Source organism: Excalfactoria chinensis, chromosome 15 (assembly GCF_039878825.1).
Source record: "Excalfactoria chinensis isolate bCotChi1 chromosome 15, bCotChi1.hap2, whole genome shotgun sequence".
NCBI lineage: Eukaryota > Metazoa > Chordata > Aves > Galliformes > Phasianidae > Excalfactoria > Excalfactoria chinensis.
The window spans coordinates 2,533,945-2,665,994 of record NC_092839.1 but is presented as its reverse complement, the minus strand read 5'-3'; the positions used below and the strand labels follow the sequence as shown (position 1 = coordinate 2,665,994).

At 50.6% G+C, this 132,050-nt stretch overlaps 3 protein-coding genes and 1 long non-coding RNA gene across 6 annotated transcripts; 2 read left to right on the top strand and 2 right to left on the bottom strand.

Annotated features, from left to right (window-relative positions):
- Window positions 1–40,296: 40,296 nt before the first annotated feature.
- On the bottom strand, window positions 40,297–56,088 carry LOC140259269 (uncharacterized). Its single transcript, XR_011905378.1, has 3 exons — window positions 56,013–56,088; window positions 40,780–40,865; window positions 40,297–40,405 (listed from the first exon to the last, which is right to left on the bottom strand). It is a non-coding gene; the product is annotated as an uncharacterized lncRNA (long non-coding RNA).
- A 4,359-nt stretch (window positions 56,089–60,447) lies between these two features.
- MTCL2 (microtubule crosslinking factor 2) lies at window positions 60,448–84,476 on the top strand. 2 transcript variants are annotated; one of them, XM_072349850.1, is made up of 15 exons: window positions 60,448–61,171; window positions 65,937–66,161; window positions 67,023–67,181; window positions 69,300–69,362; window positions 71,227–72,438; window positions 73,403–73,522; window positions 73,703–73,828; window positions 74,134–74,364; window positions 74,452–74,559; window positions 74,720–74,887; window positions 75,561–75,812; window positions 75,887–75,958; window positions 76,341–76,411; window positions 76,647–78,096; window positions 78,186–84,476. In XM_072349850.1, the coding sequence occupies exons 1-15, from the start codon at window positions 60,470–60,472 to the stop codon at window positions 78,333–78,335; spliced, it is 5,109 nt and encodes a 1,702-aa protein (XP_072205951.1). In that variant the 5' UTR covers window positions 60,448–60,469; the 3' UTR covers window positions 78,336–84,476. The 2 variants fall into 2 exon arrangements, with proteins under 2 accessions (XP_072205951.1, XP_072205952.1); XM_072349851.1 differs by having other exon boundaries at window positions 60,808–61,171; window positions 73,406–73,522.
- Window positions 84,477–87,702: 3,226 nt separating this feature from the next.
- On the top strand, window positions 87,703–118,087 carry ACSS2 (acyl-CoA synthetase short chain family member 2). Of its 2 annotated transcripts, XM_072350255.1 has the most exons (19): window positions 87,703–88,028; window positions 88,170–88,365; window positions 102,979–103,070; window positions 103,785–103,888; window positions 104,160–104,232; window positions 105,034–105,109; window positions 106,660–106,774; window positions 108,347–108,385; window positions 110,953–111,090; window positions 111,314–111,484; window positions 112,376–112,509; window positions 113,012–113,144; window positions 113,524–113,580; window positions 113,691–113,771; window positions 114,384–114,492; window positions 114,636–114,704; window positions 115,350–115,526; window positions 116,215–116,289; window positions 116,503–118,087. In XM_072350255.1, exons 1-19 carry the CDS (start codon window positions 87,905–87,907, stop codon window positions 116,628–116,630), a joined length of 2,091 nt encoding a protein of 696 aa, XP_072206356.1. In that variant the 5' UTR covers window positions 87,703–87,904; the 3' UTR covers window positions 116,631–118,087. The 2 variants fall into 2 exon arrangements, with proteins under 2 accessions (XP_072206356.1, XP_072206355.1); XM_072350254.1 differs by lacking the exon at window positions 108,347–108,385 and having other exon boundaries at window positions 87,813–88,028.
- Window positions 118,088–119,227: 1,140 nt separating this feature from the next.
- On the bottom strand, window positions 119,228–126,010 carry GSS (glutathione synthetase). Its single transcript, XM_072350463.1, has 13 exons — window positions 125,982–126,010; window positions 125,718–125,847; window positions 125,498–125,643; window positions 124,686–124,761; window positions 124,056–124,195; window positions 123,854–123,970; window positions 123,521–123,601; window positions 123,016–123,093; window positions 121,938–122,004; window positions 121,213–121,407; window positions 120,949–121,030; window positions 120,531–120,720; window positions 119,228–119,986 (listed from the first exon to the last, which is right to left on the bottom strand). The coding sequence occupies exons 2-13, from the start codon at window positions 125,844–125,846 to the stop codon at window positions 119,863–119,865; spliced, it is 1,425 nt and encodes a 474-aa protein (XP_072206564.1). The 5' UTR covers window position 125,847; window positions 125,982–126,010; the 3' UTR covers window positions 119,228–119,862.
- Between the last annotated feature and the right edge of the window lie 6,040 nt (window positions 126,011–132,050).

Sequence of the window (132,050 nt, the reverse complement as noted above, 5' to 3'; positions counted from 1 at the left end):
ACATTCCACAGGAAAGACATTTTTTTCCGATATTTACAGGCTCCTGGCTGGCTCGCCAAATGTATTGGTTTTAAATGTACAGATGGAAACAAAATGTACAGAAGGTATACAAGTGAATAAGTAAAGGAAAAACTCACCAATGGTGGTGCCTTGACTGAGGCAGCTGAGGCAGTCCTCCCTGGTGAGCGATCTCCAAGAGATACTGCTCCAGTGGGAGTCAGCCCTTAAATGAGGTCTCAGAGGGGATGGAGTCAAGCTCCACCCCTTCCGGGAGCACAGCTACATCACTCTCACCTGTGCTCCCACAGCTGACCCCATACTTGCCTCAGCTGATTAATCAGAGGTTCAGGCTGTGATTACCAATCTCCCATACAGCAGCCTACATCTGAGATGTGTTATTTCTGCTCACGCAAGCCGCAATGCTCTGCAAACCTCTCCATGAAGCCACACACTACACAGCTGCCTGCAAGAGCACATTTACAGCCCGTGGATGGCAATCAGCTATCCAAAATGACAATCACGCACCACTCTGTGCCTGTCTCTGGGAAAGAGCTGAGAAAAACATGATCTTCAGTGTTTTGGTAAAGAAAGCACATGATGAGCAAAACCTCTGAGCTGCACGCAGCCCAACAGCAGAGGCTCAGCACAGCAGATCTGAGCTTCATCAAGAGAAGTCTGCATTCTAAACACTAATCTGGAGAGAGTTACTACACACTGGAACATCCCCAAAAGGAAAGAGTGAGGTGACAGGCAAAGTATCTGCATTGCTGTCTCTGGTTCTGGGCATAATCTAAGATAGCTACAGTATCACTGCACTTCCACCCAGCAGGAATAAAAAGGGATGAACAAAAAAAATCCATCTCCCTAAACTGAAGACGTTAAAATACCTATTTTTAAGTCAACTTCTCCAATAACACTGCAGCCAGCACACATTTCTGTAGTGCTCTATTCACAAAGGAATATCATTTTCCAAAGGAAAAATGATAATGTGACAAACTGGACTTCTAGTTCTGGAATGAATCTGGATGGAAAAAAAGGGAAAATAAATAAATAAATAAATAAAATCAATAAACCAGCAAAACTCCTGTGAGCAAACAGCCAGAAACTGACTACTGAAAAGCACTTCTGGAAGCACTGGTCCAGTCACCATGGCAGCTTCAGATCCGCAGTGCTGGAGGTGAAGGGTGGGAAGGGTTATGTGAGTACAGAAGTTCCTGGGGAACGCACTGGGATACGAATTTACAGCCCGCTATCTTCTCCATAGTAACTCAAAGCCTGCCTGCACACAGGCTTTAATGCCACAGCTTTGTGTGAGGTCATTTCAGAAGTCTTACCCAACAGTAAAAAGCCAGGTGAGCTACATTGCATTTATTAGGAGGTTAAAAGCAGCTACAAGGGCACTCAAACCAGAGTAGCTAACAAATTGCAAGTTCGCAGCCTTGCTCATCCACAGTGACGCCTCCAGGTGCTCGGCCTCCCTGTAAAAGCCTAAAGCATTTCCCCTAAGCATGCTACTAATCACAGAAATTGGAAGATACCATCCTGAATGCTGAACTAGCAAAAGCCCCACGCTGCCCACATGAACATCCCCCAGTGTTCAATTAAGATAAGCCTTAGTATATTGTTCAGTCTGCAATGGACTTTTTTTTCCCCTCCCTTTTGCTGGCTTCAAGCTTTTCAGATCAATAGAAAATGAAAAAATATATATATTAATATAGCACATCATCTCTGTTCCACTGGAGCCCTATTACACATCTGCTCCTCAAACCAGGCTTTGTGCCTAATTTCTGCCTGCCAAAGCACATCATGACTTGTAGAATGGCCTGAGTTGAAAAGGACCACAATGATCAGCCAGTTCCAACCCCCTGCTGTGTGCAGGGTCACCAGCCACCAGACCAGGCTGCCCAGAGCCACATCCAGCCTGGCCTTGAATGCCTGCGGGGATGGGGCATCCACAGCCTCCTTGAGCAACCTGTTCCAGTGTCTAATTCTATTTCAGTTCTGTTGAATGTTGTTGACTGGAAGAGTCTGCATGGGGCCGCTGTGGGCAGAGGGCTGGGGGCTGCACAGCAGAGCACTGCTCTCAGAACTGCTGCTTCCAGGCTGTTCTGCTGCACTCCATGCATTCCAGTTCACTTTGGAAAAGCCACGATGAAAGCAAGCAAAAAGCAAGGTAAACCAATCTCAAAATACCACCTAGCTCAGTGAGATGAGTTCCAGCAAGTTTTTTTTAAAATACATATCCAAAGCAAAAATTTAATTTAGAGATTTCAACTTCATTTCAAAAGCAAGAAGGGAGACACTCCCCGAAGTGACGTCTATTTCTCCGCTTTCACCCCCCAAACATTTGCACGCCTTTTAGCTCAGCTTCACTCCGAACAGCATCTCTTGCACACCAGACCCATCAGCCATTCACAACCCCGACCGGCCCTGCTTGCGGTCCACGGGCAGCAGCGCAGCCCACGATGCCGATGTCCCCTTGCTGCCCTCCCGTGGCCATGCTACGCTCTGCTACCTCGCCACGAACCCCCCCCGCTTCGATCCGAGGATTGTTTGCGATCCTCTCCTCACCTGGCTTGCCGCCTCTGCCCGATTGGGGTTGCATTTAGCAAGACAATTGGTGCTTTGATGTGAAGGGAGCATGGATATGTTCCTAGATCATAAATTTTAATCCGAAATCTCCCCGGTACCCAAGGATTAATATTTAATGGCTGTTCTGTAATGTAATTTCTACAGGCCAATCTTTCATCTTCAAAACTTATCATCACAGACCTACGAAAGTTAGACTTCAATATGATAACAATACCTTATGAACACAGTGATTCTTGAATTCCCCAGCTGCCTCCCACAGGCAGTGCAGGCGCTCCTGTGAGCCTTGAAAAAAAATGAACCAACACTTTTAATCACCTGCTTTCTTTTCAACTTATATTCAGCATGGTTGAGCTTCCAGTGTGAAATGCTAAGAGGAACCGGGTTGCTCTTGGGGCAAGATGACAGGTATTACCTTCGCAATTGAGGTCATCATCCCAAGATTAAAAGGATCTGATTCCATCTCCTAGCATCCCAAGACCCTTATATAATACAGGAGAGTGCTTGGGATGCCCTTATTACAGCAAACAACACATATGCTCAGTCTCTAAGACTTGCATCCAACAAGGTAAGTATTCATGCACTACTCAGAAATTCAGGTAGGTAAAGATTTGATCACTCTCTTACCAGTAGCCATTTTTTCCCTTGCTAGCAAATAAAAATCATTCTGAGATGACACAATTCCAGCCACCCAAATATCACACAGGCTCCCACTGCACTTAGGCCTTCATCAGGAATAGCCTTCAGTTTTGGACAAACCACCCTTACAGACAGCATGTATTAATACTGAGGATTCATTTCTAATGTGGAGTAAATAAACACAGCCAGTAGAGGACAAAGCTGCTTATACAGTCAGTGACTTGTAGTCATAGAGCATCTGTAGTCATCCAAAAGAAAACAGTCCCAGGAGAGCCAAAAGCCAGGCTGTGGTGATCAACTCACCTTCAAACAGAGCACACTTATATGACAATTTCAGTCCCTGTGATATATCCAGTCCAAAGAAACATACACAGCCTAACCTGTGCCATGTAGGAAGGCTTTTATTAGGACAAGCAGGTACCTATAGGTGGTCCTCAGGTTTCTCCCAAGGTACCAAACACAGGTTCATATCACCATCAGACACCAAGCTCCGCATTTTATCCTGATTTTCACTGCAAGGCAGGCTGGATTTCAGTAATTGATGTTCATCTCTCACCATCCTTATAAAACTGAGCCATAAAGATGCAACTCCCCAGCTTCCAAGCAAGGTCAGAGCTGGACATTTTCCTCTGTGACACATAAGCCAGTTTTACCCAGTCCAGACCACAGACACCTGGGAAAAAACCTGCCATTTCCTTCCTGAATGTAAATGCAAGCTCAGGCTTTCTAATATGGTTGTACAAAATAGCTGCTTCCCTTGAGTGTTATCAATGTTGTTTGAACAAAGAAATCCATATCTAAGTTAAGCACACAATAGCACTTTCAAATCAGGAGTGACTCTAATGCTTGCCTCCATCCAGAAAGCCAACAGCAACCTTACTCTTAAAAAATATCACAATGACAAAGAGCGAGTTACATTTGTTTAAATTACAGCTCCACTGCTATCTAGGTTAATTGCCAAGTGGGAGCAATATTTTGGCTAATAGTTCTTTATACAAAAGGCAGAGCATTTAAAATGAAATCCCAACCGCAAGCCCTGGCAGTGATGCTCTACGACTGTAAGTTCCATGTAAAATAATCCTTTCTTTACCAGCCATGTTCACCAGCTCATTATTTCCCAGCCAGCTTTGAGCTCAGATTTATCCCAGAAGCGAGGAGACATCCCCACAGCCCACAGGTCCTACCTGCTGCTGGAGGGCTGTCCCCACCAGCTGCTCCCCAGGCTGCCTCTGAATGATGTCATGTTGAGCCAACTCGTGTTCCTCCAGGGTGGCTGATCTTCTCATGAGGTTCTCATAGGCTCACTGCTCAGCCCATCTCAGTCTCTCTGAATGGCATTCTGTCCCTCAGGTGTGTCAACAGCACCACACAGCTTGGTGTCATCCACAATCTGCTGAGGGTGCACTCAATCCTACTGTTGATGTAATTGATGAAAACATTAAAGACCATCAGCCCCAGTACTGACCCCTGAGGGATGCCACTTGCCACCAATCTCCATCAAACAGCCCACTCAGCAAACCTATGTATTACCAATTTGGAGAGAAGAATGTTGTGTGAGACTGTGTCAAAGGCCTCACTGAAGTTCAGATAGATGACATCAGTGGCTCTTCCCTCATCCATGGACACAATTACACCATTACAGAAGGCCATTAGCTTGGCCAGACAAGACTTGCCCTTGGTGCTGCCATGCTGTTTAGTCCATATGACCTCTATATCATTACGCCTCTCAACACACACTGGTATAAACTCCATCCCCAATTCTTCCTCACAGATCTGTATTTGTGAGAAATAATTGTGTCCCAAAGCCAATGAAAATTTACTCATAAAACCCTGAACGAACAACACTGGGGCCAAGTGCTCATCTAGTGATTTCCTCCTTTCATTGCTCTTGATTTCTTTGGGATGTGTTTTCCTGCAACATCTAGATCTGAATGTTACTTTTTCCCCCCTCCATCCGTACATGATATTCTTTTCATCCCCCCAAATGTAATTTTCTAACTTGTTGCCTTTATCGCTTACATTTTTAGTGGAGAATTTGGGTGTGCTGTGGACAAAATAATTATTTATATTGTATCAGTCAGTATCACTCCATTGTCTAAATATTTCATAATGGTTTTTCTGCAGCTTCCAATTTTCCTCGGAATAAAACAAATTACTTAGCAAGTGGAATATCTTCTTGTCATAATAATTTAATATTAAAATGTCAATAAGATTTGGTACACACAGCAGAGGGCACAGAGGTACAGAGACAGAGCAGAAATGAAGTAAACTTAATAAAGTGAGTGAGAGGGTACAATAGGGATTGAGTCTGGCTGCTGTACTTGATATGAAAGAACCTTTTTATCCTGCAGTGCTGCACATTCACAGCGTAAGCAATAATATGATTGCAGGAGCACTTATACCTGCTGCCTGCCTGCTTGCACAAAGCTGAAGTCCAACATCAGCCCCATCTCTTGGGTTGTGTCCCTACTGGAGATGGTATCACGAAGCACTGACAGGGATGGTGCAGGCAGGTGGAAGAAGGCAGATGTCAGGGCAGAAAGCATGGGATGGCCAGGAGCTGGTGGTATGCCCAGGTTCCATCCTAGCACTGCACAAGGGGACCCTGCTGAGGCACTTCTATTGCATTTGTGGTTTGGAGATGAATACAGTGCTCTGGCATCTTGATCTTGATTTTGAGAAAGGATTTGTTCTGGTTAGTCTGGCCCTTGCACATGCCAGATCAAGCCTTAGTGCTCAGCTTCATTTTGATGCATCCCTGGAAGGCAAATTTCCCTTCTGATGCTGATTGGAATGAAATATCCATTACTGGGACTGACCCAGAACATAATGAGTTTCCTGGAAAGGTGTGGAAGTCACAGGAACAAAGAAGTCCTTTCCTTCAAGACAAGCTGATCAGCAGGACAGGTTGTGGGACAACTCCACCCACAAAAATGCAAGGGCAGAACGATCCCAGAATCAGAATAATTCAGGCTGGAAGAGTATTTGTGGTCTTCTACCACTCACTGCAACCCACTGCTCAAACAGTATTGCACAACCAAAAGGGAAGTGAATTTGAAAGAGCTATCAGGTTGTGCTCCATCTCAGACTCTAGAAAGATATTTCTATATCTAACCATGCTTTTCTCTCCTGCAGCCACAGAAGTGAGTGTCACACTCCATAGATGACACTTTCCATGCAAACACATCACTAAGTGCCTAATGTCTGCTTCTGGAAAGAAATAAGATGTAGGGCTGAAAGGACATGCAGCACACTAAAATACTCCTGCCCATCTCCACCAGCTTCCCATGAGCAGGGCTCAGACATAGAGAAGGACACCAGGCAGCTGTAGAAGTGCTCCCACCAGCCCAGAGCTGCAGAAAGTTTGATTAAAGTTTGTGGAGTCTTCCCCTCCTAGCAAGTTTATGAGGAATTAAAAGGGAAAGCCCTTCACCTGCTCTGGGAGGCTTTTCCTTATTAACTGCTGCCCTCCTATGTGGAAAGACTAAAAGTGGTCAACAGTAAAGTCCTAACAGCCACAGTCCTGTATGTCAGGATGATTTAAGTGCCAGAGCCATAAACAAAACTGCTAGAAAAGGAGGACTTTTTAAAACCTGCTGCTATGGGAAGGCTGTTTTGTGCAGTATGGTTTGTTTCCCAGCCTTCAGTCTGCAACGCTTTAAAACCACTCAGCACTTTTTTGAGAGCTCATTCAACAGGACTAATTGCTCTGATAATAGGAAACTGATGCTGATGTTCAGCCAATATTTTCCTATCCTCCCTAGTGAGCACTTTCTGGCTGCCACCAGGAGTCCTTGCCTCTTTTTTTCTATCTACATTTTAATACATTTATCTACATCTTAAATGCATGTTGATGCTACTCTATTTCTCCCTCCTCCATCCAAATTTTAGCTCAGCAAAACTGACATTATAAATCTTTTATCTATCAGATCACTTCCTGTCACTCCTTTTTAATCGCCTTTCTTTTCTAGCCTCTTTCAGGAGCTGAAGTGGTCATAAATGAATGCAATTTTCTACTTGTGCACAGCTGGTGCTTTCTGGTCAATATTTACATCCATCCTCCTCTGCAATGCTTCTGCTCATCCAGACCAGACTGTGACAGTCTCACCTGCAGCCACGCTGTGTCACCAAATCACAGCCTCAAATTAATCAGCCACTTTGATCTTCTCAAATGTCCTCTTCCACCCACTTACACCACCCACCAATCCACCCATCCACAGTTCACACTTAATAGCATTTTCTTTTCTCTCCTGGTCCACCAGTGTTGTTTTCAAAATGGTTTTCCAATTGTTCTGTTATGCCTTCCAACACAGGTATCATCTGGGAATTTAATTAATGCACTCTTTCCTGCTTTTCCAGATCATTAACAATGCTTTTGAACAAGACTAGATGTAATAAAGGTCCCCCAAGGTACTCCTAGTGCTTCTTCCAACCCAGATCCATTCTTCTAACCCAGAGCCAGCTCACCCATGTCTGCTGTGCACTGCCAACAGCTTTCTAGACACTTTGAAGTCCAACCCAATTGAAAAAGAGTTAGTTTTCAAGCGATGGCTTGCAACCTACTGTATAAGATTAGCCAAGCCTTGTAAAGATCTGATGTGCCTACACTTTCAAGTTTAATAAAATGAGTAACCCAGCGAGTTCCTTTCAGCAGGGAACAGCAGTGTCCCAGCTGCGCCACTTCTGCTGCACTTGTGGTAACAGAAATGCTGGGATTTCATATGGTGCTGCATTGCAGCTTGCTGCATGCACATTGGCAGGCCAAGAACTACATACACATACACAGTCACCAATTTGCAGCAAAGCTTAATGATGTGGTATTTCTAAAGCACATGGGACCTTCAATTAAAAACATTACTTATGGTTATTTCCTGTACTGTAATTCTTAGAGGTAGAGAATGCCAGGCTGGTAACCAACTGCACAACTAAATCCAAGCACATACCCATGCAGAAACAATGGTAGTGGGTAATTATACCAGAGGAAAGTCAGCTAGAGCTTCTCGGCTCTGTGTCAATCCCAAATGGCATTCAGAAAACATTTCAAGGGGATCAAAGCTGCCTCACGGGCGCTATACAAATTCACCACCATAAACACTGAATAATACATTACACTAATCTGATTGCTATTGACTGTTACAGTTGCATGCGTGACCTTGGGCATACATTAATCAAAGGGAGCCGTTCATATTTCCATCCTCTATCCTGCAGCAATGAGCAGAACTCATCTCAAATCTCTTCTTGTCCCTGTGCTGCTTTCTATTCCCTCTGATGTCGCTGGGAAATGGAGGCTGGTATTTGGAGAGAAATGCCTTTTTCTATCCGCCCCTCTTTGTCTGAACACACACAAACACTCCCCTATAGAATAATAAAAACAGACACCTTTTGTCCACCCACTGCTCTCTGAACCCAATTTAGCAAGTGTCGCAATCTTAAAGAGCATTCGTACTTCAGAGTAATTGGTTTCTCAGCAGCTACTGTAACTAATCAGAGAATCTCTTTGGACTTCCACCAATTGCGCTTATTATTTACCCTAAGAAACCAAGCATCATCAAAATGAAAGACCCTCATGCTTTCAGCTGCCTAGGACAATGCAATGAATGTAGCACGTTGCTCACAACAAGGCGCATCAAGGCTCAAACTGGAGAAACCAATCTCCCCACTTTTGTCATTACCAGGAGTGAATGAATACTAAAAAGAGCTGACAACACCTTGAAAACAAATCGAGCAGCTATCGCTCTGCCTGCATCGATTCTCCTCTCATCCTTCCCCAAGGCTAGGAGATGATACTCGTGGCAATGCATTGCATAGCCCCCCCCCTGCACACAGCCTGGTACGCTGCCTCCAGCCCCAGGTGGCTCTTTGAGCACAGTCCCAGTGGAGGAACCATTTCAAGACTCGGTTTTTTTTTAAAAAAAAACCCACAAAAAAAATGAGACAAAACTTCAAACTAATCCAACGAGCCACTTTTAATACAGTTTCAGATCGCTGGCATGCAAATGCATTTCTTCCACTGCCTTACCTGGGAGCTGGGCACAGAAGTCAGTAATTTAAGAGAAAGGATTTTTAAAAGGCTGGAATTATACCTAAGAGAAAGTGTTGTAAATGCAGCCCATTCACATTTAAGATAAGATCCAGATAAATCACGGTCACACTAGTATTATGAGAACAATAGGCCGTACAACCCCAGCAACCCGCTTTTCACACGTTAGATATGAAAATGAACACATCCTTTAAAAGCTGTCCGTGCCTTGTTAGAAAGCACCAAGAGAGGCATGCTGAAGAACAGCTGGGAGCAAAGGAGAACCACTGAGGAGCAGGCAGTGAGTTCACTCCTGACACTCCAACAGCACCCCCTCCCCAGCAATGGGAAGAGAAAAAAGGCAGAACTTAATTTGGAAGGCCCATTTTGTCTCCAAAGCTTTTTACGCTCTGTGGCCTTTGCTCGAATCCACTTATTCTTTCCATCAGTCACACCAGACCCTCATGAGGGGCTGTTGCTCAGCATCACCAAGGGAATGCTGGAGGCTTTCTCCTTTATAAATTTTTCACCATGGTATTATTGGCTGAGTGGACTCCCACACCATAAGAACACAGCCTGATCCCCCCAGACCTTCAACAACCCTCAGTACACACACCATAATGAAGGAAAACAGCACATCTAGATTACTATTCCTCATTCCTTCGCCATGCAACACCTCCTCAGTACAAAAGAGAGAGTTTCAGGCCAAACCAATGGATATTTTAGGACATTTGTAATAGGATGAAAATAGGAGAGTGGCAAAGTCCTTGGCTACAGCAAATGGGAACAAGGCCCAAACACAGCAGCCACCAATATAGACATAAAAGTGGTGCTTACCTTCAGAAGGCCTCGGGTATGAAGGGATCTCCAGTAAGAAGTGTTCCCATCTCCAGTAAGAAGTGTTCCCACCTCCACTGCCAACCCTTAAATGAGGTCTGGGAAGGGGTGGATCCTTCCCACACACACTTGAGCTCCCTTGGGTCAGCCCTGCCTTCCCACCAGGTGCTCCATCACTGCTTTCAGACCATGACTTAGCATTTCCACTACAACATCCAATGAGTGGTCTCAGAAAGAGTTTCATAAGGAGAGTCTCAGGACCATAATAATCCCTGTGATAAAGCTTTGAAACGCTACTGAAGTTGATGGAGAAATGTCAGTTGCTGAGCAGCCTTGGGAATGAAAACTGCTCTGGGTTTTGATCTCTTTGTTGGTTCAGGGACTCCACACAAAATGGTCACGCATTGAAAATCATTCTGCAGAAGTGTTTTATTTTGCCCCCACTAACTTCCCTCCTCACTTCTCACCTGGAAAACTCAACTCAGCCCCCAGGTGGAAGACTGAAGAGAAGGACTGCTGGCTGTGGTAGGCAGGGAGGCTTCAAGGCCTTCAAGGCCTCCCTGATTGATGCTGTGGGAGAGAATCCAGGAATCAATTCCTCTGAAATGCAGGTTCAAGAAGTAATTAAAAAGAATGGCTGAAGACTGCATCCTGCAGCGCCTGCCTGCACTCCTGTGGTTCAGGCAGCCGTCTTTCCTTACATCTGCATTCCTATTGCAGCAGGAGAGGAAGCAGAACCTCAATTTCACTTCCACAAGTTTAAAGCCAGCCTAACTTCTAACTCTTGTGGGTGTTACTTTTGATTTATACTTGTGACGCAAAGAAGAAAATCAGATCGAGGGCATATAAATCAAACAGAGATCAATACTGAGCATCGAGGTACTAATTCTATCTCCTGGAGCAGCCCTCCCAAGCTGTGGAGGCCGGGGACAATTCCCCAGGCACGGGCACAGCAGATTTATGGTGAGCTCTGGTCCTGGTGCAGGAGAGATGCTGGAGGTGGAAGGGGACGGGGCTGCACCACACACCATTAAGCATCCATGTCTGTCTGGGCTGTCAGGCAGTCTGTGGGCAGCCTGGCGAGGTTGTCATAAATCTGCACACCCTTGCATTGGTGGTTTAAAATTATCTTGCACTTTACGCTTTTCCCTTCCGTTGTCACAACAGCCTTCAGGAACCACAACAGAATCTCTGCCTCCTGCTTCTCCTAAGGAAAGAACCATAAGAAATACAGGTGGTTTAGGCCTCTTCCTCAAAACCCAAGTGAGATAGCACAGCAATGGAGAGGACGTGGCCCCAGAGTGCTCAGCATGCAGCCTATGAGCACCAGGCAGATGTTCCACCAAGCCAACAGCTTGTGTGGCGGAGCCTTCATTTGTTTTTAGGAGACATACTAAAAAGGATGAGGCAATTTGGCAGCTTGAAGTCCATCTATAATAAAAGTGTGAAAAATCAAAGGGCACGAAAGTGGAAGAGTGGGAGCGGCATAGGAAATGGGAGAGAAGGTTTTGCTTTATCACACTGTACAGTGCATTGATCAAAGGAGAAATTCTGCACTTGTGTGCTTTGTGGACATCTGCAGAAAAGTAAGAGTGAAAGGGGAGTTTTTTCTGGGGGTGTACAGGGGCTGGTCTGGTGAGATTGATGGCATGTTAAACTGCAATAGCTGATAGCATAAGTAAGTAGTAAAACTCTCCAGGCAGTAATTAGAGGAGATGTCAAATGGAGTTATAAAGCAGGAGGCCAAAGGCCAAGCGATTAACCATCTGAGAAGTGCAACAATTCTCTGCAAGTGCCCAGCCCAAATTGCTGTTGCTGCAATGAAATATAATTTAATAAATGGCAGCAAGTAGGACCAGCTTTGCAGCCAATCTCCAAGCCTGTGGCAGTGCCTGTGCCTCACATCAGACTGCTTGGGAAGAAGTCAGAGGAGCTTCGCAGGGCACTTGTTGAGAGGCTGAGAACGTGATTCTAGAATTTGTGCCTTCCCTTGGGTCTGCAGTATGGAGCAGGAGCAGGCACCTCAACCTGAGCTGCATGAAGCTGCTGCAAGCTGAGGTGCTCAGGTTTGCTCTGGACAGGAATGCAGCAGGAGTCAGGTGAGGCAGAGATGTGTTTTAGGAAGCTGCTTTTCATACTTTTTTAGCAATCACAACAGACTCCTAGAAGAGGTGAGGTGCATTACTCAACGTGACTGAGATACCTCCTGCAACAGGCACCGGGGATCATTGCCATCACTGCAGATTTCACACAGAAAGGTTTCTAGTACATTAGCTCCAAAAAAAAATTACACATGGGGAAAAAAAGAACAAAAAACCTGATCTCTATCTCAGCTCAAAGATACATAAAATCCTTTTTTTTTTTTTCTAAAACTTACTCTATCTGCTGCTTTGGGAGTGGAGGCAGTAAATCCATTCATGAACTAAGCTGCCTTAAAATTGCCCAGACTTGGAGAAGCCATGGCCAAACTCAATACCATGATTTTCATTCATCACAATGAGGTCAGTGCTGCTGAGGTACACTTGAATACCCTTATACAGATGTCAGTCTTCTGCAGTGTAAGGTCTAAACTACTTGCTTTTTAATAGCACTTTCCAGGCTTTCTGCTCAAGGAATAGGACTTCTTGCCTTACCATCCTTAAACACTTTGCTTCTTTTAATCTCATCTTATCATTACCTCTTATTCCTCCAATGTCTAGGATATACGCTTCTAATATTTTAATGCCCCCACACACCAGGGCTTTCCATTCCCTTCATCATTTTCAGTGCCTTTCCTGGACCTTTTTTTTATTTCTGCCTTGTCTTTATTTAGGCCAGGAAATCAAAGCTGAGTGAAGTATTCATGTTGAGGTGTTGCTTCATTTAGAAGCTACGTCATCAGATTGTACTACTAGCAAGTTCTTTCTTTACACAAGCAAATGTTTTGTTTGCTTCCCCAGCCAACACTTCGTGTTGAATGGATGTTCTGTTGGCAACGATGTCTTCCTCCGTTTCCTTTTTCATCGAATCAAAGAATCACCAAGATTGGAAAAGACCTCCAAGATCATCCAGCCCAACCGTCCTTTTAGTGTGCTCCACCATATGCTTAACCCCAACATAGTCCATCTCATCCTTTAACATCCCGAGACAATTTGCTATTTTCTTGATGCCTTTGGCAATCTAAGCCATTATTTTGGCTTGGCAATAGGGCAGGTCCCATAACCCCACACCACTGACCCTGACCTGACGTGGTTATCACCCCTTTCCCATGCAAACTCTGATGTCAGGCAGCTGCTTCCTTCCCAAGGATAGTTTTTAGGAGGCCATCTAAGACCCCACTACAGATGGACATGTTTGAACGATAGCACTTTTCTCTGCCCTGCTGCAGGAACATGAAGAAGTGTAACAGACTGGAGCTAAGTGGGTTTTCTCACAGAACAGCAGCATTTTGTCCATGACATTACATCAAACAAAATGTTATAACTACCGTATTTTTAGCTCATTTGTTTGATTAACGTGAGTATTGCTTCTGTGTGCTTTTCAGATGATTCCTACTATGAGACATTCACACACATTATGTACCTGACAGCCCTTCAGCACACTACGCACCCCATGCTGCATAAGTAAGCTGGTGTGATTGGCACTGACTTATGCAAAAGAGCCACACGTTCTGGCTAATGCAGATGGTGCTGACCTGGTTTTGTTAAGCACACCGAACCCACCACACCAACTACATTATAAAGCCCCCCTCCCTGAAGCACTTGGTATGTGCACATGCCACCACACCTTCCCATCTTTCCAAAAAACCCATTCTTCAACCACCATCATACCAATATTCCATCACCCCTACTTGCTGCTAACAAACCTCTTCCCTTTCACTCCCATGTCAAGGATAGGGGGGACAAAATATGTTATTTGCCATTGAAATAGACTCATTAATACAACATTCCGAGTCCCAGAGCCTGTCCGCAGCCTCCCAGGGACTGCTGCACTCACATAAGCCAGCATGTGATAGAAGTTTTGGGGATCTGAGGCTGCTTGCTGTAAGACCATTAGCTCATTTCTGGAGCGCTACCGAACACATTAATATTAAAAATTAAGCAGTTACATAAATAAGCCAAACGAAGTCCTAATTTCAGTGACTAACTTAACTCCTCACTTTAATAGGTAAGAAAAATACCTGCCTTCCTCTCCCTTCACCCACACTCTTCTTCAGCCTCAGTTATGAATCACTTCTTTGTTCCAGCCATGCAGCTCCGGTGCAATTTCCTTTCTCTGTGTGTGCGTAAGAAAGCTTTCTCTCCTTCCCTCTTGTCTCTCCTGGGTCTTATTAAACAAGGCAAAGTCTCTCCTTGGTCCCTCGTTAGGAGCGAGGCTGGCACGGATGGAGGAGCTGCCACACCTGGGTGAAGCAAAAAGGCCAAAGTTACTCCTGAAATAGCAGCAGGATGGAAACATCGCTTGTGTGTTGCAGTGTTTACCTCTGTGAGGCTAATTGCGCCATTGGTTTATGTGAGGATGGGAAAGGGATTCTTTCATACAGTAAAAAAAGTAAAGAAGCTCACAGGATCATCATCAGCGCCTGCTAACAACCTTCCAACACATCCTTTATGAAGTGTATGCATATATCATGTTCCCAGCTTAGAAACAGATGCATAAACACCATTAAATGGAAATTTAATTATAGAATACTGTTTAATAGCTGCTTTTATGTTTTGGCTGTGTATTAAGCAACGCTCCTGAATTTCCTCTCCTCGCAAGTGCTCCAAAAATTAAATCATCACATCCATTCCACAAATGTTGACTGCATAAACATGACAAACACAGCCTGCAGGACATTTAGGATGATGGCCAAGCGCTGCGCCTGCATGGTGGACGCTCCAAATACCCACTTCAGCCTCAGCTCTGCATTTCAGAAGTTGCCTGTCCAAACAAGGCATCTTTGCTGAGCTTTATGCCAGCAACGAGGCAAAGAGCAAGCTGCAACAATTGCTAAGGATACTGGAAGTGTATTTCCAGCTCTAGAGCTGACTTTAAATCGGAATGGCTGCAAGTGGAATTAGGCTTCCAAACTCAGCTCTTCCCTGTTGCTAAGGACAGTGAGACTTTTGGAGACCTGGCCTTGGGGGACTGGCAGCCCCTGCACAATGGGTACCTGGGCAATGCGTGGCACAGAGGGAGCAACTCAAATCCATGTCTGGGGGACACTGAGCCGCTTCTCTCAAGCTGCAAGATGGCATTAATAGTTCAGGAGGGACAAGAGGCACAAACAAGCCTTCCAGTTTTTAGCAAACATCTTTCCTTGCAAAAACCAAACTCCCATTTGCAGCTCCGGGTCCTTTTCTCATGCAAAAGCCTAGCAATGCTTTCTGCCTCCTGCAGGGCCCACTCATGGCACAGCTAGGCAGAGTCCCACCTTCCTCAGCACAGAATGACACGGATAACCATGCAGATACTGCATGTCCTCCAGCAGGCTTCCTAACTGGGTATCTTGCCCTGCAGAATAGCACATATCTGCTGGTGAAAAACTTCACTTGCAGTATTTAACCAGTTCTTATTGTTTTTAACATCCTTCAATCAATTCACTTAGGCAAATTCCTAAGCAGATGTAAGAATACATTTCAGTCGCATTTCAGGGGATACTTATTGCATGTTAAATACCAGCAGGCAATTATTTAATGAGGTTTAACAAGTATGTAATAGATAGATTACTTATGACCTAGATGTGAAACCTCGATGAATATGTTTAATCAATTGGCATTCAATTAACATACATTAGGCTTTTCGGTGCTTTATTTTAACTGCCTGGCTAACGGACCAGGCTCACAGACTTGTTAACTACTTCTTGCCCATGATTTGAGGTCCAATATCACACCTGTAATAGATAAATAAAATTGAATTGCAGATCCACTCTTTATGAGTTTATTGGCCTGTAGTTATCCATTTAGAAGTGGATGTCTCGCAGTATACTCAATTACCTTCTCTGCTTTGCAAAGGCAGGGGCCTCTCCGTGCCCCAGACGGCTGCACTGTGCCTTTTTCTGATTCAGCCAGGAAACCAGCCGGTGCCTTCCTCTGAATGCCAAGATTTTCCTCAGCTATTAAAAGGTAATATGGGATTAAAGTGGAATATAAATGTGTGCTGCTGATGGATGTCCTGGGCTGGAATTACTCTCTTGAAAAATCACAAACAAACCAGAAACTGCAGCGCGTCTCCTCAGTGCTGCTGCTTCATTAAAGCCTGGTAGGGAAAGATGGATTTGTAAGAGACTCTGCCCAGCTGCATTCGTTAATTGAAGTGTAACTTTTACTTTTTGTTCTCATCGACAGCAGAAACACTGTCAGAAACACATAAAGCACCACCAAATTGTGCTGAAAGCAAACAGTGCCAGGAGAGGCATCCGGAAAGGAATTAACTTGCAGCGTTGCTCTGAAGAGCAACAGAGGCTGTTCAGCACCTGATGTCTCAGGAGAGATGTGGAAATACCCTCATCCTACCTGCAAACAGCAAAAGCATGTGCTCCACTTGCTTGAAAAGAGGCAAGGAATTAAACAGAGGGAACACTACGTAATGTCGTCTGCAAACTTGGTCAGTTTTGCTCTGCAGACCCTTACTTACCCCTTATCTCCCTCCAGCTGCTATGTGTTGCTCTGCAATACAGTTTCTAACCCCCATCCTCTGATCCCTGTCTAATTCCCCACCTGATGTTGCTGGCTCCACATCACCACGTGCTGCACAAGGAATGACGCAGAGCTTTTGGAAGAGGGAAAATCATTTCATGAAGACAGAAGCCACAGTGGGAGAAGTGAGAAAATGACCCAAATCTCAGAATGCTGCCCACTGGCTGGGGTTCCATCCCCCATCTTCTGAACAGAAGGAGCCCCACCATGTGCTGACGGCAGACATGGAGTGGAGGTTAAAATACATCAGGATTGCTGTGCGCACATGAATTAACCTGCCAGCTGAAAAGCCACGTGCACTTGTCCAACTTTAATTCCTGCCTTTGTTTTAGAGTAGGTTTCCCTTTGGAAAATGTGCTATACTTGCCACATTCCGTACCAACAGACACAGCTTTCTACCACCAAACCACAATGTTCCAGGCAAACTTTGGTGTCAAGAACTGAGGGGTCAAGAAGCAAGGAGATATGTTTTGTTCTTTTCTTCTGCAGAAAGGACACCCTGCAAGATTAAAGTAACTGGATTTTGATCAGCATTTCCCATTTGCACTGGGCTCTTTACGAATTGAAATGTAAAAGGTCAAAGCTCCAAAAGCATTTTTCATTTCCAAAGAGGTTTGTTCACTACTGTAATTTAATAGCCATGCCAAAGCTGATAAGATTTTGGAATCTGTCCATGGCGTGTATTGATGTCACAGGTCAAAAATAAAGGCTTCAATGTAATTTATTTCTCCAAGCACAGTGAAGATAATAACTCAAGCACAGAGCAATATGTTAAAACTAAATTATATTCAATAAAGATGACTTATGCCAGTCTTCTAAAAACTAAATACACTTGGCTCAATTCAGATGTGCTCATCCCTGTGCTATGGAGGCCTCCAAAAGACAGCATGTGGTTCTTTGTGAGCACTGTGAGCATCCTGTGTTCCAAACCTGGCTCATGGGAGCATTTTCTTGCACTGGTGGCTCCTCCTGTTTCGCTTCCTGCTGGATAAAATGATGCATAAGAGCAAAAATTCTCTCCTGCTATAAATAGGATCTGTGTATGTGATGTAAGGGGGAAGAGAGCAGATTCCTCAGTGGCATGTCAGCCCGGCACGTGAAGCTGGGGATGGGGAAGAAGCCGCTTCCAAACACCAGGAGAGAGAACTACTAGCAGGATTACAGCAGGGGCAGGCAGGGCCTTTCCTCCCCCACCCACACAGCAAAATGAATTTAAAGCACTGAAGTTCAAGGCTGAGCTGTTTGGCCCACTCTTTGCCTTCAAAGCAGTGCTCTGAAGCAGGAGCTGACAGTGACGCTCTTCTCATGGGGATATTTACTGAGATCCAAAGGATGCAGGAAATCCATCCCGGTACTGAAGACAGACCTTAAACTATTGTCACTGTTGGTGCTGAACTTTCCCCAGCAAACTGCAGAACCTACCCTGACCCAATGATCAGCTTTCACCCTTTCTTGCAACTAATTCAGCACATTGCTTCTCCTTGTAAGCACTTCTTCATGTGACAGTTTTCTTACATGGCTTTCGTTTGAGGTAATGAGATTTTGATGCATGATACTTGCTTCTGACTGCATGCAATGGGTTATTTTAAGAAGGAACTCTCCCAAAGAATATGAAACATCATTAAAATGCTGTATTTGATTTCAGAGTCCTAGAGGAGATATATCCAGGCAGAGGCATCAACCCTATGACCGCAGTACGCAGGCAAACTGCAAGGACATTGCACTGGATAAATGCAGAGGAGCTGTGATGAGCCCCGTGATCCATAAAACAACAGAATGTCTGCTGCTGTGCTTCTCGGATGCTGCCTTCACATCTACCTGCAGAGCACTGCAGAGAGCAGCAATGCTTCTGCACAGGTTTGTACTGCCTGAAACCTTTAGTTGACACAGATGATTCCGGTTTCAGTACAGTGTGCATGCAACTAATGTCAGAAGCACAGATTATAATCTGGGAGCCAGTTAGCTGGTTGCAATTTATCTGTATCATACATCCATAGAAAGCGATGGGGATGAGAGTCAGGGTCAGGGTTGTGGTTGTCTCCAGACTCTGATGAAAATCCGGCACGGCTTCCACTAAAAAGACGAGAACTTTGAGCCATAGATAATCAAGCAGTGTGGGAGAAAAGCAATCAAGTAGCAACCTGGATTATGGAAATACAAACAGTGACAGACTGGCGGCATTTACCGCCCAGAATGACCACTGGTATGGATTGAATGAGGACAGAAGAAACCACAGCTTGCATCGGAGAGTTTAGGATTCAATTTAAAGCCAACTAAAATTAACAGACTCAGAGGTGAAAGGCTGTAAACAAGCACAGAATCGATGTCAGCTTGAACTGAATGGGTCACACACCTTGCAGGATGCTATCAGCCAGCTTCCAGGCAGGCAAACCTCCAGCCAGGGGTGGAGTTGGCATCTAGAATGTGTGTGAAACAGCTGGAACTGTAGCAGCTTCAAACCCACAAACAGCTTTGGAAGGTAGGGATGACAATCACCAAACTGCTTTGCACATTCTGGCAGTGAGAAGGGAGACTGCAGGAAGGAAATAACGTTATGAGCCAGGAGGTGGCCATTGCCTCTACTGCTTTAAAGTGAGATTTGGTTACTGAAACCCTGGAAATCTATTGAACCAACTGAAGCCCTACAACTTAGGATCAAAGAGGGCATTTTTGCTTTTTTTTTTTTTCCATTTTCATCTTATCACATGGATGCAAAAGGCTGGAAATCCATAGCGGATATGGGCAGATACAACACACCTTTGAAAGCAAATGCTCAGGAAACTAATGATGTTAAATGACTAAAATAATTGGAAACTCATCCAAACTTGGCAATCATACTCCCAGAAGCTAACCAGCATGGTCTGACATAGGTGTAATCTGATAAGGAGAGGGTCAGCACATCTGCCCACAGCTGGATAGCGGAAGGAACACATCTGGTGCATGTGGGGTGGCACTTGTGGCTTCCTGGCATGGTCAGACCCTGCGGCACAGCCGTCCCTCATGCTTTTACCCCAAGGTAAGGAGGAAGCAGGGTGTTAGACGACATTCCTATTATTAATGCCCTTAAGGCCTTTTGGCTGAATTCCTAGCTCACTGACAGATGATTACAAGGAAAAAAAAGAAAAGCCACAAGTTTGCCTGGCTTGCCCATCTGTATTCCAAGCCTGTTTGCTTCTCCCCAGCGAACTCACTGCTCTTTTGCTGGACAGCCTTGGAGCAGCCCCAGCTGCAAGTCAGTAGGATCTGTCTATTAACTCAGCCTATTCCTAATAATGAAAAAAAAAAAGAAACAGCAGCACTACTGGGGCTGAGCAATTGTCCATCTGGCCCAGTTTGCTATAAAGAGGTTTAAAAAGGCTAATTGGTGGAGTTGCTTCTATTGGTATGAGGTGAATGGCGGTGGGTGAACACATTCAGTTAAATTTCATAGGTTTGAAGCCATTTGCTGGAGGGCAAAACACATTTCTGCTGCCTATTATGCTCTGCAGCAAGTTCAGGACTATTCAGTGACTTAACTGCCAGATCAATACTAGTGAAGGATATTAAAAGTTTGGTGGGTTTTTTGTGTTGTTTTTTTATAGAATTCTGTTGTTTGCTAGTTAACCAGCCACTGGGCAAATGTCTGCATTGAATGGGAAGCAAACAGAAGAAGCCAGGACCCCCCCAACAGAGCTTAGGGATGATGAAGAGGATGACTCATTTGGGGCTCCGTAAGGCTGGGGTTGTCTTATGCAGAACAATGGCAAACTCCAACATGAAGTTGGAGTCTCCTATCCCTGTTTCTCTATATGCAGTTCATTATCCACTGTAGAGATACGGGATCCAATAAGTTTGTGGTGACCCTGGACTATGCTCATAATGAGGAATGGACATTAGCAAGACAAGTATGAGCACAGTAATTTTGTACTGTCTATCTGCAGAGCACCCTCCAGCCCAGAAAACAGCCTGCTTTTACATACACAATGTGCCTGAGTGCCTCTTCCCTTGATCTCTGCAATATAGCAAGTTTACGGACAGAGGAAGCTATCAAATCCTCTTTCCATTCCAACAAACTGCAATTTATGTCTGCTCAGCCAGTGCTTCCATAGCCCATAAAGGACCTTGGGATCTCGCCTTTTGGCAAGCACTGCTGCTGCTTCTCAAAGCATCTACAGTAAGGACTGTGCCCCAAAAATCCACGTGGCAGCTGCAGGGTGGCCAAAGGGCACAAGCATCCCCACACCCCCAGTGGAGCAAAAGGCTGGGGGAAATGGCACAGGGCACAGCCACGAGGGCACCGCCGGCAGCTCTGCGTGGCTCTGACCCACAGGATCCGAGCTTATTTCTGTAGCTGGTGGAACGAGTGGTTTACATATAAATTATCTGATGAATGCAGCCTTGTTTTCTGTTCATGAATCATTCATGGCCTAAGCCCAGTTTTGGCAAAAGCACGCGCTTTCTTTACGTATCCTCTGAGTCCTTTGAAGAGTGTTGAGCTGATGGCAGAGCCCAGGCTGCCCCTCTGGGCTCCTGTCGCCCATGTTGGGCAGGTAAACGCCACGTTCTGATTTGGGCTGCCTTCATTGCTTGACTGAACTGTTTAAAACCAGGTGCAAATTGGTAATGCTAAACTGAATGATGTTTTCCTTGGCCTGACACCAGCTCCTGCTGGCAGCTCCATCAGGTGAACATTGTCACGCACCATTCACCAGCATGGCTGGAAGAGGGGTTCATCCTCACATCTCACTATAAAGATTTTCCTCTCATTTCAAGTCTAGATTAATTTCTGCCTTATCTAAACTATTTATCCTCCACACCAAGTCTTCACGTAAGCCAGCATGGTGCTTTTTTCCCCTCTCGGATGAATGGTCCTTGCATTTGTCTGACAGTTCCAAGGCCCTTCACCACATCACCTGCAGTCCACAGAATTTGTTCCTGGGAGAACCATGCACACCACTTTGCTGAGATCAGACCAACCTTCATAAAACCGAATTAGCGCTCCTCCAGCTTTAGCTGGATATATCCATGTGCACCATGTGCACACATCCGATCGTTTTATTCTCGAGACATCTAAGTGACCACTAATGGTTAACCTACAATATTCAGGTACACTCAGATCATTCTCACCCTCTGTCATTTCTAACAAATAGCTGATTTTTTTTTGCTGCTGCTGTCCCATAAATACTTCTCCATACATTACCTATTATCGCATTTTATCCCATTTCTATTACTTCAGATTTCAAGGTCAGTTGTCAGCTACAGCCCTATCCGACACACACTGACGATGCTCCCCACGTCGCCAGAGCTATAAATGACACCAGCACACTCCTGTCTTCCCTTCCAAGGTCAGAACAGAAATGAAATATGTTCAGTCCCACTCTTGGTCCTGGGGGATGCTCACAGGTAACCTCACTTCAGAGCGATAATTCCCCATTCAGTGTTGCCTGTCACTGGCTTCCCTTTAGCCAGCACCGTACCCACTTTACAGTTCTTGTCTAAATTTGCAGTGCTTTCAGTAGTGCTGATAATTTCCCATGTGGCACTATATCAAATGATTTCTTTGGTCCAGATAGATGAGATACCCTGCATTCCCTTTGTCTAGAAAAATCATTTATCTTATCAATTTTATAACAAGCAGACACAGCTCGCCCAGCAGAGCTTCATTGCCAGCAGGACGATTGTGACCACAGTGGGAAACGGGGCTGTGCCTTGCAGCTACACCAGACCTTTCAGATGGAGCCCTAATTCCAGAGACAAAATCTCCTACAGTGCTGCCCCTGGAAATGACCCAATTTGCCACCGAGGCTGTGAATAGATGGCAACTCTCATTCCCGGCACGGAGCTTGAAGTCAATGCCAGCGATGTATTTTCTTACAGCAGGCAGCTACAGCCCGGCATGCCGAGAAGCCAAGGCATTTACCTGTTTTATTTCCCCTGCTGTTATATATCTATTTGTTTATTACAAAGGAAAAGGTGCACGGTTTTTACCCCAAACTGATCAGTTTAGTGCTTTCATTTTATGTTTTGAGCAGTTAAGCCATTCAGTGCTTTAAGGGCAGCACCGGTTCTTTATAACTCAGCGCCGACAACAAGAGTGGAAGATAATGGAGCCTAAAGAGAGAGATTTCACCACTCTCACATTGTTTCTGAAATATGAAGCGATCAAATGCACTCAGTAGAAGGTTTCTATCAGTAAATCTTCAGTAAAAGTGCCTTTAAAAGTGAGATGATAGAAAAATTGGGGAAGGGTGAAACAAAGGCTTGCAGCTTCAGTAAGAACTCAAGTTTTGTGATGATTCCTTGCAGGCACTGCATCGGGCTTCTTCCAACACATACTGAAGGAAAGGGCTGCAGCCCCTCCAGACCTCAGTATTCACACAGGGAATGAATACCCAAGAGTGGTTTTGTTGCATTTCCCTCCACAGCGCTTGGGTGGAACAGCAAAGGGTTCATATGAGCACACAAGGTGGGATCTGGGAAGCTGCATCTGCTGTGGCTGTCCTGAGCCCCAAGCAGAACTGCCCTCTGGTTCTCAGGTGCACCACCCTCCCAAAATCCTGCTGCTGGTTACAGAACCCTTCTGCTGTTTCCAGACTGCTGAGCAGCCCTCATCCCTCCTGGGTGTCTGGTTTTAAATGCCTGTTTGGGCACGTTTCATAAGTGCATAGAGATGTAGGACTCAGCCGCACACGCCATCGATGGTATCTTCTGCAAAAACTGCCCATGGGCAATTATGCATGGAAAGGGCAATTACACACAGCAACCCAATTAGCACACCGAAACCAGATCACTGCCAAGAATTGCATGCACATCTTTAGTGCAATGTTCGCTAAATTGGGCCCTAAAGACATAAATCTTCCTTCTGATATCAAATCGCTTTTTACTTCTGCAACCAGAAATGGAATGAAGGAGTCACATTAGAAAGTTATTAATATCAGAAAGTGAGCGTGGCAATACGGAGTGGCACCGTGGGGCTGCCTGGGGCCGGGCAGGGGTTGGGGGAGCTGAGAGCAACAAAGCAGCACGTCTTGGGCTCACCCACATCTTCTACCAGTTCTCCACAGAGCAGTGACTTCCACAGTCAAAGATTTCAGTACTCAATAGCCTGGATTATTCACTAATAAATGGTTTATTCTTGCAGATAAAAATTCAAATGGAGGATAAACCGATTCCATTTGCTCACATATGTCCGTATCAATCGAGTGTCTGATGTGTGAATATGCTGAAGCAAGCAGATTCCATTCCTTGCCTTTGCACAGTTGCAAACGTGGCCATCAGAGCTGTATTCACTGCTACGTGCCCACAAGAGCTCTGCCAGGGTCACACTGTATGCTTGGGCTGGCACATGGGCTGCTCCCAGACACTGCTGGCTGTGGCTGCCATGAGGACAGGAGGCAGAAATCTGCAGCTTCCTTGCATCATCACCAAGGTTTGTCCCATGAGCCGTGGGCTGGGAAACGTTCTCATGTAGCCAGCTCATCTCGACAGCTCTGCTTCCTGCTGTCACAGGTATTCAGATTGGAAAAATAAAGCCACCTTTTATGAAAGCGCATTTAACGAGAGTTTAATGTTGGCGCAGTTAATCTGCGAGCAGCTGGATGTGTTTTTAAGTTTCCTTGACGTCTTTTATTTGTTTAATACATGGGTCTATAAAAGCCATTCCTCTGAGCCTGCTAATGAGCAATGGGGGACTCACAGCGATTTAAAACCTGGAACGAGGCATCAAAATGAAGAATGCAGCAAAGGCTGCAGAGTGCGGAGCTCCAGATGTGAGAGCGGTGCTTTGCAGGGCAGAAGATGGAGCACCAGGTGTGTGGCTGTGGTGTCACACACAGTACAGGCTCCGTGACCCACAGCTGTGTTTTCCATCAAGCTGATGGAACTGATTCTTTTGGGTGCTACTGAGATCAGCCTACTGGGAGCCTGGGCATGGAAGGCTTAAGGAGGGGAGTGGGAAGAGATGGAAGGTCCTGGTGACTGGAAGTTGATTTCCACAGCTGGACTCCAAAACCACCACTGCAAAGTTCTCTGTGAGTAAATGCAGAGCACCCTGCTGACCCTGCCACCCCTCACCACTAAAGAGCAGCAGTGAGAAAGCAGCTCCTGCCTGCAGCCACTGCATTGCATGAAGCCAGGGAAGCGTGGTGGAGCCTTCAGAAGCAGTTGGAGCTGGGGAAGAGTTTCTTGGAATGCTTTCCATCAGAAAGATAAAGATCATCACTGGAAAAAAATAAATAAATCAGATTTTCCTTAGGAAATCCTTAGGAAATAATTGAAACGAGGGTGCTTTTTCTTCATGTCTTTAAACAGAGCCTTCTAAGCGATATAACAGCAGGCCATTGACTTGATTTTAAAAGAATTAAAAGCTGGATAATGAAAGTCTTTCATTTCATGAGAAATGGCTTTTTTTTTTTTGCTTGAAATTCACGAGAAGAATTTTATGAATTGCTTCAAGTTGACGTGAAATGATTTCCTTTTACATTCCCTTATTCAGGTTGTGCAACAGAGAGAAAAATCAGTTCTTTGCACAGCTTTACTCTTGAATATATTGAATTCCTCAGCGAAGATGGAAAGGAAGGCAATCCTTGCAAACTGAGTAATTCAGATGAATAGTGTCTTCAGAGTCAATTACCACCGTGCCGAGCTGCCTCTCACTTCTGTCTCATCTGGACTCTCCAGCTCAATTTTTGCTCTCCTCAGAACTTTCCGAAACGTTTTGGTTTTCTTCAGTCAATCCAGCAAGGGATCCCTCTGTTGTGCACATAGATTAACTGGAGCAAAGAACTTTAAAGCAGGTCCCAAATCCCTGAACTGCTGTACTGCATTATAAAACACCTCGCCAACACCGCTGCTTGCTCTGGTCCATACGGCACCTTCATGAGGTGAGTTATGAGAGCCCCAGGCCTGGCTGGTGTGGACTCAGCAATAGAGCAGGAGTTTCCCTTTTCCCACAAGCAGAAAGCCAAAAGCCTGTCCAGCCCTGAGCCACCATGGGGACTTGTGGGCTCACAGCAGGTTCCTTCTTGAAGGCAACACCAATTTAAGGGAAAAGACCTTTAAATGCATTCCTGTCTCCTGCTCTCCAAAGGGCTTACTGCACAGCACTCTACCCCACTGGAAGACTTAGGGGGTCTGGATGCATTCAAGGCCAGGCTGGATGTGGCTCTGGGTTGGCAATCCTGCCCACAGCAGGAGGGCTAAAACTAAGTTGTTCTTTAAGGTTCTTTTCAACCCAGGCCATTCTATGATTCTACTGTTCTATGGTTTGCTGACTATCACATCCATTGCAACAGAGGATGCAAAGAGGACAAAGCCAGGCTCTCCTTGGAGGATTCCTTCTGGCACTGGAACGGGTGGTGGTGGCCCAAGGAGTGAGCTGAGTCACTGTCCCTGAAGTTGTTCAGGAAGCATTTAGATCTTATACTAAGGGATGCGGTGTAGTGTGGAAATATTGGTGGTAGATGGATGGTTGCAATTGATGATCTTGGAAGTCTTTCCCAACCTTGATGATTTATGATTACCTTTCATTGCAGGCAAACATTTCATTTCCTTGCATGCCTGTTGGTTGAACCAGCAGAGCTGCCTGCAGCACCCATCTCCACCAGAGATAAGGTAAGCAGAGCCATGAATTTAAAGCACTTTGTCTGCCTGCTGCAACTGTCCACCATGGGCAGAAAAACACGATATTACCTCCTCCCAGTGTTGCTGTCTATTATAGGCCTTCCTGTTTGGTCTGGCAACGTGCCAGCGTGCTTCCTATTTTCTATTGCTAGGGAGATCATAAATAAGGCCAATTATTCCTACTGGGGTTGCATTAAGAACCACTACTTCCTGCAATGCAACGTAAATGCCACTTTCCATTCTTATTTGTATGATTCTTAGCCAGTTATGGATCCGTGTTGCTGTGCTTATATCAAAGGCAATTTTAATTTATTTCAGGATTAAAATTTTATGAGAGATTGCATCAGATGCTCTTCTAAAATTCAAATAGACTTCACCCACCACATTCCCTTCAGCTAGAAACTGTAACTCTGTCTTCATAAGATACTGACTGTGTCTGCATGATTTTTATTTTCCATATACAAACCCACCCTCAAAGAAGTACTTCTCTCCTTTTCTTTCCAGACTTAGAAATCCAATGTATGGCAGCTGATTGTCATTCCTGACTTTCTGATGAGCAGGACAGTGTTTACATTTCTCCTTTTCTTCTGGTACTCCTATAATTTCTCAGAAATAAGTCAAGACAAATAAGTGACTCCACCTGGTAGTCCCTTTGTCAGCCTAGCATGCATAGCACTTCAGATTGTTGGTTTCTATGTGCTTTACATTTTTCCAAGGGTTTGATTAATTTGCCTTTTGTTTGGTTTTTTAACAGCTTTCAGTCTATTCATGTATAAAACAGCTGTAATATGAACCTGGTTGCATTGCTTAGACATACATGTCATATTCTACCATGTAACCCTGAAAAAAACTGTTTTGGTCACTGAAATGGATGTCCCCAGAGCTGTGCAACATGCAAGGCTGGCTCTCATGTGCTGGTGGGGATATCTCCGTCTCCATCTCCATCTCCGTCTCTATCTCCATCTCCATCATCTCCATCTCCATCATCTCCATCTCCATCTCCAACTCCAGCTCCAGCTCCATCTCATCTCCATCTCCATCTCCATCACCTCCACCATCTCCACCTCCATCTCCAACTCTATCTCCATCTCCATCTCATCTCCATCTCCAACTCCATCTCCATCTCCATCTCCACCTCCATCTCCAACTTCATCTCCATCTCCATCTCATCTCCATCTCCAACTCCAACTCCATCTTCCCCCTCCATCTCCCCCTCAATCTCAATTTCCCCATCTCTCAAAAGGATGTTTATCAGGGATTTGGGTGTCACTCCATCACAGCCTCTCACTGGGATCTCTTCAGCTCTAATGTACAGCTTGATGAAAGATGCACAAACCTGGTGGTTCTGAGAATTTCCTCTGCAGAGGACTCACCTCTTTCCAAGAGACTGAATATTCACAAACAGAAAAGGACATCCGTAACCCAGCCTGTGGCCACCATGTATCCAATTCCCTGCTGCCTTGACGGCAGCATCATCTTAGTGTATTCTCATCTCAGATGGCTGACTTGCTCTAGTCAATAATAAAAACAAGTAGCAGAACATCCAATGTATTATTGATCAGAAAATAAATATTTTAGCGTTTTTCAACGATTCAACATTGTCTTTAAAAGAAAAAGAAAAGAAAAAAAACACCCCAAACCCTTGTGAACAATGGAGAATATTTCTCAAGTCCTGAGAGGGCTGCTGGGGAAAAAAAATGTAGAAAGGATGAAATCTGTGTTAAAAGCAGATCTGCCTCTCCCACTTCTTTAAACATTTTCAGGTTCGATAAAATAGCAGAGTTTGATGCACTCCATGATTTGCCTGAGTCGGATGGGGGAGTAAAATATCTTTCATATCTCAATAATTTATCAGAAATAATGTTACAGTGGAAAGCATACAAAGGGTTGCACCCTGGTGGAGCAAAGCGAAGTATCTACTGCAATACCGTGTTTGCAAGTAACTATTTTTATATGCTACCTCTTTCTGTCCTTAAAGAAACTGTCAACTCCTTCTCCCTGCACAACAGCTTGTGCCAGATTTCCTTTAGTTTTACTGCCAGGTAGAAAAAAAATAGCAAAGAAAAAAAAAAACCAAACACCTGAAAACAAAAAAAAACCACTTTCTTCTACTTTTCTATTGCAATGGGCTGTAAAAGCATACACTTGGTGATAGCTGGCTGAACATTACTTGTACCATGTTTCCTGTGTCTCTCAGTGCATTTACTGAATGAGCTATCATGCAAGCACTGTACCTACCCAGAACTATAAAGATCACTGGAAATACATTTCCACTTTTGAAAAGTGACTTTGTGGAAATGGCACCAAGGAATTCGGTCGTCGCTGTCTTTTATCATATTCGTCCTGTTTACAGCTCCAGAGGGATCGTTTCCCTGTGCTTAATGCTGCATATGGTCATTAGGTTTCCTTGGCTTTGAACCAGTAACCAGTCAAAACTTCAGCACTGACTGCACTTAAATGACACCCCGTTCCTGTGTAAAGGTTATGAGGTGCTAAGTTCCCATAAAAAAAGAAATAACTGCATCACATTGGAGACTGAGCGCTGACAAAATGGCACCACTGAGCAAGGAGGGGAGATTCACACGGATCTCTGTCCTCCTCCAGCCCCACAGCCTTTACTCCTCTTCCCACACTCTTCTTCAAATGGAATGCTCAAGTAGCTCCTAACAGAGCCTTCAAGCTCCACTTTGGCTCAAGGAAGCCCATGGAAGGTGCAAGCCAAGAAGCAGTGGCAGTGCTGACACCTCCCGTGTCCTCTGGCTCTTCACACTGCTGGTGTGAAACCATGTCAAGCACTCACCCTGCTGGCAAGAGGCTGCTTTCATGAGCTATTATTAATATTTTAAGCCAGAACAAAATTAGCCTTGCTCTGCCCAGCCATTCTTAGAAAACGAGAAGCTCTTTGATTTTATTCTCCATGCAAACTTTCCGTTTATTAACAATTCTGTGAGCTGGGGCAGCGTGCACTAGATCTAATTCACAAACAATGGCAAGTTCATTGAAAAGAATGGCCTGGCTGGGGGATGAATCATCCTTTCTGCCCCAGAGCAGTGGGGTTGGGATGAAATAGGCTACTGATGTTGATTCTCTCTCCTCTCAGTTCCACTTCCTAATGAAGATCAAAGATCCCATAAGAGAAATGCTATGAAGAGGCAGTCCCTCATTATGGGGATTGGTTCAGCTTTGAAAAAGAAGAACAAAAAGCATTTAACAAACAGGATCTGGCTCTTCCCCTGGCAGGTTTGTGCGCACCTCAAACATCCCAAGTAAAGATTTTAGAAGCTTATTTCCAGAATGTGCAGGAGTTCTATAATGAGACTCTCCAGCTCTCAGACACAGAGGAAGAAACACAGAAACATCTCATTAGTTTAAATTAAAAACAAAAAACAACAAACAAGTCGGGAAGGAAAAGCTCTGAAAAAAAGAGCCATCAAAACAGTAAGGCTGCAAATGGAATTTAAATAACTCACTTCTATGGGACAGAGATGAGAACAGGGGCAGCAGACTAACTTGGGCTTTGGGTTGCATAGGCATTCTGGCTGCATGCATTGACATTGGCTGTGCTCTTCCTGCTGACTTCCAGGGGCAGGGCATGTTCATAACAGGCCAGGAGCAGCTCTGGACAGCAGTGAATGTTCATTAGTGCCTCATATTTGAGGTAATCCCATTGCCTGACTTGCAGAGCTGCCACATCACCACTGAAATACGTAAGGCCATCCAAGCAGTCATGTCTACTGTGTGCAGGTTTGGATGCAGCAATATGAGGACATAAAGCTATTAGAGAGGAGGGCTATGGAGATGGGGAAGGGTTTCCCTGTGGGTCCCTTCCAACTTGGGATATTCTATGTCAGCCTTCCAGCAGCGCTACTGTGGCCTGTGGTACCTTTTAAGGCCCTCTATCACTCAAATATATCATCTCTGGAACTTTATCTCTCCTTTCTTAGCAACTATATAAGCATATATAGTTATGCTACCATGTGTGAAGTCCCATAATGCTGGAATCCCATAATATTGGATTAATTTATGCCATAAACCAAGTCACGTAAAAAATAGGATTTGTGTTTCCACAACAAATAAATGTCCGTAGTTGATATCGTTCTGCATTGCAACTCTCTCCATCTTCATCCCATTTAGCCAATATTCCCCCAAAAATAGAAAGAAAAGCATTTTTAAGTCCACTTACAACCCCAAATCCCTGGTCTTCACCAGCTGAAGTTTGGCGGTGTTCTGGCCATGCACTGCCTTCAGCTCCTCTTGATAAGTGGAGATCTTTCCCTGGAGGTGAAGTCATCACCATTTCCAGCTCCTGCTGCTGCGCTCCTCCTTGCAAGGCATGAGAAGAGAGCAATTGAGTACAAGAAGCCTCCGACTTGTTCCCCATGTGCAGCTCTGTTACTGCAGCCTCAATCAGCTGCACGCCAAACACTTTACTTAATTGGCAACAAATTGGGAGATATGAGCTGATTGCAATAAATATTTTATTAATTCTAAGAAACAAAAGGTTGCATCCCTTCTAGCCCAGTTTGATTGTGCACAGTTGCACATATTAATATGTAATTGCCACATCAATTGGCAATTGTAGGCTCAGAAGGAGCTCATTAGGAAAAATACTTATGCATGTATCCTCAGTAGGTGTCAATCAGCATCGTGCCTTCAGATCAATGGAGCAAGGCTTATTTATAGAGTTAAAGCTCTGAAATTTCACCTGGAAAATAAACCCCACAGTATGTCCTCCTATTTAAGCTGGGCAGAGGAAGAACTGTTTTTTCTCTTCATTTTTCATTTACATAAAAACACATTTTTTCTTTATCTATATCTCACCTGTGCTTAGAAACCAGCTAGGAGTTTTTTGTGCCAAACTCCCTCACTAAAACAAATACTCAATGCCAACAATGCTGCAGTTCTCTGCTTCCCATGTTTGCCTTCTTGGTTCCAAACCACCAGCACAGTGCAGGGAGCAGCTCAGCCTGCAGGGTGGGAAAACATCTTATGCCTTTTCTGTCTCCAGTTTCCAGGTTTTTTACGGTAAGATCAAGTGCAGCCTATGGCAGAAACTTGCGTGGCAAAGCAATGACAAGAAGTGGTTGAATTATTCATGGTGAATAAAGGAGAGAGAACAGCCCCTTCCTGCAGCAGGAAACCTCTGCGTAGGTCCGAAGCAGCTCCAGTTGACTGAGCAGACTTACTGGGGGGACTAGTGCCAGGATCAGGCCCATACCTTGCAATGAGGCACTAGAGCTGTCACTGCAGCAATGTTTCATTAGCAGATGTGCATTTCATCTGAGTGTTGCATAGGAAACCACTGATTTCCACAACATTTCTGATGGGAGAAAGTCAAAACAGAGCACTTCTCTCTCATTTTGATAGGGAAAAAACACCACAGCGCTGACTTAACTGGCTCAGTTCCCTTCTTTTTCACTTCCCCGTGTGGTTCTGTTGCTCTCCCATTTTAGAAACAAAGGAAGCACAATTACATACGATACACGCTTTTCATAACATTTTCATTCTATGCAAACAGCAAACAATTTTCCCCCTCTTCTTTCAAACTTCTTTTCTCTTAATTTGAGGCTTTTCTGTACAGCCCAAACCTCTCTATTTCTTTTTCTTTTTTTTCCCAAGCAATTTGCCGTATGGATGAGATGAATAATTTTTCTGTCTGTATTTGCTTCCTAAGCTGTTTACTCCGACTACTCACTCGTCGTTCTGTGGGATAGCTGAGCTGTCACTTGAAGTCATTTTGGCTTTCCTCCTGCTCCTGGAACAGAGGACAAACTGATTAAACAGAGAAACAACAAACGATGAGCAGCAACTAAAGAAATGTAAATAATTCATAAATACTTGTTTCTGCACATCCTGGCATTGGTGCACAACGCGGCCGTTCACCAACAGCTACGCAAACAGCAATCTGTTTGTGCAGTGATGCTCAAGCTCCTCTCCCGTCACTACTTGCAAGCAGCAGCCTGGAAGCGGAGCAGAGAGTTGCAATGGGTTGTACTGAAAGGGAGAAGATAAGGCACAGCGACAGATGTTTTCCCACACTGAGAAAGTGTGATCTGCCCGGTTTCGTTAGTATTTTAGAGGATATAAAGGTTCATAGTTCTGGGAATGCTCAGGGCGAGCAATTTGGAGATGTGGAGATGGGGATGGGAGGAGTGCCCACGATGCCAAGCAAGGGTAACCCAACCCCATTCATCACATCTCCAACATGGCGACTCTGGGCCATTACAGCAGCAGCCCCACTAAACATCTCACATATCTCCATCTTAACTTCCAAAAGCATCTGATTTGCCCAAGGAATAGTGACAGACATTTCCCTCAGCATCTTCTTTACCTCCACAATCACCGTGAGCTCCCAGGACCTCACACCCCACTGCACAGATCCAAAGCAGGACCTGCTGCTGGTGCACCCGTGGTCCACCACAACATGTGCAGGGCACTCAGCCTTCTGTCTAAAGTTGTATGTCCGTAAATAATGAAGAACAGATTTAGACTTTCCAGTTTGGCACGGGGACTAAAGTTTTCTCACACTGTATTGCAATCTCTGTTGCCAGCTCAAAAAAATAATGACAGTGGTAGCTAGATACGAGTGGATAAATGCGGGGTGAGCCCCTGGAGACAGCTTTCCAAGTCACCACAGACTCATCTTTCATCTCCTAGAAAGCTGAGTTTACTTCTGGCTCTCTAATGGTTCCCTGTTTTCTCCCTTGCTTTTCCCTTGGTTCCACCAGCACAGCCAGTTGTGCTCTTCCTCTGCAAAGTGAAGGACTGCTGCCTGTACAAGGTGGAACAAGAACAGCAAGGGAAATAGCTGGAGGAGCACTCATGCATTCCCACCTCGTGATCTTGCTCTCCGCAGTGCTCCATGCATAGGAGGACAGAACCCCACTTACCAGCACACACACCTTCTCCAGCCCTTTTCCTCAGGACATCCCAGCTGCCAACTGGGGAGAGTAAGTGAATTTTCCCAGCTGTCAACCCCCTGCAACGACATCCCCCGTTGTGTTTAACCCAACCTAATTAAGTTCCTTAATTCTATTTTGCCGCTACATTGTGGGAGCAGAGCTCTGTTCCAGCAATGCTAACGAGCCTCAGCAAGAAGTTAAAGCACCCATTAATGAGTTTAAATGAGTTCTCCCTCAGAGCTCCGTGACCAGCTGCAAGACAGCAGCAGTGCACAGCAGGGCAGGGCCAGCCCCAGGTTGGGGTCTTTTGTCCCATACTGGTATCCCAGATCAAACAGAGCCCAAGGAGGTCCCTGATGAAGCTGCCAGCTTCCCATACACCACCTGAGATTTTCCCATTGGAATATTCTGAGCGACACTGATTGTTTTACCCCAATTCAGTTCTTGGGATGCTTCAGCACGAGGAGAGGAGCACACTCGGGCTGACCCCTCTCATCCTGCCAAGTCCTCAGCAGCTCCTTCCCCTCCGGACCAGTCCTGCAAAGGTAATTGATGGCTCCTTCACCAAGTCCTTCTTCCCACACTAAATACACATCCCTGCAGCAGGCATTAGCACGGTCAAGTGAGCTCTTTGCAATCAGTGGCTGCGGGTGAGGAAGTTTGCCTGGGATAAAAGGTGGTGGGAGCAAACTGGGAGCCTTGCTGCTGGGCAGAGCAGCGGCTGGAAGCACAGAGCTCCGCTTCTCCCGGCCTGTTTTATTCCTGCACTTTTTTTTGTGTACTTTGCATAATAATGCAATCGAGCTGACAAAAGATTTATTCCTGGCGCCTATAAAATGACACAATACAATGAGTTTTAAATGGAGAGGAGAAAAAAAAAACCTATCACGAGAAAAGGTAATTATGCGGGTTCCTCTTAAAGCCTGTAAACGCTATGGACAGAAATTCAATGAGTGTGGAGGAAACCACAGAAGCATTCATTTTCTTCTTCCTTTTTTTTTTTTTTTAAAGCCTTTTAATGTCCAGGCAACGGGGAGGATTTAAAACACCCTGTTTGTGCCTCTGCGTGCAGCGGGCACATCACTGTACGCATCTGCACGCGTACGGCCATCACTGCTGCTCTCCTTTCCAGCCCCACACAGCTACTCCCCTTCCTGTTGGAGCAACTGCTTCTGAAGCAGAAATACTCTTCTGTAGATTAGATACAGTCTTAAACTGGTGGTGATAAACCAATAAAGTTGAGTGCATGGAGTTTGCACGAATCGATAAGTCCCTCACAGAGCACTTTTGGGTTTGGAGTGCATTTGGACTGAAGAGATCATTGAATCACAGAGTGGAACTGTTTGAGTTGGAAGGGACCTTTAAAGGCCATCTGGTCCAACCCCTCTGCACTGAACAAGGACACCCACAGCTCCATCAGAGCTCAGAGCCCCCCATCCAGCCTGACCTAGGGTGTCTGCAGGTGTCCAGATCTCATAGAATCATAACATCATAGAATCACAAGGTTGGAAAGGACCTACAAGATCATCTAGTCCAACTGTCCTCCCATTACTGTTGCTACCACATCTCTGGGCAGCCTGTGCAAGTGCCTGACCACCCTTAGTGTAAAGAACTTCTTTCTAATATCCAGTCACCCTTGTCTTAGTTTTAAACCATTCCCCCTTGCTTTTTTCCAGCACATTTGGTTTTTCAGGGCCTTGTCCAACTACCTCAAACTTTCCCAGCTTCATCCCAAAGCCAAATTGTGTACCACTTCCAACAGAGGAGGCATCAAAAAGAAGAAAGCAGGCTGTTATGCAGGGTCACACCACACATGGGACACTGCACCATGATGCTCGGGGCACTTTGTTGAGGTTCCAGCTTCCTTTTGCAGAGGGACCTTTCCAGGACATCAGTACAAGAAAGACGCAGAGCTCCTGGAACGAGTCTGGAGGAAGAGGGCCACTAAGATGATCAGAGGGCTGGAGCACCTCTCCTATGAGGAAAGGTTGAGGGAACTGGGCTTGTTTAGCTTGGAGAAGAGAAGGCTCTGGAGAGACCTCATTGTGGCCTTCCAGTACTTGAAGGGAGTGTATAAACAGGAGGGGGAACAGCTGTTTGTGAGGGTAAATAGTGATAGGACAAGGGAGAATGGTTTGAAACTGAGACGGGAGAGGTTTAGGTTGGATATTAGGAGGAGCTATTTCACCCAGAGGGTGGTGACGCACTGGAACAGGTTGCCCAAGGAGGCTGTGGATACTTCATCCCTGGAGGCATTCAAGGCCAGGCTGGATGTGGCTCTGGGCAGCCTGGTCAGGTGGCTGGTGACCTGCACATAGCAGGGGGGTTGAAATGAGATGAGCATTGTGGTCCTTTGCAACCCAGGCCATTCTATGATTCAATGATATGATTCTATGACACAGTGCTCTCTGGGGCTGCACCACCACCTGCACGTAATTTAACATCTGCACCCTCCTGCAGGACATGCAGGTGGGCTGCCTACATGGCATGCAGGGGCTGCACCATTGAGAGGCTTAACACAACTCATCAAAGCTTGGCATCTCCAGCTCTGCTTCTTGGAGGACTCTTGTTAGGGCCAGGCTGATGTGCGACACCTCCTGCTGCTGCAGGCAGCTCGCACAAAGCACGAGCACCATCTGCTGCTGCGCTCATCCAGCTCTGCAAGCAGCGTGCCAGGCTGGGGAAGGGGCTGCCCATGCGGTCAGATTTCTCAGCTCCTGCACTGAATTCTGCTCAAGAGCTTATTAGAGTTTGCTAATAAGGAAAGCTCACGGAAGAATGGATTTTTCTATTCAGCACTTGCAGCATGTGCAAAACAGTGTTTGCAGCAAACCCTCCTAATCACACACTTTGCAATACCATGATAAAGTCATTTTCCAGGGTATGATACTATGCATTATGGGCTGCACAGCCCATTAAAAGCCCCATAAAACAAAACGCTGGCACACATTTTTCTGTGGAAGTAACTTGTTTGAAGAGCAAGCAGCAGAGCTGTCTGGGGCACTGATTTCAGCTTGGTCTAAAAGAACTTTCATTAAAGCAGCACTTGAATTGTACATCCCAGCCCAGCATTGAGAGCTGGCACTTCCTGCTCCTCCCTGAGCTCTTCTCCCCAAATAGGGGACTCATCCTCCTCCTGGCCATAGCAGCCCATGCCTGCATACCATGCTGGGTCACCCATTGTGGGACGGAGGGGAGCCAGGGGGAGGCCCTGCTGTTGGTGGCAGCGCTGCTATCCTGCTTCTGAGCGCTTTGTTCCGCTTTGATTCTGTGGAATAAACAACCAAGGCACACATCAACTGACCTCATTTTCACTGGGAGACTTTTAAACTCCCCTCACCACTACCAGATCAAGAAATGCATCATTTTCAGTCACAGTTATTTAATATAGATTTGTTTTGATGCAAGCTGTCACGGAGAAGGTGGAGGCTCAGTCCCAAAACTTACAGGAACTCTTTTGTTTCATTTTCTGCCTTTTTCTTTGTTTTGCCCCCCTGCAGACAGAAGGTCTCAGCAGTTCAGAACACAACACTGAGCACTGGGTTTCCCTCCCAGCTCCATAAATCCCCCCAGCAGGTTTTCACCTGGCATGCTCTCACAGCCCTGGGTTCCCCTACACCCCCTCAGGGACCTCTGGGGTCCGTCATGGGGAACAGGGGCCATCCACTCCACAGACCTGTGGCTCACTGCACACCGTACAACACTTCACAAGGCATTAATTTCTCTTTTCATGTGTTCTTAGAAAACAATTACCAGCAGGAGTGATGAATGCACCTCTAATTATACCCTCAGTCTCACCCACTTCTAGCTGTGAACTCCTTTATTACCAAAACAGCATTTGGGAAAAAATAAAAATGGTTTCATTCAAGGATGACGAAGCAGACAGAAGGCTTTGTCACCAGGTTTGCTCTGCAGGGATGTCCAGGGAGATGCTGTGAGAGACTGAGACCCCTGAATGCCCACAGTGTGCTTTGTGTGTGGCCGTGGCCCTGCTCTGTGCATCACTGTCATGCACAAATGGCATTTAAGCCATCCAGCAATGGGATTGCTTTCCTCTCCCAAAGTTGCTTGGTACTCAAGCAGAGGGTAGTGTGGCACGTGATAGAATTGAGACAAACCAGCATGAACCTTTAAGTCAGATCTGTCTCCATTATGCTGGGTTTTCACTCTACCCTTAAGAGAAGAGTGAAAAGCATCTTCCAGGTGTTAGTTTTTCAGCTAAAGAATCATTAACTGAGGACTTAGGAGCCACATCGCAGGCTCATCATGCCTAGGCTGTCAGACAGCCCTGGGCAGCTCAGCACCCCCTGCCCCAGCCAGCAGCCCAAATCCAGCATCCATGCAGCAACGCAGCTCTCCTTCCAAACCCCCACCAAGATGTGCACCCATCTCATGTTAAACTGCCCCTTGCTCTAGCCTTCATTTCTCTTCTTCTCATCACTGCTTCCAAATGGTTTGTGCTGCACACAAGCTGCCTCCTGGTGTGCGCCCATCAGATCAGCCTCACATCGTCCCAAAGGACTCTTTCCTCCTCCTTCCCCAAAGTCTTTGAGAGACATATAATACCCTCTTGAAAACATCTTATCACAGATGCGGCACCCAAGAACCTGTTTCTAACAGATTCACACTGCATGAGCGTTATCCCTGATAGAATTTTTCATGCATTAGATTGAAGGCAAGCACTGATCAATGAGAGTTAAAATAACACTGAGCTACACAAATACAGAGCTCTGGTTCGTAATTATTTGCAATACTTGACTATAAGCTAGAAAATAACATTTCTTATCCCATCAAACTCATGAGACAAGCCCTGAGCAGCTGTTCCATGGGGCTCTGGACCTCCCTAGGGAGAAGACACAGCATTGGGGGCCAGAGAAAAGTCCCATTACTAACCTGGGATCACAGCACAAAGGGCAGCAGCAACAATTTAGCACGTTACCCCAACCTTTAAGAGACATGGGTGCACAAAATAAATCTAAAACAGGTTTATACCGCCAGACTGCCAAATGCCAGCAAATAAATAGAGATTATTCTCAGCTTTGGTAAAGGGCACGGAGTGAGGCACGGTGGGACGTGAGCAGAGGTCCCTGCAAGGGGCTGGGGGAGCACCAGCAAACAGAACAGGGACAGCACTGCTCACAGCTCTGCCCAAATCCACTGCTGGCCGAGCCTCACCACAGCTGTTCTGCCTCCACTGAGGCTGACAGGGTAATTTCAAATCTATTACCTAAAATACGCAGCACGGCACCTTTCACACTACCATCAAGCTTTCTTTCCCCCCTCCCCTCTGTGGGTTTATTTTTCTCTTTAGTTGGCTCAAGGCAATCAGATGAAGTTCTTTGTCTTCCCAGGAAAGCTTCCAGTTCATCAGAATCCCTTTTTGGCTTTACTCTTTTCTTGCAATTACCGTCAGTCACGGAGCAGATTCCATTTGGGACAGCGATGCTCCCAGGCCCCTTTGCTGAGCAGCCAGATGCTGAGCACACACAGCGCAGGGCAGTGGGAAGGCTGCAGGTGAGCAGCGACCACGAGTTTTATTGCTATGGAACAAGGAAAGGTCTTTTTTTCAGGGAGCTTTGCAAGAGGCCCAACTTGTGCTGTAAGCATCAGCCTCAATGCTGTCCAATATGACCATACCTCAAAAGGCTCCAAAAGAGCAAACAGAGCAGGAAGGGGCTCTTCACTTTGCCAGTGATGCATTGCAAGCAGGGAGCACGCAGATCTGGAGCCGTAATAGCTCCTAATTATTTTGCAAGGGCAATTTAAATTAGCTTGACTCTTATTTATGAGTGTGACTTTTATTTCTCTGTATTGCAGCTGCTCCTGAATGCCTGAACACAGGATCAATATCGCTTTGCACCAAGCAGACCCGCACACAGTGCTGCTCCCCATGGCCACTTGTTCTGCAGCCAGGCCACTTTGCTTGACCCCTGTCAGCAGGGGAGCTAGACCCAAGGAGTTTGCTCCCTGGCTGCTCACCTGCATAGCTCCTGCTGCCACCCAGGCACCTGCTCGGTTATAGAACCTGGGGCCTTTTGCATGGATGGAAGCCAATAGGAGAACAAAAGGACATGCACGCTGCTGGGAGTGTTGGCACCTTGGAACAAGGAGGACCTGGAAGTCTTGTCAAGATAATTGCACTGTTAAGCACACCTTGAAAAACTGTATGTGTTGCAAACCCTTTCTTTCGCACTTAGACACCTTTCCCTGTTCCAACAACCCTGTCCAGTGGGTGAAGCAAGCCAAGCTGCAGCTTCCCAGTGCTCTCCAGATCTCCCCTACAGCACCACAGTGGATACATGTGCTGTCCCACAAACTGCATCCAGTGCTTTGAGGAATTCAAGCATTTGAATCGCTTCCTGTAGCCACAAATGGGTGAGTTTAGTAAAACAAATCATTGCTGTGTTCAGTGGCAGACAGTGCCGCTCAGGAAAGGCTGAAGAAACCATAAGTGATGGCTTTGGGATAAAAGCCTGAGCCCAGCCTGACGTTATGGCCAGATACCCACATACACATCATATGTTGGTCCAGATCAGCACTGAGTAGACTCCAGGAGCATCAGGGCTGAACTTGACTTTGGACTGATCTGACTTTGACAGATGAAAATCAAAGAAGACCCAGCCAGGCCAAAGCACTGCAATCAGATGGGCAGCCCAGAGAACAGCAGGTCCAGAAAGCTTCCTGCCAGCCATTTCACAGCCCCATCCTCCTATGCAACCTCAAACCCTGAAATAAAGCCCTGTTTTGGTATAGGCAGATATGTGAGATACAAGTGAACGTGGCTCGTTAGCACTGATGGTCTTTATGCTCTCATTCCACGGCTGCAAAGGACAACCAATCCAACACACAGACCTCAGAGGCGAACAACTTGCTGATAAGAGACAAGCGAGTTACACCGATACTATAACTTCACGTGCTGAAATCTTTCAGAAGCCCACACTCCTGGAGAGGGAGAATGGAGGCTCTTTTGCATTGTAACACAGGTCTGCATCTCCATTCCAGTTCTTCATCAAGAAAACTTCCCCTGAATTTGTAAGCAGCTGCAGCGAGGAGCTGCTCACAGGGATGCGTGGCCAAGCCTCGGGTCTGAGGATGCAAACTTCACACAGGCTCTCTCCTTTCCTATTTAATTGCAGGGCATACACAGCAGAGGCCAGTCGCTGTCAAGATGAAAAACCTTTTAGCAAATCCTCCTCAGCATTGCTGCTAAAGCACCTCAGGCATGTTGGGCTGTGGTTATTTCAGGTGGAGCTGCTGCTGAAGTTGTTGGGCATAAAGCAGGGCTGCTGCAAAGGAAGGTATTCCTATTTGCCTGCAAAAACGGCACGCAAGGCAGCTCGGCTGAGAATTTGCTGATTTACAAACACAGATGGCTCCGCAGCTCCAAGTAAGTTGTAAGGGACAGACAAAGAGAAAAAGCCTTGCTTTGTGACTTGTGTCTGCAGGGAGGAGGATGTGTGGGTGGAGGAAGTTACGGTCCCATTAACCAATCTGCCAAAACCACCTCTATTATAGATACTTCTTAACCTCTCACCTACTCAATGCGTACAACTGCTGGAGCGTGACTGATCCGAGCTCTTATCTCACCAGCCTGTCTTGACAATCGGCAACCTTGACATCCTACAAGCAATTTTTAAATCTGTTTAGAGTCAAGCTTGGTTATTGTTTCTTTTTATTTGTAGGTTATCCATTTAAAAGAAAACAACTGTGGAGTTGCTGTGTACTCCAGCAGAGAAAGCTGTCTATTGCCAAGGCTAGATTTCCGAGAGCTTCACTCCAGCTACCCCATAACGATGTTTCCTGTAAGAAACAGATACTTCAAAGCTTGAGACAGAGCCATTGTTAGAGGTACAGCCCAGCAGCATGCACTGCTGGGGGGATTTAATCCCATCCACCTCCTGAGGGAATTGTTTGGTCCATCCCAACTGCATATTAAGAAAGCCACACTGTGCGCCCCTTTGCACCCTACCTGAAAGTAGTCTGATACTCCCATTTATTAAGGAATGTCTGAAGGCAGACCTTAAGACAGAAGCCATGCACAAAGCCTCAGCATCTCCCTGGGCTGCAGGGATGGTGCCTTTTGCTGCCTAAAAGCAACGTAACTATTTTGCAAGGAAGTATGATAGATCCTCTATTAGACAAACACCAACACAAACAAACCAGAAACGTGCGAACTGCAAATAAACAGCACTGTGTGCAAGCTATTCGTGCCTCTTCCCAGAAAATGTGGAGAAACAAATGGATTCATGCTTTGCTTCGTTCCAACACAGCTATTTCCTTGCTCCCTACAAATCACCTGCCAAGCTCACTTATCACAGGGGTGCTTTAGCCTGCTGCTGGCTCCTAGCAGAGCTGGGGTGTTTGGGTCTTGCACTGTAAAGTATTAATGTTGCTCTCAGATATGCTGATTGGGCTGCAAATGAAAGTATGCTGGTGAAGGCTAACTGTGCTCTGCTCTGAATTTAAAGATGTGAATCACATGCCTATGGGGATGCACCAGCATAGGAGCTGCAGGCAGACCTATGGGGTCTTCCACCAAACATGTTGGGCTCATTTTTCCACTTGGCCTTGAAAGAGTCGGGCCTGTTCCAAGGCACTCAAGTGAAGCTAAGTTGTTGATCCGCATCCCAAGCAGACCTGCCTAATCAAGGCTGCGGGAAGAAAAATGGCTTTATTAGAGCCTGTCAACACACAGCCCTGACCCCATGCAGAAGACACTGCTTCGCTGTCCGTGATAAAGAACCTCTGTGCAATGACAGCTTCAGCCCCAGCAGTGAGATAAATAGCAGAGCCTGGCTGGGTGCACATCGCCACAAGGACCTGCAGGATCCGTCCACAGTGCAACTAAGAGCTACATCTCAGAATAACTGAGGCTGTGTAAGCCAGGAACAACTTTGATAAGGGAAAACATGTCCACAAACCCCTGGGAAATGTAGTTGCTCAGAGCCTGCAGAGCATCAAGATGCCCTTCCCAGAACAGCCGCCCTTCTCTCCATCTCCCTAAATTCCCTTCCTGAGCAGCTTTCCTGCAGTCAGATGAAAAAATACATCAGTTTCTGCTGTGTTTCTGATGCCTCAGGAAGAGGACATTAAATAAGCACAGACCTAGAGCAGAGAGAAGTGCAACTGCAATCTAAGCGTGGTCTTGCTTCCACTCACCACCACGATGGGTGAGGCAAGAGCTGTATCACCGCTGGGCATGGCTGGTGCCTGAGGCAGTGGGGCAGGTTGGAGCCATGGCTATGGTTTTAGCTCAGCAATGATAGACCAAAACACAGCTCAGACCATCCTCTGTGTACATCCACAAAACAGAGACACAGCAAAGTTCTACTCAGCCTCAGAAGCATCCAGCAAACAAACTGCGTGTCGTGCTTCTGCTCAACCCAAATTCATCTCAAAACCAGGTCACAGAGATGGCCACGTGCTCTGTCCTTTGCAGGTGGAATTGTGCAGCCAGGTACATCAGCAAAGCAGACACAGGCAGCTGCTGCTATCACCTCTTTTCAGCAGACTCACATGCAGCAGCTCCGGGCCAGACAGTAGTAGCCACATTAACATGGCACACAGCCCGAGGTAATATGCCAAGCCTCTCAATTTAGTCATACATTGTTTATGTGTGCATTTATAATCTCGCTATCGTAACTCTCTCCCCTATTAAAAGATCTCAAACAGATGCAACAATAAACTGAAATTCGAGACAAACAGATTGTGAGGCAGAGCAGAAAATAGCGCTGGTGAATCACAAATACTGAAATGAAATAAATGAATCACTCCTAAACAGTCTAATTAATAAAGGTTAATTTATTTATCATCCTGGCTAGCCTGATATCTCAGAACCCATCCAAATCAATGCAAAAGGAACAAAACACACAAAGGGCAGCAGTAATTGGAAAACATCAGGAGGTGCGTTTTCCAGAAGCTTCTTCTACTCTGTATAAAGTCACCCCAGGTTCATTAGTGCATCAATGAGGCCAAGGTGCACAGAGACACTCGCTCACATCCTGATTGGCATCAGTGTAATTAAAAGGATGCTCACAGAGTAACTTGGAGTTAGGAACAAGTCTTTCCTCTTCCCTTTGTCATAGGGCAGAAATGCCCACAGCCCAGCCACAATAGCACACCTCCATCAGCCAATGCCATAATGCAAATCCTTACTTAGCTTTTCTTTATGCTATTGAAGTATTAAGTGTTGTGTTTTCTGTTGTATAATTAAGGAATAACTGTGTTGGGCAAACCCAAAGTTCCCACAAAGCACTCTTTGATCCAGGGACTCCATTAAGCTGGTCTCACTCATTTTGACACCTATGAGTTCTGAGACTGACTTCTAATGTATTTATGTTGGGGAAAAAAAATTACTAGGAAGGTCCACAAAGACCACCCCATAATGCTGATTGCTGGGTTTCTTAGGGATGTCCTGAGACCAGCTTTTGGATGCCTCTTAGAGCTGAACACACCGTCCTACCTCCAGCTTCCTCAGGAGATGCTCACAGCAGAACCACAGCCATAACACTGCCATGCTATGAAGGGGCCTCCTGGACTGCTGAGCCCCATGTATTCCAGGTGACTGTTCCATTTCTGAAGGCACAAATGGCTGCCATTCAACAAGCAACCTGGGAGATGCCAGGAGGGCACATCAGTGTCCAATTCCAGATGGATCGGGGTATTCCTTCATTACTTCTCCTTGACGATGCCACAGACGTGAAGGAATTCTGCCCTCTTTCAGAAGACTAAACACTGAAGACTATTTTAGTCTAATCAAAGTGCAGGTTCTGGAAGTGTATACAGTAGGAATACAGCATCCCACTCTGTCTGAGCAGAGCTGGAAGCTTCGCTGTGTCACTGGCAACAACATCTGAGCAATTCTGGGAGGCTTTAAAGGCCACGGCTTAGCTGAACTGTAATTGACTTTCAAGCATTGATCCAGCATTATTAGCATTTGTTTAAAAATCAAAGCTTACATGATTGTAAGATATTTTGCTACTCACTTTGTCTGCACTGAGTTCTATTATTCCACCAAAACAAAAAGCTTTTGAGAAGTTTTTCTGCCAGTAATGCAGCTTCCCCACATTCCTCGTGCTTATACACAGATGCTGTGGAGACTTTGCTTCGCTCTGGAGCAGCTTCTCCATCACCACGAGTGCTTCCCATTGGTATGTTCCAGCTCCACGTGGGGACAGCCATGACAACCCCAAGCCCAGCAACCTCTCCAGAAGTAGCTGCACAACGACAGCGTGAACTGTGCAGATGATATTTCTGGCCATGGCATGTACTGAGATCCAGAGCAGCCAGAAACTGCACCAAGGCACCATCACATGGTGATCATAGTCCTCCTTCCTGATAAAAACCAACCGATGCCCTCAAAACCCTGCAGTTTCATTGCTGACCTGAGGACCTCTCCTGTATCATCTCCCTGTGCTTCAGGCAGCGAGGAGCAGACCCAGTTTCCACATTAGCACCCCCAGCACCCATTTACAGCCACAGAGAGGCCTGCTAGGTGCAGAAAGCAAGCAGGAGCTTTGTGTTCAAAGGCAGAGAATGACATCTATGAATTCAGACATAGCCTGTCTGCTTGCAGGGGAACACAGTAGAGAGCAGTAAAGCCTCTGATACTGCCTCTAATTGCAGCCTTTGCCCCTGGGAGCTTCAGTCTTTATTAATGCAATTATGATGTAGCCAAAGGCAGAGGATGGTTCCGCTGACCTTGGTAGGGAAATGGAGGCCTTTAGTCACCATGAGGAAATTGCTTCCTCCCCTGGCAAACAGCACATAACCCAGTACATTCCTGTTCCTACAGATGCGCTGTCTTGTCCTCTGACCACAGTATGCAGATTGCTGCTTCAAGCCACCTCCCACACAAAACAGAGGCAAAACCCCAACAATTCTCAAGTTAGTCTTTTGTTAAAGGAAAAAAAAAAATCAAGGTAGAACTTGTACTCGAAGCACGCTTTTGCATCTTGATTTACAAAAAAGCAGGAATAACAGCCCTCAGAGGGTCCTGATTACAACCATTTTCTGAGCTCTGATTTAATTGTAATTTGATGCTTCAGCTCAATTAGCCTAAAGGCAGAGAGCTGCTCTTGAAAGAAATGTTTCCATAAATTGAAACTCCTGCAGCAAGATAGTGCCATTAACAATAACAATAGGGTATGGGGGAACCGTTTCTTAATCATTCAAATAAAGAAGAGATCTCTGAAAACACTGAACAGATTTATAACCAAGGCAAGTTCTACCTTCAGAGCACCACCTTGGCCAAAAGAGCTTTTCTTAACATTATCATGTACATGTTGTGAATGTATCTGAGAGGGGATTACCATCTGTGCTTGGATTTTAAGGTACCAAACATCTCTTCTGCCTTGGGCACTTTATACCTAGTAGCTGGAGAATGGCACTGACAGCGCTGAGCCCTGAGCTTCCCCACAAAGTAAGAGACCAACCTGAGATTGGGCTTCTCTACATGACCACTCAAGGCACATAGCAGAAGAACTATTACTTTACATAGAACACAGACCTGGAGCAAAAAGGCAAAGATTGACAAGGCCTTTCTGCAAAGGAGAGGAGTGAGACCTAAGGAGAAGAAATGTGCACACAGAAGTGCATAGGGCACATTAGGGTGGGTTCCTTACACTTACCCCAAGGACTCTTTTCCTTGGTACCATAATAGTTGTGTGACAGGGCCCTGGGAATCAGCACACCACCAGCTGAAGGTGCAGAGAACCAGTGAACCTCTCATAGCATGAGCATGTAACATAACAGACACTTCAATGACTTCTCTTCAAGAAGTCTAAAGGCTGGAGTATTAAAAGAGTACGTAAGTCAGCCTGGAAGTAAAGGCTGCTGCAGACCTCAGCATCTTAAAATTGTGCTTTAGAAACTTGTCCAGGTTGCACAGAAACTGACACAAGTCTCCTTTCAGCTCCTGACCACCAGGCTGCCCTCCCTCAGTACAGCCAGACACCCATTAATGAGTGAAGGAGGATATGTATACAATTATCTTGGTGTTACTCACAGCTCACCATAGCTTTCCATTCTGTGTGATGCTGCAGCTTAGCTTCCTACTTTTAAGCATGAAAGCAGCACTAGCACAGCTGTTGCTTTATGGCTGTCTGCTCAGACCCTAATACTACCCAGCACATTCTAGTGCTGAATAATGAAGAAACTCAAATTTTACTACATGATAGCACAATGTTCCCAGCCTAGAAATTTCCCTTTACACAGAGTATTCTCCTTATAAATGTAAGGAGATGCAGAAGGAAGATCCAGGTTCTAAAATTAAACCTAAAGTTTGGGGAAAGCCCCATAGAAGGGTCTTCCTTGGCTCCATGAAGGAGAGCTTCCTCTTGCAGGATTTACACCTAACTGATAAGCAAATCCCAAGGTATGGGACGCTACATCTCACTTAATCACCACATCACACAGCAGCATGGCCTTCCGTCCTGAAGAATTAACCACACACAGCAAGACTTGACCTCTGTTGGATGCAAAATGAAAATCCTTATCAAGCTCAGCTTCATTTTGATATCTTCCTCAAGTTCAAAACTGAAAGCAAAACACGTCAAGCTGAATCAGTGCAGAAATTGCTTTTTCAGACTGTTTTGGATCTTAAACTTTCTGACATGCTTCAGCCAAGGCCTTCTGCTTCACCTCACCCATAAATTCAGTAATAACTACACCATATTCCACATTATTGATGAAAATGCTAATTGTAAACCCAGGATACACTCTTGCAGGAGCCCACTTTACAAAGCCTTCAGTTTTGAAGGAGAAACAACTTTCTAGTATTGTTTACCAACCAGTTTACAACCACCAGGTGATAATTTCTACTACAATGCAGTTTCTTCATGAAAGTAAAAGGGAAAGGAAAAAATATATATATACCAGAAGCTTAATTAAAACCAGGTTACATTATATTCACTGTTTCTCTTTGCACCATAACAGCGTTTGATGCTGACGGCTTAAGAGTGGCTTAAACATGGCGCTTCTGACCTCATTCTGTACCAGCCTTCCAGGCAAACACCAGAACAAATCATGAACTTAAACTCACTGGTCTGCACCTTCCTGTAGCCTCCTTACCCTCACTTCAAGGAATTCCTTTTGATCTTCACAGATCCTGCAGCATCCAGTGAATGGACTCAGCTGTGAACAATCCAAATCGTTCATTACAAGTTCTTACACTACTTATATACGTTCACAAGTTTCCTTTTTCAGCTTTCCCGTCCACCCTTATGACTTCCCCATCCACCTTCACATGACAACAGAGTGCTCTACAAACGCTTATCCAATCAGAGCCACAAGCCATTCCTTTTGCTTTTTCTCTTCTTCTCGAGGTGGCCTTGGTTCTCATGCTGTTTTATCTTGCTGCACAGCTGCTGCTCTGAATAGCTTTTCTTGTATTCCCACAGTTCCCCCTTTTTTATTTATTAGGGATCTATTACCATACCATAAAATAATAGCACTAATTACATTAATAACATAATCATTATAACTCAATCAAGGCCTCGATTCACAATACTCTAAACATAAGAGACAAGTCAGACATATCATAATGACAAGAAACACTGTTAAACCCATTAAAAGGAACAAACACATGTTTGGCCAGCAGCCCAAGTTTCTGCAACCTGGAAAAGAATCCCCGAGGGTCCCATTCTGTACGAATCTATAACTGCTTAGAAAAAGCCTTCAACTTTCATATACTGATATATCAATTTTGAACGACCACTAAAATTTGTACCACAGAAGCTTTTAGAGCTCTCACAGCCATGGCCTTTGGGCTAATAGAAAAGTAATGGCCACACAACTTTATGAAGTTGCACGTCAAGTAGAATCAATATTGGTGGGCAAGCATGCTACAGTATCACCAGGGGCATTACTTTCCTCAGCTGGCTAGCAGCCTAACTTGGGAAGTGTAGCTAAAGCTTGAGCAATACTGTTTCAAGATACATTTGGATCCGAGATACAGGATGTCACAGGAGCAGACAGGCAAGCAAACCATGCATTCAGAGCAGCACAGAGGGTTATGAGCCCTTAGTCAATATACACACGCCTACACAGGCATCCAATTAGGGAAAGGCTAATAGCATCATAACCAAATGTTACTAATACACTAAAAAAGCTATTCCCATAGATGCCACCACTGGTAACATTAAATCCTATTCAGTTCACATTTGATCTGCTGTCAGTGCTCAGTCAGGTTAGAGAGCTCTCTTAGTTTCTTGTTGCATCAGGATAGTGTCTTTATTGTGTTCAGCATACATCTTATATACCATTCACTTACAAGCAAGACATTCCTGTTCCTCAAACAGTTCTTCTAATCGGTTAATTAGTCCCAGCTTCTCCCAAACAAAGTGATAAAGGATGAAAGGTTCCTTGAGAACAACAGGATTAACAATACATATCAATGGAACCTTCTGTCTGCTCTTAGGAGCAAACAGACACTGCTTGCTCATCGTCTCACACTCTGGTCTTCCAGGGTTTCACAGTGATAAGGTCAACCAAAGACTCTGATAAGCTCTTTGGTGACTTGCTCACAGTTCCATCTCCCCCCACAATCTGCTACTAAAATAGAAGAAGCACACAGCAACCGAGGTAATATCTAAGAATTCTAATTCTTGAGACTGCTTTGGTAACACAGGAAAACGACCCACTTTGTCATTATAATACCATCAGTGGGTAATGCAGCTGTTTTTCATCACTCATTATGGCACCTATATGTTATTTACAAAACAACTAATTACAAAACAATACCAATAAGTAAGAAACACACAATCCCAATCATTACAAGGGCTGGGTGCTATTTTCTGCTTTGAGATGAGACCAAGCATATCATGCTGGAACCCACATAGGGCCAGTCCTTGAGCTGTGCAAACAAGGCAGGGTTGTTAACTCCCTTAAGAAAAGGACCCTTCAATCTGCTGAATGATGCCTGCTGTCCTGCAGGACGGTGTGGGCACACACAAAATCTCTCCACAGTTCAGTCAGGCAGCACTGCTGGGCTGGGCTCACTCAGCCTGGCTCAATTATGAATTTAATTGTCTCTCCTAGTGAGTTCTACATCCGTGTCTGCAGCACAGAAACATCTGATAAACTGTGGGATCTGATGATTGAGATGAGATGCTGTTATACAAATAAACTTGCTTCTGATCGTTACGTCATGTCTGAGTCTTCAGTACAGCTTGGACAGCTTTGCTGTGTAATGTTCTAGCAAAGGTGATACCCTGTTACCATCCACTGTGTGATCAATGACCAGAAAGTGAAGCTGATCTTGATTTGCTCCACACAGTTTTGCAGCATCTGATGCACAGTCTCAGACGTGAACAATCCAAATCATTTATTACAAGCTCTCACATCCCTTATATACATTCATAAGTTTCCTCTTTTAGCTTTCCCATCCACCTTTACATGACAACATAACCACACATTCAGGTGCTTATCCAGTCAGCGCCACGAGCCATTCCTTTTGCTTTGTCTCTTCCTTGAGGTGTCCTTGGTTCTCATGCTGTTTATCTTGCTGCACAGCTGCTGCTCTGAATAGTTTTTCCTTGTATTCCCCACAACATCCTTCATTCTTCTTAAGATCTCAATAATAGTAGTGAGCAGCTCTTGGGCTGCTCCAGCCTCTTCTCTACACACCTTACAGTGACTTTCCCCACACCTGATTTCAGTACAGTCCACGTTCTTTTTCTTGTATTCTGTGCCGGCTGCCAGACAGTTTAATTGGAGCTGAAGGAAATTCATCATGAAACACTGCAGCATGCCAGCCATTTCATCCACAGCCTTCGCTCCTCACTGAGGAGAGGACCAACTCTTCCCTGCCTTTCTCTTGCATCTAATACACCCGTACTGTAGCTTCTTTTCATCCTGTGTTCTTCCTGGTTCTGTAATCATCCTGTGCCTTGGCCTTTCGGTTCTGTCCTGCCAGGCTCACACACTGTCCTTTTGTATCCCTCCTCAGTAATGTGACCCAGTTTCCACAGCCTCAGCTGTTCTACTTTGCAACTGTGGGGACCGAGGGCCACTAACAAAGCCTGTTGGGTGCAGAGAAAGCAAGCCAAAGTGATCCAGGCCATAGCCACTGTCCAGCATACCCCATTTCTCTCCTAAACCAATAGGAGAAGCTTTTGCCAACAGAAAAACAGGAGACAATTTTCCCTGGGATGCAACTAGTAATTACTGGCACTAGTGTCTAAAAACTGGTGTGTGACTCAGCTGTGCCAGACGCTCAAAGTACCAAGCAAAGCAAACCTTGGAGAATGGGGGTGCCACATGCAAAGTTAATGGGAGAGCATCAGCTATGGAGAAGAGCTTGAGCTTGCACTGGGAGCAAGAGGCTGAGGGTAGCACAGCCCTCATCCCCTGCAATCTGCTGCCCTCAGGGCAAGGTAGGAGGAAAACAGTAGGATCAAGGATTGAACAAATCAAAGAGGAAGACTGGGGAGGGGTCTGAGGGCTCATTCAGCAATGTTCAGAGTGACGTGGTAAGATGCAGCACCTCTGGATGAGATTAAGAGAGCCAGAGCTTTACACCTGGACAGGACTGGGTATATATATATGATCAATGAGCCATCAGTATGCAAGTAGGAGCTGAACATTACTTTGCAGAAAGCCGTTTCCAGGTAAGGCCTGAGGAGAAGGTGGCACTCAGGTGGGTGTCCTCACCATGATACAGCACTGCATGCAGCATTGCCCCAGGTCATACAGCTGCTGAGGAACCCCAAAGTGAGAATACCAACACCACAGCCACATTGCTCCAAAAGCAAGGAGCAGGTCTTAGAGCAGAGGAGTGGGATACACACTACTGCTCATTAAAGGAAGATACAGGGAAGGTTACACCTGAATGACAGGGTTACATAAATAAGGAAAAGGAATACTTTGAAAAACACAACTGATCAACTCTTACTATTGTGGAAATTGAGCTTCAGAGTCACTGTTTGGACACTAACAAAGAGCCCTGAAGGAAGAAAAAACAAGCTGGGATTTGGGTTTTGGCTTGTTGCTGAAATAGATTGTGTGATGCCTATTACCTGGCTGAGCTGTTCCTCAGAACAAGCAAGAAGCCAAATTTGTTTGGATAACCTAACTTCACCAATGCAACAATGAAACCTCATTGCCTCTAGCAGTGCAGCAGCTCTCCTGACACAGTCACGAGCATCACTCAGAGCACAAAGCCCTGTGCACATCAGGCTGGATGGATCTCAAACCAGTGCTGGGAACATGGGCAAAACCCATGGGAAGGCTTTAAGGAGTCAGACAGACACACAGAGTTGGGAAGGAAGGCATCAGCTGAGCAGCCACCAGATCCAGCTCATGTACTGAAGTCAAGGCAGTCTCTATTTGTGGATGTCTCCCTGCACCCCCCGGCTCAGAGCATGTTTGAATAGCAAACAGACAGCAGTGGGAATTCTGCTCTGTAAATTATTAAGCCTCTCTCAGTCCAGTACTAACTGCTACAGGATCACTTTGACTTCAGATCAAACCCCAATAATACTTTCATTCCTACACAGTGGGGATCTGAAATTACAAATAAAATAAAGCAGAAATTAACGTTTGGCACCTGGACCTTTTCCTGTTTTCTAGAACATGTTCTTTTCCAGATAGCACCACCCAGACATTTTCTTGACAGGAAAGTATTCTCGCAGCAAATACTTTGTTCATTCATTCATTTTCTTTATAAGACACCAAAGAAATCTTCCAAGAACTGCCCACGTTCCACAACACACTGATCAATAGCATCATTGCTAAAGAAGAACATCACTGGACATGTTCAGAAAGATCTGTCTCCCTAACAAGACTCAGATCAGGAGCACAGCATCAAAACATAAATACCCCAAAGAACTCTCCTACACAGAAAGCATCAAAAACAGGGGAAATCCATAGGAAGAGCCCTAGGGCAGAAACATCACATCTTCTCTAGAGCCAATGTGCTCTTGGTGGCCACATGCCCTGTAGTACAGAATTGCTATCACCTGTAACAGGCCATAAGCTTTGCACTGGGTTTGCCAGGACTCGGGACTGCAAAGAAGCAGAGACATGGGATGCAATGTGGATGCACAGAATGAAATGAAGGCCTGAAGCTGGGCAGAACCAGTTTCAGGGGTGACAAGGAGCATAAAAGCAGTGCCTCATGCATGCAGAAGGTGCTGCATACATTGAATTCAGACATCCTGCTGTAGACCGATGAAGAAAGAGCAAAAACCAAACGACAGGCTAAAGTGTGAAGGGAAAAAGATCAAGTTCACAACAGAGCAAGCAAAAAGAACCCTAACATGAACATCATATTCGGTGCAGTCCCCTGTCCCACAGCACCACCTTCTGACAAGCAGCCAGCAAAACCACCAACTTGGGATAAAACCACTTCCAAGCATCGCATTGCTCTTCCCAAAGCTTCAAGCCCCTGCTAGGAACTGCTACAACACAGCAGGACCAACACCGCACCTTTGCAGAGCTCATACCATCTCACCCACACAGAGAGGTGACAGAGCCCAACCATAGCACAGCAACAGCTTATCTCTCCAGGAAAAAGCAGAGCACACCAAACTGCATTGCCAAACCCACGTTCTTTGACACACTGGGAAGGATGAGGGCTCAGGCAGGAGCTGGAATGAAGCAATTATTTAGCCCAACTAATAAGCACCCTGTTGCAATTCTTCCCTCTCTTTAAGCCATCTTAACCCTGCATGCTCAGCTCCTGGGACACAATCAGTGGTAAAGAGAGGCCAAGTGAGTCCCCCACAGCTTGAAAGACATGCCCAACAGCTGAAAAAGCACCAAATACCCCTGAAAAGTACCCCTCAGACAAAGCAGTTTCATAAAATCTTCCTTTGGACAGGTCGTACAGTGGACCCAAAGCCACACATCTTCAGGATTTTATATATATATATATATATGTATGTATATATATAAAGTATGGATTAGGGGATGTTTTCATCTTCAAAAATATTTTATGTGTGTGGTTCTGTAGCTTGGAGGCTATGACTGAAGTGGGGCAGCCATTGCTTACCCAAATCCCCTCCTGTGTCTCCCACAGCTGGGCTCTGTGCAGCAAGGGAAGGAGAGCCAAGATGGGTGACTGCAGGGCAGACTTGTGTGCAGGGGCTGTGCTTGTCCTTCCCAATGTCACGGAGAGGACATTGCAGGAGATAATCAACCCCACCTCAAAGCAACAGCAATGCAAAAAATAGGCTTTAAGTTGGGCTTTTTTCCATATAGGTTTATGGAAAAAAAACCTGCCTGCAGCTGCAGATGGCTCGCTTGGATACAAGAGAAATCAGAGGGAAAATGCTGCTGCTGCAGGTCACTGCCTAGATCTTCCCTTGAGACACACGGACATCTGATGCTTCCCCCTCCCAGAAAAGGAACACTGAGCTCATTTCACCCCTTTCCCTGATGGGCACCCGCACCAACTGCTTCCCAGAAACATCTGTTGTCTTTGAGGATGATATCACCCTCAGCCAGCACTGCTGTGAGAACACAGGAGCACCAAACAGCTCATTGCCTTGCGTCTGCTGCAGTCCTCCCTCTGAGATAAGGCACACCAAGCCAGCACCACAGCTCAGTATTAATGGCTCAGCCTGCAGTGGTCAGCAGCACATTGCCCGCAGCCACTGAGGGATCCCCCTTGGTGAGCAGACAGATGCACTCACACTGTGTTTACAATATACATACCCAAAACTCAGATTTGGTCCGCAGCCTGTGATTGCAAGAGCTCAGTGCTTCCAGTTCCTTTAGATACCACCCCCAAGGGTTACCAATATGCTCAATTTATTCTGTCACACTGGAAGTGTGGGGTATCAAACATCATTAAGCTCTGCTTTCAGGTATCCTGCGGAGCTAACATCCAGACTGATTTGTTTGTCTGAGCAGTGAGATCCTGCTGATGAGGGGAGCACTGCACATGCTGGTCCCACAACCAGCATCAGACATAAGTAGCTGGGCAAGCAGCTCAACCTCCCCATTTAGACCTGTCCAAAGAAGGATCCTGCAAAGACGTTTGGGCTATTCGGGCTATTCTACTCACCCTTACCTTCTCTGCCTGATTCTCTTAGTTCTGCAGAGACTCCTGGCCACCACAAGCCCACCCAGAAGTGGTCAGAGTGGCAGAAATCTATCAGCCCATTAGCTCCCAGAACCCAATTCACAACACTCAGGCCTCTCTCATGCTTAAACATGACTAAGAGGAAAGACTGAAGGGATTTAGATGCCAGCAGCAAAACTTCAGGAACTCGAGCACAGCAAGAAAAAGCTTCTACTCCATTTCAAGTTCTGCTGCAATCAACAGGAGACCAAGATTTCTGCCTACACCGCAGGACAAGGTTTAGAGCAGAAACAAGGTTAGACACTCTAATTCAGAGGAATATGTTCCCAGCAATTAAGCAAAAAGTCTTTCCATTAACAAGAAGCAATTAGGGCTGCTGCAGAGCCAAACAACCCCGATGCCATCCCAAGTTGGTAACTGCACTCTTGTGCACTGGCCAGCTTGTTACAGTTGCTCATTCTATCTTCAGTACAGACAGAACTGAAGGTACCTCACCTCATCCCTCCTGTCATTGGTCACCCAATGGGAGACACGGACCAGACACCCCAGCTCCCAGTAAGGCAGAACACCAAAGAACATGGACATACCATGTATAAAAGCATACATAACTAGAGAAAGTTATGTTCATGACGCAGGGAAACTGCTGGGAATCTCAGCCCAACACCAACCAGAAATGCAGGCAAAGGGGAGGAAGAACACTGCACACCATTACCTTGTATGCTCAGTGCCAGCACCACACAGCACACCGGCCCAGAACCCCTGGGTCATGCAAGCTGGATTACATATAAGAGGACTGGAATCCAATTTCATGTTAGTTTTCTGTTTCTTATCCAAGATGATTTTTCACAGCATCCACTCATTAGAAGTTGGCTTGATTTTTTACCAACATCATGTGTCTGGGTAGGAAGGTCATTCATAATGAATTCACGGGAATTTGGTAAGTGGGCCATTCTTTTTAGCTGAATTAAATCCCCTTGAGCACAGAGGGCTTGGCCTCTGCACTGCCTCTCCTCTGGATTTTGCAGCTTGAGTCTCACTCTGCTAATTAGAAGGAGCCTTCAGACAGCACATGAAACAGATATGAAAGGCAAGGAGAGAGCAGTAGATGTTGGGCACAGGGGAGGCAGTGGTGAAAGGCTCTGCTCTTGATCAAAGAGCCCTCCTCACTGTATTTAAAGCTCAAAATGTATTTGAAATCATTGGATTGCTTCTCATATACAGCCAGCCCTCCTCTTCCTCACCACACAGAGCCCTCACAGGGAGCTGCTGCCAGCCTCCATGTGCAATTTGTCCCCTTCCACGTGGGCACAGATGAGCTTTCCATAGGCCCAATCAGCAGGAGCAGCTGCACTGACACAAGCCCTAAACACACAGATATGTAGGAACACCTGGTTTCTCTGCCAAACCCCATTTGTGTTCAGGTTTCACCACAAAGAACCTCATTTCAAAGCAAGTTTCTCATCATCCAAGCTGCAGCACTACAAAAGCAGCCACGATGAGCTGCCCAGGGATGCACATTAAGACCACAGACTACAACAACCCAGGGGGGCATGGTGAGGGGAGCAAGAGCCCCCCAGGGTTTCCTATGAAGAGCCACGTGTCATACAGCCAGCTACTAGAGAACACACTCCATGTAACACAGCCTGCCTTCAGTGCTTCCTTATCCCACCTACAGTAGCACATACACACAGAAAACAGCTGCTCAACTTCAAGGCTGTTATAGCAGAGCCCACACTTACCACGTTCAGAAGAACAGCAATAGTGGTTGAGAACTGGACCAAAGTCCCAACAGCAGAAACTACTCCAAAAGAGCACCCCCAGCAGCAATAGTAGGAAGGGGCTGAGCTTAAATGGAGCACCTGTGCCGCAGGGGGGTGGGATGAGCAGGGTCCTAGATGGGGCTCATCAGGTTGTTGAAGCTAATTGGTGCCTGAACCCAGGGCTGCCTCGTGGTGGTTTGCTAAGTTCACGTGCTGTTTGGGTGAGCAAGGCTTATGTGGCGAGCTCTTTTCAGGCCAGCAGATGGAGCAGTGTGGTTTGAGAAGCCCAAACGGAAAGCTGAGTGTTTTTTCTCCTTTGCACTTTATCATCTGTATAGATTAAGTTATTGTGGTCTGTTTATAGTGCTGCCTAACGCAGATGCTGTCACTCCTTAGGAGACATCACTCAGCCTGGTGTTGGGGCTGTGGAAGCCCTTTCGCCTTGCTGTACAAAGGCCGTGCTGTGCTCCAGGCTACAAAGCTTCCTCTGAGAAGTGAGAACAAAATCACCCAGGCTGGCCATGGGGTCCCACCTGAAGGTGCTGGGCACTGGTGTAGTTTCTCAGTGTCCAAGACAGCAAAGGAGAAAGAATCTATCTTGATTCTTTTTGCCTTGTCTCTTGTGGGTGCTGTGGTTGAGCTGTCCCCCACCACCATTGGCTGGGAATAGGGGCTGGCACCCACCCTGCAGCCCAGCTCGTGCTGCCCCTGCTGCATTTCATGCTCCCAGTACTGCTGAGATGCTCTGCTGGGCATCCAGCATAAGAAATGAATGAGCAATTTGTGTCCTTCAGATACCAACCTGGTATTGTCAGCAGAAACACGAGCACAGCAACACCCATACGTGTAAATCCTCTTGTCTCGTTTCCTCTTGCTAAACCGTTCCAGTACCCTGTCTTTAAGAAACTCCTTCAAGCCGGGTGTTCTTCCAGCACCGCTAAGAGGAACTGCAAGGCAGCTGCTCTGCTTCCCGTGGTCACCAGGTGGCGATGCAGGGAGAGAAATGGGGCAGGAAATGCAGATTTGGACGGTTACCGCAGGGCTGTGTCTGGCTGGGTTTGTTGTGGGCTTTGGGGAAGAGGCGTGTGATGTGGGTGGGAAGGCATCCCTGTTTGTCGTGCCCCCCCCCCCCCCCCAGCGTAACTGCTCTCCTGGAGAGGAGCCGGGGAGCCTCCTGCTGCACGGCAGAGCCACCTGGGTTGTGTGTTAAGGGGAGCCTAGGGTGGGTCTTTTATCCATCCTTGTGTGGTTTTATGCCTGTTTGCACGTTGGGAAGATGCCTGTGTTGTACCTTGTAAACTAGATGCAGCCCTGATCCCATAGCACTGTCATCTTTAGGGCTACTCATGTCCCTTAAGTCCCCATGACCATTCCCAGACCCAGGGCCCCATCTCCAAACCCCAGCAGAGGAACACTGATGTGCTGGTGCTTGTGCTGCATGCTCACAGGTTGCTCCTGATGCCAGCTGTGCTGGTTGCTTTGCTTTTCCTCCTTTCTGTTGCAGGCAGGCAGCACTTCACACCTTGCTGTTGATGCATGGAGGGAGCTATCATTTGTGATGCAGGTGGGGGCTTGGCTGAGGCAGGACTGCACCTTCCTGGGGGCACATCAGCCCCTGGGCAGAGGTTTTTTTTGCTGGCATTGCACAGGGAGTGGCAAATCTGGGAGAAATCAGTGTAATCTCTACTAGCTGGGAAAGGTGCAGAATGAAGGCAGCCCTGTTGCTATGGCTGCCGCAGAGCCGGCCCCAGCACAATGCTGCATGAAGCAGCAAAATGATGTGCACAGCTGGAAAGCAAATGCTTTCCCAGGTGTGAGTATGGCAGCAAGGCATGGTTGTCACAGCCCTGTCCCCTCCATTCCCATGGCCTTGGTCTCCCCATGCACTGCCTGCTCCTTTGGCCGTGTGTCCCCTATTTATGTCCCTCCTAACAGCAAAACCCTTCTGTCAGCGCAGTGCTGTGGAGAGGGAAGCTCAGCAATTGTATACGTATTTGTCATATCTAAATGTAGGTGTTCAATATTGCTGTCAGGCACTGTTTGCATAAAAGAGATGCTGAGTGTTGGCTAAGCACTTGTAAATATTCCTCTGGTAAGAAATTAGGGGATCACTGGTTTATGGGGTTTTCTCAGCTTCAAGTCAATCTGGTAAGAACTGGGCCAGCAGCTGAGGACCTGCTACAGTCTCAGAGGCTGCATCCTCTGCTTGTTGCTGCCCCAGTGCTCTTTGCTATGAGATTATTAGCATCTTAGCCCCAAACACAGCTGACAGCAGCCTCAGAGGTCTGGAGAAGAGCCAGCAGAGAGGGAGCTGCCATGGGCTGGGATTATTGGGGCCTGATCCAGGAGGATGCTCAGGTGAGCCTGGGGGGGGGGGGGGGTGGATGAGAGAAGCTTCCCTCTCCTGCCATGGGCTGTGCTGCATCCTGGCACTGCTGGCTGCCCGCCAGCCCTCCAGGGCCCCAGGGGGCTGGTTAAGCTCATTGCTTTTCTTCCTGAGGCTTCAGAAAGCCGCCCGCCTGCATTTAATTCAAATTTATTGAATAATTCTCCTGGGAGCAGTGTGTTGAAGGCCGGCCACTAAACCAGACCCACGATGAGATGGGTTTGGCTCAGCGTCCCTTGCCCAGCTCTTTAATCTTGGCTGCCCACGCTGCCTCCAGCCCCAGGGCATGTTTTGAGGTCTGTTAATGTCCTTCCCTCCTCCTCCCCAAACCTGGCCCTGCCCTTGAGCAGATTTCCTCCAGGGAATGGTCCTGGTTTGTCTGGCTCCAGAGGTGGGGATGTGGAGGGAGCTGTGCAGCCTGGGGCCACATGAATGGGAGCAGGATGACTGTGTGCTGCTGCATGCATTGTCCTATGGTCAAGTATCCCTGAGGAGCACATAGCTGTACTGGGAAACATGTGTAAGCCTGCTTGTATGGATGGGGTGTGCATTGTGTGCCTACAAGTGCCACTAAACAAGGGTGAGGGCCCAGTGCTGGGGCTACCTGGTTCCCCACCTTCACAGCGTGTCCCTAAGGACAAGGCTGGAGCCATACTGCTGTTGTGTTTGCACCCCTGTTGCGCTGCAGCCTGATGAGGACAGCACATGGTATGTCTCACATTACGCAATTAACTGCTGCTCCATGGAAAAATAACGATCCTCACTAATAAGCGTGGCACCAGTTGGTCATGGCAGAGCATCCCGCACAGGGGTATGGGTAGTCATGCAGCAGGACTGGATTGCAGCTCCCTTATTGACACTGGAAGCCACTGAGTTGGGGGACACAGCCCTTCGCTCGCTGTTTTTGCACCAAGGTGCTGTGAGTCCTGCCCCAAGTCACCATTTTGGGGACAGAAGGGACCACACGGCTTCATAGGGCACAGTGCTGGAGCAGGCGTGTGGTGCCCGGGTTGCTTAGGAGAGCGGGTTCCTCAAAGTGAAGGCAGCTTGTAGCACGGTGACAGAGCCGTTTCACCAGCATCTGCACTGGGGTCGCGCTGCCCGTTGTGCGGAGCCGAATCTGAGCAGCGTGGAGGAACGGGTCTCTGCTTCCTGCTGCAGGGCTGCGTCCAGCCGCCGCGCTCGTGCTGCGCTGCAGCCAGAGCATTTTTTAAACCCAGCTTTTGGCCGCTCGCGGCGGGTTTGGGGCCGGGTTGTTAACGTACGAGAGACGCGTGCTGGTGGGTGGGAGCACTTGCTGCTGAAGGCTTCCCCCGAGAGGCACCGAGCAGCACGCCATGGGGCCGTGTGCCCCAATGGCTTGGCAGGCGGCCCTGGGACACGAGGGGGCACGCACTCATGGGGTACCGAAAGAGCTTTGTCTCGGAGGATGCCCAGCGCTAGCAGCGGTGTCCTGGTAGCACCCCATTCCCGGCAGATTCCTCTCACCCACGGGGACGTTAAGAGAGCCCTGGGGACCCTGATCCCCCGCTTGGACCCCTGAGAGCAGTACCGCTGAGGCTGCCCCAGGGGACCCGCACTTATAGGGACCCCCGAGGGACCTGCAATGCCGAGGATGCGTTGAGGGGGACCCTTATGGGCCTTTCAGCCCGCTCCCCTCCGCGGATGATGCCCCGGGGGGGCCCCAACCCAGGGGAGATCCACATCCTTATGGGATACCTGAGGGACCTCGCTCGTGGAGATGCGGGGGAGGTGGGGACCTTACGTGTCCCCCGAGGGTGCGTGCAGCCGGAGATGCCCCGGGAGGGACCGCTCGCATCGGGGGGAACCATCCGCAGGGCTCCCCGCCTTCCCCCGCGGCGATGCCGAGGCCGCCCGGCCGCGCGGAGGGGTCGCTGTTGCCGCCAGCATCGGCCGAGCCCCCCCCGCTCCCCCCCCTCCGCCGCCTTTTGTTCGCCGCCCGCGCGCGTCCCCGCCCGGCAGTGCGGGGCGGGCGGAGCCGGGCGGCAGCCGCAGCCGCAGCCGGGGCCGAGCGCAGCGCAGCGGGGACATGGAGGCCGCTCCGGCGGAGCCGTGCCCGCCCGGGCCGCCGCCGCCGCCGCCGCCGCTCCCGGAGAAGAAGAAGCTGCAGCGGGCGCCGTCCCCGGCGCGGCCCAAGGAGGTGCCGGGCTGGTCGCTGGCCAGGAGCCGGCGCGGCGGCTCCGCTCACACCGCGGCGGCCTCGAGGCTGTCGGCGGGCGGCGGCTCCGGGCACCCGCGGCGGGCGGGAGGCGGCAAGGAACCGCGCCCCGAGAAGCGGCCGCGGGCGACGGCGGCGGCGGCCCGGGGCGGCGGCAGGGGGGGGGCCGCGGGCCGCGGAGCGGCGAGGGCGAAGGGGCGGTGCCGCGGGGCGGAGCCGGCGGCCGGGGCGCTGCGGCCGGGACCGGGACCGGGACCCGGGCAGGGGGGCGGCCTGACGGACAGCAGCTCCGAGGTGTCGGACTGCAGCGCCTCGGAGGAGGCGAAGCTGATGTCGCTGGAGCTCAGCGGCAGCGACAGCGAATCCCCGGGCAGCGCCCCGCCGCCGCCGCCCTCGGCCGGGGAGGCCTCGCCGCTGCCCGAGGAGCCTTCGGCCGCCTCCATGGCCAGCAGCCGCCTGCAGCTCAGCACCTCGCTCGCCTTCTCCGACCTCACCGAGGAACTGCTGGACGCCGGCACCGACGGGCTGCTCCGCGAGCTGGAGGACCTGCGCTCCGAGAACGACTATCTGAAGGTGGGCACGGTGCGGCATCGCCGGGTGCGGCATCCCCGGGGCATCCCTGGGCAGGGCACGGCATCCCGCAGCATCCCGGGCAGAGCACAGCATCCCTGGGCGTTTTGTAGCATCCTTGGGCAGAGCATGACATCCTTGGGCGGGACACAGCACCCCACGGCATGCCAGATGCAGCACAGTTCATTATCTCTCGACGTGGCATTGTTGGGCATGGCACATCATCCTGAGTAGGGGACAGCATCTCTGGGCATCCCGCAGCATCTTTGTACGTAGCACAGTTCAGCATCTCTGGGCATCCTTGGGTGTAACACAGCATTTCTGTGGTCATTGTACTTGCTCCTTGGGTATGGCATTTCTGGGCATAGAGTCCCTGGGCATTCTTGGGCAGGGCATAGCATCCTTAGGCATCCCATGGCATCTCTTAGTCACAGTGTGTCTTAGCATCTCTGGGAATCCTTGCCATCCTTTAGCAGGGCCCAGAATCTCTGGGTATCCTTGGGTATAATACAGCATCCCTGGGCGTAGCATGGCATGGCTTGGGCACAGCACCCCATGGCACCCTTGGGCATAGTGTAGCTCAGAATCTATGGGCATCCCTGGGAAAGGCACAGCATCCCCAGGCATGGCACAGTTCAGCAGCTTTGGGCATGGCATCCCACAGCACCCCTGGGTACAACACCGTGTGGCATCCCACAGCATCCCTGGGTGTGAATGGATGTGGCACAGGCAAACACAAGGCTTACCTCAGCTCAACCCAGCACGGCCCAGCCCAGCATCACTGGGCAGAGCCTGGCATGGTTCAGCTGGACAGCATAGCTGGTGCTGAGCTCAGCTTGGCTTGGCACAGCCTGTCATGCCATGGGATGGTCTGGCAGTGCCAAGCTCAGCTCAGTGTGGAGAAACCCATCACAGCCCAGCACATGGCATGGCACGGTACAGCACAGAGTGGGATGCTGCCACTGTCCTCTCAGCCTCCTGACACTGGCAGGTCCCCAGGGGGAGATTTTCCAGCTCATTTCCCTCCACCAGTCCCTGTGCTTGCTCTCCACAGGGGCCCCAGACTCCCCGGGGCCTTTTTCCAGGCCTGCAACTGGCTGATGGGCACACAGTGATGGCCAGGGCAGGTTTGGGGATGTGGGTCTTGGGGACAGAAAGGGGATAGATGCTGTGACCTGACGGGCTGCAGGCATTTTGCATCCTTCCTTCTTCCTCAGGGTATCACTCAGGTAAGACATTGATGCCACTATCCAGGCTGTAGCAGCACCATGAGAGGGGTAAAGTGTCGGTGCTGTGTTTGGTGGCATCCCTTCAGTGTGGCAGGTGGGAACAGGCCAGGTCTGCCTCACAGTGCCAGAGCTTGGGAACGTGTTGGGGATTGCTGTGGTGAGGTGAGAGCCGGGTGCAACACCCTGGAGATGCTTGGCCGAGCCCTTTGTCCATTAGCAAAGCCCCAGCTCGCAGCTGGTGTCCGAACCCCTGCCAGAATTAGCAGCAAGAGCTTAAGGGCTTTGATTTACGGAGAGCTGGAAAAATACAGATGAGGCCCCTCCGGTTTCCAAGAATGCGTGTGAAAACGCTGCTGTGCCGGCTGGCCGTGCAATTGCTTCCTCCATCTTCACGTGATCGTCACGGCAGGCTGCAGGGCTTGGGGTGTTCTGCTGCAAGGAGCAACCCTGTCATGGAGCAGCGTCCAGAAGGGTTGCAGGGATGTTGGTGTCCCCACTCCCACTGTGTGTGGCAGCTCTGCCCTCTGCACCCCCCAACCATGTGCCCCGTATTCCCCTTGCAGTGCCAGGGGATTGGGGAAGCAGAAGTGAGAGGTGAAATCTTCCTGAAGGTGCTTTGAGCATCCCACATCCTCCATGCTGATGGGTTAGGGTCACTTTTCTCCTGGCTTGGAGAATAACTGCAGCCATGCTTACTTGTGGCACTCCCCTCCAAAAAAAAGCAGAAGCTGTTGAGCATTCTGTGACCAGCAAGGAACGGAAAAGGGGGCTGGGCTGCAGCAGGATGTGAGGAGCTGTCAGCGTGTGCGAGCTCATGGATTTGGGACTTCAGAGCCCAAGAAGGCTGACCCTCAGCCAAGTGATTAGGCTGTCCTGTGATGCAACATGCAGGGATGCCTCAGAGGGTCCCCTTTGCTCTGGCATTGATCTGTCTGACCTGTCAGAGGTGGCACATCCTGGTGCTAACAGGAACAGCTACAGATGAAATATCGCTTGGTTACAGCTGGATAAAAGTCTCATTTAAAGCGATGGGGTTTGGATGGGGATGGACTGGGTGCTGTCAGTGGGGCCGTGCATGGTGCCACTGTGGTGCTGCGCCTGGTGGACAGGGCAAGCTGCCAGCTTGTGCTGCTCCTTCCTCGGCTGCACTAACCTGGTGCATGTATATATTTCAGCTTGCCTCTCCTGCTGCTCCCTGCAGCAGCGATTTCCCCAGGCTTAGAGGAGAAAAACAATTTGACAAAGGCTTTCAGCAAAACACCAGCAGTGCTGGAATGAGCCCCAGGGCCTCATCGTTCCCAGCCCCACAAAGGGTTTGGCAGCACCCTTCCCATCACCGCTGCCCAGCCAGCAGTGAGCCCCCAGCTGTGTGCAGGGTAATTTATGGGGGCAGGTGCAAAGCTGGGAAGCTCTGGGTTTTGTTTTGCTGTGAGGCACAATGAGAAGGATAGCTGCTGTGCTCTTGGAGCACTTGGAGAAACCCTTGGTGGTGTCACACAGGGTGCCCCTTACCAGCCTTGCATCGTGTGGTAGACTGGGGTCTGTTCCAGGACCCTCTTGCTTGGTGGGGTCCCTATCTTTTTTCCCTAGTGAATTATAGCATAATTCCCTCCTCTGTCCGGTGGGGGCTCAGAGTTCATTGTGAGCTGCTGTGCATGTCCTGTAGCCCCAGTACAGCTGCAGGGTGCTGGTCCTGGCTCTCTGTGGGCTGCTCCCAGCTCTGCACAGAGATGGGGATATATAGCTGCCCCTACCTACATCCCTCCTCGCTCTTTTCATCCTATTCTGGGGCTCAGTGTATGCACAGGGCTGTCCCCAGGGTTCAGTGCTTGTTGCTTGGCTGTGCCCCAGAGCCAAATGCTGCCAACCCCAGCGGGGCAGGCACTGCCAGCAGCATGACAGCCAACAGTGCTGTCATTTGCATCATCCAGCTTTGCATCCTGCACTGCTTTCTGCTTGTAGGAGATGGTGCTCCCGCTGTGCTGCCTTTTGGGGCCGTCACTGGAAAGATGCAGTTGCTCTGAGGCTCACGGGTTTGTGTTTATCTTGTGCTCCTCCACAGGCAATGCTTGGCTCATGCAAATACAAGCCAGGCACTGGCTTCTGCAAACCCCATCATGTCTCCTGGCACCCCCCTCACCTCCGTGCTATGCCATATTCAGCACCACATACATTGCTTTTGCAATGCCAGTCCTGTTTCTCAAGCGTTTCCTCTGCTCCTGGCTCTACCCTCGCATTAATCTGCGTTTTCTGGTTGCGTTTTGCAAAGATGCACAGCAGCTCCACAGAGGTGCAGCTGCAGGGTGGTCAGGGTGGGCTGTTCTGCCCACAGAGGGTGTCAGCACAGCCGCCCTAAGCTGCCCCCAGCCTGCTGGCATCTTGCTGCTCTCCGATCCTAATCCCATTACCTCAGCTTAGCACTGCAGGGTGCCCTGCAGGGAGTGTCCCATACAGCACCTCAGCTGCCTCACAGTCCTGTTTAGGCCACCATTCAAATAGCTTTAGTGGTGGAGCTTTCCCGAACCATCCAACCCAGGCTGATTTCAGCCTTCTTTCTCCAAGTCGATGTGGGATTTCCAGTAGGGATGTCACCCTGGGGAGCATTACAGCCTGCACAGCAATGTTTCCTGGTGCTGTTCATCCTTGTGCTTTGTGCCTGGGGGTTTTAGAGCCATGGGGTGTATCTGTAGCAATGCCCTCATTGGGGCAGTCTTGGCAGTTCCCAGAGCACCCTGCTCCTTCCAAGGGTCACCCCCTGGTTCTTGCCTGCTCCAGAGCCCCGGCATGGTGCCACACGGCTGCTGCGGTGCCGGCAGCTCTGGGATAATCAGGGATTGTCTCGGTGACGTCCCCAATTTGCCATCTCACTGCAAAAGCCAACAGTGTGCGACTGTGGCTGATCCCCGCAGCTGCCGCCCTCAGGCTTTGTTTTTAAGGAGGGGGGGGGGGGGGCGGTGTAGAAAGGGAAAATGCAGCTGGGGCTTTGTATTGGAGCTGGGCAGAATGGCTGCCACCCAAATCTGGGGCAGCTCCAGGCTCTGTGTGCGCTGCCAGCCCAGCTTCGTGCTCCCCTCTGTGGCAGTGGCTGCCTGGTGGCAAACAGTGGGGCAGCCTCAGGGCTCAGCGCTGGCAGCCTCGCTCGTGTCCCTGCATTGCCTCTCTGCTCTGTGCCTGCCTCCTTCCTCCTGACACATCTTTTCCAAGGCGACCTACATTTCTCTCACTGCAACTGCTGCCTGGGCTGCTCCCACGGCGAATCCTTTCCCTCCCCCATCTTCCTCTTTTATTTTGGTTTATTTATACGAGAGGTGCTGGCAGCAGCACACGTGGTGTTCAGCTCACCTAGAGCCCTACAAAATGCCCCTTCCCCCAGAGCACAGCTCTATGGGGCTCATGTGTGATTTCACATCCAATCCTACAGGGGACCTGTGGGTTGTGGTGAGTTGTCCGTGAGTCACTGGCATCCCCTAGGGCACATCAGACCCAGCGCTGCCGGCTGGGGTTGTGCTCTGACCTCTCCAACATGCCTCTCCCTGCAGGATGAGATTGAGGAGCTGCGTGCCGAGATGCTGGAGATGAGGGACGTCTACATGGAGGAGGACGTCTACCAGCTGCAGGAGCTGCGGCAGCAGCTGGACCAGGCCAGCAAGACGTGCCGCATCCTGCAGTACCGCCTGCGCAAGGCCGAGCGGCGCAGCCTGCGTGTGGCACAGACTGGCCAGGTGGATGGAGAGCTCATCCACAGCCTGGAGCAGGACGTCAAGGTGATGCTTGGGGGGGTTTGCTCCCCACATCTCCCATCCCAGATGCTGGGGGCAGTGCACAGAGGGTGGGATCTGTCCCAAAGCAGATTGGGCTGAGATAGGAAGCGAGTTGCTGGGGCACAACTTTCCTCTGTAGCTGTGGACCTGGGAGCTGCTTCTCATCTTGGCCACTGTAGGAACCTTGCAAGGTCCCAGGCTGGGACAGGGACAAGTTGATGACTCTGAGATGGCCTCGCATCACTTGCCCCAGCCACCAGCCTGGTGTTAAGTTGTATTTGTTGATCACTTGTGCTGCTGCCAGAAGGAGTGTTGGCAGCAGGGGATGTTTCCAGTGCTGGGGAGTGGCTCAAGGAGCAGCTCAGATTTTGGAAAGAGGTGACAGAGGAGCCTGAAACCAAGCACTGTGCTGACCCTGAGCAATGCCCCCCCAGGGGCTGCAGCAGGGACTCACTCAGCTCTGGGGGCTCTTGTGCAGTTTTTCCGTAACCTGATGCAGCAGCTCGCCTTTCCTTTCCCGAGGGGCTGCTCCTCTCCCCTCCCAGCCATGCAGCAGCTGCTTTCCAGCACAGTGGAGGACAAAAAAGCACAAAAAGCTGACAGGCATCCGTCCCACAGCACTGCGTTGTGCCTGGGGAAAGCAGGCTTTGACCAGTAGAAGCAGGGTCAGGAGTAATAGTTGTGATGAAGGGGACATATGACCTGGGGACAGCATGTTACCTGGCATGGTGTCTGCTCTAGAGAGTCCTATGGCAATCTCTGGGGGTATTGTATGGGGATGGTAGGTGCCCATGAGGTCCTGCCACTGTGCTGTGGTCCCAGCATGCTGTACCCAGCCTAGTGACAATCCCACTGTGTCCCCAGGTGGCCAAGGATGTCTCTGTGCGGCTCCACAATGAGCTGGAGGCGGTGGAAAAGAAAAGGATCAGGCTGGAGGAGGAGAACGAGGACCTGCGCCAGCGACTGATCGAGACGGAGCTGGCCAAGCAGGTGGTACAGAATGAGATGGACAAGCTCCGAGAGGTGAGGGGAACACAGGGGGCACGTGGAGGGGGTGACCCCAAGGCTCAGCCCCCAGCAGGTGGCCTGGCTTGGTGCCGCAGGGCATTCATATAGCTGAAACCCAAACCATGCTGCAGATGCTCATGAAACCCGAGCGGTGCTGCTCTGTGTGGAGTGATGCTGGGGTGTGCAGGCAGCACTGCACCCAGGGCTGGCTGTGCCCTGATTGCCTGTGAGGGGGGACAGCTTCACACTGATCAAGCATTTGGGGCATGGCTGGCACACATGGTTCCTTTGTGTGTGTCCTGGAAATTCACATCCTTATGTAGGACTCCAGGTACATTAGTCTGGAACAAGCTCCTGGCCAGGAATGCTGCTGGTCCAATGCAGTGAGGGGACATCCCTTCTTGGTGACAGGAAAGGCATCATAGTGACAGCACAGGCATGTTATCCATCACAGCACTCATAACCCACTTCCCTACTGCCCAGGATGCAATGGGTCCCCAGGGATCTGCAGGCAGCATGCCAGAGAGGATGTGGTGCCATTGCCCAGCCCTGATGCCTTCACTGCCTGTGTAGGAACAAGGGTGGGGACTGTAGGTTGTGAGAATAGAACGGGGGGTGTCCCTTCTGCAGCCCTGTGAGCCCCAGTGGGCTGCTGCTGGCTGGTGCAGGACAGGCTTCTATGTGCTTGAGATTGCTTGAGTTCCCTGAGGCTGGCAGGTCTGTGCTGGTGGGATGCTAATGGGTACAATCCTGGCTGTCACCATAGATGAGCCCTGCGGGGACAGTGTTGTGTTCCTGCAGTTCCTGCTGGGCTCTGCAGCAGGCACCATGGGTTTGCATCCGCTCTTGGAAAGGGCATTTCCCCAGGCACTGGGGTTACTCACCTATTCCAGAACACTAATTAGGAAACGAGTTAACAGGGTGAGTTACCAGCCTCAGCCTCCTCCTCCCTTCTGCTGTAGGATGTGAAACAGTGGCAGAGCTTGTTAGCAGCGTGCAAACAGCAGCAGGCTGGGCAGGGCTGGGCTTTCCCCTGGGGGCCACTGATTTCTCACGTGAAAGAGGTTTACCCGTGGTTGGGTTGCTGTGGGATGGGCAGTGCATCCCCTGGGCTGAACCCCCCCCTCCCTCAGCTCTATCCTTGGCGCAGGGACCGCAGTGTCCCCTGACCACTATGCTGTGGGGTAAGGGCATGCCTGTCCCTAGCACAACTGGGGTGAGCAATGCCGACGTGGCACAGCCAGCCCCCGGGTGGGGTTCGAGCAGCTCCAGCACTGGTCTTAGCCTTAATAGGAAAGCTGGAGCCCTGCACCTTGGCACAGGCAGCAGCTTACATTTCACAGCTGCTTTCTTTGGCTGCTGGGGCCTCAACACCAGTATGGGAACGCGCCTGGGGCAGCCCCAGCTCTGTGAGCCTGGGGGGCTTCAGCCTCACTGCATCGCCCACCAAGGCACAGCATGGCACTGCATGACTGGGAATAGGTCAACTTGTGTGGGTTTTTTTTCCTATATGGGGCTCCCTGTGTCTCAGCAGTCTCTGCTAACCTGGGGTTTGGCCCCTGTCTGCCCAGGGACCCAGAGGAGGGGCCAGCATTGCTTTATTGATAACTGGGAGCCCCTCAGACATTACCAGGCACTCTTTGATTTAGGGTTGGGATCTTGGTGTCCCATTCTGCCCAGATGCCACTGTCTGTAGCAGTGTGAGAGCCCGTGGCTGATCCCAGTTCCCCATTTGTGGCCCCATCCCTGGGTGGTTGGGAGGAAGGCAGCTGGGATGTGCCTGCATCTGCATGCGGGCAGGGGAGAGACACAGAGGAGCTCCCAAGCCAGGATGCCCTGAAGCCATCCCAGCCTGGGATTCCCCACTCCATCCGGCCCATGACTCAGCCTTTCCACTTACTCTGCCCGCAAGGGACATCTCTGGCCAAAACTCATGACATGACATCAGGCACCCTGGCTCCCCCAGCACCAGGGGCTCATCCCACTAGTGCTCTGTCCCCTTCCCAAGCCACTGGAGCAGCCTGCAGTGCCCTGGCTGCAGTGTCCTCATGCTGAGAGTCCTGCTTGCTCTGTCTGTCTGCAGCAGGGTGCCATGCTTTGGCTGTGGGTTACATCTCCCTCCTCTCTCTGCAGAATTCCCTGAAGAAAAGGGGGTCTCGCTCCATTGGGAAGACCGAGAAGAAGCCATCGGTGCAGGTATGGGCCATGGTGCCAGTTGATGGTCACTGCACCTGGCACGGAAGGAAATCCTGGGCAGGGCAGAGCCATCTCCTCCTCTCAGAGCTCATCTGCCTTCCCCAGCCCTTGCACAAGGCAGGGATTGATGCGCTGAGCTATCCTCATTGTCCTCAGGGGTCCCTTGTCTCCTTTATCAATGGAGTACCAGTGGCAGGCAGTGCCTTTAGCCCCTTCCATGTGTCATTGTTGCCTGTGCCAATGGCCAGGAGGCAAGAGCTTGGGGTCCTGTGGCAGCACTGTCACCATCCCTGCCCTGTGCAGCCTGCTGGGTGGGTGTGGGGAGGGGCTGTGCTGGCAGCAGGGGGATTTTATCTGTCACTTGCGGTTGCACTGAGCTGCTGTGAGACGTTAATGCTGTTACCAGGGCTCAGAGGGGCAGAGTTGTCATTGTGGTGATAGATATGCAAGTGTTTTAATACCCAAAAAATCCTCTTCTGAAGGCAGGCAGCCACAGGATCTATTCTGGGGAGTAGAGCTGCTGCCCTAAAGCCTGAGCAGGGAGGGAGCCCCATAAAGCTGTAAGCATCTCATCATGGTGACCCTGGGATTTCTGGGGTTACTGTGTCACTGCTATCACATCTCACCCCACGTGGGGACAAAATGCAGTAAAACACCCCTCTGCTTCCTTGCTTCCCATGCTGTCATCTTCACAGAGCCCTTAATTTAGGGATATGGGGCTGAAGGTCAGTGACAGAGGGACCCAACTGTGGCTCAGTGCTGGAGGTTCATAGCCAGCCTCAGCTTCCTGGGTTGTCAATGGGGCTGGCAGCATCCCCCAGTCCCTGTTTGCTTCCTGTGCAGCATGGCCGGGTGCCTCCAGGCACAGCTATCTGTGACTTATTAGTAGCTTCTTGTGTTCCTTTCCTGCCTGGCAGTGCTGGGCGCTCACAGAAAATGGAGTTGTTGGAGGAGGACAAACTCAAAACCAAGCTCTGTCCCTTCTGTCCCCACCCCAAGGAGCAGTTGAGGTGCTGCTGGTCACTCAGGCAGGGGGAAGTGCCCGGCTGCAGCTTTTTTTTTCCTGGAAAAACAGGAACTGAGGTCATGTCTGCCTGGCTGGGATAGCAGCCCCATGGCTCTGCTCCCGCCTCCCTCCCAACCCCCCCTGTGGCTATTTTGGTTAATAAAGCAGCACCCCGAACCCGTGCTGGTCCTGCTGGGATGGGGGTACTACAATTTTCGGTGGCTCCTGGAGCTTTGTAGGCACCTCTGCTATGCTGGGGGGGGGGGGCACTGGGGTGCTGGGGGCAGGGGGAGCTGGAGGTGGGTGCCACCTGGTGGGTGATGCTGGTGGGTCCCTCCCTGGGCAGATACTGTGCCAGAGTGAGCACACTGGACAGGAAGTCACGAGCTGGGAATCAGGAAATCCTGGCCCTCTGTCCAGAAACGTTTCCATAGCTGAGCAATGGTCTCTCAGAGCAAAGAGCAGAGCTGGTTGTTGATAAATGTAAAGTCACAGCTCCAAGCAAAGGGGAAGCAAAGGAGCCTGGGCAGGGCCAGTGTCCTGGCTGGGGCTGTGAGGTACAGGGTGGGGGTGGGGATGGGTGGCTGGGGGGAAAGAGGCTGGGTGAGGGGTGGGACCATGGGAGGCTTCCAACCCTTGAGTAAAAAACAAACACACGTGGCTGCTCTGCCACCACAAAGCAGAGGGAGGGGAAGTCTGTTGGTGGCTGGAGTTTGCTCCTATGGCATCTGGCAGCTTTCCTCCCCATCTTGGGTGGTGTCAAGGCCAGGTCCACCACTTCATGTCTGTGCTCCACGTCCCTCAGAGCCACCACCTCTCAGCCTGTCACCCTAACACTTCTACCCTCTCTGTCCCCAGGAGGACAGTGCAGATCTGAAGTGCCAGCTGCACTTTGCCAAGGAGGAGTCAGCCCTGATGTGCAAGAAGCTGACCAAGCTGGCCAAGGAGAACGATGGCATGAAGGAGGAGCTTCTGAAGTACAGATCCCTCTATGGGGACCTCGACAGCTCCCTGTCTGTGGAGGAGCTTGCCGACTCACCCCACTCACGCGAGGCTGAGCTCAAGGTCCACCTCAAGCTGGTGGAAGAAGAAGCCAACATCCTCAGCCGCAGGATTGTGGAGCTGGAGGTGGAGAACCGCGGCCTGCGGGCTGAGATGGACGACATGAAGGGCCAGGGAGACAGGGAGCTGCCGGGGCAGGATCTGCGGTTCCTGGCCTGCACTTCGGCCTGCGGGGACGCGGGGGACACGGTGGCAGAGCTGCGGCGGCACCTGCAGTTTGTGGAGGAGGAGGCCGACCTGCTGCGCCGCTCACTGCTGGAGCTGGAGGACCAGAACAAGCTCCTGCTGAACGAGCTCAACAAATACAAGTCGGACCACGAGCTGGATGTGACGCTGTCGGAGGACAGCTGCTCGGTGGTCAGCGAGCCCTCGCAGGAGGAGCTGGCCACGGCTAAGGTGCAGATCAGCGAGCTGAGCGGCAAGGTGAAGAAGCTGCAGTACGAGAACAGAGTTCTCCTCTCCAACCTGCAGCGCTGTGACCTCGCCTCCTGCCAGACCACCCGGCCCATGCTGGAGACCGATGCTGAGGCCGGCGACTCAGCGCAGTGTGTGCCCACTGCTGGCTGGAGGGACGAGCGTGGCAGTGAGGCTGAGGTGCAGGACAGGGTGCTGGACGGCGGTTCCAGCGGCAAGCTGCTTAAGGCCAAGGACTTGGAGACCCTGCTGGGCATCCGGGACCAAGCAGCTCTCGTCAGCAAAGCCATTGACATCTTGATTTCAGATGCCAATGGCTTCACCTCCAGCTTGAAGGTGTGCCTGGACAACGAGTGCGTGGGGGGGCTGCTGGCTGAGGCCCTGGATAACAGCAGCGAGAGCCCCAGCGACGCCAAGCTGATGAATGTGCTCCTCATGAGGCTGGGTGTGCTGCAGCAGGACCTGGGCTGCTTCATGCGGAAGGTGGACCTCCTCTCCAGCGGCCTCAAGGAGCACTCCGGCTCCTTCCACTTCTCCAGCAGCCACGAGGCCACCAAAGAGGGGCTGCAGAAGGAGCATGGCTCTGACTTGCAGGTACGGGGCTCCTTCCCACGACCCATGGCCGCCCCACAGCACTTGTTGCTTTATTTGCCACTTTTTTGCCTTTTTCTTCCTGCTTTAACAGAACAAACCCCAACCTGTAACATACCCCTCCTCGTGCCTCTCCAGAGCAATCCCCAAACTAATGCTCGCCTCGCTGCATGCCGTGGCACCTGGGACAAGATAGGACTCTGCTCCAACAGAGTGTGTGCAGCAGGAGTCTGTGTGGCTGCAGTGCTGTCCCATCGCTGTGCAGTTGCCCAGACAGGGCTGGTGGCCCAGCTGCTCCCCTCCACTGCCACCAGGCTCCCTGCAGAGCCAAGTGTCCCCTCCTCTGATGCTCTCTGCTTATTGGGATGGGCGGCATCCTAAGAGCCCCCTGAATTGCAGGCAGCCAGCTTGGAAAAAGCCTTATGGCATGCACTGAGATAAGTCCCAAACAGGGTAATTTGCAGAGCAGAAATGGCCAGGCAAATTTGAGTCTGATGGGGAGCACATCCACGGTGAGCATCCCGTGCACCTCCTCACCAGGACAGCCAGGGATGGGGACGTGACTGGGGACGTGGGTCCTATCATGGGCACGAGCCCCTTTCTGGAGCACACTCACTTGTTCAGAGTCCTATTTTTCTGCATGCTGCTGGACTGCAGTCCCACCAGCCCCAGGTCCCGGTCCCCCCTAGTCACTGCATGGCACCGTAACTGGTGTTTGCACATTTTTTCCCTCTTTCTCTCTTTTTTTCCCTTCCTTTTCCCAAACAATCCAGGCCACGTGTCTCATCCTGTGTTTCCTTTTGGTTTCCGCATTGTCTCCCGCCATGGTGATGAAGTTCCTTCTCCTCATCATCCTTTTTGTTGTCTTGTAGTTCTTTACTGTTTCGGAAACCCATTGTTTTGTTTTCTGGCTTTCTTTTCTTCCCGCTCTTTTGGTTTGTTCTCATTAACTTGCCCACGCATGCAGCAGCCTGATTTTAGGGACGCCGACCCTTACCGCATCACCCACACCAAGGACACAGACCCCACACATTCCCGGAGCTACAAAACCTGCCGGCCTGATGAGAACGACTCCTATGCCACCGAGGTATGAAGCCACCTGTCCCAGAGTGGAGAAGGAGCTGTGTCCCCTCAGTGGGGCTGGAGGGTTGGTGATGCCCCAGGTGGAGCTTGGTGCCCCAGTGGGAGTGATGCGGGGTCAGGGAGCTATATAGAGATGCTGAGCCCTGCCCGGTGGGTACCCACTACCCTCTCCATCCCTTTGCAGATGAAGGAGCTGCAGCTGGTGCTGTCAGAGGCCAATGAGAGCCTGCGGGGGCTGCAGGAGCAGCTCTCACAGGAGAGGCAGTTGCGGAAGGACGAGGTGGACAACTTCTCACAGAAGATCTGCCAGGTGAGCAGGTGCTGCCCTCAGGAGATGGGATCCCTGTGAGCACAGCTGGGACATCCCCAGGCTGGTGACCTGCTTGAGGACGCTCAGAAGAGTCCTCAAGAAACGTAGGGGCTGAGCCTGCCAATCTCTGTACGTGGGTGTAGAGCCATGCAGGACTTCCCCCTGTTGCCTTTATGACCCCACTGTCCCATGGATGCTGCAGCTCCCCCTGGGGCAGAGTCATAGTCATGAAATTTGGGGTCTGGTGTTGGGAGGAGGCACAGCCGCCTGTATGGATGCTGATAGCTCAGTGCATCACTCCACAGCTGAAGGAGGACCACCAGAAAGCCCTGCTGCGGCGTGAGTTTGAACTGCAGAGCCTCAACCTGCAGAGGAGGCTGGAGCAGAAGTTCTGGAGCCAGGAGAAGAACCTGCTGGTGCAGGAGTCGCAGCAGTTCAGGCAAAGCTTCCTTCTGCTCTTCATGAAGCTCAAGTGGTTCCTCAAGTGCTGGCGCCAGGGCAAGATGGTGCACAGCGAGGGCGATGACTTCCTGGAGGTACTGTGGGCAGGGGCAATAGGGCACTCAGCTGTCCCCAGTGCCTGGCTGGGATCCTCAGCAACCTGCCCACGGCATGTCCTGCAGGTGAACAGCATGAAGGAGCTGTACATGCTGCTGGAAGAGGAGGAGCTCACCCCGCAGCAGCAGGCAGACAACAGGACCTGTTCTGGGGACGCTTGGACTCCCAACACGGTGAGTGGAGTGGGCAGGATTGGTTCTTGCTGGGTGTCACTGCTGGGCTGCAGGGGGGTCCCGTGCCCTGCTGGCATCCCATGTATGTAACGTGGGGGTGGCAGTGTGCAGAGCTGGGGCATCAAGGTGGCACCCATTGTTCACCTTTGGTCCCTGACAGCCCAACGAGTGCATCAAGACGCTGGCGGACATGAAGGTCACCCTGAAGGAGCTGTGCACGGAGCTGCGGGAGGAGCGGCGTGGTGCAGGCGAGCTGCAGCAGCAGTTCACCAAGGCCAAAGCTGCCTGGGAGATGGAGCGTGCTGAGCTCAAGTGCCACATTGCCCAGGTGGGAGCCTGGGGTGGGGGGGACGTGGGGCTTGGGGGGCTGCCTGCACTGTCAGTCAAAGCTTGGCTGCTGGGAGGAAGCATGGCACGGCAGGAATCACAATGAGCAACCACTCTAGCAGGCGAGTTTCTATAGCAACGGGGCTGGCATGAAAATTGCAGTGGGAGCAGAGGATGCACTTTATTCCTCTGATGGGCTTGCTTAGGGCGGGTAGGATGGCACCAGGGCTCAGCGTGCTCTGGTCATGCACAATGCTTGTTACCCCAGGCTGCAGCAGCACCAAAACCTTCCTCTCCTGTCCCATCAGCCCGCAGCCTCAGTCTGCCCTGAGCTCCTGGTGATGACAGTCTGCGGCTCCCTTATGCCATTCTGGCAGCAGCCTGTAGCTGTGCATCTGCTCATGAGAGTGATGCCAGTACTTCTTGGGCCATGTTTCTCTGTAGTCTCCATCTTTAGTCCCCAGCACCCTTCTCCCCAGAAGCAAGGAGAGCCTCCATGGTGGCAGTACTCTTGCTCCAGATGCCATCCTGGCCACCGGCAGCAGCATCCCTGGGGTGCTCTCTGCCAACCCCACAGGGATGCCACCCTCTCAGGGTTGTCAGGATTGTGGTGGGGACATTCAGCCCCCATCCCATTGGGTGACCATGTGGCTGCCAACACTGTGTTTCTGCAGCTGGAGGCAAAAGCAGGCAAAGGCATCACGGAGCGGACACTACCAGACTGGAAGGTAGCACTGAAAAGGGAGCGTGAGGAGCATCAGCATCTCCTGGCTGAATCCTACAGTGCCGTCATGGACCTGACCAAGCAGCTGCAGATCAGTGAAAAGAACTGGAAACAGGAGAAGGTGGAGCTGCTGGCCCGCTTCAAGGAAGAGCAGCAGCAGGCAGAGCAGCAAGCGAAAGACCTGCAGAACAAACTCAACCAGGTATGGTGTCCCCATGCATGTGTCATCTGCCTCTGCTCATTGTGCACATGTTGGGTGACAGATGTGTTCTCCAGTTGCAGAAAGGAGCCAACCCGTGGGCTCTGAAGCACTCCGAAATGGAGAAGCATGGCAGCAACTGGAAAGAGGTGGGCGAAAGACAACTACATGTGTTGTGGCTTCCTGTTGGGCTCAGGTCTATGCTAAGAATTAGATGGAGGTTGGGTGTACCCCGCAGCAACATTCCCTGAAGAGCAGACTCAAGCAGTTGCAAGGGGGCATTAAGTAGATGGAGACAACAGAGAGCATGGCTCATCTTGCTGTGCCAATCCCCAGGGGCTTCAGAAAGTTGTTAAGAGAATAGCTGTGGGCAGAGTGAGCCCTGTGTAACTTTGGGATTGAGGTGCAGGACCCGACTGTGTTTGGGGAGGTGCTGCTGGAGTGGAGCAGGGTGCAGCCCCTACTCCAACACACCTGTGTGTTGTGGTCCTGTGCCTGACTCCACCAGAGCATGCTTCTGTGTCCTCCTAGGCTCTGAATGAAAAAATCACAGACAAAGAGACAATCTCTGAAGAAGATGCCAAGGGAACCAACTTAAAAAGGTGAGCATGGTGGTGGCCATCATCCCCAGACTGTGGGGATTATCAGTGACTCTCATAGCTGGATCGGCATCCAGCTCCATCTGGGCAAAGCTGTGGTCCAGGATTGTCATCCTGGAGGCAGTGAGCAGGGCTGGGTGCCCAGCAGGGTCCCATTGGGGTGGTGTCTCCAGCACCCCACATCATCACCCTGTCCCACTGCCTGGATGGGTGAGCCCTGTTCTCTCTTCTCTCGCAGGACCAAGTCCGTTTCCTCCATGTCAGAGTTTGAAAGCTTGCTCGACTGTTCTCCCTACCTCCCTGGAAAGACTGTGCCTGGGCTGGGTGACCATTCCCGAGGCAAAAAGTCATCCGCAGCCTCCCAGCTGCTGCCCAACGGGATCCGGGACAGCACCGGCCTTCCTCCCCCAAACTGTACCTATGTGAATATCGAGCAACCCGTCTCCGACAGCCTGGCCAAGGAGAAGCTGGGCATCTCCTCCTGGGACTACTCACGAGCCAGCAGCCTCTCGGGTCATGACCCAGCCCAGAAGCAGATGCAGAGGAGCTATACAGCACCTGACAAGACAGGCATCCGCATCTACTACAGCCCTCCTGTGGTGCGGCGCCTGGAGGCAGCTGTGGTGCACAACAAGGAGGGGAAGATCATGATTGAGCCTGGCTTCTTGTTCACCATGGCCAAGCCCAAGGAGCCTGAAGAGTCAGCCAGGGCAGAGAGCACGTACAGCCAGTGGTTGTGCAACTTCTCCAAGCAGCAGAGAGAGCTGCTTGATAGCAGCACAGGGGAGAGCACGGTGCCACCAGTGCCCCGCTTCCCTCCCTCACTGCACGACCTGGAGATCTCTGGCAATATGAGCGACGACATGAAGGAGATCACCAACTGCGTGCGACAGGCCATCCGCTCCAGCTCACTGGAGAGGAAAGTGAAGAGCACCTCGAGCCAGACCGTGGGGCTGGCCCACGTGGGGACACAGACCACACAGACAGTGAGCGTGGGCCTGCAGACAGACCTGCCACGTGGCAGCCTGCACGGCAAGAGCTGGTCCCCGCGCAGCTCCTCGCTCGTCTCAGTGCGTGGCAAACAGATCTCCACCTCCCTGGACAAGGTGCACGCCAGGATCGAGCGGCCATGCTGTTCACCCAAGTACGGCTCACCAAAGCTGCAGCGGAGGTCTTCCTCCAAGCTGGATGCCTCCAAGGACAGGAGCCTTTGGAACCTGCACCAAGGCAAGCAGAATGGCTCCGCCTGGGCCCGCTCCACCACCACCCGTGACAGCCCCGTCCTCAGCAACATTAACGATGGCCTGTCCAGCCTCTTCAGCGTGGTGGAGCACGCGGGCAGCACTGAGTCCATCTGGAAGCCAGGCTGCCCTGAGGGCAGCAGGGCCAAGGCCGAGGCCCCCAAGTACGGCCTGGTGCAGGAGTTCTTCAGGAATGTTTGTGGGCGGGCGCAGAGCCCCACGGCCCCCCCAGAGAAGAAGGATGCTGGTGGTGGGGAGGAGGGCTCCAAGAAGACCGAGCATTCCAGCCTGGCCTCCTACCACCCCACCGAGAGCACCTCCCGCATCCTGAGCAAAAAAGTCCTCAAGCAAAGCAGCTGTGAGGACCCCAAGCTGATATCCCCTGGCCAAGGGAGCAAAGAGGCATTCCCCCGGGACCCTGACTTCATCTCAGCCATGGCCAACGAGGTAATGAGGTGGGGGGGCCCCCATGTGCCAGGCTGTGTGGTGGGGATGGCTGCAGCCCTCTCTAACTGCCCTTCAATCTTTCTTTGCAGGACATGGCATGCGACTGCAGCTCACAGTCCCTCACCTCCTGCTTTGCCCGGCCATCCCGCTCCGCCGCCCGCCACTCGCCCTCCAAGTGCAGGCTGCACCCCATAGACATCCCCAGGGCGGAGGAGAAGCCCGGGCCGCTGAGTGAGTGAGGACTGAGATGGGGTGCACAGCCTGGCCTGCTTCCCACTCTCCTTCCCCAAGAAAGCCCACGGGGCCCCCCTTGGGGATACATCTGTCTCCTAACCATCCCCTCACTTGTGGGGATGCTTAGGAAGCAGATGGTGAAGAGCGCCGGGCGGTGGAGGCTGCCGGCAGCAGTAGGGCATCCCACCGGGGTGGCTGTGGCACAGGCAGGATGGGAAGCACCGGGATCCCTGCAGTGGTTCTGTGAAGGGGACAGCTGCTGTGTGAGGCGGTGGCTGTGATGCTGCTGGTCCAGGGAGGGGTGAAGCTCGGCAGGGGTTGGATTTGACAGATGGATCCGCCCCGTGGCCAATGCTGGGTGCATCCCTGCCAGCTCTGCTTGCAGGGTGGTTGCATCAGCCATGTGAAGGAGGAAGGCGGGGGGGTCCCCGGGCTGGGCGGTGTGTGGAGGCATTCCCATCCGGCTTCTGGGACGGGTGCTGGATGCACGTGTGTGGGACCCCCCCCCTCCTGCAGCCTAAGCCCTGCTGAGCCCCCGCCTCCCTGCCTGAGGCCACTTGTAGTTATTTGTTCTTCCAAGTGCTGAATTTCCATATTCCTCGCTCTATTTTTGTTTTTCAATTTCTCCATCTGCTTTCAGCTCTACCCAATTCCGAACAGCCTGCAATGTAAAACCAAGTGCATTTAAACCAAACGTACCGAAATGAGCTAAATTGGAGATGTACCAATTGGATTAAGAGATTGTGGGCTGGGAGGCTGCATTGTGGTTCGCAGCTTCCACTGCCCAGAGGTTGGGTCATCACCATGGGGAAAAGCCTTATCCAGGGAGGGAGGAGAGCAGCATCCTGGCAGTGTTGGTGCCAGGCAAGAAGGGAAATTTCCGAGGTGGCTGCTTGACCTATTTTTGAGCTGCGTGCCAGAGGCTGGGCAGGGATTTGCACAGATGGAACTGCCTGCAGGTGCCTCTGCCTGCTGGAGCTGCAGGCATTGCTTGTGGGGGCTCTGGGCATTGCTCCAGAGCCTCTGTGCATTGTTCTGAGCCTGTGTATGGTGCCCCAAGGGCTCTGTGCATGGCCCCAAGGGCTCCATGCGTTGTCCTGAGGCTCTGTACGATGCTCCAGGGGCTCTGTGCATGGTCCCGAGAGCTCTGCACATGGCTCCGGGGCTGTGTGCAATGCCCTGGGGCACTGTGCATTGCTTTATGGGCTATGTACACTGTTTTGGGGGCTCTGTACACAGCTCCAGAGACCTCTGCATTGCTCAGGGGCTGTGTACAGTGCTCTGGGGCTCTGCACGTTACCCTTGGGGCTCTCTACGCCGCTCCAGAGCCTGTGGGCGTTGTTCTCATGTTGTGTACATCGCTGCAGGGGCTCTGTGTGCTGCTGTCATCTCACAGCCACACTCAGAAACTGCTCCTTCTGCCGCAGCTGCTGCCCCCTCCCGTCCAGCCGCACACTGCCCGCAGCAGGACGGCTGCATCACTGCCACGTCGCAGCCTCCGTCAGCATCTCCGCGATGGCTGCTCACTGCCTGTGTCTCCGGACACACCAGCATGAGCCAGGGCCAGGCGGCCCAGCACTGATGGCCTTTCACTCCGAGGGCACCTGGCCGGCCCCACGAGGTCCTTGTCACCCAGCCGTGGGGCAGGCATTGCCCCCAGCACCAGCAGCCAAGGCCAGGCAGCATCCCTGCCTGCCACCCTCACATCCCCGGCACTGCCGCCGGCATTCTCCTGCTGTACATAGATCCTTTCGGGGTGGTTTTTAGCATTTTCCTTGAAAACTAGGCTTTGTTTTGTTTTTTAAAGACTCTACTTTTAGAATGTGTGTTGGGTTTTTTTTGTTTGTTTTTGTTTTCTTTCTCATTTTTACAACCGCCTTTTAATTATTTGTAATATTAGTCAGTTCTGTCTTACTCTGTAAATAGCGGTGCTGGGTGTTACCCACGAGGATGGGAACAGGGACAGGGGATGGCAGGGGCTTTGTGAAGGCAGCGTTACAGAGAGGCAGGAGCTGCTTTGGCCAAGCCTGGGAAGATGGGGATACAATACGCTGTGGAGGTGCCAGGTTTGGCCTCAGCCCCTGCAGCATCTGCCCCTGTCCTCTCTGCAGTCCCTGTCCCTGCCCCAAGGTCACATGAAGGGCTCGCTCTGCCCTGATGACAGCGCCTGCCCGCCCTGTGCTGTGCCTGCTTGTCGTGTGATGAATAAAAGCCCTGCAAACCCTCCCGCACCCTCGGTGCTGCTTTCCCAGGCTGCAGGGACAGCAGGGGGTGGGAGGTCCTGTCCTCAATATCCCTGCCAGCTGCCCACACCTGGTGTCCCATCCACTCCCCATCTCCAAGTGCTGACCATGGCTGTGCCGCATGGCTCCCTGCCATCACCCCCGTGTCCTCATGGACTCTCACCCCACACAGACACCTCTTAGCTCCGTGTTCTCATGTTGCTGGTGTTTCTCATGCCTCCCTGCCCCATCCTGCCTAGCTGCTCACTCCAACCTGTGCACAGACCCCACATCACTGCCCCAGCTTCCTGCCCTCATCACCTGCAGGTCCCAGGTTCACTGTATGAAACCTCCCCTCCCTGAGCTCCTCCACCACCTCCTGTGTCACACCCCTCCTTATGCTCCTTCACTATCTTTTGTATTCCATCCCTTCTGTTCCTGCTTCTCAGTCCCCCAACAAGTCCCATCCCTTCTTATTGTTCTTCTTCTTATTATTATCCTCAGTCACATCTCTTTCCACTTTCATGTGCTCTTCCATTGGACATGGTATCCCACACCACTTTATTCTGCTCCTACATCATCCACATATCTCTTTTCTGCTTCCCATGTTCCACTGCCCTCCACAATCCACCTCTCTTCCTCTGCACTTTCATTTTCTACCATATCCCCCCCTTCCAGAGCTTCCGTTGCCCACTGTTCCCCATCTCTTCCTCCATGCTCCTCCATCACTCATCATGTTTCATTTCCCCTAACTGCTTCTCCATCACCCATAACCTCCTATTCATTCTTCCTTCCACCATCCTTCATTTCTCTATTCTCCCATCACCTGCCACATCCTCTTTCCTTGCTCCCTCTTCACCCACCACATCCTGTCCCTTCCTGTGTTTTACCATCACCTACCTCCCATTCCTCCTTCCTGTGACCTGTCACCTCACCTCTGCATCTGATCCCTCCCTGCCTTGTTCCTCCATTGCCCACCATGTCCTATTCATCCTTCCTGTGCTCCTCCATCACTCACCATGTCCCCATTCTTCCTGTGCTTGTCTGTCAGCCACCACGTCCCCTCACTCCTGTCACCTCTGCATTTCATTCTTCCCTGCCATGTTCTTCCATTGCCCATCTCCCATCTCTCCTTCCTGCGTTCCTCCATCTCCCACCACATCCCATCCCATCCCTTGTTATCCTCATCGATATCCCATCTTTTCTTCCTCCCACCTCCCTGTCTCATCTGTCCTCATCCTCCATTACCTTGTAGTTTCCTTTCTTATTCCTCATGTCAACATCTCACCATCCCTTCTCATCCTCCATGAGCTCCCACCATCATCACATCCTGCTTTATTTCATTTCCCCTCCCTATCTTTATCCATCCACCTCTACCTCCTCCATTCTCCTCCCTCATCCTCCTCCACTTCCCCACCTCAAAATCCATTCTCACCTCCCACTTTTGCCCTGCACCTCCAGCTGTCAACATTTCCAACCCCTTCTCCATTTCCCAACATCTTCTCACACCTTTCTCCATCTCCCACCAATCTCTGTCTTTCTCTTACTTTTGAACACCTCTCAGTCTCTCGTCTATCTCTTCTAGCTGTAGATGTTCCTGTTCCCTGGAGGACAGTTGGACTAGATGACCTTTAAAGGACCCTTCCAACCTACAAGATTCTATGATATTCTGATTTCCCATCATCTCCTGATACCTCTTCATCATTATTCCCTCTCCTCCTTCTCCTCTATCACCTACCATCTCTCCTCCTGTCTTCTTCTACTGCCTGTTTTTCTATGCTCCTTCATTCTCCTCCAGCTCCTGCTGTCCCCAATCCCTTTCAACTCCCCAGTGCCTCCTGTTCCTCATCCTTAACACCTGTCCAGTTCTCCTCATCCTCCTGCAACCTTTCATAGTCTTTTTGTCATCCTTCACTTTCCATCTTCTCCTGTATCTCACTGTCCTCCTCTGCTTTCCACCATCTCCTATTGCTTTTCTTTCCTCCGTCTCTCACCTCTTCTCCCATCTCAGTTTCTGTCCCTTCTGCCCATCTCCTCCTTCCATCCTTCCCCATCCCTTTTCATACTCTTTCAGCTCTGGCTGTTGCCCTGTCTCTCCTCATACCTTTTCTCCTGCTATCTCACCATCCCTTATCATTGATCACCTCCCAGTTTCACTTTCTCATCCTATTCTTCCACTTCTCTATCCCTCCTCATTTTCTAAGTGTCCCACCTACTTCACTGATTTCCCCTCCACCTCTTCCTGACCTCCGCTCATCCTCGCTCAACTCATACTTCCCTCCTTTGCCATCTTCTCATTCTCTTTCACCTCCCCAATCCATCCTGCCTTCCATCTTCTCCCAGCCCACCCTCCTGCCGTTCTTGCTCTCCTCCATTCTTCCTGCACTCTTACTCTTCGCACATCTGCCCCCTGCTGTTATTGCCCCCTTCTCTTCCTCCTTCTTTTGCCTTGTATCCCATCCCTCACCAACCCAGGAAAGCCACTTCCAGCACAGACATCCCTGTTGCAAGCAGGAAGGGCAGAGACCTTACTGCTGGGATTGTGATCTGGGGCTAGGTTGGATGGAGGGCCAGCCTCCCCCCCTATCCCTACTACTCATGACAGTTGCATAGCAGCAGTGATAGCCATAGCTTACAGGTTGGAGGATTCCTGCTGGACATCAGGAAACATTTCTTCCTTGAGCTGTACAGCTGGAACTGGTCACTGGGGAAGTGGGAGGATTTCTGCTCTTGGAAGATCACAAAACTCAGCTGAAGTCACTGGTGTTCTGACTTGTTAGCAATAACCCTATGGAACATGGGAGCTCAGTCAGAGTCTCCTGGAATCCATTGAAGGACTCATACCTGTAGGAGATTTCTCCAAACAATGGAGGATTTCCTAGAGAGTCAAGAAAGGCCAGACATGGCTTTGAATGCGACGTTTGTGGGATATGAGGAACCATCACTGCTGCTTGCTCTGTGGTACTCAAGCAGGACCACCCTGTGCTGTTTGAGCATTGCAGACTGCCCAGACAGGATCACTCCATGCTGCTGGAGCAGGACCACCCCATACTGCTCCAGCATGACCATTCCACACTGCTCAAGCAGGACCACACCAGGCTGCTTAAGCAGAATCATCCCATGTAGCTTGAGCATGGCCTTCACGTGTTGCTCAAGCAGAACCGCCCCGTGTAGCTTGAGTGGGACCATTCCAGGCTGCTCAATCAGGACCATCCCAAGTTGGTTGAGTACCATGGGTCGAGCCAAAGTGGCTTCCTGAAGGACTGCCAGATCCCAAACCAGTGAGATACCCTGAGAATCGCTCAGCCCCTCAAGCCAGCAACCCTTGCATCATTGTTTTTCTTCCCTTGGATTGGGCCATGCAAAGGCATGACTGTTCCCTCCCAACCACCTTCGACTGCAGCAGGGCACAAACTGCTGTCACTGCCTAGGGGAGGACAGGCCTGCCTTCTCCAGACCTCTCCATCCCATGGGAGCCCCAGACCCTGAGGGACCTTCCTGGAGGACCCTCTCAGAGCATCCTACATCCTTCACGCACAAAGGCCAGCCGGCTCACTTGATGCAGACTTTGCCTTGTAACGCTGGAGGCTCCCAACCACCCCATGGAGGAGCAGGGTCTCTGCCCCTTCCTGTGGTGATGTGTCCCACTGCAACACAGGCAGCCAGAGTCTGGATGGGGCAGGGTGACATTTGTAAAGGGTTCCCATCCAAATGCCTTCCTGGCTGGTGAACTTGGGAGAGGGTGGAGAGAATTTCCTACCTGTGTTAGAACCTAGCTGAACTTACGTGTCTCCCCAAGCTGGATTTCTTATTCCAAATGTCCAAACTGTTGTATATTGTACTGGGATTTTTACATTGAATTATTGTAGAAAACAAAAATCTAAACTGAGTCTGTTTAAAAATAAACAATAAAAAATCTCTATGAAAAAAAACAAAAAAGCTGGAATAAAGACTGCCTTTTTAGTCGTCTTCTCATTAGTGTGTTGCAGCCACCACCTTAAGTGTTGGCTTTCCTATTCCAGGTGCCCCTTGGCCACTGCCTGCCACAGACCCTGTGGATGTCAGCCACAGTGAAGGCAGCTCCTGAGGCTTTGTGATGTCCTGTGCAATCAATGAGTTCCCATTCAGAAGCGTTGGGCTGACCTGAAGCCCAGCTGTGCTCCCAGTCCTTCTCTGCATCCATCTCCATGCAGGAGAAAAAAAGAAGCAGACCTGCTTGTTGGGTGCTGTCACCAGCCCTTGTGTTCCCACAGAGCACTGGTGTCGTTCTGCCACCCCCAGCTGCCTGAGCATAGGATGGGCTGCTGTGTCCTGTGCCCACACAGGTACTCTCACCCCAGTCCATGCTACTTAATCAAGGGAGGTATCAGGATTCAGGGACACCAGCCCTGAGTCACCCCTGTGCAGCCAGCTAGTGGCCTTAGCGCTGGGAGCTGAAGGAGCTTTCTAGTGCAGCTCAGATCCAGGCTGCTTCAGGCTTAGGGCAAAAGCAGAGGGTGCCAGGGAACAGTGCAGGGATGTGTGTGCTTGAGTACCATGGCTGGGATGTGCTGCACCATGAAGCATAGCTGTTGTGAACTCATGCCTGGAGGCAACATCACTGACCCCTGGGGTCCCACATTGCTGGCCCCATGGGCTGCACATCTCTGTCACAGCAGACCCCGCAAGGCTGCCACCTCAGATCCTGTGTCACTGTGGTGCCAGCATGGCTGGCACTGCAGGCCTGCAGGGCAGCAGCTCAGCAGCAGAGGGCACGTCGCTGCCATGGGAGTCATAGGACACCGATGAAACCACATGGCAAAAACAGCTCTTAAACCTCAGTCTCTCTTAATGCACTGCAGACCAATACAGACTCTTCCAAGCCTGGTTTACCTTCCTCTGCATCTAGTGTCCACCATCTCTCTCTGACTCAGCTCCATCTTCCAGATGGAAAACAGCAGCAACCAGCAGAGCCCAAATAAACAAACAAGCCGTTGTGAGAGGGAGAGCATCTTCATAAGGTTAATTGGCCCCATCTAGGAGACAGAAAGGCATTTCTGTGTGGCTCAGTCACTCTGAAAGCTCAAGCAAACAGCAGTAATGTGTCTCCTGGGTTTGATTTAGAACCGTGGTTGCATTATAAGCTCATCTACATGCAAAATGATTATGAATATATTGTGTGCGCTCTGCGGAAGGCGAAATCATCGGGCTCTGATATTCATCAGCTTCCCTCTGAAGCTTGAAATTCAGCCATCTGTCTCCCTGTGACAGCAGAGGGATGGGACAGCTCAGGCCTGGTTCTGCCCAACCAGACCCACTTTAGCTCCCCATGCCAGCAGGAGGAGAGGACCGAGGAGCCCAGGGGCTGCAGGGCTGCCCACACAGTGCCCAGAGCTGCAGCAGTATCAAGCAGCCCCATTTGCAAACAAAAGCACTGATAAGTCCCAGCAGGACCCAAAGGCTGTTATCACAGCGCTGATTAAAATTGCCTCCTGCAGCCAACACAGAGGAGTTTGATCTGCAGTGAGACGTGTGTCCTCGTGTTTAACCACACCACCACCATGTGCTGATTCATCTGGCACATGTGAAGGGCTGCCCAGCCTGGCTCTGAGATGAAAAGTAGAGTAGAAACACCATTGGGAAGAGCCGCATCCCCGTGGATTGTGCCCCTTCCATGACTTTTGCTCAGAGCTGGTCCTGAACACTGCTGACCTCCAGAACACTCAATCACCTGCTATGCAGAACCCTATGTGCCCTATTTATGCTTTTTTATTCCTTTACTATGAGTGGAAGGGCCTGAAAAGAAGCTGATTTCCCAAGGTTTCCTGATGAGCCTGGAGCTGAGCTCCAAGCATGCCCTGCAGCACTCTGCCCCACCAGGCCCCAGCTCCAGGGCAGGAGCCCAGCTGGATGCAAGCTGCTCTGGAGCCAAGGGAGATGGAGCAGCAAAGTGTGGTCATGCAGCAGGAGCCCTTGCCCTGGAGCCTAGGATATCACTGCAGGGAGACCAGGATATTTCTATATTTCAGCTATTGACCATCAAAATGAGAGCTGATAAGGGCCATATCTATGCTAAGGTTGGGTCTGACCAGCAGTGTGGTTTTCAGCCCTGTGCATGGGTGTTTGCATGGGAAAGCAGGTCCAGTTTCCTCCTTTGCACGTGCCTTGTGAGAGGTGAAGTAACAGCACCCCATCAGGCCGTGTCCTGGGCACAGCTGAGGCACAAGTGAGCCTTAACAGCTCAAACCAGCACTGCTGAATGGGGCTCCAGATGTGCTGCCTAAAACATCCACACCGCAGCACCCAGGCTGCAGGAATTCATTCGTTTTTTTCTTCAAAAACATGTTTTTGCAATAGGGAACGTGGAGGTAACGACAGCGCTGGCTGCTGAGGGAAACACCTTGCAGGCTTTGGCCATGCCTGTGCCATGTCTGCCCATATAGAGAGCCTGGGTGCCCATGGGTCTGTCTGTGGTAGCAACACGACACTCCCAGGGTGTGCATCGAACATGGAAAATACCAAGGAGCCCAGAATAGACTGGACCCAATCACTGACAGGAATACGCGCCAAGTACGAGCTTCTGGGTTTTTATCTTCTGGGTGTTCCTGGGCCCCAGCTCCCCTGATGTGGTGAAGTTTCATTGACAGGGATGATATCCATCAGTGCTGAAGGGATCTTCAAGGGTTCAGCATCCTCCCCATCCTGCTGTGTTCCCCTGTGCCCGGTGAGGGGAGCGGGACACGGCTCATGGGGACACCGCTGATGGGGCAGGTGTTGCCGACAGGGCAGCTATGGGGGTACACTGCTGGCATGGGGGGACAGCACTGGTGTGGGGACAGCACTGACAGGGGGCACAGCTGATGGCAGAGACACCACGGACAGGGAGATGATGGTGGGGGCATGGCTGATAGGGGAACACGGCTGACGGGGGTTCACAGCTAATGATGTAGAGACGCAGTTGGCTGAGCGGACTCCACCGGTGGGGGCACGGCCGACACGAGACACCGCCAAGGGGGGCCGCGCAGCCGGCGGGGGAACATGGCTGACAGCGGGACGCCGCCGCTGAGGGCACGCGGCCGACAAGGCGACATGGCCGACGGGAGACACACGCGGGGACGGCGGGCCGCCCCGGGCGGGGACGCGCAGCGGACGAGCCGCACACCGAGGGACGCGCGCTCCCCTCCGCCGCGCTCGGGCGGGGCCGCCCCCCGTTCTGCCCGCGGCTGCTCCGGGCCGGCCGGCACCAACGGCCCGGGGGCGGCGGGCGGAGCCGCTCGGGCGCAGCCCCGCTCAGCCATCCCCGCCCCCCGGCTCCGCGCCGCTTTGAAGCGGGCTCGGCGCTGCGCTCCCGCTCAGAGCCGCCGGCGCCCGCCATGGTGCAGCCCGAGGAGCAGGCCCGGCTGTACCGGCCGCGGCCCGAGCTGCTGCCGGCGGCGCACGTCACCTCGCTGCCGGACTACCGGCGGCTGTACCGGCGCTCCGTGGAGGAGCCGCAGGGTGAGGGCCGCGCGGGGGTCGCTTCGCCGCCCCTTTCTGCCCCTCTCCGTCCCCTCGGTGTCGGCTGAGATCCGGAGCGGTTTCCGTTTCTCGGCCCTGCTCGGCTCGCTGCGTTGTAAGCTGTGCCCGTTGCTTTTGTAGAGTTTTGGGGTGACATCGCCAAGGAGTTCTACTGGAAGCAGCAGCACTCGGGGCCGTTCCTCAGGTACAACTTCGATGTGACGAAGGGGAAGATCTTCGTTGAGTGGATGAAAGGGGCGAAGACCAACATCTGTTACAACGTCCTGGATAGGAACGTCGGCGAGAAGAAACTCGGCGACAAAGTGGCTTTTTACTGGTAAAATTCTTTTGTTGTTACATAGAACATAACGCCAAGGTGTACGTGTGGTGTTGATTGCGGCTGGGGTGAATTAAAGCACGATAGCAGCAGGGAGCTCAGCTCTATACCCGATGCAGCAGTTGTTTGTTTTCCATGCCATCACGGGCTGTGCTGAAGTGCTGCGATGCCCAGAGCCCCTGCATGGCTGTCCCCACCTGCAGGTGTGCGTCAGGCCGTGCCCATAGCAGGGTGGGGAGCTGTGGGTGGAGGATGTGGGGTCAGGAGCGGCTGAGATGCAAATTCAGCTTGTTTCCGTGTTCCGTGGGGCTGGCAGGCTTTGATCCTGGGATGGAAAGGTTGTAAAAAAAGAACAATCCTGAGCTTTGTATGTTGGTGCTGGAGTAGTCAATAGTTGGAGAAGCCCTCTGGAGCTGCAGTTGGTATCGTGATGCAAAATGGGCTTCTCTTGTGCTGTGTGACATCCAGAACCAAGGCTGTTTTGCACAGCGAGCTCAGCTGGCACCGCAGCTGTGCCCTGGATTGAGAGCAGTGTTGTGTGCTCACACACCTCACAAACAGTGTTTGCACTGCATCTGTGTTCCCATGGCTGCTGTGTGGAACCAAAGGGATGCACAACCCGGGCAGTTAGGATGCAGTGACTTGTTTGTGTGCGGCTCAGGAGCCCTCCTGTCACTGTGATAAAAACACCAGGTGCTCCAACTACAAAGAGCTGTCCTGAGTGTCAGTAGTGTTGTGCAGCCAAAGTGCTGTGTGTGGCTGTCATAGGGCTGTTTTGTAACAACCAGGCTACAGGGAGAAGCGTGTTCCTCCAGTACGGATACAGCTGCAGATGGGGAGCTTGGCTCATGTAGGCATTTCTATCCATATGGCTGCTGCTTCAGCAGAAGAAAATGGCACTTGCTGCTTAGAGATAATAGCTCTGGTGATACTGTATCTTACACAGGCGAAATGGTGGAAAGTATTTACTTCCCTGCTAGTCAAACACATTCTCTAGCTTGCTCAGATGTGAAATGACTTCAGCTTCTGAACCAAGCTGGCCCTGCGGAAGGTGTGTCAGCAAACAGAACCATTTGGCAGGATCCTGGGCAGCCCGAGCTGCCAGCTGTTCTGGGGGCAGCGGGCACAGCCGTGCTCTGAGACTTCCATGTGGCACTCAGGCAGCAGCATGCAGCTCTCATTTGGTCTTAGCGAGGGTTTTTCTTGTTATTCTCCCAGCCTTTGTGGGTTGTTTGTGACACTGAGCAACACTCACGGTGCAAATGGTGGGTGTCGGTCACAGTGCTAAAACATAAGGGCTCCCCACAGTGATTTTGGGTTAAGTTCTCCCAGCTTGGGTCTGACATGAGACTGGTGCTGTTTGGGGCTGTCAGCTGTGAAAGGTAACGGTGTGAGAGGCAGGAGAGGCATGGTCAGCATGACATGTGCGGTGCTGACCTGTGAACTCGTGGCACTGGGGCCTTGAGAAGCTGGGCTAAGGGTTGTTACTTGTAAAATCACTCTTCTGGGAATGCACACATGCCTCTCAGGGCACATGCTTATCTTCAGTAACAAAATATACTTGCTGTCATCTTGTCCTCTCCCATTTTGCCTTTAACACTGTTACTGAACAAGCCCCGCTTCCTAGAAACACTTGAGATTTGTCATAGTGGGTGAGTGGTCAAGAGCGGAATGAGAGCCTCGGAAAGCCAAAGAGAATTCTTAAGGAGAATTTAGAGTGTTGAAATGCCACGGCCAAGTTCTTGCTACTGCCTGTAACCTGGAGCTGCCTGAGATGGTGCTGAGGTTAACACTGCTTGGCTGTATGAGAGTTTTAGAAGTCACTGCTTCACTTCCAGAGGGGAGAAAGTAGGAAAAAGGGAATAAATGAATCCAAGCGCTTCTGGGTGTCTCTAGGAAGCAATGTGAAAGCAAGAGCAGTTCTCTATGGCTGTGTGAAGCTTGGTGAGGGCTGGCAGGATCTGGCACTTCCACCAGATAGGCTGTAGTGCTGCTCTGAAGGCTCCTGTACTGCTGCCAGAACAGGACAGCGTAGGTCCCACTCTGAGGCTCAATGGAGAGCCAGCAATGGGCCGGCAGCTCTCAGAGCTGGATGTGCTGCCATGTCCTGGTTGGATTGCTCTTCCAGCGCCAAGAGTGCTGTGTGGGATTGCTTCATGCTATGCAACTTGTTCACAGGTGATACTGCTGGGGTGTCACCCTTTTGGTGCAGTTGGAGCTGTAGTTCAAGTGACCATCCTGGGTTGGTAGGAAGCACTTGCTGTTTCTCCGTTGCCTGTTTCTGTATGATATCTCGTGCTGCTGGTGAACGTTAGAAGTATTTCTGCCCCTGCTGCTTTTGATTCCTCTTTCTCTGTTTGGTATTGCTGATGTGGCCTAAGAAGGAACAGAAGAGACAGGAAATGCCTGATAAAGTGCTGTTTTGAAAAGGGAAATCTTTTGTCACTGTATGGAAAGCAGGGGGCTGTTAACTTGGTGGGTGCAGCTCAGGTAGATACCTGCCCAGGCAACCGTAGGAGTTACGTTCACTGTGTGGGCAAACTCTCATCTCTGTTGAAATGCCTGTTAATCATCTAGTGGGAACGTCTGCCTGGTGAGGCTGTGGAGGTAAAAATTTAACCAGATGGGGTTTGAAAAAGGGAAGCCCGTTGTCTGTAACCGGTGTGGGGTGAAGCACTAGTGGTATCTGATGGAAATGGGGCAGAAGTTGGAGCTTGGCACGCACTGCTTTTAGTTCCCCCATTGGCTGGGGTTGCTGGTTTAGCAGTGGGATGCAGCTTCTGCCACCTGTTCTTTTTCTTTCTGCTTTCTTGTGTTTGCATATGAAGAGACACATGCAGAAAAAAGAAGAAGAGGTGGTGATGGCTGCCAGAGCTGAACTGCAGCTTTGCTTAAATGGAAGACCTAAATGCCGATCTTTCCTCTTCAGGATCTAGATCTAAATGCAGCAAGGTGTTCATCTAAATGTCATAAAGGATTTAGGGGGCCAGCAGGTATAAGAATTTCTTCTAATTAATCTTTCAGTAACAAACTTAAAGAGAATGGCTGTGGTCAGTAAAATGGATTGGGAAGCAGAGCAGCACTTGCTCACTGCTTGGTCTCCAGAATCCGGATCAGAATGAGTTTGTGTGCTTTCTTTTTATTCCTTTAGGTATCTTCACAGGCATCAGTGTGTTCTATCAGTGTCATGTGCGTGGATGCTGTAACTGAGGATGGTGGCCATTAAACAACTCTGAATCTCTTTGCATTAATTAGAGCCAGCTTTCATTCGATGCGCTCTGCTCTGTTACTCCCACCAGCTTTAGGATACTCAAACCCTGTGCCAAATGGACTGTTGCTTTGGTAACTTCCTGGATGATTTGTCATACTTCAGTGGCAAGGCCACTTTCAACGCTGTTCTGACAGTGAAAACTCATCCTTGAATTGTGCAGCTTGTTTAAAGGAGGAAAAAATAATTAACCTGGGAAGGCTGTGTTTCCCAGTGTCCATCTCAACTCTTTTTCAGGGATAGATAACAGCAGGACAAGGGGAAATGGTTTTCAGTTGAAGGAGGGAGGATTTAGGTCGGATACCGGGGGAAGCTCTTTACTATGAGAGCGGTGAGGTGTTGGAACAGCTGCCCAGAGAGGCTGTGGATGTGCTGTCCATCCCTGGAGGTGTTCAGGGTCAGCTTGGATGGGGCCCTGGGCAGCCTGGGCTGGTATTAAATAGGGAAGTTGGTGGTGCTGCTTGTGGCGGGGGAGGTTGGAGCTTCATGATCCTTGAGGTCCCTTCCAACCTGAGCCATTCTGTGATCTCCAGCCACGTGCCCGTGAGCTACTGAGAGCAGCAGGAGTACAGGTGCAACCAAACTGCTGCCCCCACAGCTGCAGGGGAACCAGAAGAAGCCCTACAGCAGCAAGAAGTGCTATGGAAAAGTTACCGTGTGTTTGATGTATGCTTGTGGTACCATCCAGGTGTAGGACTGTGCCTCTACTCACTGGGGAAGGGGTGGCCCTACTGGTCCCTGCAGACCAGGGGATTGCAGAGCTTTCTGTATTAGCTGCCCTTGAATGCTTGAGAGCAATGCTCTTCCTTCAAATGGAGATGACTCTGCAGGGCCCTTCCCAACCCTGCTGCTTGGCTGCGGGGGTGCATCAACAGAAACCTGGCCTTAAAACAAGGAGTGTTACAACACGTTGCTGTTGTAACTTGAACACTTTTGGAGACGGACTGCTTTTTCTCTCATCTCATTGGGGTTTCTTCTGTCCCATTTGCAGGGACAGTCACCTCCCGGTGTGGTTAATGCTGTAGTGGAATTGCAAGCAGCTGCTGTGCTTGGGTGCTTGTTTCTGGAGGCTGTGTGTGTTTGTGCTGAGATCTGGCTCCTGCCAGCTTTCTCCTGTCATAACTCGAGGTTGTTTTGTCCTGAGCATTTCTGTTAATAGCTTGTGCTCTGTGTTGTGTCCTCCATCCTCATTTCTAGTGAAATCTCTGAGACGGTTTCCAGCTGAAGGACTGTGCCAGAGGGTTGAAGTAAATGCATGAGAGCAGCGAAATGCCTTCTTCAGGCTATGGCTGTCCTGTGCTCTTCCAGTCACAAGAGCGATGCGTGAGTTGTGCTCTCCTGGATGTGAGTTGGTGTTAAAAGCATTGTGCTATTCAGCAGACACACACACACACAGACATGCAGTGCTGTCCTTCTCAGGGCTGATTCTCAGAATCATGGAGTATCCTGAGCTGAAAGAGACCCTCAAGATTCACTGAGTCCAACTCTTGCCTCCATACTGGACCACTTAAATCCACACCAGAGCCTTTTCTGTCTCAGGATAGCTGGCAGGGCAGGACAAAGCAGAGGGCTGGCAGCTGTCCTCAGCAGCAGTCCCTGGTCCTGCTGTGAGCCCCCTGGCAGTGTAGGGGCATGGCACTGGTGTGATTGCTCTGTGCTGAGGGGTTGGACAAGGAAGCTGTCCTGTTTGGGAGCACAAGGCAGCAGTGAGGCAGTGGAGCAGCTTGCTTTTGGTTAATCAGAGCTGTTTGTTCCCAGCCTTTTGTTTTGCACCCCTTGGTAGCTGCTATGGACAGGGATACAATATCTGCCTGTATAAATACAAAGGAGCATCCAGGAAGTATTTGACCAGTTAAACAAGTTAGATGTCTCTAACTGCCTGGGATTAAATGCTGTGCCCCTCAGAGTGCTGCAGGAAGCTGTGTGTGAAATAGCAGAGCTGCTGGCCAGGTTGTGGAGCAGCGCACAGGGCTGTGTGCAGGGCTCGGAGGTTGCTTGCAAGGCTTTGGAGGGGCTGCAAACTGTGAGATGTACTGGCAAGCAGCCTGGTGGTGATGTGAACCATCCTCGGTGGTGCAGTGGGTGCTGGAGGTGGGAGTAGGGTCACCGTGTGCATGGGATAGTGGCAGGGTTGATGGGGTAATGTAAAGTGAAGGCCAGCTGGAGCTCGGTGCAGTGGCATGTGGGTAAAGCCTTTCTCAGGCGGTCTTCATGAGAAAGAAACGTTAATCAAGAAACTAATTTGCCCATGAATGGAAGAATGGTCTTTTTTTCAAGCTCATTTAGCCTTTCCCTTTGCTTCCTGCCCTGAAGATTGCCTTTCAGGAGCAACAGCAGATTTTTCCAATGCTGGAATTGTTGCCTACTCTATTCAATGGGCGCTCAGGTGCCCCCCAGAACAGCGTGTCCTGCTGCTGCTCTTGGAGATCAGGTTCTGGCTTCATGCAGCGTTTTGGTTTAGTCTGGCAGGCTATTGACTGCACACCTATGGGTGTGTGGTTGCACAATACCCACCTGGGGAAGTACAGGGAGGGTGGTGTGCACAGATGATCTGGGATTTTCCTGTTGCCCGTGCAACTTGTGTCTTGCAATCGTGGCAGGTATTGGGTACCTTGATAGAAAAGCTTGCTGCTGGGAGAGGTATGGAGTTATGCAAGGGTTGTGTGTTGGGGATGTTGGCAGGACAGTGGAAACTGCAGGTGAGTGTACATGGAGTGCATGGACAGAGGATGGGGACCTCCTGTGCAGAGCCAGGAGGACATGCTCCTCTGTATGGAAGATGGGAGCCTTCAGTTTGCTCATTGGACTGGAAAACCTGATTATTTTGCTGTAGCTGTGTGGGTGGTTTGTTTGTATGTTCTCCTCTCTCGCTCCAGTGTGAAAGGCAAAGACATGGACAATGAGTCGGGCACTAAACGGGTGAGACTTGCTCTGAAGTGGTCAGGCCCTGCAAAAAGAGGTGCAAATGGGTTCCAAGCATGGCATTTTTTTTTCACAGACAGCTGCATTCCTTGTGCCTGGTGGGTTTCTGTGCCAGAGCTGTAGGACTGTGCTATTGATTTACAAGTGCTTTGACAAAACCCCTTGGCTCTCAACAGCACTAGGAGCTGCCTTCCTTGACCCAATGCTGTACCAGAGCCCTTCTGGCTGGAGCAGCCTTCTGGGTCTGCTTGTGTTTCTGCACACCGCTGGTTGATATATGGAGTGGTACAAAGTCACGAGCTCTGGCAAGTTCACAGCTGGTTGTGTTAGCAGGTGTCTGCTCACTGTTTAGGGGAATCCCTCAAGGAAATGGATGACCTTCCTGCTGCTTGTTTTATTTTTTGCATCCGCGTACCTGAGAGTTGAGTGCATTCTGCATTGCCACCGAGCATCTTCCAAGGGCTGTTCTGACACTGAACAAGAGGGCAGTCCAGCAGATGACATCTGGCCATCACCTTGTGGAGATTCAAGGCATGAAGTTGAAAGACCACCTGATTAATGGCGTAACTTCCTACTGTGGGCTCAGTAGATGTTTTTTGAGCCTCCATTGAAATCAACTTGCCTGGCGTTCAGTTTCCAGGCCTTGGCAATTTGGCAGCACACTGCATGCAGGGATGCGGCATTTTCCAAAGCGGAGCACTTCCCAGCTGTGGGCAGCTCCTGAGCGGAGCTCATATCATGGCCTGACTGCAGATTGTCTAAACAAGGGCTCAGTGTGTGGTGCTGGAAATAAGCTCTCCTCCTGTTGGGCTGGTAAAAATAATCCATGTTCCTGACAGGATTCCTTATGGTAAACATCTAAAATGTTACTTCTCCTGTCAACTATCTTCTTCTCCTGCAGCATCCAGAGGATTTGGCTCACAGGGTCAGCAGTGATGGCTGAGGTCAGCCAAACCTGGTGACCTGCTGAAGGAGCCCTGTGTGGGAGCTCTGTTGCAACACCATGATCATGTTGTTTAAAGCAAGCTAAATGGAGCGGGCTCTAAATAAAATAGGTAGTAAGGTATCGTTTTCTTTTTTGTTGGCTGCTTCCATGTTGTAAAATACCTGCAGCATACCAACAGTTAATGTATATCATCTCTACTTGATGGATACCCAGAATCAAAAAAGCAGAATAAACAAAGCTGCAAGAAGGGCAGGATTCCCCTTCCTGCTGAACGTCTTCTATCCATGCTGACAGCACTGCTGGGGATTCATCTGTGGTCAGTGTTGGCTGTAAGCTGCCTTATTTTATCAGGTGTGATGCAGCAGTAGGAAATTTCCCTTCAATGGGAGCATGGTGGCTGCTGCTGTTCTGTGCTCTAAAAGCTTTGCTCAGGGTTAGGCTTTCAGGCCACTGCAGGCTGTGCAAACCTTGTCCATCAGCTTTCCTCCCTCATATTGACTGACTGACAGCAGCATGAGCTGGTGGTGTTGATTCCTTTAGGGCATCCTGTGCAGTGTAGTAAAAGGGGCCTGAAGTGGGTTCTTAGGACACAGTCAGGCAAGCAAATAGGAAAAACTTTATTTATTAACCCTCCAGAACTCCCTACAGGAGTAGTTGTGGAGTGGGGTCCACCTGCAGCTGGGCTGTGTGCTGTGGCATCATGCAGGGGATGGTGAATTGAATAGTGTTTGGTCTGCAAAGAATAGGTATTATTTATTCAGATGCATCTGGTACTTGTTCAGATTCAGAAAGGCTGTGGGTAGTAGGAGGAGCTGTGAGTGTCTTCAATGAGAAGGAAGGACAAAGATTAGTTGGGTTTTTGCTATGGGACATCAGTAACCATGCTGGATCTTTAGTGTTTTCATTCTAGCCTGTGTTCCCGTATGGCTATTTTCACAGGCAATGAGAAGCCTGATTCCCTGTCCATAAAGCAGGTGGAGTCCCTGGAGAGATAACCATCATATAGCAGTGCTGTGAAGAACAGGCACTGGTAGGCACTTAGCAGGGAGAGGCTGGCTGCAGCTCAGCAGGCCCTGCTTTGGCACAGTGCACCATGTGCTGCCCTTGTTTGGGTTTCTTGCATTAGCAGGAACCTGCTCACCCCAGGTACATGGTCAGCTTCTGGTTGAAATGGCTTGGTTCACACTGACAGGTTTGACAGTGGAGCCTTGTTAGATTTTCTGTGTGTAGAGGGTGGTGGAGTGGAAAATGAGTCTCCACGTTAGCTGTGTGGACTTAGAAGGTGATGCTGATAAATGGATATGTTTTTCTTTTCCCCTGGACCGTAGCTGCCAGGTTTGCCCAGCAGTCTGTTCATACAGCGCTGCCAAATATTTCTGGGGGGTGGGGAAACCCCTGCAGCAGCCCCTCCCTGGCTGCACTGCCCTTACACAACTTCTTCTTTCTTGATCCTGCCATGATGCAATAGGATTTGAGTATGACTGCAGGGAATGTGGAGGCTGAGCTTTCTGGCAACCCCCTATAAAAACCTTCAGCCTTCCCAGAACTCCGCTGGGTATTTCCTGCCATGTGTTACTGAGGTGGGTGATCTGTCCCACTGTTATGAAGTGTTTGATTGGAGGCTTTCTGCAATCCTATGTGGTGTGTGGAATCCTGCTGGACTGTGCTTGTGCTGTTGGGAAGTCAGTTTAGGAGTATTCCCATATTGAACAATCCATGTGCAAGCGGATACATGTGGGGGGTGGTGGGTTTTTTTGTGTGTGTTTTTTTCTTTTTAAAGTGAAACTGTTCTTGCACAACTGAGCTCTTCAGGCTTCAATCTCAACCTACTCTGCTTTTTCAAGGACAGATTTGAAGGGCTCCAAGTACTCAAGCACCGTTCCTGTGTCAGATGGATGAGCGAGGCGAGCTGCAGCGTGACACATGGCCATTTTTAGGCTGGGTGGCTGTTACCAAGCCACAAGGCTTTCCCAGCTTCTCCTTCAGGCTGCAGGTTTCCTGGCTCTGAGTGCAGTGAGGCCAAATGGCAGTGTGGAGGCTTACGATGACAGCTCTGCCCTCATGCATGCGGCAGGCGCATGTTGGCACTGCTCTGGACCACTGGGGGCTTTGCTGCCCACGTGGCACACATGTGAGCCTGCTTCCCAGATGGCTGTGGCTCAGCCCAGCCACACCGTGCCTGGCATTTTGGCTGCTCTAATTCTGGAGCCTGAGAGATGGGAAGCCAGGGATGGGCTGGCTGGCTGCCCCCTATGACCTTGCACGTGAGGAGGAGCTGTGAGGCAAGGGCAGCCTATTCTGCTGCATGAAAAGAGCTCTGCCTTCTGAGCTCTGCGACATGCTGCTGGCTGGAGAGCTGGAGGGCCGTTGTCTCCATCCTGTGCTGCTCCTGCACCAGCTCAGTCCCTTGCTCAGGAGAGTTCTGACTGCTGTGGTTTGGATGGCACTGGAGTGACCTTCTCACAGTCCCTGCCCTGCTGGAAGCCTTTCCATGCTGCTGCTGCGGCCTCCTTGATGGATTCCACCTGGAGCCAAGCCGTGCCCCAGATCCCTGCTGTCCTTGGGGGCTGACCGCTGGTGTCCCCAGGGATGATGAGCACCCCTGTCTGTTAACTGGGCACTGCTGTTATTTGGGTGTGATGTTGGCACAGGAGCTTAGAGGAGAAACAAAAGTTCTCAGCAGTAATGTTGACGGGGGTTGGGTAGGCCTTGGCTCTGTGCCCTGATTGTTGTGGTTTGTGTGATTTGTATTATTTTTAAAGTTTTATCTTACCTCTTTAATTAGAACCAACATGCTGTGGGTCTGCGGGTGGCCTGACAGATCTTGACAGCTCCTAACACTTCACTTGCTCAGCTTCACTTCATCACTTTCCTGCGCACCAGCTACTCTTACTGGTGTTACAGCCCTTGTAGACCGCAGTTATCATTGGTAATTACCTTGCAAACCATAATTCCCATTGATGCAACCTGTGCTTCCTGCTGCTCCATGCCATTGCTCAGTCAGCATAGCACAAGGAAGCTCTATTTCCCTATTATTCAAACAGGTTATTCAAATAATTATTACTCACTTCGCTTCTGAGGAAAGAGAGAAATGGGAGAGTCCTGCCAGTTAATTGGTGGCTCAGCTTCACTTGGGGCTGTTTGGATGTGCTGGAAAGCATGTGTTCCTTGTAACTGTAGCAGGTTAGGAAGCTCCCACTCCTTCCTGCTGCCTGTTATGCTGCAGCTGAGATGTAGCAGCTGAAATGGGCTCAGTGTGCTTGGATGGACAGTCATGCTCCATTGGTTATGTGATGTGTGGCTGGAGCAGGCTGAGGAATAACAAGCCTGGTAGTCAGTTCTGATGCTTGATGGAGCGCAAAACTGTTTAACCTGCTGCAGTGCAGCTGCCCAGGCGTGGATCTGCCACAGCTTTGCTCCCACATGGCTGCTCCTGAGCCTTGGCTGCTCCACAGGGTCACTGCTTGAGTTAATGTGTCTCAAGAAACGCTTACCTGCTCCTACAAACCATTTTTCTTACTGCACAACGCTAAATCTCTTGCTAACCTGTGTGATCGCTCTTACAGGGAGGTTTTGCCTTGATTTAGCAGCTCTGCATCTCCAAGGTCAGGCTACTGGCTGTGCAGGCAGCCAGTCTGCAATCCTCCTATTAGCGTGGCTCTGCTGCAGAGGTGATAACCATTCAGGATTCCCATCTGAGTTGTGCAGTCTGGCACTGGTGTCCTGCACACTGCTGTGCAGCTGGTGACTGCTGTCCTTGTGTGGTCCCAGGTGAATGGCTGCAGGCAGCTGGGAGGCTCTCACCCATGTAGGAAACTTGCCTTTCTTGTCACCTTCTTCTGGAAGGTGCACATCTGTGTGTTTACCTTAAAGAATTTGCATTTACTGAAGTCACTGGGAGGCTCAGCAGAGGCCACCTGGCCAAAGGATACTTTTCTCCAGCTGAGTATGCACACAACGTGGAGTATGTAAAACACAGGCTTCTCAAGTGCTGTAAAATGCAAATGCATCCCTGCTGTGGTCCAGGTAATGATGTAACAATTTGGATTGCTAGCTGTCAAATGCGGGGTTTCATTCAAGGTTCAAACTGTGTTTTGCCACATATTTCATCTGTTCTGGGAGGCCTGAGGAGTTGAAAATTGCTTTCTGTTTCAGAAGGCTTGCTGTTAGCTCGGTCACACACCTGCAATTGCAGTAGAGCCACTGCTGTCAGTTCTCATCAGCAGTGCTTAAAGAAGATGCAGTCAGGGCTGTGGAGCTGAGCGCTTTGCTGTCGTGCTGTTTGAGTTCTATTTATTTATTTTTCAGTTGAATTTGGACAAATGAGCACTCTGTGAGAGGCTCAGGGCTGATAGCTCTGGCTTTTATCTGCTGGGCACCAGAGGGAAGATGCTGCTCAAAAAGCTTTGCTTCCAGGAATTCAAACTCATTTCTGACACGTGGTACTTTACTTTGTAGCTTGCAAGTGGGCATTCCTCTAAATGCTCAGTCTGAAATGTGTAATTGTGTTCAGTTTTTGTGCCAGAGAAAAGCACGGAGCAGCCTGAGTGCTGATGCAGCCCAAGTGTAGCTGTGGGCACTACAAACTATTTTCAGACAAAAGGAAGCTAGGAACAATTGCTTGCTCTTGAGAGTGTGCTCAGAGGCCTTTGCAGGAGATGCAAGTGGGCATCTTCTATGGAGATGTGGCCAGCACTCCATTAAGGTGCAGATCTTAAGATGTGATCTCATCATTCTGAAGCCTGAGGCACCCCTGCTGATGCTGTGAGGATGGAGCCAGGGAAAGGGCTGCTCTGCTCCTGCTCGTATTTGGAGGTGTTATAATTGTATTGGAAGGAGATGGTTAGGGTTTTACCCTATGAGGTGGCTGAACTCCCACACACAGCTCTTTTGTTTTCCCTCCTCAAATGAGGAAAGGGAGAAAACACTGAACTGGACTTAATGGGTGAGATGAGGACAGGAATGTCCATCCCATGGATGCTCTCCTTCCTGAATGGTTCCTGTGTATGCATCCCACAGGCTGAAGCTCTCCATCCCCTGCTCCAACATGGACCCCACTATGGGGCTCATCCTTCAGAAGTGATGCTGGTGCAGGGCCCAACAGGTGGCAGCTCCCACAGGCCTCTTGCTCCCTGCAGCTCTTCTCCATGGGCTGCAGCTCTGGATGGGCCCTGCTTTTGCAGGGCCTTGAGAGCTGTACCTCCTTCAGTCCACATCCACTGCTGTACCATAGGCTCCTATGTGGCTGAACAGGGGGATCTGCTCTGTGTGGTGCCCATGGGCTGCAGAGGCACAGCCTGCTTTATCACAAGCCTTGCCTAGGCAGCAGGGGCTTCTGCTCTTTGGCTGGAGTACCTCCTTTTCTCCCTGCTCATTCAGGCTACCCTACAGACCTCTGCTATCCAACACCTACCACATAAACTCAATGCAATTATTGAAGCACAGAGCTGGGTTTGCAGCACTCCTGTGTGTCTGGCCCCAAGCTGTTTTGCACACTGCTTAGCTCAGTGTTGCTGTACCCCCATAGCTTAGATGCCTCAGTAGCAATCATTGCATGGTGAAAGTTGGCAGCAGTGTAACAGAAGCAGCTTCTCTTGCTTTGAGTCAGATCAGTTACAGCTGCTCAATCCAACCCTGAAATCAGTTCTTGAATCTTTGACCTTCAAGTAATAAAATCTAAAAGGAAACCCTCTGATTTCCTGGTTTCTCTTTACAAGCTGTGAGCCCTGCTGTAAGGAACCCACGTAATGGTTTTGTGTTGTGTAGTTCCAAGTGATGCTCTTGGTTACGAGCCAGGGCTGAGCTGCAGGCCCTGAGCGCTGCTTCTTGTTCCCATTGATTTTCACTTTGCATCTACATGGGGTCAGACTTGGTTCAGGATCACACCAGGAATCCTCTTTCTGAAACCCTGGGTCAGAAGATAGGCCGTGCAGCAGTGTAGGTGTCAATGGGCCTGATTGCTGGAGCACTGTGGAAGCCACAAGTATGAATAGGTATCCATAGTGAGGGGTCAAGTTTATAAACAGCAGATCCAGGAGTGGTTTTCAAAGCAGGTTACCCAGATGAAGCCACCAGTTCTGCAAGCCCCATCCTGCTTGCAGCAGGAGGTGCAGAGCTTGTATCTGTGGGGCTCTGTGCTGTTTCCACCCAGAGCACATCTGCCATCAGAGTGCATGTCTCCCTGGCACTGTCATGCTGATGCAAAACAGCCCTTGTTGGGGAGTTACGTGGGAAATGGGTGTATTTCTTTAACACATTTCAGTGTCACAGCAGCCCTCCCTCTGCTCGTGTTACTGGGGGAAGAGGAAGCAGCAAGCAGTTTCAGTTAGAATGCAGCACTGGGATTTGTGTGCCCTGGGCTGTTTGAGATGCTCAAGGTGTGAGGTTTGTGCTCCCAAGTTAGAGGGAGCCTGACGTGGCCATGGGGCAGGATCCTGTGCACAGAGGTGCATCCTGGCAGCTCCCCAGCTGGTGTTGGCTTTCATGTCCCTCCACATACCTCAGGGGACACTTTTCAAGGGGAACAAGCAGCTGAGAGTGATAGCTATTCTTCTGGGAGTCACTGATGGTGGTGCGCTGTCTGCCTTGGGGAGAGACGTGGGGAGGTGTCTCCTCCTATTCTAGGCATGGTGGGCCACAGCTCTGCCACCTGGGAGCTCATTTCAGGTTTCCATTGTTAGTCTCCTGCTGCACTATGCAGTGGCTGAAGCGTCATTTAAATCACAGGTTTTTATTTTGGTAACAGACTGTCTCCTTGAGGAACGTGACATTTCTGTTCCATCTCTGGGTGCAGCTCTTGGCTCTTCTTCACACTGCTGTGTCCAATGCCAAGGTCCCACTGAACTGGCACCTTTGTAGCAGGAGCCAAGAGCTTGTTTGTGGAGAATCACAGAGAGAATAATGCATAATTTAGTGCATTTAATGAAGTGTAATACTAATAACATGTCTGATAATGCATAATAATGCGGTAACTTAAATATACCTGCGTGCATTTGTTGTGTGACCTTGAAAAATAAGACAGCCTTTGGCATTAATCCCAGGCTATCAGAAGGTAGGTATGTAAGGGGAGGGTGTTCCTACAGGACAGCACTGGCCTGTGTCTCAGGCAGACGTGTCTGCAGGCATGTGAGCAAGGGTGTCATGCCATAAATCTCAGCTTCCTCTCAACTGTGGCCATCCTTACTGTTGGATCTGTCAACCCCTTCTTCCTCTGTCTCCTGTCTGAAGGTACCATGCATTTCCACTGCATGCATTCGATTGCTTGTAGATGTAGTGATCTAAATGGGATGGGGATCTTGGAGTAAATCATCCTACTGATGGAGAACTCCAGTCCTGGTTTGGATTTCTGGGGTTCGGTTACTCTGTGCTCAGGAGAACAAGTGAGAACATCAGTGTTGTCCATGGGGAGAGTACCTCTGAATTTACACCATTCCCTTGTAGTGCCAGCACAGTAACAAAGATCTCCTTGTTTTTCCAGGGAAGGGAATGAACCAGGGGATTTTATGAAGATCACATACAGCGAGTTGCTGCGCAAAGTCTGTCAGTTTGCCAATGTCCTCCGTAACCACGGTAGGTGGCTGGAGCAAGGGGAGTGTTACGTACTGGGAAAGCTTTTGCATACTGGACCAGCTTTTGCAGATGGGATGAGCTTTTTTGCATGGTTGGTAATCTATTAAATACAAAACACTTCATTTCTCTGTCTACTTCTACAGCTGTGGAGGAGGGTGTATACAGGTTTACTCTGCAGCGTGTTTTACACAGTTGTTTTGAGCTCTGTGGAAGCTGGTTGTTCCTTCCAGCTGTACAAGGAAGGAACTTGTGCTCAAAACTTTCTCCTCTGGGATTTTCCACCTAGCAGTGGAGCTCTGCCTCTTTCAGTGGACTGAACGTATCTGATCAGAATTCATTGCTGCACATTCTGATCATTGCAGTAAACTTTCAAGAGCAGTAAGGCTTGGAAGGCAGAACATGTGTGCTCAGTGCCCCTGGGCAGACTGGAGTTCTTTTCCTGGCCATTGCTGGCATGATGCTCCTTGCATTTCCACTGTCTGCTATGGTGCACGGGCACTGCTGGGGAATGGCAGTGGAAGTTCGTGCCTGTGGGAACTGCTTTAGCCTGGAGAGCTGAAATGTTCTACCATAGCTGGCTCAGCTCTAGCTCCAGCTGAAACTTTATTGTGTGTATACATACACTGGCTTAATATCATCAGCTTTCTTCTATAGCCTGTTCCTTGGCCTGGTGTGATCATTTTGACAAATGACATATTCATTTTCCTTCCATAGGTGTGAAGAAAGGTGACCGAATTTCCATCTACCTGCCGATGATCCTGGAGCTGGTCATAGCCATGCTTGCCTGTGCCAGGATTGGAGCCATCCACGCTGTTGTGGTAAGAGCAAGCCCTGTGCATCACTGTTTGGGAGCAGCTCTTGATTTGGGGGGAGTGAGGAAGAGGAACTGGAAGAAGCTGAAAGGATGGGTGCTGACCATAAGATGGATGGAAACTAAATGTGGTGTGTCGTAGCCCTGTCCTGCACCACAGAATGAGCTCCTCTAGCTCTTTCCATCAGGGTCTGTTGATATCATTTACCATGGGATAACAGTGCGGCTGTGGCCATTCCTTTTGTGTTGCTTGCTAACTTGGTTGTATGGTCTGCCAGTTTGCAGGTTTCTCAGCAGACTCTCTCTGTGAGCGGATCCTTGACTGCGGTTGCTCCCTCCTCATTACGGCAGGTAAAACGTGCTTCAGTGCCCATGACTGAGCTGTTTCTCTTGGCTGTCTGAAAGGTCTGTATTTTAAAAGCCAGATGTGCTTGGAATTGGAAGAGGAAGGGGCAGTGCTTCAGCTGAGCTGCTGCAAGGCGGATGTGCTGCTTGTAGCTGTGCTTGAGGACTGCTTTCCTCTTTGAATGTACTGTGAAGCATCTAAGCAGCCCGCCCACTTTGTCCTGTAAAGCATGATGTCACCAGCTGCTAATAGCATGTTTCCCAACACTTCTCATCCATGTTCCTCTTCAGAACGTGCCAGATGCTTGCAAGATGTATCGTTCACAGGCCAGCCCAAATTTCAGGGATTCCCTCTCTTCCCTATTTCAAGCAAATTCCTGTCACAACTGTCAGCTTTGCAAAGCAAGGGATCAAGAAGGTGTCAGTGTTTGCATGTAAACCCAATGCATTTTCCAAAGCTATATTTTCTGAGTTAGTGCTGTTACTGTTAATAGGTCCATGGCATGGAAGGGACCCGTTATTGTGTATTCTGGCCAAGTTGCATTATTCCCCACAGAATATTCCTAAGAGACTTTTCAGGTCAAATTTGAACCTCTCCCAGGGAAGGAATTTCACCATTTCCCTTGGCATCTGTTTCTCTAGGCTAAAAGGGCGTATTAGGAAACCTTTCCCATCACTGCTTGACTGCTTTCCCTCCTTCTGGTGCGCAAGTTCTACTCTGACCTCCTAAAGCTGCCTGTTGTTTCTAGCTGTCCCAGGCTGACTTGCCTGCAGAGCCTCTCTCACACTGTCCTTACTGTTTTGCAGATGCCTTTTATCGAGGGGACAAGCTGGTCAACCTGAAGCAAATTGCAGATGAAGCCCTCCAGAAGAGCAAAGACAAGTAAATTCAGATTCTTTTGTGAAAGGGCATTTGTTGGAATCTACTCCTAAGAAATGAGAATGTAAATTTTCATGGTGAAAATGGCCGTGACCAATGGTGGATCTCCCAGTGCTGTGGCAGGGAATAACACCTGTGTGCAAGTTGTGAGCAGTCTGACACCGTACTGTGGTGCACATTAAGATGGAGCTTAAACCTTGCCCCAAAGCCACTTGCTCAACAGTAATGGAATAAACATTTCAGCTGTGGGAGGTGGCTGTGTTGCAGGAACCAGCACTTTAATTGGCAGATACCAGTCTATGCACAGGATTGATACCTGACTCCATTTCTTTGATTGTCTTCACTGTAATACTGGTGAATCTTAAAGAGGGGCAGATATTACCATCACATTTTAAAGAAAGGGAAATAAATGTGATGAAAAGACTTTACCAGACTTACGGACACAGTCACTGTCATGCTGGAGACCACACCCAGATCCTTACACTTCCATGCCAAAGTCTCCTCTTCCAATTGCTCTGGCTTCTGCACTGACAAGACAGATGCACATCATAATAATGGATGACTTCACTTGGGGATAAAAACACACAGATGTTGGTCATGACTTCTTTGTAACCTTTTGTTTGGTAGGCAAAATATTCCTTGTGTAATAAGTAAGAATAAAGGCAACATATTTGTAGAAGAGAGTTGCTAACACTCACTGTGATTTTGCATTCAACTTGTTAGATCAAACATGCACATCTAGGGCAGATAGCCTGAATGTTCAACATTGAAACTGCTTAGAAGTGTTTTCAAGTCTTTTGTTTGTCAAAGCAGTTACATGGTAGGACAGAATTTGAACTTAAAGCTGATGGAGTTAACTGATGATGTGTTGGTGCCCTGATAGGTCAGAGACAGGATGCTCTGCTAGTCCCCACGAAGGAACACAGCCCTGCCCTTTTTCCCTGATGTATGATCTGGCTTTAGAAGTTCTTCCCTTTTCTGGAGTGCACAGCTGATCACTCCTAGGGATGGAAGCAGTATCTTGTGGGTGCTGTGGGAATCCTGTGCAGATTCACAGACAAGCAAATTAGGGATTTGCAAGGCAGCGAATTGTGAGAGATGCTTGTGGAATCCTTCCTCCTTCTTTAGGAATGGTACACGTATGGTTTACCTAATAATACCCCATTAAGTTCTGCACAGACCTTTCCTTTTCTCCAAACTCTGCTCCTGTGCTGTGGCATTGCTCGTGTCCCACAGCAGTTCATGATATGTCTGAGGTTTGCATGGCTGCATCTGCAGTGCAGATGGAGGGGAGGTGATGAGGGGTGAGATGTGTAGCAGGGCCGCCCTGTGCAGCTGTGTCCAGGCTGCCCTCCTGTTCCCTGGCTCCCAGGAGTGCCAGGCAGCAGGACAGCTCTTCCTAGTGAGCTGCCTGTGAGGGCGTGCAGGCAGCATATACTCTGGCTAAAGAAAAGCAGCTCAGGGTCTCAACTCTGCCTTCAGCACAGCCCATATAACACAAAGGGCAGGCATAGACTGAGCAGCCTCATCTAACAGCTCCTTCTCCCTTACAGGGGTTTCCCTTTGAAGAAGTGCATTGTGGTGAAGCACCTTGGACGGGAGGAGACAGCAGCAGATGGGGCGTGCAGCCAGTCTCCTCCTCTCAAAAGGCTGTGCCAGGATGTGCAGGTATGCTCTCAGAAGGCTGGGAATTATGGGGGGGGGGGGGGGGATTTTGTATTATTCTTTTTCCCCCCAGCAAATGCAGTGTGAAACCACTGCCGTGCTTCTCTCATTGCTTCTGTTTTCTGACTCCCGTTCCTGCTTTCTCCCCTGCTTGCTGTTGTTGCTTTGTGAGTGGTACAAAGAAGGGTTTCTTTGTCTTTCCCAGATCCCCTCCTGCTGCTTTCTTTAACACCATCACTAGCTGCCAACCCACAGGGCTCCTGATTGCACAGCGGGTTACAGCTTCCACAGGCTGGAAGCTCTCAGGACAAGGACGCGATATTTGCTTCTCTCTGACCACTGAAGAGTTCTTCCTTTTCAATCCTATATCTGTCTCCCATTTTGTGCAGGGAGCAATGTCTTTCCTGTGCTATAGCTGTGACAGTGGAAACAGAAGAGAGAAACGGAAGATATGTTCTTGTGCCTGGCTTCAGGCCCCACGATAACAATCACAGAAACACTGGGAATAGTGCGGTCACTGCATATCTGGCTCAAGAACTGCATCAGCTGGGGCTGGGGCTGTCCCTTGTAAATGAAACCAGGAGGGAGGATGTGTGCCAGAGACAATGGGGTTAGGTGGGGTGGAAGGAGGAGAAGGTGTCAGGGAGCCATGGCTTCCTACCAAGCTCCTGAGGCTGTGCACAGTCCTGCTGAACAGTGCAGCCAAATGCTGCCTTTGCCTTGATGGATGCTTCTGCCACCACCCAACACTAACAGCACGCTCTGTATCTTCTGTCCCTAAATGTCTGCCAATTAATTCACAGCAGTGCATGCAATCATCCCCAGGTGCTGGGGTACGGCCTGGGCAGGTAGCTGCTTGCCCAGAAAAGGGTTGTGTTTTGGGGTTGTGTTTGACAGAATCTTGGGTTCTGCTTTCAGAAGGATGGTTGGTGCACGTCTCTGGCAGTAGACTGTGTCTTTGAGTTACCTTTGTTTGTTCAGCTGTGTTGATGATACTGGGGTGCTGTGCAGCATTTGCCAGCCTGGCCATATTACATTGAGCTCATTTGCCTGTCTCTTACTTGCCGTGGGGAGCTACAAGGAGTGTGAAAAGTGGAGTTGTGTAGCGTTTCTGTGTTTCCTGGATGAGATGTTATGGTGAAGCCTATCCCTATGCTGACTGCTGGGGATGTGAGGTTATTGAACAGCCATCCAGGCAGAGATGGAGTGGGAGATGGTTTCCCCTTTGGTTCTTGTTTGGACACATTATTAGGGGTCACTTTCCCCTTTCAGTGCATTTTTACTGCTCTGTTGGCTTTTGTAAGACTATTGGGTGGTCAGTGCACTGTGTCCTGCTCTGTGCTGTTGTACTCAGCTGGCTGTGTGCAGGAGGGGCTCTGAGACCTGCCCAGAGGTGATGGGCCCCTAGAGAAGGCAAACTGGGCCACGGTTGTGCTCAGAGAGCACCTCCTGGTCTGGGCTCTGGATCAGAACAGTCTCCAGCCTGCCAGATCAACATGCAACTCTTTGCCTGCAAAGCCTCATGTGGATCCTCCTCTTCTCAACTTTCACACCCTCTTTGTGGATTTTTAACAGGAAAAAAAGTCTGAGAGCTCACAGAGACTCCATCCCAAGGTATTTACGTGCAGTGCTGTCTTTCTCTTCTTGGCACTTCTCCCTTGTTCCCCCTTTCATCCCTTTCTAACCACGCTGAATCTGCACGGCCACGCGTGTCCTGCTAACTGCGTGACCCGCAGCTGCATGTTAGCAATAGGTGCCACCCTCTGCTTGGCTGCAGACACTAAGTGTGCAGCCCTTTGCCCAGCAGCACAAGAGCAGCAAGTGTGGCTGGGATCCTGCAGTGGCTGTGATGCAATCAGAGTGTGAGGAGGTGTGTGTGTGTGCTGGGACTGCCTGGCTGCCTTCTACTTACTCTTCACAAAGGGGATGTCCAGCCCTTTCTGTTCTGATGGAAACAGATTGGCTTCTGTGAAAACACCTGGATGCATGTGAGTGTGTTTGCAAGGTGAAGCTCAGAACCAGCAGGACTTGCTGCCAGCATCAGGATGACGTTTCCCTTCTACAGGCAGTTCTCACAATGTGCTTCCCATCATCACGGGGCCAGCAGGAACCATGGGCAGCTCCCCAGGCACAGTGGTGTGCAGGACCAGGAAGCCTGCAGCCCCACAGCCCAGCCCAGCTCCAAGGCTTTGCTTGCCTGACCAAGGAGCTGCAGTTACAGGGCTTGTGTGAATTGAACACAGGCCAGCCAGAACGTGTCTTCTGCTAGAGCACTAGGAGAGCTGGGGTTTGCACACTTGGATGGGCTTTTATTAGTCAGCATCACTGTGTGACTTTTTGAGATTTAGATCTTGTCTGGTACCTTGGCATCAGCTGCCCCATGGCTTTGCTGCCTACCCAGGTGGAATGTCCGGTGATGGGAAGGTGCGTGCCAGCTCCCATCCTGTCTACATCAAGCTCTCAGATGTCCCTGGATCAGGGTGTCTAGCGCTCAGAGACTGCAGGCACCTCTATCTCTGCTATGTCTCGTAACCTGGTAGAGAAACTGTGTAGGACAGAGGCAGTATGCCCTGATGTGTGCACTGGTCTGGGTGCTGCCAAGCAGGCCTGACCGTGGGGGCTGTGTGCCATGCACAGGTCTGAGCTGTTCTGTGAGACAGAGGAAGTTTGGTGCTAAAATTTAGTGATCTGTAGAGGAGAGATGCCAGAAGGCAACAAATAGGCTGGTACGAGCTGAGCATGGATGTGTCCCATGTGGTACCTCCCTGAGAGCTTGCTGATGTACCACACTTATGGAAATTCTCTCCTAAGTAAATCCAGGTGCCATGGGGTTCTATGAGAGCTTTCAAAATGGGCTCAGCTGTGCAGTGCTGTCAGTGAAGCTGGTGTTCCTGCACCACATACCGGAGCTGTGTGCAGCAGAATCCCAGCGCCTCCAAATGGCCCACGCACATTTCAGGGCTGCAGTGCATCACTGCCACCCCGTGGCTACTCTGTGCACGGGGGTGCTCCAGCTGAGGGAATTCTGGGGTGCATCTGCTGCCCTTGGGCTGCTCTGTATAGCCTGCAGCTGTGAGCTGTTGGGATCCAGTGCGTGGAGGAGGTTCCCTGCATTGGTGAGTGCCAGGAGCAGGCAGCTGCTGTGTCTGCTCAGCCACAGAGTTCCAGCAGAACCAGAAGATCCCTGTGCTGATGTTCCCATCCTGCTTTGCTGAAGTGACACCTCACTGTTGGAGTCTCTACCTCTTGGACCAAAGGCACCTTCCAGTTCTGTTTGCTAACAAGAAATTCTTGTACGAGTGACTGCTAGAATGGGGTGGCATCCTGAGGACACTGCACAAGATATGCTACACTGTGGGCCCTTGTTCTTTCAGCTGATGTGTCCCTGGTGAACCCTCCACGTGCTGCAAGACTGGGGATCAGTGTGCCTGGCTTTGTGGAGATGAGGGCAGTGGAGGTCTGCTCTCAGTCTGAGGAGCTCAGCTGTCCCCAGGCTCCTCCAAGGAGTGGAGAGAAGATTGGGTGGAACTGGGTCTTGCACTGAGATGTCCATTCCTGAGATGGTGCCAACCAGCACAGCTCTCGGGGTGACCTCAGCCTCCATGACAGCCTAACACATGGGTGCTGCTAGCCCTGTCATAGCCTTGGCACCCTTGATGGGCAGTCAGTGCTGGGTGGTTCAGCATTGGAGGAACCACTTCTCATCCAAGATAGTTGTCTTAAAATTTGGGTATAGCAGATTTTTGGGTCTGCAGAGACAAGAAGACTGATGTGTTCCTTTGGTCTTGTGACTCCCATGATAACAAGACCCTGCAAGGTGGCTGGGACTGGAGGATGTGTGGCCGTGCCAGGGCTCATGGCTTGTTTCTTTGCAGCTCAGTGGCAGCCCATAGAGCCAGAAGGGATCCTGTTTTCTTTGAAAGTGTAGAGCAGCCACAGCTGCTCCTGAGAGGGGTTTTGTTGGTGTTGCCAGTGGTTTGGGAAATCTACTTCAGGTCTTGCAGGAACTTCTTGACTGGGAAGTTGCAGCTCTGATGCACGATTTGCAGTTCTGGGCAGAAGCTGTGCTATGAATACCTGCCTGGATAGGCCAAAAGGGGTGACAAGGTTGGAGCTGCAACCACTTGTCCCCTCTCTGTGCCTTTGTGGGGGGTCTGTTCCTAGTCTTGTGCTTTTCTCAGATCCCCTGGGATCCACACATGGATGTGTGGTGGCAAGACCTAATGAGCGGTGCCAGCACGGAGTGTGAGCCTGAGTGGTGCGACTCAGAGGATGAACTCTTCATCCTCTACACAAGCGGCTCAACTGGGAAACCCAAGGTACGTGTCCTACATAGCTTGTTGCCCTGTGGGGATGGGCTGAGCCAGAGCAACCCCCCAGTAATGGGGTGAGGGAGGCCCTGCTGCCTTGGTGGAGGGGCTGTGTTTGTCGTTGTGCTCAGTTGCTGTGTAATCTCAGTGTAACAGCGATGCTCTGCTTGGCTTGGGAGCTGAGGGCCTTGGTGGGAACATGACCTGATGGTTCTGTGCCTTCTCTTTTCAGGGTGTGCTGCATACAGTGGGTGGATACATGCTTTATGCTGCCACTACATTTAAGTATGTCTTCGATTACCAGCCTGAGGACATCTACTGGTGCACAGCTGACATTGGGTGGATAACAGGCCATTCCTACATCACTTACGGACCCTTGGCAAATGGGGCAACTAGCATATTAGTAAGTGCTGGATGGCCGTTGGGTGCCTATCCTCTAAGAAGTTATGCATGGTGGTGCTTTGCTCTGAGAAGAGAACGTTAGGATTTGCTTTTCTCCCTTGTATGATGCCCCATTGTACCATCCATGCCATGCTGTAGCATGCTGTGGTCTGTGAGGAAGGATGGTATTCCCCAAAGAGGACATGGGTTACTCCTTAGTGGCAGAGAGGATGGATAGGCTGTGTGTATAACTTCCAGGTAATTTGTTTTCTCAGATGCTCACATTTCTTTCTCTTAGAAGTGCCAGCCTTGTGTAAACAGGCATCAGGACAACTGCAAGCTAATGTGAAAGCTGGATTGGGAGCCAGGGAGTAAAGCTGTTGCTGCTGGCACTAATTTGACAACCTGCATTTAATTATTGTACCTGTATCTCCCTTGACAGTGTATGGCTGTAACTTGTATACACATCAGGAACCAAAGGCTTGGGTCCAAGATTCCCACGTGGAAGAGCAAGCAGGAAAATATGTCATGCTGGGAGAATCCTTTTTAGGGTTCTTAGTGCTGTTGGCTGTGGGTCTGTTGCTGTGTTTGGACCGATCACCCTATGCCACATGGGCAGTCATTTGGGCTGGTGGGACTGCGTCTCTGTGATAGCCACCCAAGTGTCCTCCCTGCTAGGATGTTTTAGGAGACATTTGTTAGGACACTTGGGGTGAGAGGGTGCAAAATCCATCCTGAGGAAGAAGTAAGAAGGGTCCTGAACTGGCTTCACTGTGTGGTGCCCTTGGCATGCCTCTAGGATCACACAGGGGTACAGCTGCTCTCATCTCCTCTTGCTTGAGGAAGGGCTGCAGGTCGTTGTGGGGAGGTGGCAGTGTGGAACAGCTGTGTCACTGCCCTGTCTCCCACTCAGTTTGAAGGTATCCCCACCTACCCGGACGCCAGGCGAATGTGGAGTATCATTGACAAGTACAAGGTGACCAAGTTCTACACGGCACCCACAGCCATCCGGCTGCTGATGAAGTTTGGGGAGGAGCCTGTCAAAAAGTGAGTCAGTCCCCAGGAACATGGGGGTCCCTGGCACCAGCACAGCTTCCTCTCTGAGCAGCAGTATCCCACCATATTGTCTGAACAAAACAGGCCTTCAACCCAGCGATTTGCACCCCTTCACTACCTTCAGTGTGGCACCCCAGAGCAGGTCCTTCCTTTTCACTGTGAGCTGCAGCTAAGCTTTGAGACTGCAGGTTCTCCCCTGCTACCCCACCCAGAGCTCACAGAAGGCTGTTGGGCAGAGGGCTTCTCTGTGCTGCAGCTTGGCCCAAAGAAGGGAAGGAGCAGAGGCAAGTGGGAGCTTGGAGCAGGAGGCAACAAAACCACAGGGGTTTCCCTTCCTTCCCCCATGGGAGAGAGCTGAGAAGGGACCGAATCATTGAAACACCAAATATATTTGAGAGGCCTGGGGGTTCCTGCAGGCTCTGCAGTGCCACAGGCTCACAGCTGCTTTTCCTTGCGGCCTGCTGAGCCCCTGTGAGCCCCCTCCTCTTTGCAGGCACAGCCGGAAGTCTCTGAAGGTGCTGGGGACCGTTGGGGAGCCCATCAACCCTGAAGCCTGGTTGTGGTACTACCGTGTGGTGGGAGAGGAGAGGTGTCCCATCGTGGACACGTTCTGGCAGACAGAGACGGTGAGTCCTCACCTGGGTGTCTCTGGGACTTCTCTTTTCCTTGTGCTCCCAACAGGCAGCGTGGTGTCTATGCAGGTTTCCCCTAATGTTTCTTTGGTGCTATGGGGACTAGTTGTTCTCCTTGTCCAGGAGCTTTTCCCACCATCTCATGTAGCCTGCAAGTGTTGGTTCCCCTTCTCTCCCAGAGCCTCAAACAGGCTCCATGGGGAGACCTTCTCAGAAGGGGTCCTGACAGGGTCTGCTGCTCTGAACCCTGTACTCCCTCTCTTTATCATCTCCAGCAGCTACAAAGCTTTGTGCCCAGACTCCCTTTCCTCTGCTGTACCCTTCCCCACAGGCTGGCATCATCTAATCTCATTCCTTTTGCCTCTCTTCTCAGGGTGGCCACATGCTTACGCCTCTCCCTGCTGCCACCCCCATGAAACCAGGCTCTGCTGTGAGTATTGCTGTTGCCCTGACAGGCAGGGCTCCCCATCCCTCTAGTTTGCAAAGTTTGAATGCCTGGGCTCATCTTTCTGTCTCCTTGCTGTCTGGTCCCTGTGACAGACGTTCCCCTTCTTTGGTGTGGTCCCTGCCATCATGAACGAGTCGGGGGAAGAGCTGGAAGGAGAAGCAGAAGGCTACTTGGTAAAGAGGGGCTGATCTTCCTCGCCCTACCCTTGTATGTTCCCCACAAGCTCCAAGATGTTCTGGGTAGTGTATGCACATCTCTACTTATACTGGATCCTTTGGGTGGTAGGAGCTCCTTTTACTGCTGTAACTCACTGTGAATTCTGTGCCTTGAACAAGCTGGTTAAATGATCCATAAAGGCACTTGCATGCATGAGCATGGCAGGAGGGAGTGGAGAGGCTTTCTCAGTAGCACAAGGCAGTAGCTGTCTGAGGGTCATCTCTTATGGCCACTTCTGCAGCATCTCTGTCATTGCACAGTGCTGCAAAGACTGAGCTACCTTCCACTAGCAGGATAAACAGGATCCTGAAGTGGGGGAGGTAGAAAGCAGGTATTTGATAGATACCTTGACCCCTGGAAGAGTTCTTCAGAGTAAAGCAGTTCTTTCCATGTCCCCAGGAGCTATGAAAGGGATATGCTGAGCTAGCAAGCCCTGGAACAGTGTAGGAAGTGCACTAGCTGGCCAGTAGTACTGTGGGTACATAGAGGTGATTTAGAAACACTGACCAAAGCAGAGGCTGCTTGGTTAGGAGTTGACCACTGACTCAGGTCTGCATTTTTCACTGTAGGTATTTAAGCAGCCCTGGCCAGGAATAATGCGCACACTGTATGGAAACCACCAGCATTTTGAAACCACGTACTTCAAGAAGTTCCCTGGGTACTACGTGACAGGTGACGGTAAGGCTGTCTGGGCAACGTGTGGGCGCAGAGGCCTGGGGATAGCAATTAAAATCTTGCAATGTCCTGGCCTCAGGATCCCTTATCAGTTGCTTTAAGAGCTGGCACTGCTTCCTCATGTTGTCATTTCTGGCTATTTTTAGGTTGCAGGAGAGATAAAGATGGTTATTACTGGATCACAGGGCGAATTGATGACATGCTGAATGTTTCTGGTAAGAACAACTTTTCAGTGGGAGCCACTGTGCTTCCTGATGCTAGTTAAAAGAGCCTCTTTGCTTTTATGGGCAGCATTTCCCCATGTGTGAGACTGCCCAGCAGCCTGTCCTCTAGATGGATCTAATTGCTGGGTCAGGTTTGTTTCCAGTGTTTCGGACATGTGTGTGACTTTGTGATTCTGAATTAACTCCTCCAGTAGCAGCGCACTGGAGGGAAGGATCCTTCTACAGTATCTTAAAGCAGATCCTCAGCCAGCATACATGCTTTGTGTTGAAACATGCAGTGCCAAAAGGAAGCACAGACATGTAGGCTGGACAAGACCTTGCAGTCTCTAATCCAACATGTAGCTCCAGGTAGGGTTAACATCAAAGCTGGATCAAGCTGCTCAGTGCTTTACGCCCAGAGATGGAGGTTCTCTCTCCTCTTCTGGAACTGTAGCCTGCAGGTACTTATTGCTGGCTCTGAGATGCTGCTGTACATTTTTACCTGCATCCTTTCATCTGACAAGCTAGATCTTCACCAACTAATTGTTCTGGGAGTTGGTCACGGGGCTTTTTACACTTGCACACCTCTTCTTCCTAATTGCTGGGGGGCTGCAGGCCTCCATGCAGCTCTGCAGTGCGCTGCCTCTCTGTTCCCAGGCCACTTGCTGAGCACTGCAGAGGTGGAGTCAGCTCTGCTCGAGCATGGAGCCGTCTCTGAGGCCGCTGTGGTCAGCCACCCACACCCCCTGAAAGGCGAATGCCTCTACTGCTTCGTGACGCTGAAAGATGGCCATGAATTCACCAAGAACCTGATAGATGAGCTGAAAAAACAAGGTAGTAACAGCCAAACCGTTTGGAGGCTGTGTTGCAGAGAGAAGGGCACTGTTGGGCAGGGAGTGGGGGGGTTAAGGGCTCGGGTGCTTAAATGAGGGTGCGTGTAGTCTGGGGAATGCAGCACGGACAACTGCATCAAGGTGCCCCCTCTGATCAGAGAGCACGGCTGGCAAAGACTAAAATTAGTTCTCCTGGCCTTTGGCTGCTCATGTGATGCCATCTCTACCTCCTGGGAGCTGGCAACCGCAGGGAGAACTTGGGCAGCTTTTGTTTGCATGGTGGGCATGGTTCCTGTGGCTCTCCCTGGTTGATTTCAGAACTGTTTGGTTACTTTGGGAGGCAGAAGGGAACATTTGCAAACCCGTCTCCTGCAGCCAGCGAGCACTGGCAGAGCAGGGACTGACCTGCCATGGGACTTTCTTCTCTGCAGGAACACATTAGGAGGAATCAGTCCTAGCTCTGTAACAGCAATTGGTACAGCAGTTATTGAGGTCTCTTGGAAATGGAGAGAATGAGAAGTGGAGTGCAGCTGCCTTTGGGAAGATGTGCTGAGCTCTGTGCTCTGTGAGCACCAGGCTGCCCCGGAAGCTGGGCTCTGCATGCCTGATCTCAGTAGTCCTGCCAGAAAAAATATATGCAAGATCTTCTTGTGCCTATAATGAAGATTTGTATTTGTTTTGTTTTGCAGTCAGGGAAAAAATCGGACCGATAGCAACGCCTGATTACATCCAGTATGCACCCAGCCTGCCCAAAACCCGATCAGGTAAGGAGCCCAGCTACTGTGCTGGGGAGGACAAATCAGTTCCTGCCAGTGGAAAGGAATTAACTATGCCTGAAATGTTTGTCAGGGAACAGCTAAATCCATGGTGAATGGCCATAGGGCATATATGGGATGCTGTGGGTCTGGGCGCTGACTCCTGTTAGGGATGCTGAAGAGATGTGAAGTCCTGCTTTCCTTTCATGGTTGTCCTTACAGGAAAGATCACCAGGCGGATACTAAGGAAGATTGCTCAAAATGACAGAGATCTGGGGGACATCTCCACCTTGGTAAACCCGGGCATTATAAACCAGCTTTTCAACAACAGATGTGACACCAAACTGTAGCAGCATCACGTCTCCCTGCTGAACAGAACTGTAGCAGCAGTGTCCCAATGAGCAGGTCCCTCAAGTAACCACTGTCTGCCCTGGGAAAGAAACCTTCACCTGTTGAAATTGAATGTACAAATGTTAAGAGACGAAGGAAGGCTGACCCTGGAGAGGCTGCGTCTTGCCAGCGTGTTCATGCCTTGGAGGAGCGTGCATGTCGCATCAGAGATGAGTATCATGCATCTGAGGTTTGGCCTCATTTACACAGGGACTTGTGACTTGTGCTCCTCTGTTTTCATCACCTCAGTCTTGATTTTTATTTGTTTTCTCTTGGGGGGGTGTTGATTAACTTTATGTAGTTGAGGGGTCCTGGTGTCCTTCCCTTAGTGGGAAGGAGCTGGGGGGGCAGGTTGTAGGGGAAGTGGTACTGGAGTTACTCAATGCAGGCAGGCAAGGAAGGCTCATCTGCCACTGTCTACATGCTGAGTAGGCTTCCTTTTCTACTCAGAGCTATGGGAAAACTTAAAAGCACTCTCACATTATAAGCACAACTGAATTTTAGTCTTGCATCCACTGTTTTCTAGCTTAGGTCCCATACCTGAAAGGGAATGAGACAAGGTTTGGGAGCTGCGTGCTTTAGCTGGATTTTTTAGAGCTCTTTGGTACCCGGTTCTGCTGTTGCTACCCATGTAGTGCCAGCTGGTGCATGTGTCCCAGCGTGGAGTCCTTTGCTGGCTGTGGCCATGGTCTGGATACTTGCAGTCTAGCTTATGTGGGTTCATCCTCACAGAGGCAGCACAGCCAAATGTTCCTTCTGAGGGCTGGGTTAGGTGTGTGCTGCTGGTACCAAGGGAAGCAAGGGGCCAGAGCACTGCAGAGGCACCTTTCCCACTGCCAGCCAACCAAGTGTGGTGTTACTTCTGCTTAAATCTGGCATGACTTGATGATGATGAGAGAAAACAGTAACTCCAGCCCAAGTCTGAACACCAGGAGGGTACTACCAAAGCCAACATTTCCTCATCAAATTGATTACACTGAACATCAGCCCTGGATTGAGTTGGGAAAGATACCTCCTTGTAATGTCTGTATTGAAATCACACCTGAGCCATTTGATTTCTACACTTAAACCAAAGGAGAAATGAGCTTTAAATCTACCTGTAACAGGCTTTACCTTGAAATTGAGCTGGTGTTTGGCTGGCTGGAAAGGAGGAGGTAACTCTTCCAAGGCTCAGGGCAGCTGTTGCAGGTGCTTTGCAGAGCTGCTGCCCAAGTCTCGTTTCTTGCCTGCTGCTCTCACCAGCATGGTATCTGTCTGTGACCTGTAACCTCAGTCGTGCCTGTGTCCCATGTGCCACCCACTGCTCCCTTCCACAGGATCGTGCCACTTTGACATGAGTTCCTACATCTGCTCTCCTCCTCTGTTACTATTGTTGTGTAATTTTGGCTGGAGACAGCTAGAACTCTATGCAAAATGGAATAAAAAAATCAAGAAAGCAAAACAGAAACGGGCTTAGAGCGTGTGTAGGGATAGGTGCATTGTAAATGTTTGTATGGTGTAGAGTGCAAGGGGAGACCCCTGTGCCATAGCCAGGAGCTGTTCTGGACCCACAAGTGGTGCAGGACAGACACTCATCCCTGCACTGGAGTTGAGCACTGAGGATGCTCATGTGGCTGCAGTGGTGTCAGGTGATGTTTATCTCTTTTCCCAAGGCTGTGGCTCAGTTTGTGCTGCCCCTACACTGGGCAGAGGGCAGAAGCTCCAGGGCCAGAGCCTGTGCTTTATTTTTTAACCAGTCTGCAGCCAACATCATTCCACCAAGGTGGATGGAAAGCACCGGACTGTGTGACACCCACATGTCATCAACATGCAGGATGGATTCAGGAGCAGTACCAGGGAGAAAACAGCACGTGCTGCCTCCAGCAGCTCAGAGCCCTGCTCCACTGCTTACCTCTTGCTCCTCATGGCGGCAGCTAACCTCTCTGCAAATTGCTCCAGCAAAACGCACACCCAAGGACTAAGACCAAACTATTTCCTCCTGGAGTGCATCGTGCCTCACACCTGCAGCTCAGCATTGGCTGCTCATGCTGGGCTGCAGCACAGGACACATCTCCAATGCAGCTGCACAGACTTACTTGAACAGAGCAGAAGCTGCCAGCTTGACCGAGGTACATGAAATGTCCACGCACAGGTGTGCAGCTGCCCAAAAGCCATGCTTGAACCAGGAGCTGAGCTTGGAGGGGAGGAGGACGCTGAGGGGCTGCAGTGAGCTCTCAGATGCCACCACAGCTTGTCATGTCAAATTTGGCTTTGTAGGGACCAAGCTGAGCAGAGCCAGCTCCCTGGGTGTCAAAGCAGTGAGCAAGTGTGTAAAGGAGGCTGTGCCCTTAGCTCTGCCTACAAGATGGAGTTTGAGCAGAGCCCAGAGCAGCCAGCAGCCCTGATGGCTTCACCTGAAGCTGAGGACAGAGTTCAGCAAAGGGCATACCCCCACAGCTTGCACTCAGCCTGGCTTGCAAAACATCCATCATGCTACCCCAGCTCCAGGTACAATTTAAGATACGTGTCCCTCTTTGCGCAGCTGTTCTCAGACAAAACTGACCCCAGAGCCTTGTTTAGATTCAGCATGTTTTAATCTCTGGTGGGGGTAATCAGCCTCCCCAACTGAACACCAGTCACAGACTGTGGAATCAGCTGGCAGATCAATGTTTGATTGAGGCACCTGGACCGCAGGCTGTAGGCACAGCCAGCAGGGACAGCAGGAACACAGGCATGGAGCCTCACTGCAGTCACTGAGCAGCAGAGCTCAGGATGCCTGGGTGCTTCACACCAGGAAGGGGCACTTGGTGTCAGACCTGGAGTTGCTCAGCTGAGCAGGGCTGGAGTGGAACAGGGGTGCGCTGCAGACATGAGCCCACGGGCAGCAGCACCCACTGCTCTGTTCCCATTAATTCAGGAAATCCGGGGTAGACGCATCTTGTCATCCCTCAGTGCTGGTCCCACAGTGAAGCCAAGAGAACGCATGGACATTGATGGAGGTCCGGGGAAGCTACAGCACAACAGCTGTCCATGTGCATAAGAGCATAACAAAACTGGGATTGGCAGTGAGCAGGGTCACCTCCAGCGCTGCAGCAGAACACTCCAAACCAATGCAAAACCCTTGGCTGTCTCCAGCCCATCCAACCTTGCCAGGCGCACCCTGAGGGAAGCAGTCCCATGGCAGCCCAGCCCTGTGGGCACTGCATGAGGAGCTCACACCAGGTAGGGGGTGTCCAGCACCGCCACCCCGGCTGCCACCCCACCATCTGCATGCTCCACTGCCTTCGTCCGCAGCAGGTGCCCGGCTGCCTCGTTCAGCACCAGCTCTGTGCCCTGCCTGCAAAGAGAAGGGAGCAGGGAATCGTGGTGGAGCAGAAAGCCCACAGCATTTCTCCCATCTGCAACAATCTGAGTCGTGGTTCCTGCTGGTGATGCTGCCCTTCTTTGACTGGTGGCTGGAATGCTCTGCATGGGAGCAATGCTGGGCTGTGAGTGCTGCCAGAGTGCATTTGCTTCTAAAAGTGGTAGGAGGGCTTCAATGTATAAGCTGTGGAAGCGTTCCCATGGATCCTCTATGGAGGGCTTTAAACAGAAGCAGCAGCTACTCAGGGCTGAGCATGACCACCTCCACCTTCAGCTCTTTCTGAGTGTGGCTGTGTGTTGGTAATGGGAGGTTCCTCCAGCAAATGGGGATGGGAAGCTCCAACTCCATGCAGCTGTCACACCAGTAACCACCAGTCTGGAAAGCTGCTGCTGGGCACATATCCCACCCGATGCCATCTGTCCCTATCCCTCCACCCTGGAACATCTGCCCTGCTGCTAAGATGTTCCTCTGAGACAAGAGCAGGGACAGGAACCACCCCACACTGCACGATACTCACCTGACATAGACACCGAAAATACCAAGCTCTGAGATGCACTTGGAGGCTTTTAGGGGACTGCGTGCCCTCAACAAGTAATTCACTGATGGCTGCGGCTCGATCTTGTCCATCAGGATGTAGGAGGTTCTCTCAGGGCTGTCTTTGATCCTCTGCAGGACCTGCCTGAGCTCCTCACCATACAGGTTGTTCCCTGAGGGTGGAAGACATGGGTCAGGTGCCTGCCCTGCCTTGTCAGCACTGGGACCTGGAGCTCACAGAAGCAGCACCCCCTCACGGCTGTGATTCATCCCCATAGGCACAAAGCCACTCCACCCTGCCTCTCACCCCTCCAAACCAGGACCAGGAGACATCACAGGGGATCGTGGACACAACAGTGTGAACCACATTAAAACCCAGGGGCACCCGCTCCACTTCATACCTCCTCCTTCTCGCTGTGGTTTCAGCACAAACCGCTCAGGGTTGGCGATAGCTGTGGCAGCAATCCGGTCACCCTCTTCACCCTGGGAGATAGACAGCAACAGCAAAGCATCAGTGAGGAGCAGGAGCTCCTCCAGAGACCTCTCTGAGCATGACTACCAGGGGCCTGAGGCCAGCAAAACACAGTGATGTTTCTGAACCAAGGAATTACATCATGCAGGCCAAGCGTGTGTCTCATCTTCACCCTCATTCTGATCCCACTCACCACATCCAGCGAGTACAGCCCAGCAAACGTTGCTCTGATGCGTTTGACAGCCTCGGCGTTGCCAGGGAGCAGCTTCTCCAGTGTCCCTGGGCAGCTCAGCTCTTGCTGTACCTTCTTGGTGCCAGCCAGCTGCGTGGCAATGTCGGGGCACTTCACTGCCCGTGACCTCTCCAGCAGCAGCCGTGCCTCCCAGTTCTAAGACAGAGAGAGAGCAATCAGCCCATCAGCACAGCCAGGCTTCCACCCCTTGTTCCTGCTCAGCCCTCCATGTGAGATCCCTGCCTGCTGGGATGGGGACAGCACTCTGATCCCAGCAGAGCTGCACCCACGGATCTGCCGCAGCCCCTGGAAGCGGCACATCAGGCTGCTCCGACACCTCCCCCTGTGCCCTGCCATTTCCAGACAGCAGCAAGAGCTGCTCTGTACTGTTCTCACCTGCTACTACCAGCCCTAATGCACAGCTGAGGGCAGGAAAAGGTTTGTAGTTCAAGCCTTTAAGTACGTGCTAATCTGCATTAACCTGCATTGCTCAGCAGCGACTCAGTGCTGCAGACAGGAGGTGCCCACAGGAGTGGTGGTTGCAGAAGGAAGTCACCCCCTTTCCTTACTGCAGGAGCACCACACAAGCAGTGGGGACAGGCAGCATCCCAACACCACCCAGGACAGGACCGTGGTGTGTTTCAAACCTCTGCCACAGCTTCCAGGAGCAAGCAGTGGGTGCTGACCTGCTGATCGTAGCTGCTCGGCACGTAGCCCTCCCTGTAGTACACCACTGCTACCTCCTGGCCGTCCCTGGAACAGAAAGCAGCAGCCATCAGAGCCAGCAGATCCTTTGCTCAAAGCCCAGCAGACAGGGGCTGACAGGCCCACAGGCAGCATGTGATGGGGTTTGTCCTTTCTGCTTTGCCTCCTGAGTTCCTCGAGAAGCAGCAGCTGGGACATGGGGAGCCCTGCCCTAAGCACGGTCTCCATAAGTCAGGCACTCAGCCCAGGGGGAGGTCAGGAGCTCACTGTTCAGCAGCCTCGTGTTCTTGTGGCTGGGAGGGAACAGGATCCTTATGAGGGTGACTCTGGGCAGGGCACATCACGGTACCACGCAGCCCAGCACAGCCACTGCCACGTGACAGCACTCATGGCAAGAGGAGGATGCTCCAAAGGAAGCACTGCAATGCTCTTCCCCTAATGCCTGGTGCTGACAACTCTATTCATTAATTAAACGTGGCGGAGGCCCCAAAGGTCAGAGCATGGAAAAAATCTGCCTGACAACAGAAAAAACATTGGCATGTAACCACAGCTTCCTTTGGGCTCGTGCAGCTCCGAGCATGTTAGCCTGGGGATAGGACGAACGTCACACTTGGCATCAGCTGCCTGCGTGGGTGAGATGTGGAGCTTGCTCAGTGCCAATGCTTCACTGACACGGTGCTTCCTCCTCCAGCACGGGTAACCCAGACCCAGGCAGAGCATCACGTGAAGGGTCAACAGGAAATGTATTGGTGCAAGCTTCAGAAACAGCCTGGGTGTGCTGCAGATGTGCATGGAGGAAGAAAGGGCCCTGTAGAGCTTAGAGGTTTGGGGGAAGAGAAATGGGGCTTCTAGCTGCAAAAGGCTGATGTGTGCATGCAAAGTCCCACCGCAGTGAAAACGCAATCACATAATCCCTAAGGGAAGCAGCAGCAACCTGGGGCACAGAAGAGACCCACACTCTCAGCAAGCCACTATTTAGACTCAAAACCATCCCACCGACTCCAGCTGATTGCTGTGTGCCCAATGCAGAGCCAGAGCGCGCACCTTGCTCCTACTCACACATAGAGCCTCCGGGAACCATCCAGGGAGCCCTGCTCATACACGTCCCGGAACCGCCTCCTGATGACCCGAATGTTCCTGCAGGAGGAGCAGGGTGGTCACAAGAGGCACACACAGCTCATAGAACAGCCCCATTCCCAGCACCCAGCCCATAATGCTGCAGGAAGAATGCTGAACACACCATCTTCTTCCACACTCACTTTTCACTTCCTAAAGCTTTTCTTAAGAGAAGCCAATGTTCATTCTGCTCTGTCACCCTGCAGGACAGGCTCATTGCTGGCTTCCCAGCCTGTGGCTGCAGACACTTTGCTTCCTGGGGAACCTCCTCCCTTCAGCTCTATCGTCCCTCCCCACACAGTGGCACTGTGGCCCTGCAGAGCTCCTGGTGGGGCCGTGGCTTTTCCCCAACCACGCTCAGCCTTCCAACAGGCCAAGAACCCGGGACCTGTTTTAACCTTAACCTTGCACAGGTGGCCATCTGAGAAGCAGACAGACTCTGCTTTACCTGTCCCAAAGCTCATTTTCCACACATCGCTGATCAAAAATATTCCTTTGGGACTCCTCCACCAGGAACATCACCACGGCGCTGGAAGAGACACACAGAGCACCATTAACCCAGAGCTCACTCACCAGGCTCAGCCACCACTGCTCTCTGTGATCCAGGCTGCCTGCACAGCAACCATGAGCAGGACCTGCCCTGTGACAGCACTACAGCACTACACAAAGGGGAAAGGCAGGAAGGGGCTGTGCTCTATCAGGGTCATTAACCCAACAGCATTGTCCGGGAAGTACAGCTGTAAACTAAGCATGTGCAGCTCCAGGAGCTGGCAGCACTCACCTCGGTGAGCCGTACAGCTCCCAGGCCTTGGCGATGCCCATGGCCAACCCACGGGCAGGGTTATTGGGCAGCAACCTCGCCGCCTCCTCATGCTTCCCCAGCACTCTGAGCACCCGCCTGCAGGACAGGAACGGCTCCAGACCCGGCCCCATGCACCACGGGTCTGTGCTGGGGCACAGGGTGGGCCGCAGCTGCTCCATACCCGTGCACAGCAGCAGTGCGGGAGGCGAGACCACCGAAGCTGGCAGCGATGGTGTTGATCTCAATCTGCTTCAGCGCCGGCGGGCTGGCTGCCCCGCAGTCAAACATGTAGTCAGAGCGGTTGATGCCTAAAAACACCGACTGAGACGGAGGGGAGGGAGTGAGGTGGGACCCCGCATCCATCCACACAGCAGGCGGCTCAGCACCACGCAGCTGCTCGCTCACTCCCTCCACTCTGTGAGCCCTCTACTAAGAGAACAGGGAGAAGCACAAATAATTATGACTGTATATAGCGTATATAACAAGTGATGAACAAGCAATTGCTCAGCACCCCCGACTGATGCCCAGCTCGCCACCAGCAAGTGAAAGAGAGTGAAATGAACTCCCACTGCCTTGAAAACCCCTTCCACATGATGCCATATGGCACGGAACATCCCTTTAGCTAGTTGTCCTTATTCCCTTCCCTCCCAGCTCCTTGGGCTCTTTGCTGTGGATGGCCTTGGTTCCATACAACACTGCTTAGCAGTGACCCCCCAGGCCCAGGTGAGGGGCTCCATGCACCTCTCCCTGACTGCACCCACAGAGGGCTGGGGCCTGTGGCAGCCCACCCAGCCACCCTGCTGCAGCCTACCTGTGCCAGCCCTTCCTCCAGAACCTGCTGGTGGATCCTGAAGAGCCGTGCCGTGAAGTCGTCCACCTTGATGGTGCTGGAGGGACAGCAGGACCAGGTCAGTCCAATAACAGCACTACTAGAGGCACTAGAGAATCCCTGCTGGGGATATTCCTAGCGCAGTGCGTGGGGATGTGGGAGCAAAGCCAAAGGAACATGACAGAGTTCTGAAGATACAGGGAAGGACCCAGAGGCATCCCTGTGCCTGCACACACAGCTCAGGGGCTGCAGCAGATGCTTGTCCTGCTGGGTTTCTGTGTGCTGCAGTGCCGAGTGCTTCACAGAATCATTAAGGTTGCAAAAGACCTCCAAGATGATCCACTCCAACCCCAACCCATCCCACCATGCCCACTACCCGTGTCAGTGCCATACCTCCACATCACCTGAACACCCCAGGGACGGTGACTGTGCCAACTCCTGTTTGTCCCATTGCATAACTACAGAAGTCTCCGAGCTGAACTTCCCGTGACACAGCATAAGGCAACTTAAGGCTCTGGCAGCAGGCAGCCAGCTGCCGACAAGCGCAGACAAGACCAAAGCAGGTTGCAACAGACAAGACTTGAGGAAGCCTCGGGCTACTCGAATTCACAGCCAGCAAAGCAAGAAGCCACAAGGCACAGGTAGTGTGGAGGCAGAGGTCACTGCAGGCAGCAGTGATGGCACTGTGGGCTGATGGCTGGACTAGACCATCTTAGAGGCGTTTACCAACCTTAATGACTCTTCAATGATTCCACGGCTCTGCATTCCACTAAACACAACCTGCAACACGTTACCTGGCCAAGGTGCGTTCCAGGAACTCCTTGTCCCGGCTGATGGCATCCACCAGCAGGTTGAAGTCCCGCTGCACAGCATATGCCTGCTCAAACAGGGCACGGGGCACGGCCGAGGGCAGCAACGTGAAGGGTGCGTAGCTCACCACCTGCAGGGCACAGCGGCAGCGCTTTGCTGTGGGGCTGTGCGGCTCCGGGGGGTACCAGGAGGGGCTACACGTACCTCGGAAGCATTGGGCTCCGCATCGGTGCGCATCAGCACGCCTTCCAGCAGCGCCGCGTCCACCGCCACCACTGCTGCCTGTCTCAGGGCCGCCTCATCCCTCAGCACCGCGTCCCACGGCCCGGCCATGCTGCACAACCACAGGGTCACCCACGGCCCCTGAGCAGCCCCGGCTGGGGGTGAGGAGCTGCAGTGCCTGCGCTGCCCCACTGCTGGTACCCAGCACCCCCATGAGCCCCCTATAGCCGCACACACAACCCGTACCTGCTTCCTGCGCTCCCGGGCTGCCCCGCCTTCTTGACGGCGATTGGACATCAGTCTGGCTCCATCCCTAAAAGCCAGATGATTGGCAGCAACGCCGACCTATCAGCGTGGAACAAAGCGGCAAAGGAGGAAGGCAGGGCTCAGAGCGCACATGCGTGCTTGGCACGTTGGGGGGGCAGTATCTTTTGGGCCGGCTGGTGTGGGGTTATGGGTGTTTATGTTGGGTATAGGGCGTGTTGGGTGTAGGACACGTTGGGTTTGAGATGCATTGTGTGTTGGATGCATTGGGTGTAGGACACGTTGGGTATAGGACCGGGTGGGTGTCGACCACCTTGGGTCTTGATCTTTAATGGCTCCAACCTGAGCCATTCTATGACACCACGAGCAGTGCATGCAGACTGCCCGTAATCTCTGCTGCAGCTTGGAGAAGGTTAAATGATAAATAAATAGGGCAGACACGGTAAGTATTTTGGCATGTTCCATGCAACAAAAGATGAACGACAGCAACTGGGCCGTTATCTTTATTTGCTAAGAATAGAGTCCTGCAAAGTTGAAGAGAAAAGCACTTTATGCTTGTAAATCCCTCCTCTGGCTTTATCAGAGCCTTCCAAGATGAGCTTTGTGTCCTTTGGGGTGCTGTGTCTGCTCTCAAAGGCCGCCCGGGGATCAGACAAGTGAAACTCAATACAAATCGGCTTCAGCAAGGAGGGAATAAATGGCTCTGAGCCCATGCTGCTCTTCTTGTTCCCTGCAGCACAGGGTCCATCCCCAGCAGCCCCACACCAAGCCTGTGATGCCCGCAGTGTGCCCAGGTGCTTGGGATGCAAGCAGTGCAGGGTGGGCAGGGAGAGGGCGGCTGTGAGCCAGCCGTGCTGCCGAGGCATGCAGGCATTCGATACGATGCAGCTGCTGGTGCTCAGCGCTGCCTTCCGTGCAGTGCTTGTCCTCAGTGCTCGCTTCCCCCGGTACCCTGTGAACAAACAATCCCTTCATTCTGCCTTGCTGCAGTTCCGGCTGCAGGGAAACCAGCTCATGGGGTTTTGGTCAATGCTGTTGTGTCTTGAGATGTTTGCATGCCGGCGCTGAAACGCATTTTGCAATGGAGTAGCAAGAGAGCCGCTGGTTTGACCCTGCGAGCAAAGGGGATGATGTGATGTTCAACACCAGCCAAATAGAGGCAGAACAATAGGGCTATTTTTGTGGATGGAGCTCACAGGGCTCCCCAGGGAGCCCAGCCCCCTCGCTGTCCCATCCTGCTAGAGGAAAATAAGGCAGAGCTCTTGCACCCTGGCTTCTCCGTCATAGGAATACCAGCTTGAGCAAGGGCATGAAAGAAATCTATTGTCTCCGAGGCTGCATTTCAATGTGAAATGCTCTGCTAAGGCCAGCAACCTTAAACCCTCCACACGTGTGCCTATTGTTTGATGTGCAGAACAATTGAGGGGTGCTCTCATGGGCTAAAGATAGCCAGGCAGCTGGTGCTGTCCTTTTCCCCTGTAGCTGAGAATAAAACAATGCCCAAGTATTGTCTGCATGACTGGAGCGATGACATTGGACCCTCTGCCAAGGGAGCATCTAAAAGATCAATGAAACCTGAGTTATTTATAAACGAGTCGTGTCATTTCTTCCCCAAAGTAATTTCACTTCCTTAGCTCTTCCACCAGGCCTTTCTGTGCCATGGAGCAGCCATGGAGTGAGGTATAAATAGCACTGAACCGGGCTGTGAGTGATCCAGTGGGACCTGGAAAACCAAACTAACACCTTCCACGTGAGGTTGGCTGTGCTGTCACTTCCCAGAGTGGAGCACAAGCTCCAGGGTGGGGATGTGCACACATACATGCCTCCCAGCAGCCCACCATGGCCATGGATGCTCATCCCCTTCTCCTTGGCTCGCCAGCAGCCACCACAGTGCTCATGTATGGGGTTGTAGAATAGAATCATGGAATCACTAAGGTTGGAAAAGACCACTGAGATCTAGTTTAACCAGTCCAGCACCACCATGCCCTCTGAACCATGTCCCCAAGTGCCACATCTACCCTTCTCTTGACAACCCCCATGGGCAGTGTCTCCACCACTTCTTGCTGTGGCCATCTGATGGGTCACAGTGAGGTCGCAGGGAGGTCTCCCACAGCATGGGGACATGGAAGATTATTGCTCCCTCCCAGGTGGCAGCCAGTCTTAAGGAAGAGCCAAGCCTACCAGGTCCCATGAAGAACTCCCATGGTTGTTGCCACTTTGTCTTGAATGACTGTCCCTTGTCATGAGATGAGCTGAGTTTGATCAAGCTTGCTGACCAAACACAGCAAGGGGAGAAAGAACTAAGCAGTGCCTGAGCACACAGCAAGCAGAAAACTGAGCTGATGGGTTGGGAGAGCAGAGCCACAGCTATTGCAAAGCCAAGGAAACAAATGCTGAGGCCATGCAGCACATCCCAGTGCAGCACGCCCAGTTCCATCAGCTGTCTCCTCAGCATGGCTCTGATGGAGCTTCCCATGGAGCAACGAGGATGTGTGAGGAGTGGAGAGAGCAGGGGCTGAGCAGCTGGCTGCTGTGGGCTCAACACACGTCTCACACTGTGCAGAAATGTGCTGGAAATCACGACCAAGGCAGCTCATGGACCTGATTTCCAACAGCTGCCGTGTGCCAGGACCTGTCCTGGCAGCCAGCTGCAGTTGAGGTGTTATTAAGCGTTCAGATGAGTGGGGCAAGAGGCTCTTTTCTCTCTGTTTGAAATGCATTGCCAAAACCTCAAGCATCTTCACTGAGGTCAGCTCACACATTCCTGTGATGTTTGCAGCGCTCAGTACAACCCTTGCTGCTAAACAGATGCTAAACAGTCTTTCCATGGCCATCCATCTGGAGAAGAAAGTCCCTTGAACCTCAGAGCTGGGAAGATCAAAGTGAACATATAAAACTCTCCTGTTCTCCCCATTTCCAGGTGATTTTGCCATCTGTGCCTCCATGGGACCTTCCCAGAACTCTGCTTGCAAATTCTGGCCTGATTTATCGAGTCATGTTTCTTCCAGGTACATTCTCATTCCTGATAGTCATTTTGGATATTCATTTCTTGCATGCACTGGAAGCACGGTGCTCAGGCCCTTTTGCCGCCCAAGTCTTTTGCCACAGCAAGCAGCAGCAACTTCACATATGTCCCCAAAGGCTTTTTGGTGAAGAAGTGCTTTGCAGAGCAGGCATTTGCTTTGGATGGAGCCTTGCAGCCCCAGGCTGACTGGTGGGATGCTGTTGGGTGCCAGTGCTGGGCTGTCACCCCCCTCCTGTGAGCAGACATTCCCTCTGGATGGAAATATGCCCGAAATAGCCCTTCTGCAGATTGTCTTTATCTGAACAGCCGCCTTCACACTCCTCTCCTGTGCATTTCAGGGAGCTGATAGCGATGATATGTTAAGTGTGGAAACCTCGAGCAAACTGCCCAACACGGAGAGTAATTCTCCTTCCAGCCACTTATCAGAGACTGCTAATGGGAAGCATTCCTCCTGTGGGGTCAGGGAGCAGCAGGGGGATCACCAAGGGGTGGCTGAGCCCCCCAGCACCCCATGGATCTCTGGGTCCGGCGAGGAGCTGATCTGACTGCAAAACACTGAACAGTTGGGTGCTGGTGGTATCCCAGCCCATGGGGAGACACTTATCCAGCCTTCAGGGGTGCAGCTGAGGAGCCCCATCCTCATCCATCATCTCACAGGATGCCAACATGGCAAGCAAAGAGCTACAGAAGGAAAAACAAGGATGCCTCAATGGCTGGAGAGATGCTCACATTGCTGAGGATGGCTGTGGAGAGCTGTGGGCTGGACAAGCAGACTGTTAGCCTAAAGCAAATCCTCCCCATTCCAGCTATAGCTGTGGGCTCCTCACTGTGCCCATGGGGCTCCAAGGGAGCTGCTGCCCTGCAGAGGATGCTGCTCTGCACCTGTCTGAGCAGGGCACAGCTCAGGCCTGTCCAGCAACGTGAAGATGAGCTTCCTACCACCCTGAAAACCACATCACAAAGGCCAGCTCTGAAAACACCCAAACTCACAGGAAGTGCATTTCAGCAGCTGCCAAAGTGACCATTCCACATTTCCCTTTCTACAGATCTGCTCGGCCTTTGATGGACCCTGCTGGAACATCTTCAAAGAGGGACAGAAACCAGGGCGAACAGAAGGAACTGCAGGAGGAATCTCCAAAAATAAAATCTCTTTAAAGATAAGGCAGGGTGGGGGTGAGCAGAGCACGGGACGGGTCCGTGCCCTGAGAAGAATGTACAAGGCTTGGGCAGCTGGTAGGCCAGGGCCAAGAGCTCATCCCACTGCCGGGGCACTCATGGCAAAGGTACCAAAGGCCTTGGGCCCCTCCAGGGTGTGGGTGGAAACCTGACTCCGAGCTCTCGACAAAGCAGAAGACCACCAGGGTGACCTCAGAGGAACCCGTGGTCTACAAACGCCTGCTGCTCTTCCTGACATGGCAACGCTGCCGTCTGGGCAAGGTTTAATGCCTCTGTGACACCGTGGCCAAATGGGATCTCAGGGCTGGTGTTTCCTCGATGGTTTCCCCAAGGGAGGTGCAGGAGTCACATCATGGAGTCCAGTTCTGCATCAGCTGCTCCCAAATCCTGACGGTCATGGGCTTCTGGCCATCAGCCTGTCCCACATGGAACACAGTGGTGGGGGCTTATAGACTGCTCTAACCTGATGGGCTCCAAGCCATCTCGTTAGTGCCAAAAGAACATGCCTACAGACTCCTCTCCATTTTAATTCACAGGGAAGACTGGTACCTTGCAAAGCCCTTACATTATATTGTGCAATCGGTGAAAGCAATGCCAGTTCCTCCCCTCCACTGGGGCTCAGGCCACAAGGACAGGTCTGCAGTCCTCCTTCATCCCTCCAGAGTCATTTTAAAGGGTTTGTTTGTCATTTCCATGTCTCCAGGACGTGGCCACCAGGAGTGGGGAGCCAAGGGACAGTTCAGCACTGATGCTGAGGAGGGGGATAGCAACCAGCTGTCCCCAGCCAGACACCGTTCCCATCGCTTCTCTGGTTAGACTCACTTTCACCTTTGGAGACTGCCTGCTTCCATGGTGGCAAGGCGGTTTGCACTAGAGTTCATGGTGGTGCTGTCAGGACTGGGCTGTGCTTTGGGTGGTGATCACTGCATTGCCTGTGGAGTCTTTGGGGCCAGCATGGGTAGAATGATATGGGGGAAACTCTGCAGCCCCTACTGAGGGATTTTTAATTCTACCTAGACAGGAACCAAGCTCCCTCACTGAGCTGACTGTGCTTTGGAAGCAGGGTTTGGGCGTTTAGCTATGGGCAGAATCCTCCCAGAATCAGTCCCTGTTAAAACCATTACATCTCACTTACCAGTAAAGCAAAGTTGAGACTTTTGGTGCTAAATGGGAAGGGTCTGGTGTGACTGAGTGAACCAGGCAAACCCCTGGGGAAGAAGGCAATTGGGTAGGTAGTAGGGGCCAGCCCCGAGCCCCTTGCCCTGGTTCTCCACTGTTCAATGAGGAGTGAGTGGACCAGCACTGAGCCAGGGGTTCGGGTGTGCTGACCCAGGGAGGCAGAAAGCAAAGCTCTCAACTCCTTGCTGGTTTGCAGGGCTGCACTGCCTGCAGGGACTGCAGTCCCTCTCTCTGCCTTTGTGCTCGCCTGACAATACAGGAGTAAAAATAACCAGGCTGCATCTGCAGGGAGATAAAAGCGAAGTTTGCCTTTTGTGTCTCTCCGGGCAGTGGGACAGCAGCACCAATGGAGCTGTGTGGACATGACACATGGGAATTTCTGACATATCTTTTCCCACTCTGACCTTGACAGACACAATAAAAAGGGGCTTTGCAGCATGCACACAGCCACTCAGTCCTATCACTAAGGTTAGTAATAAAGAGCATGTCTGTGTGCGCGCTTCTCTTCCGCTACTAACCCTCCTCACCTCCGCAGGGTGGATGTTTCTGCAGGACGGGGACTGACTGCAGGCACAGGGTGGGATGAACCTGAACCAAGAGCATTTTTCTATAGTTTCTGTGCTTTGCCAGCTTGCCTGCTAGTAGCACTGGTTTTGTTCCTGGCAGTGTTG

Coding starts and splice junctions, on each gene's coding strand:
- ACSS2 (XM_072350255.1), top strand. CDS start 87,905: ATGGTGCAGCCCGAGGAGCAGGCCCGGCTGTACCGGCCGCGGCCCGAG. Junction 104,233..105,033: donor CTCCCTCCTCATTACGGCAG/GTAAAACGTGCT, acceptor ACTGTTTTGCAG/ATGCCTTTTATCGAGGGGAC. Junction 114,705..115,349: donor TGACATGCTGAATGTTTCTG/GTAAGAACAACT, acceptor CTCTGTTCCCAG/GCCACTTGCTGAGCACTGCA.
- MTCL2 (XM_072349850.1), top strand. CDS start 60,470: ATGGAGGCCGCTCCGGCGGAGCCGTGCCCGCCCGGGCCGCCGCCGCCG. Junction 74,560..74,719: donor ACGCTTGGACTCCCAACACG/GTGAGTGGAGTG, acceptor GGTCCCTGACAG/CCCAACGAGTGCATCAAGAC. Junction 76,412..76,646: donor AAGGGAACCAACTTAAAAAG/GTGAGCATGGTG, acceptor CTTCTCTCGCAG/GACCAAGTCCGTTTCCTCCA.
- GSS (XM_072350463.1), bottom strand. CDS start 125,846: ATGGCCGGGCCGTGGGACGCGGTGCTGAGGGATGAGGCGGCCCTGAGA. Junction 124,196..124,685: donor TGGAGGAAGGGCTGGCACAG/GTAGGCTGCAGC, acceptor CCTCCGTCTCAG/TCGGTGTTTTTAGGCATCAA. Junction 123,094..123,520: donor GAAAATGAGCTTTGGGACAG/GTAAAGCAGAGT, acceptor CTCCTCCTGCAG/GAACATTCGGGTCATCAGGA.